Source organism: Phyllobates terribilis, unplaced genomic scaffold (assembly GCF_046119375.1).
Source record: "Phyllobates terribilis strain yellow unplaced genomic scaffold, ASM4611937v1 Scaffold_43__1_contigs__length_10536358, whole genome shotgun sequence".
NCBI classification, from domain to species: Eukaryota; Metazoa; Chordata; class Amphibia; order Anura; family Dendrobatidae; genus Phyllobates; species Phyllobates terribilis.
Genome location: NW_027362803.1, coordinates 4,626,149 through 4,770,327, shown reverse-complemented (window position 1 = coordinate 4,770,327; position 144,179 = coordinate 4,626,149).

The window sequence follows — 144,179 nt, the reverse complement described above, 5'->3', positions numbered from 1 at the left end:
TGGCGACGATGATGTCATAAAGGTCGTCATGCCGACGATGATGTCATAATGGTCGTCATGGCGACGGTGTTGCCATAATGGTCGTCATGGCGATGATGATGTCATAATGGTCGTCATGGCGACGATGATGTCATAATGGTCGTCATGGCGACGATGATGTCATAATGGTCGTCATGGCGACGATGACGTCATAATGGTCGTCATGGCGACGATGATGTCATAATGGTCGTCATGGCGACGATGATGTCATAATGGTCGTCATGGCGACGATGATGTCATAATGGTCGTCATGGCGACGATGATGTCAGTATGGTGGTCATGGCTTTGGTGATGTCATAATGGTCGTCACTGCGACGGTGATGTCATAATGGTCGTCATGGCAATGGTGATGTCAGAATGGTCGTCATGGCGACGATGATGTCAGTATGGTGGTCATGGCTTTGGTGATGTCATAATGGTCGTCATGGCGACGATGATGTCATAATGGTCGTCATGGCGACGATGATGTCAATATGGTTGTCATGGCTTTGGTGATGTCATAATGGTCATCATGGCGACGGTGATGTCATAATGGTCGTCATGGCGACGATGATGTCATAATGGTCGTCACGGCGACGATGATGTCATAATGGTCGTCACGGCGGCGGTAATGTCATAATTGTCGTCATGGCGACGATGATGTCATACTGTCGTCATGGCGACGGTGTTGCCATAATGGTCGTCATGGCGACGATGACGTCATAATGGTCATCATGGCGACGATGACGTCATAATGGTCGTCATGGCGACGATGACGTCATAATGGTCGTCATGGCGACGATGATGTCATAATGGTCGTCATGGCGACGATGATGTCATACTGGTCGTCATGGCGACGGTGTTGCCATAATGGTCGTCATGGCGACGATGATGTCATAATGGTCGTCATGCCGACGATGATGTCATAATGGTCGTCATGGCGACGGTGTTGCCATAATGGTCGTCATGGCGACGATGATGTCATAATGGTCGTCATGGCAACGATGATGTCATAATGGTCGTCATGGCGACGATGATGTCAGTATGGTGGTCATGGCTTTGGTGATGTCATAATGGTCGTCATGGCGTCGGTGATGTCATAATAGTCGTCATGGCAATGGTGATGTCATACTGGTCGTCATGGCGACGGTGTTGCCATAATGGTCGTCATTTCGACGATGATGTCATAATGGTCGTCATGCCGACGATGATGTCATAATGGTCGTCATGGCGACGGTGTTGTCATAATGGTCGTCATGGCGACGATGATGTCATAATGGTCGTCATGGCGACGATGATGTCATAATGGTCGTCATGGCGACGATGATGTCAGTATGGTGGTCATGGCTTTGATGATGTCATAATGGTCATCATGGCGACGATGATGTCATAATGGTCGTCATAGCGACGATGATGTCATAATGGTCGTCATGGCGACGATGATGTCAGTATGGTGGTAATGGCTTTGGTGATGTCATAATGGTTGTCATGGCGACGGTGATGTCATAATGGTGGTCATGGCGACGGTGTTGCCATAATGGTCGTCATGGCGACGGTGATGTCATAATGGTCGTCATGGCGACGATGATGTAATAATGGTCGTCATGGCGACGATGATATCATACTGGTCGTCATGGCGACGGTGTTGCCATAATGGTCGTCATGGCGACGATGATGTCATAATGGTCGTCATGGCGACGGTGATGTCATAATGGTCGTCATGGCGACGGTGATGTCATGATGGTAGTCATGCCGACGATGATGTCAGTATGGTGGTCATGGCTTTGGTGATGTCATAATGGTCATCATGGCGACGATGATGTCATAATGGTCGTCATAGCGACGATGATGTCATAATGGTCGTCATGGCGACGATGATGTCAGTATGGTGGTCATGGCTTTGGTGATGTCATAATGGTTGTCATGGCGACGGTGATGTCATAATGGTGGTCATGGCGACGGTGTTGCCATAATGGTCGTCATGGCGACGATGATGTCATAATGGTCGTCATGGCAACGATGATGTCATAATGGTTGTCATACCGACGATGATGTCATAATGGTGGTCATGGCGAAGATGATGTCATAATGGTGGTCATTCCGAAGATGATGTCATAATGGTCGTCATGGCGACGATGACGTCATAATGGTCGTCATGGCGACGATGACGTCATAATGGTCGTCATGGCGACGATGATGTCATAATGGTCGTCATGGCGACGGTGATGTCATAATAGTCGTCATGGCGACGATGATGTCATAAAGGTCGTCATGCCGACGATGATGTCATAATGGTCGTCATGGCGACGATGACGTCATAATGGTCGTCATGGCGACGATGACGTCATAATGGTCGTCATGGCGACGATGATGTCATAATGGTCGTCATGGCGACGGTGATGTCATAATAGTCGTCATGGCGACGATGATGTCATAAAGGTCGTCATGCCGACGATGATGTCATAATGGTCGTCATGGCGACGATGATGTCAGTATGGTGGTCATGGCTTTGGTGATGTCATAATGGTTGTCATGGCGACGGTGATGTCATAATGGTGGTCATGACGACGGTGTTGCCATAATGGTCGTCATGGCGACGATGATGTCATAATGGTCGTCATGTCGACGGTGATGTCATAATAGTCGTCATGGCGACGATGATGTCATAAAGGTCGTCATGCCGACGATGATGTCATAATGGTCGTCATGGCGACGGTGTTGCCATAATGGTCGTCATGGCGATGATGATGTCATAATGGTCGTCATGGCGACGATGATGTCATAATGGTCGTCATGGCGACGATGATGTCATAATGGTCGTCATGGCGACGATGACGTCATAATGGTCGTCATGGCGACGATGATGTCATAATGGTCGTCATGGCGACGATGATGTCATAATGGTCGTCATGGCGACGATGATGTCATAATGGTCGTCATGGCGACGATGATGTCAGTATGGTGGTCATGGCTTTGGTGATGTCACAATGGTCGTCACTGCGACGGTGATGTCATAATGGTCGTCATGGCAATGGTGATGTCAGAATGGTCGTCATGGCGACGATGATGTCAGTATGGTGGTCATGGCTTTGGTGATGTCATAATGGTCGTCATGGCGACGATGATGTCATAATGGTCGTCATGGCGACGATGATGTCAATATGGTTGTCATGGCTTTGGTGATGTCATAATGGTCATCATGGCGACGGTGATGTCATAATGGTCGTCATGGCGACGATGATGTCATACTGGTCGTCATGGCGACGGTGTTGCCATAATGGTCGTCATTTCGACGATGATGTCATAATGGTCGTCATGCCGACGATGATGTCATAATGGTCGTCATGGCGACGGTGTTGTCATAATGGTCGTCATGGCGACGATGATGTCATAATGGTCGTCATTTCGACGATGATGTCATAATGGTCGTCATGCCGACGATGATGTCATAATGGTCGTCATGGCGACGGTGTTGTCATAATGGTCGTCATGGCGACGATGATGTCATAATGGTCGTCATGGCGACGATGATGTCATAATGGTCGTCATGGCGACGATGATGTCAGTATGGTGGTCATGGCTTTGATGATGTCATAATGGTCATCATGGCGACGATGATGTCATAATGGTCGTCATAGCGACGATGATGTCATAATGGTCGTCATGGCGACGATGATGTCAGTATGGTGGTAATGGCTTTGGTGATGTCATAATGGTTGTCATGGCGACGGTGATGTCATAATGGTGGTCATGGCGACGGTGTTGCCATAATGGTCGTCATGGCGACGGTGATGTCATAATGGTCGTCATGGCAATGGTGATGTCATAATGGTCGTCATGGCGACGATGATGTAATAATGGTCGTCATGGCGACGATGATATCATACTGGTCGTCATGGCGACGGTGTTGCCATAATGGTCGTCATGGCGACGATGATGTCATAATGGTCGTCATGGCGACGGTGATGTCATAATGGTCGTCATGGCGACGGTGATGTCATGATGGTAGTCATGCCGACGATGATGTCAGTATGGTGGTCATGGCTTTGGTGATGTCATAATGGTCATCATGGCGACGATGATGTCATAATGGTCGTCATAGCGACGATGATGTCATAATGGTCGTCATGGCGACGATGATGTCAGTATGGTGGTCATGGCTTTGGTGATGTCATAATGGTTGTCATGGCGACGGTGATGTCATAATGGTGGTCATGGCGACGGTGTTGCCATAATGGTCGTCATGGCGACGATGATGTCATAATGGTCGTCATGGCAACGATGATGTCATAATGGTTGTCATACCGACGATGATGTCATAATGGTGGTCATGGCGAAGATGATGTCATAATGGTGGTCATTCCGAAGATGATGTCATAATGGTCGTCATGGCGACGATGACGTCATAATGGTCGTCATGGCGACGATGACGTCATAATGGTCGTCATGGCGACGATGATGTCATAATGGTCGTCATGGCGACGGTGATGTCATAATAGTCGTCATGGCGACGATGATGTCATAAAGGTCGTCATGCCGACGATGATGTCATAATGGTCGTCATGGCGACGATGACGTCATAATGGTCGTCATGGCGACGATGACGTCATAATGGTCGTCATGGCGACGATGATGTCATAATGGTCGTCATGGCGACGGTGATGTCATAATAGTCGTCATGGCGACGATGATGTCATAAAGGTCGTCATGCCGACGATGATGTCATAATGGTCGTCATGGCGACGATGATGTCAGTATGGTGGTCATGGCTTTGGTGATGTCATAATGGTTGTCATGGCGACGGTGATGTCATAATGGTGGTCATGACGACGGTGTTGCCATAATGGTCGTCATGGCGACGATGATGTCATAATGGTCGTCATGTCGACGGTGATGTCATAATAGTCGTCATGGCGACGATGATGTCATAAAGGTCGTCATGCCGACGATGATGTCATAATGGTCGTCATGGCGACGGTGTTGCCATAATGGTCGTCATGGCGATGATGATGTCATAATGGTCGTCATGGCGACGATGATGTCATAATGGTCGTCATGGCGACGATGATGTCATAATGGTCGTCATGGCGACGATGACGTCATAATGGTCGTCATGGCGACGATGATGTCATAATGGTCGTCATGGCGACGATGATGTCATAATGGTCGTCATGGCGACGATGATGTCATAATGGTCGTCATGGCGACGATGATGTCAGTATGGTGGTCATGGCTTTGGTGATGTCACAATGGTCGTCACTGCGACGGTGATGTCATAATGGTCGTCATGGCAATGGTGATGTCAGAATGGTCGTCATGGCGACGATGATGTCAGTATGGTGGTCATGGCTTTGGTGATGTCATAATGGTCGTCATGGCGACGATGATGTCATAATGGTCGTCATGGCGACGATGATGTCAATATGGTTGTCATGGCTTTGGTGATGTCATAATGGTCATCATGGCGACGGTGATGTCATAATGGTCGTCATGGCGACGATGATGTCATAATGGTCGTCACGGCGACGATGATGTCATAATGGTCGTCACGGCGGCGGTAATGTCATAATTATCGTCATGGCGACGATGATGTCATACTGTCGTCATGGCGACGGTGTTGCCATAATGGTCGTCATGGCGACGATGACGTCATAATGGTCATCATGGCGACGATGACGTCATAATGGTCGTCATGGCGACGATGACGTCATAATGGTCGTCATGGCGACGATGATGTCATAATGGTCGTCATGGCGACGATGATGTCATACTGGTCGTCATGGCGACGGTGTTGCCATAATGGTCGTCATGGCGACGATGATGTCATAATGGTCGTCATGCCGACGATGATGTCATAATGGTCGTCATGGCGACGGTGTTGCCATAATGGTCGTCATGGCGACGATGATGTCATAATGGTCGTCATGGCAACGATGATGTCATAATGGTCGTCATGGCGACGATGATGTCAGTATGGTGGTCATGGCTTTCGTGATGTCATAATGGTCGTCATGGCGTCGGTGATGTCATAATAGTCGTCATGGCAATGGTGATGTCATACTGGTCGTCATGGCGACGGTGTTGCCATAATGGTCGTCATTTCGACGATGATGTCATAATGGTCGTCATGCCGACGATGATGTCATAATGGTCGTCATGGCGACGGTGTTGTCATAATGGTCGTCATGGCGACGATGATGTCATAATGGTCGTCATGGCGACGATGATGTCATAATGGTCGTCATGGCGACGATGATGTCAGTATGGTGGTCATGGCTTTGATGATGTCATAATGGTCATCATGGCGACGATGATGTCATAATGGTCGTCATAGCGACGATGATGTCATAATGGTCGTCATGGCGACGATGATGTCAGTATGGTGGTAATGGCTTTGGTGATGTCATAATGGTTGTCATGGCGACGGTGATGTCATAATGGTGGTCATGGCGACGGTGTTGCCATAATGGTCGTCATGGCGACGGTGATGTCATAATGGTCGTCATGGCAATGGTGATGTCATAATGGTCGTCATGGCGACGATGATGTAATAATGGTCGTCATGGCGACGATGATATCATATTGGTCGTCATGGCGACGGTGTTGCCATAATGGTCGTCATGGCGACGATGATGTCATAATGGTCGTCATGGCGACGGTGATGTCATAATGGTCGTCATGGCGACGGTGATGTCATGATGGTAGTCATGCCGACGATGATGTCAGTATGGTGGTCATGGCTTTGGTGATGTCATAATGGTCATCATGGCGACGATGATGTCATAATGGTCGTCATAGCGACGATGATGTCATAATGGTCGTCATGGCGACGATGATGTCAGTATGGTGGTCATGGCTTTGGTGATGTCATAATGGTTGTCATGGCGACGGTGATGTCATAATGGTGGTCATGGCGACGGTGTTGCCATAATGGTCGTCATGGCGACGATGATGTCATAATGGTCGTCATGGCAACGATGATGTCATAATGGTTGTCATACCGACGATGATGTCATAATGGTGGTCATGGCGAAGATGATGTCATAATGGTGGTCATTCCGAAGATGATGTCATAATGGTCGTCATGGCGACGATGACGTCATAATGGTCGTCATGGCGACGATGACGTCATAATGGTCGTCATGGCGACGATGATGTCATAATGGTCGTCATGGCGACGGTGATGTCATAATAGTCGTCATGGCGACAATGATGTCATAAAGGTCGTCATGCCGACGATGATGTCATAATGGTCGTCATGGCGACGGTGTTGCCATAATGGTCGTCATGGCGACGATGATGTCATAATGGTCGTCATGGCGACGATGATGTCATAATGGTCGTCATGGCGACGATGATGTCATAATGGTCGTCATGGCGACGATGACGTCATAATGGTCGTCATGGCGACGATGATGTCATAATGGTCGTCATGGCGACGATGATGTCATAATGGTCGTCATGGCGACGATGATGTCATAATGGTCGTCATGGCGACGATGATGTCAGTATGGTGGTCATGGCTTTGGTGATGTCATAATGGTCGTCATGGCGACGGTGATGTCATAATGGTCGTCATGGCAATGGTGATGTCAGAATGGTCGTCATGGCGACGATGATGTCAGTATGGTGGTCATGGCTTTGGTGATGTCATAATGGTCGTCATGGCGACGATGATGTCATAATGGTCGTCATGGCGACGATGATGTCATAATGGTCGTCACGGCGACGATGATGTCATAATGGTCGTCACGGCAGCGGTAATGTCATAATTGTCGTCATGGCGACGATGATGTCATACTGTCGTCATGGCGACGGTGTTGCCATAATGGTCGTCATGGCGACGATGATGTCATAATGGTCATCATGGCGACGATGACGTCATAATGGTCGTCATGGCGACGATGACGTCATAATGGTCGTCATGGCGACGATGATGTCATAATGGTCGTCATGGCGACGATGATGTCATACTGGTCGTCATGGCGACGGTGTTGCCATAATGGTCGTCATGGCGACGATGATGTAATAATGGTCGTCATGGCAACGATGATGTCATAATGGTCGTCATGGCGACGATGATGTCAGTATGGTGGTCATGGCTTTGGTGATCTCATAATGGTCGTCATGGCGTCGGTGATGTCATAATAGTCGTCATGGCAATGGTGATGTCATACTGGTCGTCATGGCGACGGTGTGGCCATAATGGTTGTCATTTCGACGATGATGTCATAATGGTCGTCATGCCGACGATGATGTCATAATGGTCGTCATGGCGACGGTGTTGTCATAATGGTCGTCATGGCGACGATGATGTCATAATGGTCGTCATGGCGACGATGATGTCATAATGGTCGTCATGGCGACGATGATGTCAGTATGGTGGTCATGGCGACGATGATGTCAGTATGGTGGTCATGGCTTTGGTGATGTCATAATGGTCTTCATGGCGACGGTGATGTCATAATGGTCGTCATGGCAATGGTGATGTCAGAATGGTCGTCATGGCGACGATGATGTCAGTATGGTGGTCATGGCTTTGGTGATGTCATAATGGTCGTCATGGCGACGATGATGTCATAATGGTCGTCATGGCGACGATGATGTCAATATGGTTGTCATGGCTTTGGTGATGTCATAATGGTCGTCATGGCGACGATGATGTCATAATGGTCGTCATGGCGACGATGATGTCATAATGGTCGTCATGGCGACGATGATGTCATAATGGTGGTCATGGCTTTGGTGATGTCATAATGGTCGTCATGGCGACGGTGATGTCATAATGGTCGTCATGGCAATGGTGATGTCAGAATGGTCGTCATGGCGACGATGATGTCAGTATGGTGGTCAAGGCTTTGGTGATGTCATAATGGTCGTCATGGCGACGATGATGTCATAATGGTCGTCATGGCGACGATGATGTCAATATGGTTGTCATGGCTTTGGTGATGTCATAATGGTCGTCATGGCGACGATGATGTCATAATGGTCGTCATGGCGACGATGATGTCATAATGGTGGTCATGGCTTTGGTGATGTCATAATGGTCGTCATGGCGACGGTGATGTCATAATGGTCGTCATGGCAATGGTGATGTCAGAATGGTCGTCATGGCGACGATGATGTCAGTATGGTGGTCAAGGCTTTGGTGATGTCATAATGGTCGTCATGGCGACGATTATGTCATAATGGTCGTCATGGCGACGATGATGTCAATAAGGTTGTCATGAATTTGGTGATGTCATAATGGTCGTCATGGCGACGGTGATGTCATAATAGTCGTCATGGCGACGATGATGTCATAATGGTCGTCACGGCGACGATGATGTCATAATGGTCGTCACGGCGGCGGTAATGTCATAATGGTCGTCATGGCGACGATGATGTCATACTGTCGTCATGGCGACGGTGTTGCCATAATGGTCGTCATGGCGACGATGATGTCATAATGGTCATCATGGCGACGATGACGTCATAATGGTCGTCATGGCGACGATGATGTCATAATGGTCGTCATGGCGACGATGATGTCATACAGGTCGTCATGGCGACGGTTTGCCATAATGGTCTTCATGGCGACGATGATGTCATAATGGTCGTCATGGCGACGATGATGTCATAATGGTCGTCATACCGACGATGATGTCATAATGGTCGTCATGGCGAAGATGATGTCGTAATGGTCGTCATGGCGACGATGATGTCATAATGGTCGTCATGGCGATGATGATGTCATAATGGTCGTCATGGCGACGATGATGTCAATATGGTTGTCATGGCTTTGGTGTTGTCATAATGGTCGTCATGGCGACGGTGATGTCATAATGTTCGTCACGGCGACGATGATGTCATAATGATCGTCACGGCGACGATGATGTCATAATGGTCGTCACGGCGACGGTGATGTCATAATGGTCGTCATGGCGACGATAACGTCATAATGGTCGTCATGGCGACGATGATGTCATAATGGTCGTCATGGCGACGATGATGTCATAATGGTCGTCATGGCGACGATGATGTCATAATGGTCGTCATGGCGACGATGATGACATAATGGTCGTCATGGCGACGATGACGTCATAATGGTCGTCATGGCGACGATGATGTCATAATGGTCGTCATGGCGACGATGATGTCATATTGGTCGTCATGGCGACGGTGTTGCCATAATGGTCGTCATGGCGACGATGATGTCATAATGGTCGTCATGGCGACGATGATGTCAGTATGGTGGTCATGGCTTTGGTGATGTCATAATGGTCGTCATGGCGACGGTGATGTCATAATGGTCGTCATGGCAATGATGATGTCAGAATGGTCGTCATGGCGACGATGATGTCAGTATGGTGGTCATGGCTTTGGTGATGTCATAATGGTCGTCATGGCGACGATGATGTCATAATGGTCGTCATGGCGACGATGATGTCATAATGGTCGTCATGGCGACGGTGATGTCATAATAGTCGTCATGGCAATGGTGATGTCATACTGGTCGTCATGGCGACAGTGTGGCCATAATGGTTGTCATTTCGACGATGATGTCATAATGGTCGTCATGCCGACGATGATGTCATAATGGTCGTCATGGCGACGGTGTTGTCATAATGGTCGTCATGGCGACGATGATGTCATAATGGTCGTCATGGCGACGATGATGTCATAATGGTCGTCATGGCGACGATGATGTCAGTATGGTGGTCATGGCGACGATGATGTCAGTATGGTGGTCATGGCTTTGGTGATGTCATAATGGTCTTCATGGCGACGGTGATGTCATAATGGTCGTCATGGCAATGGTGATGTCAGAATGGTCGTCATGGCGACGATGATGTCAGTATGGTGGTCATGGCTTTGGTGATGTCATAATGGTCGTCATGGCGACGATGATGTCATAATGGTCGTCATGGCGACGATGATGTCATAATGGTTGTCATGGCTTTGGTGATGTCATAATGGTCGTCATGGCGACGATGATGTCATAATGGTCGTTATGGTGACGATGATGTCAGTATGGCAGTATGGTGGTCATGGCTTTGGTGATGTCATAATGGTCGTCATGGCGACGGTGATGTCATAATGGTCGTCATGGCAATGGTGATGTCAGAATGGTCGTCATGGCGACGATTATGTCAGTATGGTGGTCATGGCTTTGGTGATGTCATAATGGTCGTCATGGCGACGATGATGTCATAATGGTCGTCATGGCGACGATGATGTCAATATGGTTGTCATGGCTTTGGTGATGTCTTAATGGTCGTCATGGCGACGGTGATGTCATAATGGTCGTTACGGCGACGATGATGTCATAATGGTCGTCACGGCGGCGGTAATGTCATAATGGTTGTCATGGCGACGATGATGTCATACTGTCGTCATGGCGACGGTGTTGCTATAAAGGTCGTCATGGCGACGATGATGTCATAATGGTCATCATGGCGACGATGACGTCATAATGGTCGTCATGACGACGATGACGTCATAATGGTCGTCATGGCGACGATGATGTCATAATGGTCGTCATGGCGACGATGATGTCATACTGGTCGTCATGGCGACGGTGTTGCCATAATGTTCGTCATGGCGACGATGATGTCATAATGGTCGTCATGCCGACGATGATGTCATAATGGTTGTCATGGCGACGGTGTTGTCATAATGGTCGTCATGGCGATGATGATGTCATAATGGTCGCCATGGCGACGATGACGTCATAATGGTCGTCATGGCGACGAATATGTCATAATGGTCGTCATGGCGACGGTGTTGCCATAATGGTCGTCATGGCGACGATGATGTCATAATGGTCGTCATGGCGACGATGATGTCATAATGGTCGTTATGGTGACGATGATGTCAGTATGGCAGTATGGTGGTCATGGCTTTGGTGATGTCATAATGGTCGTCATGGCGACGGTGATGTCATAATGGTCGTCATGGCAATGGTGATGTCAGAATGGTCGTCATGGCGACGATTATGTCAGTATGGTGGTCATGGCTTTGGTGATGTCATAATGGTCGTCATGGCGACGATGATGTCATAATGGTCGTCATGGCGACGATGATGTCAATATGGTTGTCATGGCTTTGGTGATGTCTTAATGGTCGTCATGGCGACGGTGATGTCATAATGGTCGTTACGGCGACGATGATGTCATAATGGTCGTCACGGCGGCGGTAATGTCATAATGGTTGTCATGGCGACGATGATGTCATACTGTCGTCATGGCGACGGTGTTGCTATAATGGTCGTCATGGCGACGATGATGTCATAATGGTCATCATGGCGACGATGACGTCATAATGGTCGTCATGGCGACGATGACGTCATAATGGTCGTCATGGCGACGATGATGTCATAATGGTCGTCATGGCGACGATGATGTCATACTGGTCGTCATGGCGACGGTGTTGCCATAATGTTCGTCATGGCGACGATGATGTCATAATGGTCGTCATGCCGACGATGATGTCATAATGGTTGTCATGGCGACGGTGTTGTCATAATGGTCGTCATGGCGATGATGATGTCATAATGGTCGTCATGGCGACGATGACGTCATAATGGTCGTCATGGCGACGGTGTTGCCATAATGGTCGTCATGGCAATGGTGATGTCAGAATGGTCGTCATGGCGACGATGATGTCAGTATGGTGGTCATGGCTTTGGTGATGTCATAATGGTCGTCATGGCGACGGTGATGTCATAATGGTCGTCATGGCAATGGTGATGTCAGAATGGTCGTCATGGCGACGATGATGTCAGTATGGTGGTCATGGCTTTGGTGATGTCATAATGGTCGTCATGGCGAAAATAATGTCATAATGGTCGTCATGGCGACGATGATGTCATAATGGTCATCATGGCGAAGATGATGTCATAATGGTCGTCATGGCGAAGATGATGTCATAATGGTCGTCATGGCGAAGATGATGTCATAATGGTCGTCATGGCAACGATGATGTCATAATGGTCGTCATGGCGACGATGACGTCATAATGGTCGTCATGGCGACGATGATGTCATAATGGTCGTCATGGCGACGGTGATGTCATAATAGTCGTCATGGCGACGATGATGTCATAAAGGTCGTCATGCCGACGATGATGTCATAATGGTCGTCATGGCGACGGTGTTGCCATAATGGTCGCCATGGCGACGATGATGTCATAATGGTCGTCATGGCGACGATGATGTCATAATGGTCGTCATGGCGACGATGATGTCAGTATGGTGGTCATGGCTTTGGTGATGTCATAATGGTCGTCATGGCGACGGTGATGTCATAATGGTCGTCATGGCAATGGTGATGTCAGAATGGTCATCATGGCGACGATGATGTCAGTATGGTGGTCATGGCTTTGGTGATGTCATAATGGTCGTCATGGCGACGATGATGTCATAAAGGTCGTCATGGCGACGATGATGTCAATATGGTTGTCATGGCTTTGGTGATGTCATAATGGTCGTCATGGCGACGATGATGTCATAATGGTCGTCATGGCGACGATGATGTCATAATGGTCGTCACGGCGACGATGATGTCATAATGGTCGTCACGGCGGCGGTAATGTCATAATGGTCGTCATGGCGACGATGACGTCATAATGGTCGTCATGGCGACGATGGCGTCATAATGGTCGTCATGGCGACAATGATGTCATAATGGTCGTCATGGCGACGATGATGTCATACTGGTCGTCATGGCGACGGTGTTGCCATAATGGTCGTCATGGCGACGATGATGTCATAATGGTCGTCATGCCGACGAAGATGTCATAATGGTCGTCATGGCGACGGTGTTGCCATAATGGTCGTCATGGCGACGATGATGTCATAATGGTCATCATGGCGACGATGATGTCATAATGGTCGTCATGGCGACGATGATGTCAGTTTGGTGGTCATGGCTTTGGTGATGTCATAATGGTCGTCATGGCGACGGTGATGTCATAATGGTCGTCATGGCAATGGTGATGTCAGAATGGTCGTCATGGCGACGATGATGTCAGTATGGTGGTCATGGCTTTGGTGGTGTCATAATGGTCGTCATGGCGACGATGATGTCATAATGGTCGTCATGGCGACGATGATGTCAATATGGTTGTCATGGCTTTGGTGATGTCACAATGGTCGTCATGGCGACGGTGATGTCATAATGGTCGTCATGGCGACGATGATGTCATAATGGTCGTCACGGCGACGATGATGTCATAATGGTCTCACGGCTCCGGTGATGTCATAGTGGTCGTCATGGCGACGATGATGTCATACTGGTCGTCATGGCGACGATGACGTCATAATGGTCGTCATGGCGACGATGACGTCATAATGGTCGTCATGGCGACGATGATGTCATAATGGTCGTCATGGCGACTATGATGTCATAATGGTCGTCATGGCAACGATGATTTCATAATGGTCGTCATGGCGACGGTATTGCCATAATGGTCGTCATGTCCACGATGATGTCATAATGGTCGTCATGGCAACGATGATGTCATAATGGTCGTCATGGCGACGATGATGTCATACTGGTCGTCATGGCGACGGTGTTGCCATAATGGTCGTCATGACGACGATGATGTCATAATGGTCGTCAAGCCGACGATGATGTCAGTATGGTGGTCATGGCTTTGGTGATGTCATAATGGTCGTCATGGCGACGATGATGTCATAATGGTCGTCATAGCGACGATGATGTCATAATGGTCGTCATGGCGACGGTGATGTCATAATGGTCGTCATGGCGACGATGATGTCATAATGGTCGTCACGGCGACGATGATGTCATAATGGTCGTCACGGCTCCGGTGATGTCATACTGGTCGTCATGGCAACGGTATTGCCATAATGGTCGTCATGGCGACGATGATGTCATAATGGTCGTCATGCCGACGATGATGTCATAATGGTCGTCATGGCGACGGTGTTGCCATAATGGTCGTCATATCGACGATGATGTCATAATGGTCGTCATGGCGACGATGATGTCAGTATGGTGGTCATGGCTTTGGTGATGTCATAATGGTCGTCATGGCGACGGTGATGTCATAATAGTCGTCGTGGCGATGATGATGTCATAATGGTCGTCATGCCGACGATGATGTCATAATGGTCGTCATGGCAACGATGATGTCATAATGGTCGTCATGGCGACGATGATGTCATACTGGTCGTCATGGCGACGGTGTTGCCATAATGGTCGTCATGACGACGATGATGTCATAATGGTCGTCATGGCGAAGATGATGTCATAATGGTCGTCATGGCGACGATGATGTCATAATGGTCGTCATGGCGACGGTGTTGCCATAAAGGTCGTCATGGCGACGATGATGTCATAATGGTCGTCATGGCGACGATGACGTCATAATGGTCGTCATGGCGACGATGACGTCATAATGGTCGTCATGGCGACGATGACGTCATAATGGTCGTCATGGCGACGATTATGTCATAATGGTCGTCATGGCGACGGTGTTGCCATAATGGTCGTCATGGCGACGATGATGTCATAATGGTCGTCATGGCGACGATGATGTCATAATGGTCGTTATGGTGACGATGATGTCAGTATGGCAGTATGGTGGTCATGGCTTTGGTGATGTCATAATGGTCGTCATGGCGACGGTGATGTCATAATGGTCGTCATGGCAATGGTGATGTCAGAATGGTCGTCATGGCGACGATTATGTCAGTATGGTGGTCATGGCTTTGGTGATGTCATAATGGTCGTCATGGCGACGATGATGTCATAATGGTCGTCATGGCGACGATGATGTCAATATGGTTGTCATGGCTTTGGTGATGTCTTAATGGTCGTCATGGCGACGATGATGTCATAATGGTCGTCACGGCGACGATGATGTCATAATGGTCGTCACGGCGGCGGTAATGTCATAATGGTTGTCATGGCGACGATGATGTCATACTGTCGTCATGGCGACGTTGTTGCTATAATGGTCGTCATGGCGACGATGATGTCATAATGGTCATCATGGCGACGATGACGTCATAATGGTCGTCATGGCGACGATGACGTCATAATGGTCGTCATGGCGACGATGATGTCATAATGGTCGTCATGGCGACGATGATGTCATACTGGTCGTCATGGCGACGGTGTTGCCATAATGTTCGTCATGGCGACGATGATGTCATAATGGTCGTCATGCCGACGATGATGTCATAATGGTTGTCATGGCGACGGTGTTGTCATAATGGTCGTCATGGCGATGATGATGTCATAATGGTCGTCATGGCGACGATGACGTCATAATGGTCGTCATGGCGACGATTATGTCATAATGGTCGTCATGGCGATGGTGTTGCCATAATGGTCGTCATGGCGACGATGATGTCATAATGGTCGTCATGGCGACGATGATGTCATAATGGTCGTTATGGTGACGATGATGTCAGTATGACAGTATGGTGGTCATGGCTTTGGTGATGTCATAATGGTCGTCATGGCGACGGTGATGTCATAATGGTCGTCATGGCAATGGTGATGTCAGAATGGTCGTCATGGCGACGATTATGTCAGTATGGTGGTCATGGCTTTGGTGATGTCATAATGGTCGTCATGGCGACGATGATGTCATAATGGTCGTCATGGCGACGATGATGTCAATATGGTTGTCATGGCTTTGGTGATGTCTTAATGGTCGTCATGGCGACGGTGATGTCATAATGGTCGTTACGGCGACGATGATGTCATAATGGTCGTCACGGCGGCGGTAATGTCATAATGGTTGTCATGGCGACGATGATGTCATACTGTCGTCATGTCGACGGTGTTGCTATAATGGTCGTCATGGCGACGATGATGTCATAATGGTCATCATGGCGACGATGACGTCATAATGGTCGTCACGGCGACGATGACGTCATAATGGTCGTCATGGCGACGATGATGTCATAATGGTCGTCATGGCGACGATGATGTCATACTGGTCGTCATGGCGACGGTGTTGCCATAATGTTCGTCATGGCGACGATGATGTCATAATGGTCGTCATGCCGACGATGATGTCATGATGGTTGTCATGGCGACGGTGTTGTCATAATGGTCGTCATGGCGATGATGATGTCATAATGGTCGTCATGGCGACGATGACGTCATAATGGTCGTCATGGCGACGATGATGTCATACTGGTCGTCATGGCGACGGTGTTGCCATAATGGTCGTCATGGCGACGATGATGTCATAATGGTCGTCATGCCGACGATGATGTCATAATGGTCGTCATGCCGACGATGATGTCATAATGGTCGTCATAGCGACGATGATGTCATAATGGTCGTCATGGCGACGATGATGTCATAATGGTCGTCATGGCGACGATGATGTCATACTGGTCGTCATGGCGACGGTGTTGCCATAATGGTCGTCATGGCGACGATGATGTCATAATGGTCGTCATGCCGACGATGATGTCATAATGGTCGTCATGCCGACGATGATGTCATAATGGTCGTCATGGCGACGATGATGTCATAATGGTTGTCATGGCGACGATGATGTCATAATGGTCGTCACGGCGACGATGATGTCATAATGGTCGTCATGGCGACGATGATGTCATAATGGTCGTCACGGCGATGATGATGTCATAATGGTCGTCACGGCGACGATGATGTCATACTGGTCGTCATGGCGACGGTGTTGCCATAATGGTCGTCATGGCGACGATGATGTCATAATGGTCGTCATGGCGACGATGATGTCAATATGGTTGTCATGGCTTTGGTGATGTCATAATGGTCGTCATGGCGACGGTGATGTCATAATGGTCGTCACGGCGACGATGATGTCATAATGGTAGTCGCGGCGATGATGATGTCATAATGGTCGTCACGGCGACGGTGATGTCATAATGGTCGTCATGGCGACGATGACGTCATAATGGTCGTCATGGCGACGATGATGTCATAATGGTCGTCATGGCGACGATGATGTCATTCTGGTCGTCATGGCGACGGTTTGCCATAATGGTCTTCATAGCGACGATGATGTCATAATGGTCGTCATGGCGACGATGATGTCATAATGGTCGTCATACCGACGATGATGTCATAATGGTCATCATGGCGAAGATGATGTCATAATGGTCGTCATGGCGACGATGATGTCATAATGGTCGTCATACCGACGATGATGTCATAATGGTCGTCATGGCGAAGATGATGTCATAATGGTCGTCATGGCGACGATGATGTCATAATGGTCGTCATGGCGACGATGATGTCAATATGGTTGTCATGGCTTTGGTGATGTCTTAATGGTCGTCATGGCGACGGTGATGTCATAATGGTCGTTACGGCGACGATGATGTCATAATGGTCGTCACGGCGGCGGTAATGTCATAATGGTTGTCATGGCGACGATGATGTCATACTGTCGTCATGGCGACGGTGTTGCTATAATGGTCGTCATGGCGACGATGATGTCATAATGGTCATCATGGCGACGATGACGTCATAATGGTCGTCATGGCGACGATGACGTCATAATGGTCGTCATGGCGACGATGATGTCATAATGGTCGTCATGGCGACGATGATGTCATACTGGTCGTCATGGCGACGGTGTTGCCATAATGTTCGTCATGGCGACGATGATGTCATAATGGTCGTCATGCCGACGATGATGTCATAATGGTTGTCATGGCGACGGTGTTGTCATAATGGTCGTCATGGCGATGATGATGTCATAATGGTCGCCATGGCGACGATGACGTCATAATGGTCGTCATGGCGACGAATATGTCATAATGGTCGTCATGGCGACGGTGTTGCCATAATGGTCGTCATGGCGACGATGATGTCATAATGGTCGTCATGGCGACGATGATGTCATAATGGTCGTTATGGTGACGATGATGTCAGTATGGCAGTATGGTGGTCATGGCTTTGGTGATGTCATAATGGTCGTCATGGCGACGGTGATGTCATAATGGTCGTCATGGCAATGGTGATGTCAGAATGGTCGTCATGGCGACGATTATGTCAGTATGGTGGTCATGGCTTTGGTGATGTCATAATGGTCGTCATGGCGACGATGATGTCATAATGGTCGTCATGGCGACGATGATGTCAATATGGTTGTCATGGCTTTGGTGATGTCTTAATGGTCGTCATGGCGACGGTGATGTCATAATGGTCGTTACGGCGACGATGATGTCATAATGGTCGTCACGGCGGCGGTAATGTCATAATGGTTGTCATGGCGACGATGATGTCATAATGGTCGTCATGGCGACGATGATGTCATACTGGTCGTCATGGCGACGGTGTTGCCATAATGTTCGTCATGGCGACGGTGTTGTCATAATGGTCGTCATGGCGATGATGATGTCATAATGGTCGTCATGGCGACGATGACGTCATAATGGTCGTCATGGCGACGGTGTTGCCATAATGGTCGTCATGGCAATGGTGATGTCAGAATGGTCGTCATGGCGACGATGATGTCAGTATGGTGGTCATGGCTTTGGTGATGTCATAATGGTCGTCATGGCGACGGTGATGTCATAATGGTCGTCATGGCAATGGTGATGTCAGAATGGTCGTCATGGCGACGATGATGTCAGTATGGTGGTCATGGCTTTGGTGATGTCATAATGGTGGTCATGGCGAAAATAATGTCATAATGGTCGTCATGGCGAAAATAATGTCATAATGGTCGTCATGGCGACGATGATGTCATAATGGTCATCATGGCGAAGATGATGTCATAATGGTCGTCATGGCGACGATGATGTCATAATGGTCGTCATGGCGAAGATGATGTCATAATGGTCGTCATGGCAACGATGATGTCATAATGGTCGTCATGGCGACGATGACGTCATAATGGTCGTCATGGCGACGATGATGTCATAATGGTCGTCATGGCGACGGTGATGTCATAATAGTCGTCATGGCGACGATGATGTCATAAAGGTCGTCATGCCGACGATGATGTCATAATGGTCGTCATGGCGACGGTGTTGCCATAATGGTCGCCATGGCGACGATGATGTCATAATGGTCGTCATGGCGACGATGATGTCATAATGGTCGTCATGGCGACGATGATGTCAGTATGGTGGTCATGGCTTTGGTGATGTCATAATGGTCGTCATGGCGACGGTGATGTCATAATGGTCGTCATGGCAATGGTGATGTCAGAATGGTCATCATGGCGACGATGATGTCAGTATGGTGGTCATGGCTTTGGTGATGTCATAATGGTCGTCATGGCGACGATGATGTCATAAAGGTCGTCATGGCGACGATGATGTCAATATGGTTGTCATGGCTTTGGTGATGTCATAATGGTCGTCATGGCGACGATGATGTCATAATGGTCGTCATGGCGACGATGATGTCATAATGGTCGTCACGGCGACGATGATGTCATAATGGTCGTCACGGCGGCGGTAATGTCATAATGGTCGTCATGGCGACGATGACGTCATAATGGTCGTCATGGCGACGATGGCGTCATAATGGTCGTCACGGCGATGATGATGTCATAATGGTCGTCACGGCGACGATGATGTCATACTGGTCGTCATGGCGACGGTGTTGCCATAATGGTCGTCATGGCGACGATGATGTCATAATGGTCGTCATGGCGACGATGATGTCAATATGGTTGTCATGGCTTTGGTGATGTCATAATGGTCGTCATGGCGACGGTGATGTCATAATGGTCGTCACGGCGACGATGATGTCATAATGGTAGTCGCGGCGATGATGATGTCATAATGGTCGTCACGGCGACGGTGATGTCATAATGGTCGTCATGGCGACGATGACGTCATAATGGTCGTCATGGCGACGGTTCGCCATAATGGTCTTCATGGCGACGATGATGTCATAATGGTCGTCATGGCGACGATGATGTCATAATGGTCGTCATACCGACGATGATGTCATAATGGTCATCATGGCGAAGATGATGTCATAATGGTCGTCATGGCGACGATGATGTCATAATGGTCGTCATACCGACGATGATGTCATAATGGTCGTCATGGCGAAGATGATGTCATAATGGTCGTCATGGCGACGATGATGTCAAAATGGTCGTCATGACGACGATGATGTCATAATGGTCGTCATGGCGACGATGATGTCATAATGGTCGTCATGGCGACGGTGATGTCATAATAGTCGTCATGGCGACGATGATGTCATAATGGTCGTCATGCCGACGATGATGTCATAATGGTCATCATGGCGACGGTGTTGCCATAATGGTCGTCATGGCGACGATGATGTCAGAATGGTCGTCATGGCGACGATGATGTCATAATGGTCGTCATGGCGACGGTGATGTCATAATGGTCGTCATGGCGACGGTGATGTCATAATGGTCGTCATGGCGACGGTGATGTCATGATGGTCATCATGGCGAAGATGATGTCATAATGGTCGTCATGGCGACGATGATGTCATAATGGTCGTCATGGCGACGGTGTTGCCATAATGGTCGTCATGGCGACGATGATGTCATAATGGTCGTCATGGCGACGATGACGTCATAATGGTCGTCATGGCGACGATGACGTCATAATGGTCGTCATGGCGACGATGACGTCATAATGGTCGTCATGGCGACGATTATGTCATAATGGTCGTCATGGCGACGGTGTTGCCATAATGGTCGTCATGGCGACGATGATGTCATAATGGTCGTCATGGCGACGATGATGTCATAATGGTCGTTATGGTGACGATGATGTCAGTATGGCAGTATGGTGGTCATGGCTTTGGTGATGTCATAATGGTCGTCATGGCGACGGTGATGTCATAATGGTCGTCATGGCAATGGTGATGTCAGAATGGTCGTCATGGCGACGATTATGTCAGTATGGTGGTCATGGCTTTGGTGATGTCATAATGGTCGTCATGGCGACGATGATGTCATAATGGTCGTCATGGCGACGATGATGTCAATATGGTTGTCATGGCTTTGGTGATGTCTTAATGGTCGTCATGGCGACGGTGATGTCATAATGGTCGTTACGGCGACGATGATGTCATAATGGTCGTCACGGCGGCGGTAATGTCATAATGGTTGTCATGGCGACGATGATGTCATACTGTCGTCATGGCGACGGTGTTGCTATAATGGTCGTCATGGCGACGATGATGTCATAATGGTCATCATGGCGACGATGACGTCATAATGGTCGTCATGGCGACGATGACGTCATAATGGTCGTCATGGCGACGATGATGTCATAATGGTCGTCATGGCGACGATGATGTCATACTGGTCGTCATGGCGACGGTGTTGCCATAATGTTCGTCATGGCGACGATGATGTCATAATGGTCGTCATGCCGACGATGATGTCATAATGGTTGTCATGGCGACGGTGTTGTCATAATGGTCGTCATGGCGATGATGATGTCATAATGGTCGCCATGGCGACGATGACGTCATAATGGTCGTCATGGCGACGAATATGTCATAATGGTCGTCATGGCGACGGTGTTGCCATAATGGTCGTCATGGCGACGATGATGTCATAATGGTCGTCATGGCGACGATGATGTCATAATGGTCGTTATGGTGACGATGATGTCAGTATGGCAGTATGGTGGTCATGGCTTTGGTGATGTCATAATGGTCGTCATGGCGACGGTGATGTCATAATGGTCGTCATGGCAATGGTGATGTCAGAATGGTCGTCATGGCGACGATTATGTCAGTATGGTGGTCATGGCTTTGGTGATGTCATAATGGTCGTCATGGCGACGATGATGTCATAATGGTCGTCATGGCGACGATGATGTCAATATGGTTGTCATGGCTTTGGTGATGTCTTAATGGTCGTCATGGCGACGGTGATGTCATAATGGTCGTTACGGCGACGATGATGTCATAATGGTCGTCACGGCGGCGGTAATGTCATAATGGTTGTCATGGCGACGATGATGTCATACTGTCGTCATGGCGACGGTGTTGCTATAATGGTCGTCATGGCGACGATGATGTCATAATGGTCATCATGGCGACGATGACATCATAATGGTCGTCATGGCGACGATGACGTCATAATGGTCGTCATGGCGACGATGATGTCATAATGGTCGTCATGGCGACGATGATGTCATACTGGTCGTCATGGCGACGGTGTTGCCATAATGTTCGTCATGGCGACGATGATGTCATAATGGTCGTCATGCCGACGATGATGTCATAATGGTTGTCATGGCGACGGTGTTGTCATAATGGTCGTCATGGCGATGATGATGTCATAATGGTCGTCATGGCGACGATGACGTCATAATGGTCGTCATGGCGACGGTGTTGCCATAATGGTCGTCATGGCAATGGTGATGTCAGAATGGTCGTCATGGCGACGATGATGTCAGTATGGTGGTCATGGCTTTGGTGATGTCATAATGGTCGTCATGGCGACGGTGATGTCATAATGGTCGTCATGGCAATGGTGATGTCAGAATGGTCGTCATGGCGACGATGATGTCAGTATGGTGGTCATGGCTTTGGTGATGTCATAATGGTCGTCATGGCGAAAATAATGTCATAATGGTCGTCATGGCGACGATGATGTCATAATGGTCATCATGGCGAAGATGATGTCATAATGGTCGTCATGGCGAAGATGATGTCATAATGGTCGTCATGGCGAAGATGATGTCATAATGGTCGTCATGGCAACGATGATGTCATAATGGTCGTCATGGCGACGATGACGTCATAATGGTCGTCATGGCGACGATGATGTCATAATGGTCGTCATGGCGACGGTGATGTCATAATAGTCGTCATGGCGACGATGATGTCATAAAGGTCGTCATGCCGACGATGATGTCATAATGGTCGTCATGGCGACGGTGTTGCCATAATGGTCGCCATGGCGACGATGATGTCATAATGGTCGTCATGGCGACGATGATGTCATAATGGTCGTCATGGCGACGATGATGTCAGTATGGTGGTCATGGCTTTGGTGATGTCATAATGGTCGTCATGGCGACGGTGATGTCATAATGGTCGTCATGGCAATGGTGATGTCAGAATGGTCATCATGGCGACGATGATGTCAGTATGGTGGTCATGGCTTTGGTGATGTCATAATGGTCGTCATGGCGACGATGATGTCATAAAGGTCGTCATGGCGACGATGATGTCAATATGGTTGTCATGGCTTTGGTGATGTCATAATGGTCGTCATGGCGACGATGATGTCATAATGGTCGTCATGGCGACGATGATGTCATAATGGTCGTCACGGCGACGATGATGTCATAATGGTCGTCACGGCGGCGGTAATGTCATAATGGTCGTCATGGCGACGATGACGTCATAATGTTCGTCATGGCGACGATGGCGTCATAATGGTCGTCATGGCGACAATGATGTCATAATGGTCGTCATGGCGACGATGATGTCATACTGGTCGTCATGGCGAAGGTGTTGCCATAATGGTCGTCATGGCGACGATGATGTCATAATGGTCGTCATGCCGACGAAGATGTCATAATGGTCGTCATGGCGACGGTGTTGCCATAATGGTCGTCATGGCGACGATGATGTCATAATGGTCATCATGGCGACGATGATGTCATAACGGTCGTCATGGCGACGATGATGTCAGTTTGGTGGTCATGGCTTTGGTGATGTCATAATGGTCGTCATGGCGACGGTGATGTCATAATGGTCGTCATGGCAATGGTGATGTCAGAATGGTCGTCATGGCGACGATGATGTCAGTATGGTGGTCATGGCTTTGGTGGTGTCATAATGGTCGTCATGGCGACGATGATGTCATAATGGTCGTCATGGCGACGATGATGTCAATATGGTTGTCATGGCTTTGGTGATGTCACAATGGTCGTCATGGCGACGGTGATGTCATAATGGTCGTCATGGCGACGATGATGTCATAATGGTCGTCACGGCGACGCTGATGTCATAATGGTCTCACGGCTCCGGTGATGTCATAGTGGTCGTCATGGCGACGATGATGTCATACTGGTCGTCATGGCGACGATGACGTCATAATGGTCGTCATGGCGACGATGACGTCATAATGGTCGTCATGGCGACGATGATGTCATAATGGTCGTCATGGCGACTATGATGTCATAATGGTCGTCATGGCAACGATGATGTCATAATGGTCGTCATGGCGACGGTATTGCCATAATGGTCGTCATGTCCACGATGATGTCATAATGGTCGTCATGGCAACGATGATGTCATAATGGTCGTCATGGCGACGATGATGTCATACTGGTCGTCATGGCGACGGTGTTGCCATAATGGTCGTCATGACGACGATGATGTCATAATGGTCGTCAAGCCGACGATGATGTCAGTATGGTGGTCATGGCTTTGGTGATGTCATAATGGTCGTCATGGCGACGATGATGTCATAATGGTCGTCATAGCGACGATGATGTCATAATGGTCGTCATGGCGACGGTGATGTCATAATGGTCGTCATGGCGACGATGATGTCATAATGGTCGTCACGGCGACGATGATGTCATAATGGTCGTCACGGCTCCGGTGATGTCATACTGGTCGTCATGGCAACGGTATTGCCATAATGGTCGTCATGGCGACGATGATGTCATAATGGTCGTCATGCCGACGATGATGTCATAATGGTCGTCATGGCGACGGTGTTGCCATAATGGTCGTCATATCGACGATGATGTCATAATGGTCGTCATGGCGACGATGATGTCAGTATGGTGGTCATGGCTTTGGTGATGTCATAATGGTCGTCATGGCGACGGTGATGTCATAATAGTCGTCGTGGCGATGATGATGTCATAATGGTCGTCATGCCGACGATGATGTCATAATGGTCGTCATGGCAACGATGATGTCATAATGGTCGTCATGGCGACGATGATGTCATACTGGTCGTCATGGCGACGGTGTTGCCATAATGGTCGTCATGACGACGATGATGTCATAATGGTCGTCATGGCGAAGATGATGTCATAATGGTCGTCATGGCGACGATGATGTCATAATGGTCGTCATGGCGACGGTGTTGCCATAAAGGTCGTCATGGCGACGATGATGTCATAATGGTCGTCATGGCGACGATGACGTCATAATGGTCGTCATGGCGACGATGACGTCATAATGGTCGTCATGGCGACGATGACGTCATAATGGTCGTCATGGCGACGATTATGTCATAATGGTCGTCATGGCGACGGTGTTGCCATAATGGTCGTCATGGCGACGATGATGTCATAATGGTCGTCATGGCGACGATGATGTCATAATGGTCGTTATGGTGACGATGATGTCAGTATGGCAGTATGGTGGTCATGGCTTTGGTGATGTCATAATGGTCGTCATGGCGACGGTGATGTCATAATGGTCGTCATGGCAATGGTGATGTCAGAATGGTCGTCATGGCGACGATTATGTCAGTATGGTGGTCATGGCTTTGGTGATGTCATAATGGTCGTCATGGCGACGATGATGTCATAATGGTCGTCATGGCTACGATGATGTCAATATGGTTGTCATGGCTTTGGTGATGTCTTAATGGTCGTCATGGCGACGGTGATGTCATAATGGTCGTTACGGCGACGATGATGTCATAATGGTCGTCACGGCGGCGGTAATGTCATAATGGTTGTCATGGCGACGATGATGTCATACTGTCGTCATGGCGACGGTGTTGCTATAATGGTCGTCATGGCGACGATGATGTCATAATGGTCATCATGGCGACGATGACGTCATAATGGTCGTCATGGCGACGATGACGTCATAATGGTCGTCATGGCGACGATGATGTCATAATGGTCGTCATGGCGACGATGATGTCATACTGGTCGTCATGGCGACGGTGTTGCCATAATGTTCGTCATGGCGACGATGATGTCATAATGGTCGTCATGCCGACGATGATGTCATAATGGTTGTCATGGCGACAGTGTTGTCATAATGGTCGTCATGGCGATGATGATGTCATAATGGTCGTCATGGCGACGATGACGTCATAATGGTCGTCATGGCGACGATTATGTCATAATGGTCGTCATGGCGATGGTGTTGCCATAATGGTCGTCATGGCGACGATGATGTCATAATGGTCGTCATGGCGACGATGATGTCATAATGGTCGTTATGGTGACGATGATGTCAGTATGGCAGTATGGTGGTCATGGCTTTGGTGATGTCATAATGGTCGTCATGGCGACGGTGATGTCATAATGGTCGTCATGGCAATGGTGATGTCAGAATGGTCGTCATGGCGACGATTATGTCAGTATGGTGGTCATGGCTTTGGTGATGTCATAATGGTCGTCATGGCGACGATGATGTCATAATGGTCGTCATGGCGACGATGATGTCAATATGGTTGTCATGGCTTTGGTGATGTCTTAATGGTCGTCATGGCGACGGTGATGTCATAATGGTCGTTACGGCGACGATGATGTCATAATGGTCGTCACGGCGGCGGTAATGTCATAATGGTTGTCATGGCGACGATGATGTCATACTGTCGTCATGGCGACGGTGTTGCTATAATGGTCGTCATGGCGACGATGATGTCATAATGGTCATCATGGCGACGATGACGTCATAATGGTCGTCATGGCGACGATGACGTCATAATGGTCGTCATGGCGACGATGATGTCATAATGGTCGTCATGGCGACGATGATGTCATACTGGTCGTCATGGCGACGGTGTTGCCATAATGTTCGTCATGGCGACGATGATGTCATAATGGTCGTCATGCCGACGATGATGTCATGATGGTTGTCATGGCGACGGTGTTGTCATAATGGTCGTCATGGCGATGATGATGTCATAATGGTCGTCATGGCGACGATGACGTCATAATGGTCGTCATGGCGACGATGATGTCATACTGGTCGTCATGGCGACGGTGTTGCCATAATGGTCGTCATGGCGACGATGATGTCATAATGGTCGTCATGCCGACGATGATGTCATAATGGTCGTCATGCCGACGATGATGTCATAATGGTCGTCATAGCGACGATGATGTCATAATGGTCGTCATGGCGACGATGATGTCATAATGGTCGTCATGGCGACGATGATGTCATACTGGTCGTCATGGCGACGGTGTTGCCATAATGGTCGTCATGGCGACGATGATGTCATAATGGTCGTCATGCCGACGATGATGTCATAATGGTCGTCATGCCGACGATGATGTCATAATGGTCATCATGGCGACGATGATGTCATAATGGTTGTCATGGCGACGATGATGTCATAATGGTCGTCACGGCGACGATGATGTCATAATGGTCGTCATGGCGACGATGATGTCATAATGGTCGTCACGGCGATGATGATGTCATAATGGTCGTCACGGCGACGATGATGTCATACTGGTCGTCATGGCGACGGTGTTGCCATAATGGTCGTCATGGCGACGATGATGTCATAATGGTCGTCATGGCGACGATGATGTCAATATGGTTGTCATGGCTTTGGTGATGTCATAATGGTCGTCATGGCGACGGTGATGTCATAATGGTCGTCACGGCGACGATGATGTCATAATGGTAGTCGCGGCGATGATGATGTCATAATGGTCGTCACGGCGACGGTGATGTCATAATGGTCGTCATGGCGACGATGACGTCATAATGGTCGTCATGGCGACGATGATGTCATAATGGTCGTCATGGCGACGATGATGTCATTCTGGTCGTCATGGCGACGGTTTGCCATAATGGTCTTCATGGCGACGATGATGTCATAATGGTCGTCATGGCGACGATGATGTCATAATGGTCGTCATACCGACGATGATGTCATAATGGTCATCATGGCGAAGATGATGTCATAATGGTCGTCATGGCGACGATGATGTCATAATGGTCGTCATACCGACGATGATGTCATAATGGTCGTCATGGCGAAGATGATGTCATAATGGTCGTCATGGCGACGATGATGTCAAAATGGTCGTCATGACGACGATGATGTCATAATGGTCGTCATGGCGACGATGATGTCATAATGGTCGTCATGGCGACGGTGATGTCATAATAGTCGTCATGGCGACGATGATGTCATAATGGTCGTCATGCCGACGATGATGTCATAATGGTCATCATGGCGACGGTGTTGCCATAATGGTCGTCATGGCGACGATGATGTCATAATGGTCGTCATGGCGACGGTGTTGCCATAATGGTCGTCATGGCGACGATGATGTCATAATGGTCGTCATGGCGACGATGACGTCATAATGGTCGCCATGGCGACGATGACGTCATAATGGTCGTCATGGCGACGATGACGTCATAATGGTCGTCATGGCGACGATGATGTCATAATGGTCGTCATGGCGACGATGATGTCATAATGGTCGTTATGGTGACGATGATGTCAGTATGGCAGTATGGTGGTCATGGCTTTGGTGATATCATAATGGTCGTCATGACGACGGTGATGTCATAATGGTCGTCATGGCAATGGTGATGTCATAATGGTCGTCATGGCGACGATGATGTCAATATGGTTGTCATGGCTTTGGTGATGTCATAATGGTCGTCATGGCGACGGTGATGTCATAATGGTCGTCACGGCGACGATGATGTCATAATGGTAGTCGCGGCGATGATGATGTCATAATGGTCGTCACGGCGACGGTGATGTCATAATGGTCGTCATGGCGACGATGACGTCATAATGGTCGTCATGGCGACGATGATGTCATAATGGTCGTCATGGCGACGATGATGTCATTCTGGTCGTCATGGCGACGGTTTGCCATAATGGTCTTCATAGCGACGATGATGTCATAATGGTCGTCATGGCGACGATGATGTCATAATGGTCGTCATACCGACGATGATGTCATAATGGTCATCATGGCGAAGATGATGTCATAATGGTCGTCATGGCGACGATGATGTCATAATGGTCGTCATACCGACGATGATGTCATAATGGTCGTCATGGCGAAGATGATGTCATAATGGTCGTCATGGCGACGATGATGTCATAATGGTCGTCATGGCGACGATGATGTCAATATGGTTGTCATGGCTTTGGTGATGTCTTAATGGTCGTCATGGCGACGGTGATGTCATAATGGTCGTTACGGCGACGATGATGTCATAATGGTCGTCACGGCGGCGGTAATGTCATAATGGTTGTCATGGCGACGATGATGTCATACTGTCGTCATGGCGACGGTGTTGCTATAATGGTCGTCATGGCGACGATGATGTCATAATGGTCATCATGGCGACGATGACGTCATAATGGTCGTCATGGCGACGATGACGTCATAATGGTCGTCATGGCGACGATGACGTCATAATGGTCGTCATGGCGACGATGATGTCATAATGGTCGTCATGGCGACGATGATGTCATACTGGTCGTCATGGCGACGGTGTTGCCATAATGTTCGTCATGGCGACGATGATGTCATAATGGTCGTCATGCCGACGATGATGTCATAATGGTTGTCATGGCGACGGTGTTGTCATAATGGTCGTCATGGCGATGATGATGTCATAATGGTCGCCATGGCGACGATGACGTCATAATGGTCGTCATGGCGACGAATATGTCATAATGGTCGTCATGGCGACGGTGTTGCCATAATGGTCGTCATGGCGACGATGATGTCATAATGGTCGTCATGGCGACGATGATGTCATAATGGTCGTTATGGTGACGATGATGTCAGTATGGCAGTATGGTGGTCATGGCTTTGGTGATGTCATAATGGTCGTCATGGCGACGGTGATGTCATAATGGTCGTCATGGCAATGGTGATGTCAGAATGGTCGTCATGGCGACGATTATGTCAGTATGGTGGTCATGGCTTTGGTGATGTCATAATGGTCGTCATGGCGACGATGATGTCATAATGGTCGTCATGGCGACGATGATGTCAATATGGTTGTCATGGCTTTGGTGATGTCTTAATGGTCGTCATGGCGACGGTGATGTCATAATGGTCGTTACGGCGACGATGATGTCATAATGGTCGTCACGGCGGCGGTAATGTCATAATGGTTGTCATGGCGACGATGATGTCATAATGGTCGTCATGGCGACGATGATGTCATACTGGTCGTCATGGCGACGGTGTTGCCATAATGTTCGTCATGGCGACGGTGTTGTCATAATGGTCGTCATGGCGATGATGATGTCATAATGGTCGTCATGGCGACGATGACGTCATAATGGTCGTCATGGCGACGGTGTTGCCATAATGGTCGTCATGGCAATGGTGATGTCAGAATGGTCGTCATGGCGACGATGATGTCAGTATGGTGGTCATGGCTTTGGTGATGTCATAATGGTCGTCATGGCGACGGTGATGTCATAATGGTCGTCATGGCAATGGTGATGTCAGAATGGTCGTCATGGCGACGATGATGTCAGTATGGTGGTCATGGCTTTGGTGATGTCATAATGGTGGTCATGGCGAAAATAATGTCATAATGGTCGTCATGGCGAAAATAATGTCATAATGGTCGTCATGGCGACGATGATGTCATAATGGTCATCATGGCGAAGATGATGTCATAATGGTCGTCATGGCGACGATGATGTCATAATGGTCGTCATGGCGAAGATGATGTCATAATGGTCGTCATGGCAACGATGATGTCATAATGGTCGTCATGGCGACGATGACGTCATAATGGTCGTCATGGCGACGATGATGTCATAATGGTCGTCATGGCGACGGTGATGTCATAATAGTCGTCATGGCGACGATGATGTCATAAAGGTCGTCATGCCGACGATGATGTCATAATGGTCGTCATGGCGACGGTGTTGCCATAATGGTCGCCATGGCGACGATGATGTCATAATGGTCGTCATGGCGACGATGATGTCATAATGGTCGTCATGGCGACGATGATGTCAGTATGGTGGTCATGGCTTTGGTGATGTCATAATGGTCGTCATGGCGACGGTGATGTCATAATGGTCGTCATGGCAATGGTGATGTCAGAATGGTCATCATGGCGACGATGATGTCAGTATGGTGGTCATGGCTTTGGTGATGTCATAATGGTCGTCATGGCGACGATGATGTCATAAAGGTCGTCATGGCGACGATGATGTCAATATGGTTGTCATGGCTTTGGTGATGTCATAATGGTCGTCATGGCGACGATGATGTCATAATGGTCGTCATGGCGACGATGATGTCATAATGGTCGTCACGGCGACGATGATGTCATAATGGTCGTCACGGCGGCGGTAATGTCATAATGGTCGTCATGGCGACGATGACGTCATAATGGTCGTCATGGCGACGATGGCGTCATAATGGTCGTCACGGCGATGATGATGTCATAATGGTCGTCACGGCGACGATGATGTCATACTGGTCGTCATGGCGACGGTGTTGCCATAATGGTCGTCATGGCGACGATGATGTCATAATGGTCGCCATGGCGACGATGATGTCAATATGGTTGTCATGGCTTTGGTGATGTCATAATGGTCGTCATGGCGACGGTGATGTCATAATGGTCGTCACGGCGACGATGATGTCATAATGGTAGTCGCGGCGATGATGATGTCATAATGGTCGTCACGGCGACGGTGATGTCATAATGGTCGTCATGGCGACGATGACGTCATAATGGTCGTCATGGCGACGGTTCGCCATAATGGTCTTCATGGCGACGATGATGTCATAATGGTCGTCATGGCGACGATGATGTCATAATGGTCGTCATACCGACGATGATGTCATAATGGTCATCATGGCGAAGATGATGTCATAATGGTCGTCATGGCGACGATGATGTCATAATGGTCGTCATACCGACGATGATGTCATAATGGTCGTCATGGCGAAGATGATGTCATAATGGTCGTCATGGCGACGATGATGTCAAAATGGTCGTCATGACGACGATGATGTCATAATGGTCGTCATGGCGACGATGATGTCATAATGGTCGTCATGGCGACGGTGATGTCATAATAGTCGTCATGGCGACGATGATGTCATAATGGTCGTCATGCCGACGATGATGTCATAATGGTCATCATGGCGACGGTGTTGCCATAATGGTCGTCATGGCGACGATGATGTCAGAATGGTCGTCATGGCGACGATGATGTCATAATGGTCGTCATGGCGACGGTGATGTCATAATGGTCGTCATGGCGACGGTGATGTCATAATGGTCGTCATGGCGACGGTGATGTCATGATGGTCATCATGGCGAAGATGATGTCATAATGGTCGTCATGGCGACGATGATGTCATAATGGTCGTCATGGCGACGGTGTTGCCATAATGGTCGTCATGGCGACGATGATGTCATAATGGTCGTCATGGCGACGATGACGTCATAATGGTCGTCATGGCGACGATGACGTCATAATGGTCGTCATGGCGACGATGACGTCATAATGGTCGTCATGGCGACGATTATGTCATAATGGTCGTCATGGCGACGGTGTTGCCATAATGGTCATCATGGCGACGATGATGTCATAATGGTCGTCATGGCGACGATGATGTCATAATGGTCGTTATGGTGACGATGATGTCAGTATGGCAGTATGGTGGTCATGGCTTTGGTGATGTCATAATGGTCGTCATGGCGACGGTGATGTCATAATGGTCGTCATGGCAATGGTGATGTCAGAATGGTCGTCATGGCGACGATTATGTCAGTATGGTGGTCATGGCTTTGGTGATGTCATAATGGTCGTCATGGCGACGATGATGTCATAATGGTCGTCATGGCGACGATGATGTCAATATGGTTGTCATGGCTTTGGTGATGTCTTAATGGTCGTCATGGCGACGGTGATGTCATAATGGTCGTTACGGCGACGATGATGTCATAATGGTCGTCACGGCGGCGGTAATGTCATAATGGTTGTCATGGCGACGATGATGTCATACTGTCGTCATGGCGACGGTGTTGCTATAATGGTCGTCATGGCGACGATGATGTCATAATGGTCATCATGGCGACGATGACGTCATAATGGTCGTCATGGCGACGATGACGTCATAATGGTCGTCATGGCGACGATGATGTCATAATGGTCGTCATGGCGACGATGATGTCATACTGGTCGTCATGGCGACGGTGTTGCCATAATGTTCGTCATGGCGACGATGATGTCATAATGGTCGTCATGCCGACGATGATGTCATAATGGTTGTCATGGCGACGGTGTTGTCATAATGGTCGTCATGGCGATGATGATGTCATAATGGTCGCCATGGCGACGATGACGTCATAATGGTCGTCATGGCGACGAATATGTCATAATGGTCGTCATGGCGACGGTGTTGCCATAATGGTCGTCATGGCGACGATGATGTCATAATGGTCGTCATGGCGACGATGATGTCATAATGGTCGTTATGGTGACGATGATGTCAGTATGGCAGTATGGTGGTCATGGCTTTGGTGATGTCATAATGGTCGTCATGGCGACGGTGATGTCATAATGGTCGTCATGGCAATGGTGATGTCAGAATGGTCGTCATGGCGACGATTATGTCAGTATGGTGGTCATGGCTTTGGTGATGTCATAATGGTCGTCATGGCGACGATGATGTCATAATGGTCGTCATGGCGACGATGATGTCAATATGGTTGTCATGGCTTTGGTGATGTCTTAATGGTCGTCATGGCGACGGTGATGTCATAATGGTCGTTACGGCGACGATGATGTCATAATGGTCGTCACGGCGGCGGTAATGTCATAATGGTTGTCATGGCGACGATGATGTCATACTGTCGTCATGGCGACGGTGTTGCTATAATGGTCGTCATGGCGACGATGATGTCATAATGGTCATCATGGCGACGATGACGTCATAATGGTCGTCATGGCGACGATGACGTCATAATGGTCGTCATGGCGACGATGATGTCATAATGGTCGTCATAGCGACGATGATGTCATACTGGTCATCATGGCGACGGTGTTGCCATAATGTTCGTCATGGCGACGATGATGTCATAATGGTCGTCATGCCGACGATGATGTCATAATGGTTGTCATGGCGACGGTGTTGTCATAATGGTCGTCATGGCGATGATGATGTCATAATGGTCGTCATGGCGACGATGACGTCATAATGGTCGTCATGGCGACGTTGTTGCCATAATGGTCGTCATGGCAATGGTGATGTCAGAATGGTCGTCATGGCGACGATGATGTCAGTATGGTGGTCATGGCTTTGGTGATGTCATAATGGTCGTCATGGCGACGGTGATGTCATAATGGTCGTCATGGCAATGGTGATGTCAGAATGGTCGTCATGGCGACGATGATGTCAGTATGGTGGTCATGGCTTTGGTGATGTCATAATGGTCGTCATGGCGAAAATAATGTCATAATGGTCGTCATGGCGACGATGATGTCATAATGGTCATCATGGCGAAGATGATGTCATAATGGTCGTCATGGCGAAGATGATGTCATAATGGTCGTCATGGCGAAGATGATGTCATAATGGTCGTCATGGCAACGATGATGTCATAATGGTCGTCATGGCGACGATGACGTCATAATGGTCGTCATGGCGACGATGATGTCATAATGGTCGTCATGGCGACGGTGATGTCATAATAGTCGTCATGGCGACGATGATGTCATAAAGGTCGTCATGCCGACGATGATGTCATAATGGTCGTCATGGCGACGGTGTTGCCATAATGGTCGCCATGGCGACGATGATGTCATAATGGTCGTCATGGCGACGATGATGTCATAATGGTCGTCATGGCGACGATGATGTCAGTATGGTGGTCATGGCTTTGGTGATGTCATAATGGTCGTCATGGCGACGGTGATGTCATAATGGTCGTCATGGCAATGGTGATGTCAGAATGGTCATCATGGCGACGATGATGTCAGTATGGTGGTCATGGCTTTGGTGATGTCATAATGGTCGTCATGGCGACGATGATGTCATAAAGGTCGTCATGGCGACGATGATGTCAATATGGTTGTCATGGCTTTGGTGATGTCATAATGGTCGTCATGGCGACGATGATGTCATAATGGTCGTCATGGCGACGATGATGTCATAATGGTCGTCACGGCGACGATGATGTCATAATGGTCGTCACGGCGGCGGTAATGTCATAATGGTCGTCATGGCGACGATGACGTCATAATGTTCGTCATGGCGACGATGGCGTCATAATGGTCGTCATGGCGACAATGATGTCATAATGGTCGTCATGGCGACGATGATGTCATACTGGTCGTCATGGCGAAGGTGTTGCCATAATGGTCGTCATGGCGACGATGATGTCATAATGGTCGTCATGCCGACGAAGATGTCATAATGGTCGTCATGGCGACGGTGTTGCCATAATGGTCGTCATGGCGACGATGATGTCATAATGGTCATCATGGCGACGATGATGTCATAACGGTCGTCATGGCGACGATGATGTCAGTTTGGTGGTCATGGCTTTGGTGATGTCATAATGGTCGTCATGGCGACGGTGATGTCATAATGGTCGTCATGGCAATGGTGATGTCAGAATGGTCGTCATGGCGACGATGATGTCAGTATGGTGGTCATGGCTTTGGTGGTGTCATAATGGTCGTCATGGCGACGATGATGTCATAATGGTCGTCATGGCGACGATGATGTCAATATGGTTGTCATGGCTTTGGTGATGTCACAATGGTCGTCATGGCGACGGTGATGTCATAATGGTCGTCATGGCGACGATGATGTCATAATGGTCGTCACGGCGACGATGATGTCATAATGGTCTCACGGCTCCGGTGATGTCATAGTGGTCGTCATGGCGACGATGATGTCATACTGGTCGTCATGGCGACGATGACGTCATAATGGTCGTCATGGCGACGATGACGTCATAATGGTCTTCATGGCGACGATGATGTCATAATGGTCGTCATGGCGACTATGATGTCATAATGGTCGTCATGGCAACGATGATGTCATAATGGTCGTCATGGCGACGGTATTGCCATAATGGTCGTCATGTCCACGATGATGTCATAATGGTCGTCATGGCAACGATGATGTCATAATGGTCGTCATGGCGACGATGATGTCATACTGGTCGTCATGGCGACGGTGTTGCCATAATGGTCGTCATGACGACGATGATGTCATAATGGTCGTCAAGCCGACGATGATGTCAGTATGGTGGTCATGGCTTTGGTGATGTCATAATGGTCGTCATGGCGACGATGATGTCATAATGGTCGTCATAGCGACGATGATGTCATAATGGTCGTCATGGCGACGGTGATGTCATAATGGTCGTCATGGCGACGATGATGTCATAATGGTCGTCACGGCGACGATGATGTCATAATGGTCGTCACGGCTCCGGTGATGTCATACTGGTCGTCATGGCAACGGTATTGCCATAATGGTCGTCATGGCGACGATGATGTCATAATGGTCGTCATGCCGACGATGATGTCATAATGGTCGTCATGGCGACGGTGTTGCCATAATGGTCGTCATATCGACGATGATGTCATAATGGTCGTCATGGCGACGATGATGTCAGTATGGTGGTCATGGCTTTGGTGATGTCATAATGGTCGTCATGGCGACGGTGATGTCATAATAGTCGTCGTGGCGATGATGATGTCATAATGGTCGTCATGCCGACGATGATGTCATAATGGTCGTCATGGCAACGATGATGTCATAATGGTCGTCATGGCGACGATGATGTCATACTGGTCGTCATGGCGACGGTGTTGCCATAATGGTCGTCATGACGACGATGATGTCATAATGGTCGTCATGGCGAAGATGATGTCATAATGGTCGTCATGGCGACGATGATGTCATAATGGTCGTCATGGCGACGGTGTTGCCATAAAGGTCGTCATGGCGACGATGATGTCATAATGGTCGTCATGGCGACGATGACGTCATAATGGTCGTCATGGCGACGATGACGTCATAATGGTCGTCATGGCGACGATGACGTCATAATGGTCGTCATGGCGACGATTATGTCATAATGGTCGTCATGGCGACGGTGTTGCCATAATGGTCGTCATGGCGACGATGATGTCATAATGGTCGTCATGGCGACGATGATGTCATAATGGTCGTTATGGTGACGATGATGTCAGTATGGCAGTATGGTGGTCATGGCTTTGGTGATGTCATAATGGTCGTCATGGCGACGGTGATGTCATAATGGTCGTCATGGCAATGGTGATGTCAGAATGGTCGTCATGGCGACGATTATGTCAGTATGGTGGTCATGGCTTTGGTGATGTCATAATGGTCGTCATGGCGACGATGATGTCATAATGGTCGTCATGGCTACGATGATGTCAATATGGTTGTCATGGCTTTGGTGATGTCTTAATGGTCGTCATGGCGACGGTGATGTCATAATGGTCGTTACGGCGACGATGATGTCATAATGGTCGTCACGGCGGCGGTAATGTCATAATGGTTGTCATGGCGACGATGATGTCATACTGTCGTCATGGCGACGGTGTTGCTATAATGGTCGTCATGGCGACGATGATGTCATAATGGTCATCATGGCGACGATGACGTCATAATGGTCGTCATGGCGACGATGACGTCATAATGGTCGTCATGGCGACGATGATGTCATAATGGTCGTCATGGCGACGATGATGTCATACTGGTCGTCATGGCGACGGTGTTGCCATAATGTTCGTCATGGCGACGATGATGTCATAATGGTCGTCATGCCGACGATGATGTCATAATGGTTGTCATGGCGACAGTGTTGTCATAATGGTCGTCATGGCGATGATGATGTCATAATGGTCGTCATGGCGACGATGACGTCATAATGGTCGTCATGGCGACGATTATGTCATAATGGTCGTCATGGCGATGGTGTTGCCATAATGGTCGTCATGGCGACGATGATGTCATAATGGTCGTCATGGCGACGATGATGTCATAATGGTCGTTATGGTGACGATGATGTCAGTATGGCAGTATGGTGGTCATGGCTTTGGTGATGTCATAATGGTCGTCATGGCGACGGTGATGTCATAATGGTCGTCATGGCAATGGTGATGTCAGAATGGTCGTCATGGCGACGATTATGTCAGTATGGTGGTCATGGCTTTGGTGATGTCATAATGGTCGTCATGGCGACGATGATGTCATAATGGTCGTCATGGCGACGATGATGTCAATATGGTTGTCATGGCTTTGGTGATGTCTTAATGGTCGTCATGGCGACGGTGATGTCATAATGGTCGTTACGGCGACGATGATGTCATAATGGTCGTCACGGCGGCGGTAATGTCATAATGGTTGTCATGGCGACGATGATGTCATACTGTCGTCATGGCGACGGTGTTGCTATAATGGTCGTCATGGCGACGATGATGTCATAATGGTCATCATGGCGACGATGACGTCATAATGGTCGTCATGGCGACGATGACGTCATAATGGTCGTCATGGCGACGATGATGTCATAATGGTCGTCATGGCGACGATGATGTCATACTGGTCGTCATGGCGACGGTGTTGCCATAATGTTCGTCATGGCGACGATGATGTCATAATGGTCGTCATGCCGACGATGATGTCATGATGGTTGTCATGGCGACGGTGTTGTCATAATGGTCGTCATGGCGATGATGATGTCATAATGGTCGTCATGGCGACGATGACGTCATAATGGTCGTCATGGCGACGATGATGTCATACTGGTCGTCATGGCGACGGTGTTGCCATAATGGTCGTCATGGCGACGATGATGTCATAATGGTCGTCATGCCGACGATGATGTCATAATGGTCGTCATGCCGACGATGATGTCATAATGGTCGTCATAGCGACGATGATGTCATAATGGTCGTCATGGCGACGATGATGTCATAATGGTCGTCATGGCGACGATGATGTCATACTGGTCGTCATGGCGACGGTGTTGCCATAATGGTCGTCATGGCGACGATGATGTCATAATGGTCGTCATGCCGACGATGATGTCATAATGGTCGTCATGCCGACGATGATGTCATAATGGTCATCATGGCGACGATGATGTCATAATGGTTGTCATGGCGACGATGATGTCATAATGGTCGTCACGGCGACGATGATGTCATAATGGTCGTCATGGCGACGATGATGTCATAATGGTCGTCACGGCGATGATGATGTCATAATGGTCGTCACGGCGACGATGATGTCATACTGGTCGTCATGGCGACGGTGTTGCCATAATGGTCGTCATGGCGACGATGATGTCATAATGGTCGTCATGGCGACGATGATGTCAATATGGTTGTCATGGCTTTGGTGATGTCATAATGGTCGTCATGGCGACGGTGATGTCATAATGGTCGTCACGGCGACGATGATGTCATAATGGTAGTCGCGGCGATGATGATGTCATAATGGTCGTCACGGCGACGGTGATGTCATAATGGTCGTCATGGCGACGATGACGTCATAATGGTCGTCATGGCGACGATGATGTCATAATGGTCGTCATGGCGACGATGATGTCATTCTGGTCGTCATGGCGACGGTTTGCCATAATGGTCTTCATGGCGACGATGATGTCATAATGGTCGTCATGGCGACGATGATGTCATAATGGTCGTCATACCGACGATGATGTCATAATGGTCATCATGGCGAAGATGATGTCATAATGGTCGTCATGGCGACGATGATGTCATAATGGTCGTCATACCGACGATGATGTCATAATGGTCGTCATGGCGAAGATGATGTCATAATGGTCGTCATGGCGACGATGATGTCAAAATGGTCGTCATGACGACGATGATGTCATAATGGTCGTCATGGCGACGATGATGTCATAATGGTCGTCATGGCGACGGTGATGTCATAATAGTCGTCATGGCGACGATGATGTCATAATGGTCGTCATGCCGACGATGATGTCATAATGGTCATCATGGCGACGGTGTTGCCATAATGGTCGTCATGGCGACGATGATGTCATAATGGTCGTCATGGCGACGGTGTTGCCATAATGGTCGTCATGGCGACGATGATGTCATAATGGTCGTCATGGCGACGATGACGTCATAATGGTCGCCATGGCGACGATGACGTCATAATGGTCGTCATGGCGACGATGACGTCATAATGGTCGTCATGGCGACGATGATGTCATAATGGTCGTCATGGCGACGATGATGTCATAATGGTCGTTATGGTGACGATGATGTCAGTATGGCAGTATGGTGGTCATGGCTTTGGTGATATCATAATGGTCGTCATGACGACGGTGATGTCATAATGGTCGTCATGGCAATGGTGATGTCAGAATGGTCGTCATGGCGACGATTATGTCAGTATGGTGGTCATGGCTTTGGTGATGTCATAATGGTCGTCATGGCGACGATGATGTCATAATGGTCGTCATGGCGACGATGATGTCAATATGGTTGTCATGGCTTTGGTGATGTCTTAATGGTCGTCATGGCGACGGTGATGTCATAATGGTCGTTACGGCGACGATGATGTCATAATGGTCGTCACGGCGGCGGTAATGTCATAATGGTTGTCATGGCGACGATGATGTCATACTGTCGTCATGGCGACGGTGTTGCTATAATGGTCGTCATGGCGACGATGATGTCATAATGGTCATCATGGCGACGATGACGTCATAATGGTCGTCATGGCGATGATGACGTCATAATGGTCGTCATGGCGACGATGATGTCATAATGGTCGTCATGGCGACGATGATGTCATACTGGTCGTCATGGCGACGATGATGTCATAATGGTCGTCATGCCGACGATGATGTCATAATGGTTGTCATGGCGACGGTGTTGTCATAATGGTCGTCATGGCGATGATGATGTCATAATGGTCGTCATGGCGACGATGACGTCATAATGGTCGTCATGGCGACGATTATGTCATAATGGTCGTCATGGCGACGGTGTTGCCATAATGGTCGTCATGGCGACGATGATGTCATAATGGTCGTCATGGCGACGATGATGTCATAATGGTCGTTATGGTGACGATGATGTCAGTATGGCAGTATGGTGGTCATGGCTTTGGTGATGTCATAATGGTCGTCATGGCGACGGTGATGTCATAATGGTCGTCATGGCAATGGTGATGTCAGAATGGTCGTCATGGCGACGATTATGTCAGTATGGTGGTCATGGCTTTGGTGATGTCATAATGGTCGTCATGGCGACGATGATGTCATAATGGTCGTCATGGCGACGATGATGTCAATATGGTTGTCATGGCTTTGGTGATGTCTTAATGGTCGTCATGGCGACGGTGATGTCATAATGGTCGTTACGGCGACGATGATGTCATAATGGTCGTCACGGTGGCGGTAATGTCATAATGGTTGTCATGGCGACGATGATGTCATACTGTCGTCATGGCGACGGTGTTGCTATAATGGTCGTCATGGCGACGATGATGTCATAATGGTCATCATGGCGACGATGACGTCATAATGGTCGTCATGGCGACGATGACGTCATAATGGTCGTCATGGCGACGATGATGTCATAATGGTCGTCATGGCGACGATGATGTCATACTGGTCGTCATGGCGACGGTGTTGCCATAATGTTCGTCATGGCGACGATGATGTCATAATGGTCGTCATGCCGACGATGATGTCATAATGGTTGTCATGGCGACGGTGTTGTCATAATGGTCGTCATGGCGATGATGATGTCATAATGGTCGTCATGGCGACGATGACGTCATAATGGTCGTCATGGCGACGGTGTTGCCATAATGGTCGTCATGGCAATGGTGATGTCAGAATGGTCGTCATGGCGACGATGATGTCAGTATGGTGGTCATGGCTTTGGTGATGTCATAATGGTCGTCATGGCGACGGTGATGTCATAATGGTCGTCATGGCAATGGTGATGTCAGAATGGTCGTCATGGCGACGATGATGTCAGTATGGTGATCATGGCTTTGGTGATGTCATAATGGTCGTCATGGCGAAAATAATGTCATAATGGTCGTCATGGCGACGATGATGTCATAATGGTCATCATGGCGAAGATGATGTCATAATGGTCGTCATGGCGACGATGATGTCATAATGGTCGTCATGGCGAAGATGATGTCATAATGGTCGTCATGGCGACGATGATGTCATAATGGTCGTCATGGCGACTATGACGTCATAATGGTCGTCATGGCGACGATGATGTCATAATGGTCGTCATGGCGACGATGATGTCAGTATGGTGGTCATGGCTTTGGTGATGTCATAATGGTCGTCATGGCGACGGTGATGTCATAATAGTCGTCGTGGCGATGATGATGTCATAATGGTCGTCATGCCGACGATGATGTCATAATGGTCGTCATGGCAACGATGATGTCATAATGGTCGTCATGGCGACGATGATGTCATACTGGTCATCATGGCGACGGTGTTGCCATAATGGTCGTCATGACGACGATGATGTCATAATGGTCGTCATGGCGAAGATGATGTCATAATGGTCGTCATGGCGACGATGATGTCATAATGGTCGTCATGGCGACGGTGTTGCCATAATGGTCGTCATGGCGACGATGATGTCATAATGGTCGCCATGGCGACGATGACGTCATAATGGTCGTCATGGCGACGATGACGTCATAATGGTCGTCATGGCGACGATGACGTCATAATGGTCGTCATGGCGACGATTATATCATAATGGTCGTCATGGCGACAGTGTTGCCATAATGGTCGTCATGGCGACGATGATGTCATAATGGTCGTCATGGCGACGATGATGTCATAATGGTCGTTATGGTGACGATGATGTCAGTATGGCAGTATGGTGGTCATGGCTTTGGTGATGTCATAATGGTCGTCATGGCGACGGTGATGTCATAATGGTCGTCATGGCAATGGAGATGTCAGAATGGTCGTCATGGCGACGATTATGTCAGTATGGTGGTCATGGCTTTGGTGATGTCATAATGGTCGTCATGGCGACGATGATGTCATAATGGTCGTCATGGCGACGATGATGTCAATATGGTTGTCATGGCTTTGGTGATGTCTTAATGGTCGTCATGGCGACGGTGATGTCATAATGGTCGTTACGGCGACGATGATGTCATAATGGTCGTCACGGCGGCGGTAATGTCATAATGGTTGTCATGGCGACGATGATGTCATACTGTCGTCATGGCGACGGTGTTGCTATAATGGTCGTCATGGCGACGATGATGTCATAATGGTCATCATGGCGACGATGACGTCATAATGGTCGTCATGGCGACGATGACGTCATAATGGTCGTCATGGCGACGATGATGTCATAATGGTCGTCATGGCGACGATGATGTCATACTGGTCATCATGGCGACGGTGTTGCCATAATGTTCGTCATGGCGACGATGATGTCATAATGGTCGTCATGCCGACGATGATGTCATAATGGTTGTCATGGCGACGGTGTTGTCATAATGGCCGTCATGGCGATGATGATGTCATAATGGTCATCATGGCGACGATGACGTCATAATGGTCGTCATGGCGACGATTATGTCATAATGGTCGTCATGGCGATGGTGTTGCCATAATGGTCGTCATGGCGACGATTATGTCATAATGGTCGTCATGGCGACGAAGATGTCATAATGGTCGTTATGGTGACGATGATGTCAGTATGGCAGTATGGTGGTCATGGCTTTGGTGATGTCATAATGGTCGTCATGGCGACGGTGATGTCATAATGGTCGTCATGGCAATGGTGATGTCAGAATGGTCGTCATGGCGACGATTATGTCAGTATGGTGGTCATGGCTTTGGTGATGTCATAATGGTCGTCATGGCGACGATGATGTCAATATGGTTGTCATGGCTTTGGTGATGTCTTAATGGTCGTCATGGCGACGGTGATGTCATAATGGTCGTTACGGCGACGATGATGTCATAATGGTCGTCACGGCGGCGGTAATGTCATAATGGTTGTCATGGCGACGATGATGTCATGCTGTCGTCATGGCGACGGTGTTGCTATAATGGTCGTCATGGCGACGATGATGTCATAATGGTCATCATGGCGACGATGACGTCATAATGGTCGTCATGGCGACGATGACGTCATAATGGTCGTCATGGCGACGATGATGTCATAATGGTCGTCATGGCGACGATGATGTCATACTGGTCGTCATGGCGACGGTGTTGCCATAATGTTCGTCATGGCGACGATGATGTCATAATGGTCGTCATGCCGACGATGATGTCATGATGGTTGTCATGGCGACGGTGTTGTCATAATGGTCGTCATGGCGATGATGATGTCATAATGGTCGTCATGGCGACGATGACGTCATAATGGTCGTCATGGCGATGATGATGTCATAATGGTCGTCATGCCGACGATGATGTCATAATGGTCGTCATGGCGACGATGATGTCATACTGGTCGTCATGGCGACGGTGTTGCCATAATGGTCGTCATGGCGACGATGATGTCAATATGGTTGTCATGGCTTTGGTGATGTCATAATGGTCGTCATGGCGACGGTGATGTCATAATGGTCGTCACGGCGACGATGATGTCATAATGGTAGTCGCGGCGATGATGATGTCATAATGGTCGTCACGGCGACGGTGATGTCATAATGGTCGTCATGGCGACGATGACGTCATAATGGTCGTCATGGCGACGATGATGTCATAATGGTCGTCATGGCGACGATGATGTCATTCTGGTCGTCATGGCGACGGTTTGCCATAATGGTCTTCATGGCGACGATGATGTCATAATGGTCGTCATGGCGACGATGATGTCATAATGGTCGTCATACCGACGATGATGTCATAATGGTCATCATGGCGAAGATGATGTCATAATGGTCGTCATGGCGACGATGATGTCATAATGGTCGTCATACCGACGATGATGTCATAATGGTCGTCATGGCGAAGATGATGTCATAATGGTCGTCATGGCGACGATGATGTCAAAATGGTCGTCATGACGACGATGATGTCATAATGGTCGTCATGGCGACGATGATGTCATAATGGTCGTCATGGCGACGGTAATGTCATAATAGTCGTCATGGCGACGATGATGTCATAATGGTCGTCATGCCGACGATGATGTCATAATGGTCATCATGGCGACGGTGTTGCCATAATGGTCGTCATGGCGACGATGATGTCAGAATGGTCGTCATGGCGACGATGATGTCATAATGGTCGTCATGGCGACGGTGATTTCATAATGGTCGTCATGGCGACGGTGATGTCATAATGGTCGTCATGGCGACGGTGATGTCATAATGGTCATCATGGCGAAGATGATGTCATAATGGTCGTCATGGCGACGATGATGTCATAATGGTCGTCATGGCGACGGTGTTGCCATAATGGTCGTCATGGCGACGATGATGTCATAATGGTCGTCATGGCGACGATGACGTCATAATGGTCGTCATTGCGACGATGACGTCATAATGGTCGTCATGGCGACGATAACGTCATAATGGTCGTCATGGCGACGATGATGTCATAATGGTCGTTATGGTGACGATGATGTCAGTATGGCAGTATGGTGGTCATGGCTTTGGTGATGTCATAATGGTCGTCATGGCGACGGTGATGTCATAATGGTCGTCATGGCAATGGTGATGTCAGAATGGTCGTCATGGCGACGATTATGTCAGTATGGTGGTCATGGCTTTGGTGATGTCATAATGGTCGTCATGGCGACGATGATGTCATAATGGTCGTCATGGCGACGATGATGTCAATATGGTTGTCATGGCTTTGGTGATGTCTTAATGGTCGTCATGGCGACGGTGATGTCATAATGGTCGTTACGGCGACGATGATGTCATAATGGTCGTCACGGCGGCGGTAATGTCATAATGGTTGTCATGGCGACGATGATGTCATACTGTCGTCATGGCGACGGTGTTGCTATAATGGTCGTCATGGCGACGATGATGTCATAATGGCGACGATGACGTCATAATGGTCGTCATGGCGACGATGACGTCATAATGGTCGTCATGGCGACGATGATGTCATAATGGTCGTCATGGCGACGATGATGTCATACTGGTCGTCATGGCGACGGTGTTGCCATAATGTTCGTCATGGCGACGATGATGTCATAATGGTCGTCATGCCGACGATGATGTCATAATGGTTGTCATGGCGACGGTGTTGTCATAATGGTCGTCATGGCGATGATGATGTCATAATGGTCGTCATGGCGACGATGACGTCATAATGGTCGTCATGGCGACGATTATGTCATAATGGTCGTCATGGCGATGGTGTTGCCATAATGGTCGTCATGGCGACGATGATGTCATAATGGTCGTCATGGCGACGATGATGTCATAACGGTCGTTATGGTGACGATGATGTCAGTATGGCAGTATGGTGGTCATGGCTTTGGTGATGTCATAATGGTCGTCATGGCGACGGTGATGTCATAATGGTCGTCATGGCAATGGTGATGTCAGAATGGTCGTCAAGGCGACGATTATGTCAGTATGGTGGTCATGGCTTTGGTGATGTCATAATGGTCGTCATGGCGACGATGATGTCATAATGGTCGTCATGGCGACGATGATGTCAATATGGTTGTCATGGCTTTGGTGATGTCTTAATGGTCGTCATGTCGACGGTGATGTCATAATGGTCGTTACGGCGACGATGATGTCATAATGGTCGTCACGGCGGCGGTAATGTCATAATGGTTGTCATGGCGACGATGATGTCATACTGTCGTCATGGCGACGGTGTTGCTATAATGGTCGTCATGGCGACGATGATGTCATAATGGTCATCATGGTGACGATGACGTCATAATGGTCATCATGGCGACGATGACGTCATAATGGTCGTCATGGCGACGATGATGTCATAATGGTCGTCATGGCGACGATGATGTCATACTGGTCGTCATGGCGACGGTGTTGCCATAATGTTCGTCATGGCGACGATGATGTCATAATGGTCGTCATGCCGACGATGATGTCATGATGGTTGTCATGGCGACGGTGTTGTCATAATGGTCGTCATGGCGATGATGATGTCATAATGGTCGTCATGGCGACGATGACGTCATAATGGTCGTCATGGCGACGATGATGTCATAATGGTCGTCATGGCGATGATGATGTCATAATGGTCGTCATGCCGACGATGATGTCATAATGGTCGTCATGGCGACGATGATGTCATACTGGTCGTCATGGCGACGGTGTTGCCATAATGGTCGTCATGGCGACGATGATGTCATAATGGTCGTCATGCCGACGATGATGTCATAATGGTCGTCATGCCGACGATGATGTCATAATGGTCGTCATAGCGACGATGATGTCATAATGGTCGTCATGGCGACGATGATGTCATAATGGTCGTCATGGAGACTATGACGTCATAATGGTCGTCATGGCGACGATGATGTCATAATGGTCGTCATGGCGACGGTGATGTCATAATAGTCGTCATGGCGACGATGATGTCATAAAGGTCGTCATGCCGACGATGATGTCATAATGGTCGTCATGGCGACGGTGTTGCCATAATGGTCGCCATGGCGACGATGATGTCATAATGGTCGTCATGGCGACGATGATGTCATAATGGTCGTCATGGCGACGATGATGTCAGTATGGTGGTCATGGCTTTGGTGATGTCATAATGGTCGTCATGGCGACGGTGATGTAATAATGGTCATCATGGCAATGGTGATGTCAGAATGGTCATCATGGCGACGATGATGTCAGTATGGTGGTCATGGCTTTGGTGATGTCATAATGGTCGTCATGGCGACGATGATGTCATAATGGTCGTCATGGCGACGATGATGTCATAATGGTCGTCACGGCGACGATGATGTCATAATGGTCGTCACGGCGGCGGTAATGTCATAATGGTCGTCATGGCGACGATGACGTCATAATGGTCGTCATGGCGACGATGGCGTCATAATGGTCGTCATGGCGACAATGATGTCATAATGGTCGTCATGGCGACGATGATGTCATACTGGTCGTCATGGCGACGGTGTTGCCATAATGGTCGTCATGGCGACGATGATGTCATAATGGTCGTCATGCCGACGAAGATGTCATAATGGTCGTCATGGCGACGGTGTTGCCATAATGGTCGTCATGGCGACGATGATGTCATAATGGTCATCATGGCGACGATGATGTCATAATGGTCGTCATGGCGACGATGATGTCAGTTTGGTGGAGATGGCTTTGGTGATGTCATAATGGTCGTCATGGCGACGGTGATGTCATAATGGTCGTCATGGCAATGGTGATGTCAGAATGGTCGTCATGGCGACGATGATGTCAGTATGGTGGTCATGGCTTTGGTGATGTCATAATGGTCGTCATGGCGACGATGATGTCATAATGGTCGTCATGGCGACGATGATGTCAATATGGTTGTCATGGCTTTGGTGATGTCACAATGGTCGTCATGGCAACGGTGATGTCATAATGGTCGTCATGGCGACGATGATGTCATAATGGTCGTCACGGCGACGATGATGTCATAATGGTCGTCACGGCTCCGGTGATGTCATAGTGGTCGTCATGGCGACGATGATGTCATACTGGACGTCATGGCGACGATGACGTCATAATGGTCGTCATGGCGACGATGACGTCATAATGGTCGTCATGGCGACGATGATGTCATAATGGTCGTCATGGCGACTATGATGTCATAATGGTCGTCATGGCGACGATGATGTCATAATGGTCGTCATGGCGACGTATTGCCATAATGGTCGTCATGTCCACGATGATGTCATAATGGTCGTCATGGCAACGATGATGTCATAATGGTCGTCATGGCGACGATGATGTCATACTGGTCGTCATGGCGACGGTGTTGCCATAATGGTCGTCATGACGACGATGATGTCATAATGGTCGTCATGGCGACAGTGATGTCATAATGGTCGTCAAGCCGACGATGATGTCAGTATGGTGGTCATGGCTTTGGTGATGTCATAATGGTCGTCATGGCGACGATGATGTCATAATGGTCGTCATAGCGACGATGATGTCATAATGGTCGTCATGGCGACGGTGATGTCATAATGGTCATCATGGCGACGATGATGTCATAATGGTCGTCACGGCAACGATGATGTCATAATGGTCGTCACGGCTCCGGTGATGTCATACTGGTCGTCATGGCAACGGTATTGCCATAATGGTCGTCATGGCGACGATGATGTCATAATGGTCGTCATGCCGACGATGATGTCATAATGGTCGTCATGGCGACGGTGTTGCCATAATGGTCGTCATGTCGACGATGATGTCATAATGGTCGTCATGGCGACGATGATGTCAGTATGGTGGTCATGGCTTTGGTGATGTCATAATGGTCGTCATGGCGACGGTGATGTCATAATAGTCGTCGTGGCGATGATGATGTCATAATGGTCGTCGTGCCGACGATGATGTCATAATGGTCGTCATGGCAACGATGATGTCATAATGGTCGTCATGGCGACGATGATGTCATACTGGTCGTCATGGCGACGGTGTTGCCATAATGGTCGTCATGACGACGATGATGTCATAATGGTCGTCATGGCGACAGTGATGTCATAATGGTCGTCAAGCCGACGATGATGTCAGTATGGTGGTCATGGCTTTGGTGATGTCATAATGGTCGTCATGGCGACGATGATGTCATAATGGTCGTCATAGCGACGATTATGTCATAATGGTCGTCATGGCGACGGTGTTGCCATAATGGTCGTCATGGAGACGATGATGTCATAATGGTCGTCTTGGCGACGATGATGTCATAATGGTCGTCATGGCGACGATGATGTCATAATGGTCGTCATGGCGACGATGATGTCAGTATGGTGGTCATGGCTTTGGTGATGTCATAATGGTCATCATGGCGACGGTGATGTCATAATGGTCGTCATGGCAATGGTGATGTCAGAATGGTCGTCATGGCGACGTTCATGTCAGTATGTTGGTCATGGCTTTGGTGATGTCATAATGGTCGTAATGGCGACGATGATGTCATAATGGTCGTCATGGCGACGATGATGTCAATATGGTTGTCATGGCTTTGGTGATGTCATAATGGTCGTCATGGCGACGGTGATGTCATAATGGTCGTCATGGCGACGATGATGTCATAATGGTCGTCACGGCGACGATGATGTCATAATGGTCGTCACGGCTCCGGTGATGTCATACTGGTTGTCATGGCGACGGTATTGCCATAATGGTCGTCATGGCGACGATGATGTCATAATGGTCGTCATGCCGACGATGATGTCATAATGGTCGTCATGGCGACGGTGTTGCCATAATGGTCGTCATGTCGACGATGATGTCATAATGGTCGTCATGGCGACGATGATGTCAGTATGGTGGTCATGGCTTTGGTGATGTCATAATGGTCGTCATGGCGACGGTGATGTCATAATAGTCGTCGTGGCGACGATGATGTCATAATGGTCGTCATGCCGACGATGATGTCATAATGGTCGTCATGGCAACGATGATGTCATAATGGTCGTCATGGCGACGATGATGTCATACTGGTCGTCATGGCGACGGTGTTGCCATAATGGTCGTCATGACGACGATGATGTCATAATGGTCGTCATGGCGACAGTGATGTCATAATGGTCGTCAAGCCGACGATGATGTCAGTATGGTGGTCATGGCTTTGGTGATGTCATAATGGTCGTCATGGCGACGATGATGTCATAATGGTCGTCATAGCGACGATGATGTCATAATGGTCGTCATGGCGACGATGATGTCAGTATGGTGGTCATGGCTTTGGTGATGTCATAATGGTCGTCATGGCGACGATGATGTCATAATGGTCGTCATGGCGACGATGATGTCAATATGGTTGTCATGGCTTTGGTGATGTCATAATGGTCGTCATGGCGACGGTGATGTCACAATGGTCCTCATGGTGACGGTGATGTCATATTGGTCGTCATGGCGACGATGATGTCATACTGGTCGTCATGGCGACGGTGTTGCCATAATGGTCGTCATGGCGACGATGATGTCATAATGGTCGTCATGGCGACGATGATGTCAGTATGGTTGTCATGGCTTTGGTGATGTCATAATGGTCGTCATGGCGACGATGATCTCATAATGGTCGTCACGGCGATGATGATGTCATAATTGTCGTCACGGCGACGGTGATGTCATAATGGTCGTCATGGCGACGGTGACGTCATAATGGTCGTCATGGCGACGACGATGTCATTATGGTCGCCATGGCGACGACGATGTCATAATGGTCGTCATGGCGACGATGATGTCATAATGGTCGTCATGGCGACGATGATGTCATACTGGTCGTCATGGTGACGGTGATGTCATAAGGGTCGTCATGCCGACGATGATGTCAGTATGGTGGTCATGGCTTTGGTGATGTCATCATGGTCGTCATGGCGACGATGATGTCATAATGGTCGTCATGGCGACGATGATTTCAGTATGGTGGTCATGGCTTTGGTGATGTCATAATGGTCGTCATGGCGACGGTGATGTCAGAATGGTCGTCATGGCGACGATGATGTCATACTGGTCGTCATGGCGACGGTGTTGCCATAATGGTCGTCATGGCGACGGTGTTGCCATAATGGTCATCATGGCGACGATGATGTCATAATGGTCGTCATGGCAATGGTGATGTCAGAATGGTCGTCATGGCGACGATGATGTCATAATGGTCGTCATGGCGACGGTGATGTCATAATGGTCGTCATGGCGACGATGATGTCATAATGGTCATCATGGCGAAGATGATGTCATAATGGTCTTCATGGCGACGATGATGTCATAATGGTCGTCATGGCGAAGATGATGTCATAATGGTCGTCATGGCGACGATGATGTCATAATGGTCGTCATGGCGACGATGACGTCATAATGGTCGTCATGGCGACGATGATGTCATAATGGTCGTCATGGTGACGGTGATGTCATAATAGTCGTCATGGCGACGATGACGTCATAATGGTCGTCATGGCGACGATGATGTCATAATGGTCGTCATGGTGACGGTGATGTCATAATAGTCGTCATGGCGACGATGATGTCATAAAGGTCGTCATGCCGACGATGATGTCATAATGGTCGTCATGGCGACGGTGTTGCCATAATGGTCGCCATGGCGACGATGATGTCATAATGGTCGTCATGGCGACGATGATGTCATAATGGTCGTCATGGCGACGATGATGTCAGTATGGTGGTCATGGCTTTGGTGATGTCATAATGGTCGTCATGGCGACGGTGATGTCATAATGGTCGTCATGGCAATGGTGATGTCAGAATGGTCATCATGGCGACGATGATGTCAGTATGGTGGTCATGGCTTTGGTGATGTCATAATGGTCGTCATGGCGACGATGATGTCATAAAGGTCGTCATGGCGACGATGATGTCAATATGGTTGTCATGGCTTTGGTGATGTCATAATGGTCGTCATGGCGACGATGATGTCATAATGGTCGTCATGGCGACGATGATGTCATAATGGTCGTCACGGCGACGATGATGTCATAATGGTCGTCACGGCGGCGGTAATGTCATAATGGTCGTCATGGCGACGATGACGTCATAATGGTCGTCATGGCGACGATGGCGTCATAATGGTCGTCATGGCGACAATGATGTCATAATGGTCGTCATGGCGACGATGATGTCATACTGGTCGTCATGGCGACGGTGTTGCCATAATGGTCGTCATGGCGACGATGATGTCATAATGGTTGTCATGCCGACGAAGATGTCATAATGGTCGTCATGGCGACGGTGTTGCCATAATGGTCGTCATGGCGACGATGATGTCATAATGGTCATCATGGCGACGATGATGTCATAATGGTCGTCATGGCGACGATGATGTCAGTTTGGTGGTCATGGCTTTGGTGATGTCATAATGGTCGTCATGGCGACGGTGATGTCATAATGGTCGTCATGGCAATGGTGATGTCAGAATGGTCGTCATGGCGACGATGATGTCAGTATGGTGGTCATGGCTTTGGTGATGTCATAATGGTCGTCATGGCGACGATGATGTCATAATGGTCGTCATGGCGACGATGATGTCAATATGGTTGTCATGGCTTTGGTGATGTCACAATGGTCGTCATGGCGACGGTGATGTCATAATGGTCGTCATGGCGACGATGATGTCATAATGGTCGTCACGGCGACGATGATGTCATAATGGTCGTCACGGCTCCGGTGATGTCATAGTGGTCGTCATGGCGACGATGATGTCATACTGGTCGTCATGGCGACGATGACGTCATAATGGTCGTCATGGCGACGATGACGTCATAATGGTTGTCATGGCGACGATGATGTCATAATGGTCGTCATGGCGACTATGATGTCATAATGGTCGTCATGGCGACGATGATGTCATAATGGTCGTCATGGCGACGGTATTGCCATAATGGTCGTCATGGCGACGATGATGTCATAATGTTCGTCATGGCGACGGTGTTGCCATAATGGTCGTCATGTCGACGATGATGTCATAATGGTCGTCATGGCGACGATGATGTCAGTATGGTGGTCATGGCTTTGGTGATGTCATAATGGTCGTCAAGGCGACGATGATGTCATAATGGTCGTCATGGCGACGATGATGTCAATATGGTTGTCATGGCTTTGGTGATGTCATAATGGTCGTCATGGCGACGGTGATGTCATAATGGTCGTCACGGCGACGATGATGTCAAAATGGTCGTCACGGCGACGGTGATGTCATACTGGTCGTCATGGCGACGATGATGTCATACTGGTCGTCATGGCGACGGTGTTGCCATAATGGTCGTCATGGCGACGATGATGTCATAATGGTCTTCATGGCGACGATGATGTCATAATGGTCGTCATGGCGATGATAATGTCATACTGGTCGTCATGGCGACGGTGTTGCCATAATGGTCGTCATGGCGACGATGATGTTATAATGGTCGTCATGGCGACGGTGATGTCATAATGGTCGTCATGCCGACGATGATGTCATAATGGTCGTCATGGCGACGATGACGTCATAATGGTCGTCATGGCGAAGATGATGTCATAATGGTCGTCATGGCGACGATGACGTCATAATGGTCGTCATGGCGACGATGACGTCATAATGGTCGTCATGGCGACGATGATGTCATAATGGTCGTCATGGCGACGATGATGTCATAATGGTCGTCATGGCGACGATGATGTCATAATGGTCGTCATGGCGACGATGATGTCATAATGGTCGTCATGGCGACGGTGTTGCCATAAAGGTCGTCATGGCGACGATGATGTCATAATGGTCGTCATGTCGACGATGATGTCATAATGGTCGTCATGGCGACGATGATGTCAGTATGGTGGTCATGGCTTTGGTGATGTCATAATGGTCGTCATGGCGACGGTGATGTCATAATGGTCGTCATAGCAATGGTGATGTCAGAATGGTCATCATGGCGACGATGATGTCAGTATGGTGGTCATGGCTTTGGTGATGTCATAATGGTCGTCATGGCGACGATGATGTCATAATGGTCCTCATGGCGACGATGATGTCAATATGGTTGTCATGGCTTTGGTGATGTCATAATGGTCGTCATGGCGACGATGATATCATAATGGTCGTCATGGCGACGGTGATGTCATAATGGTCGTCATGGCAATGGTTATGTCAGAATGGTCGTCATGGCGACGATGATGTCAGTATGGTGGTCATGGCTTTGGTGATGTCATAATGGTCGTCATGGCGACGATGATGTCATAATGGTCGTCATGGCGACGATGATGTCAATATGGTTGTCATGGCTTTGGTGATATCATAATGGTCGTCATGGCGACGGTGTTGCCATAATGGTCGTCATGGCGACGATGATGTCAGTATGGTGGTCATGGCTTTGGTGATGTCATAATGGTCGTCATGGCGACGATGATGTCAATATGGTTGTCATGGCTTTGGTGATGTCATAATGGTCATCATGGTGACGGTGATGTCATAATGGTCGTCACGGCGACGATGATGTCATAATGGTCGTCATGGCGACGATGATGTCATAATGGTCGTCACGGCTCCGGTGATGTCATAGTGGTCGTCATGGCGACGATGATGTCATACTGGTCGTCATGGCGATGATGACGTCATAATGGTCGTCATGGCGACGATGACGTCATAATGGTCGTCATGGCGACGATGATGTCATAATGGTCGTCATGACGACAATGACGTCATAATGGTCGTCATGGCGACGATGATGTCATAATGGACGTCATGGTGACGATGATGTCATACTGGTCGTCATGGCGACGGTATTGCCATAATGGTCGTCATGGCGACGATGATGTCATAATGGTCGTCATGCCGACGATGATGTCATAATGGTCGTCATGGCGACGGTGTTGCCATAATGGTCATCATGGCGATGATGATATCATAATGGTCGTCATGGCGACGATGATGTCAGTATGGTGGTCATGGCTTTGGTGATGTCATAATGGTCGTCATGGCGACGGTGATGTCATAATGGTCGTCATGGCAATGGTGATGTCAGAATGGTCGTCATGGCGACGATGATGTCAGTATGGTGGTCATGGCTTTGGTGATGTCATAATGGTCGTCATGGCGACGGTGATGTCATAATAGTCGTCATGGCGACGATGATGTCATAAAGGTCGTCATGCCGACGATGATGTCATAATGGTCGTCATGGCGACGGTGTTGCCATAATGGTCGTCATGGCGACGATGATGTCAGTATGGTGGTCATGGCTTTGGTGATGTCATAATGGTCGTCATGGCGACGATGATGTCATAATGGTCCTCATGGCGACGATGATGTCAATATGGTTGTCATGGCTTTGGTGATGCCATAATGGTCGTCATGGCGACGGTGATGTCATAATGGTCGTCATGGCGACGATGATTTCAGTATGGTGGTCATGGCTTTGGTGATGTCATAATGGTCGTCATGGCGACGGTGATGTCAGAATGGTCGTCATGGCGACGATGATGTCATACTGGTCGTCATGGCGACGGTGTTGCCATAATGGTCGTCATGGCGACCGTGTTGCCATAATGGTCGTCATGGCGACGGTGTTGCCATAATGGTCATCATGGCGACGATGATGTCATAATGGTCGTCATGGCGACGATGATGTCATAATGGTCGTCATGGCGACGATGATGTTATAATGGTCGTCATGGCGACGGTGATGTCATAATAGTCGTCATGGCGACGATGATGTCATAAAGGTCGTCATGCCGACGATGATGTCATAATGGTCGTCATGGCGACGATGATGTCAGTATGGTGGTCATGGCTTTGGTGATGTCATAATGGTCGTCATGGCGACGGTGATGTCATAATGGTCGTCATGGCAATGGTGATGTCAGAATGGTCATCATGGCGACGATGATGTCAGTGTGGTGGTCATGGCTTTGGTGATGTCATAATGGTCGTCATGGCGACGATGATGTCATAATGGTCGTCATGGCGACGATGATGTCAATATGGTTGTCATGGCTTTGGTGATGTCATAATGGTCGTCAAGGCGACGATGATGTTATAATGGTCGTCATGGCGACGATGATGTCATAATGGTCGTCACGGCGACGATGACGTCATAATGGTCGTTACGGCGGCGGTAATGTCATAATGGTCGTCATGGCGACGATGACGTCATAATGGTCGTCATGGCGACGATGGCGTCATAATGGTCGTCATGGCAACGATGATGTCATAATGGTCGTCATGGCGACGATGATGTCATACTGGTCGTCATGGCGACGGTGTTGCCATAATGGTCGTCATGGCGACGATGATGTCATAATGGTTGTCATGCCGACGATGATGTCATAATGGTCGTCATGGCGACGGTGTTGCCATAATGGTCGTCATGGCGACGATGATGTCATAATGGTCGTCATGGCGACGATGATGTCAGTATGGTGGTCATGTCTTTGGTGATGTCATAATGGTCGTCATGGCGACGATGATGTCATAATGGTCGTCATGGCGACGATGATCTCAATATGGTTGTCATGGCTTTGGTGATGTCATAATGGTCGTCATGGTGACGGTGATGTCATAATGGTCGTCATGGCGACGATGATGTCATAATGGTCGTCACGGCGACTATGATGTCATAATGGTCGTCATGGCGACGATGATGTCATAATGGTCGTCATGGCGACGATGACGTCATAATGGTCGTCATGGCGACGATGACGTCATAATGGTCGTCATGGCGACGATGATGTCATAATGGTCGTCATGGCGACGATGACGTCATAATGGTCGTCATGGCGACGATGATGTCATAATGGATGTCATGGCGACGATGATGTCATACTGGTCGTCATGGCGACGGTATTGCATTAATGGTCGTCATGGCGACGATGATGTCATAATGGTCGTCATGCCGACGATGATGTCATAATGGTCGTCATGGCGACGGTGTTGCCATAATGGTCGTCATGTCGACGATGATGTCATAATGGTCGTCATGGCGATGATGATGTCAGTATGGTGGTCATGGCTTTGGTGATGTCATAATGGTCGTCATGGCGACGATGATGTCATAATGGTCGTCATGGCGACGATGATGTCAATATGGTTGTCATGGCTTTGGTGATGTCATAATGGTCGTCATGGCGACGGTGGTGTCATAATGGTCGTCACGGCGACGATGATGTCATATTGGTCGTCACGGCGACGATGATGTCATAATGGTCGTCACGGCGACGGTGATGCCATACTGGTCGTCATGGCGACGATGATGTCATACTGGTCGTCATGGCGACGGTGTTGCCATACTGGTCGTCATGGCGACGATGATGTCATACTGGTCGTCATGGCGACGGTGTTGCCATAATGGTCGTCATGGCGACGATGATGTCATAATGGTCGTCATGGCGACGATGATGTCATAATGGTCGTCATGGCGATGATGACGTCATAATGGTCGTCATGGCGACGATGATGTCATAATGGTCGTCATGGCGACGATGATGTCATAATGGTCGTCATGGGGACGGTGTTGCCATAATGGTCGTCATGGCGACGATGATGTCATAATGGTCGTCATGGCGACGGTGATGTCATAATGGTCGTCATGCCGACAATGATGTCATAATGGTCGTCATGGCGAAGATGATGTCATAATGGTCGTCATGGCGACGATGACGTCATAATGGTCGTCATGGCGAAGATGATGTCATAATGGTCGTCATGGCGACGATGACGTCATAATGGTCGTCATGGCGACGATGACGTCATAATGGTCGTCATGGCGACGATGATGTCATAATGGTCGTCATGGCGACGGTGATGTCATAATAGTCGTCATGGCGACGATGATGTCATAATGGTCGTCATGCCGACGATGATGTCATAATGGTCGTCATGGCGACGGTGTTGCCATAATGGTCCTCATGGCAATGGTGATGTCAGAATGGTCATCATGGCGACGATGATGTCAGTATGGTGGTCATGGCTTTGGTGATGTCATAATGGTCGTCATGGCGACGATGATGTCATAATGGTCCTCATGGCAACGATGATGTAAATATGGTTGTCATGGCTTTGGTGATGTCATAATGGTCGTCATGGCGACGATGATGTCATAATGGTCGTCATGGCGACGATGATGTCATAATGGTCGTCACGGCGACGATGATGTCATAATGGTCGTCACGGCGGCGGTAATGTCATAATGGTCGTCATGGCGACGATGACGTCATAATGGTCGTCATGGCGACGATGACGTCATAATGGTCGTCATGGCGACGATGACGTCTTAATGGTCGTCATGGCGACGATGATGTCATAATGGTCGTCATGGCGACGATGACGTCATAATGGTCGTCATGGCGACGATGATGTCATAATGGACGTCATGGTGACGATGATGTCATACTGGTCGTCATGGCGACGGTATTGCCATAATGGTCGTCATGGCGACGATTATGTCATAATGGTCGTCATGCCGACGATGATATCATAATGGTCGTCATGGCGACGGTGTTGCCATAATGGTCGTCATGGCGACGATGATATCATAATGGTCGTCATGGTGACGATGATGTCAGTATGGTGGTCATGGCTTTGGTGATGTCATAATGGTCGTCATGGCGACGGTGATGTCATAATGGTCGTCATGGCAATGGTGATGTCAGAATGGTCGTCATGGCGACGATGATGTCAGTATGGTGGTCATGGCTTTGGTGATGTCATAATGGTCGTCATGGCGACGATGATGTCATAATAGTCGTCATGGCGACGATGATGTCATAAAGGTCGTCATGCCGACGATGATGTCATAATGGTCGCCATGGCGACGGTGTTGCCATAATGGTCGTCATGGCGACGATGATGTCAGTATGGTGGTCATGGCTTTTGTGATGTCATAATGGTCGTCATGGCGACGATGATGTCAATATGGTTGTCATGGCTTTGGTGATGTCATAATGGTCGTCATGGCGACGGTGATGTCATAATGGTCGTCACGGCGACGATGATGTCATAATGGTCGTCATGGCGACGATTATGTCATAATGGTCGTCACGGCTCCGGTGATGTCATAGTGGTCGTCATGGCGACGATGATGTCATACTGGTCATCATGGCGACGATGACGTCATAATGGTCGTCATGGCGACGATGACGTCATAATGGTCGTCATGGCGACGATGATGTCATAATGGTCGTCATGGCGACGATGATGTCAGTATGGTGGTCATGGCTTTGGTGATGTCATAATGGTCGTCATGGTGACGATGATGTCATAATGGTCCTCATGGCGACGATGATGTCAATATGGTTGTCATGGCTTTGGTGATGTCATAATGGTCGTCATGGCGACGGTGATGTCAGAATGGTCGTCATGGCGACGATGATGTCATAATGGTCGTCATGGCGACGGTGATGTCATAATGGTCGTCATGGCGACGATGATGTCATAATGGTCGTCATGGCGAAGATGATGTCATAATGGTCGTCATGGCGACGATGATGTCATTATGGTCGTCATGGCGACGATGATGTCATAATGGTCGTCATGGCGACGATGATGTCATAATGGTCGTCATGGCGACGGTGATGTCATAATAGTCGTCATGGCGACGATGATGTCATAAAGGTCGTCATGCCGATGATGATGTCATAATGGTCGTCATGGCGACGATGATGTCAGTATGGTGGTCATGGCTTTGGTGATGTCATAATGGTCGTCATGGCATCAATGATGTCATAATGGTCGTCATGGCGACGATGATGTCAATATGGTTGTCATGGCTTTGGTGATGTCATAATGGTCGTCATGGCGACGATGATGTCATAATGGTCGTCATGGCGACGATGATGTCATAATGGTCGTCACGGCGACGATGATGTCATAATGGTCGTCAAGGCGGCGGTAATGTCATAATGGTCGTCATGGCGACGATGACGTCATAATGGTCGTCATGGCGACGATGGCGTCATAATGGTCGTCATGGCAACGATGATGTCATAATGGTCGTCATGGCGACGATGATGTCATACTGGTCGTCATGGCGACGGTGTTGCCATAATGGTCGTCATGGCGACGATGATGTCATAATGGTCGTCATGCCGACGATGATGTCATAATGGTCGTCATGGCGACGGTGTTGCCATAATGGTCGTCATGGCGACGATGATGTCATAATGGTCGTCATGGCGACGATGATGTCAGTATGGTGGTCATGGCTTTGGTGATGTCATAATGGTCGTCATGGCGACGATGATGTCATAATGGTCGTCATGGCGACGATGATGTCAATATGGTTGTCATGGCTTTGGTGATGTCATAATGGTCGTCATGGTGACGGTGATGTCATAATGGTCGTCATGGCGACGATGATGTCATAATGGTCGTCACGGCGACGATGATGTCATAATGGTCGTCACGGCTCCGGTGATGTCATAGTGGTCGTCATGGCGACGATGATGTCATACTGGTCGTCATGGCAACGATGACGTCATAATGGTCGTCATGGCGACGATGACGTCATAATGGTCGTCATGGCGACGATGATGTCATAATGGTCGTCATGGCGACGATGACGTCATAATGGTCGTCATGGCGACGATGATGTCATAATGGATGTCATGGCGACGATGATGTCATACTGGTCGTCATGGCGACGGTATTGCCATAATGGTCGTCATGGCGATGATGACGTCATACTGGTCGTCATGGCGACGGTGTTGCCAAAATGGTCGTCATGGCGACGATGATGTCATAATGGTCGTCATGGCGACGATGATGTCATAATGGTCGTCATGGCGACGGTGATGTCATAATGGTCTTCATGCCGACGATGATGTCATAATGGTCGTCATGGCGAAGATGATGTCATAATGGTCGTCATGGCGACGATGACGTCATAATGGTCGTCATGGCGAAGATGATGTCATAATGGTCGTCATGGCAACGATGACGTCATAATGGTCGTCATGGCGACGATGACGTCATAATGGTCGTCATGGCGACGATGATGTCATAATGGTCGTCATGGCGACGGTGACGTCATAATAGTCGTCATGGCGACGATGATGTCATAATGGTCGTCATGCCGACGATGATGTCATAATGGTCATCATGGCGACGGTGTTGCCATAATGGTCGTCATGGCGACGATGATATCATAATGGTCGTCATGGCGACGATGATGTCAGTATGGTGGTCATGACTTTGGTGATGTCATAATGGTCGTCATGGCGACGGTGATGTCATAATGGTCGTCATGGCTTTGGTGATGTCATAATGGTCGTCATGGCGACGATGATGTCAGTATGGTGGTCATGGCTTTGGTGATGTCATAATGGTCGTCATGGCGACGGTGATGTCATAATAGTCGTCATGGCGACGATGATGTCATAAAGGTCGTCATGCCGACGATGATGTCATAATGGTCGTCATGGCGACGGTGTTGCCATAATGGTCGTCATGGCGACGATGATGTCATAATGGTCGTCATGGCGACGATGATGTCATAATGGTCGTCATGGCGACGATGATGTCAGTATGGTGGTCATGGCTTTGGTGATGTCATAATGGTCGTCATGGCGACGGTGATGTCATAATGGTCGTCATGGCAATGGTGATGTCAGAATGGTCATCATGGCGACGATGATGTCAGTATGGTGGTCATGGCTTTGGTGATGTCATAATGGTCGTCATGGCGACGATGATGTCATAATGGTCCTCATGGCGACGATGATGTCAATATGGTTGTCATGGCTTTGGTGATGTCATAATGGTCGTCATGGCGACGATGATGTCATAATGGTCGTCATGGCGACGGTGATGTCATAATGGTCGTCATGGCAATGGTGATGTCAGAATGGTCGTCATGGCGACGATGATGTCAGTATGGTGGTCATGGCTTTGGTGATGTCATAATGGTCGTCATGGCGACGATGATGTCATAATGGTCGTCATGGCGACGATGATGTCAATATGGTTGTCATGGCGACGGTGATGTCATAATGGTCGTCATGGCGACGGTGATGTCATAATGGTCGTCATGGCGACGATGATGTCATAATGGTCGTCACGGCGACGATGATGTCATACTGGTCGTCACGGCGACGATGACGTCATAATGGTCGTCATGGCGACGATGACGTCATAATGGTCGTCATGGCGACGATGATGTCATAATGGTCGTCATGGCGACGATGACGTCATAATGGTCGTCATGGCGACGATGATGTCATAATGGACATCATGGCGACGATGATGTCATACTGGTCGTCATGGCGACGGTATTGCCATAATGGTCGTCATGGCGACGATGATGTCATAATGGTCGTCATGCCGACGATGATGTCATACTGGTCGTCATGGCGACGGTATTGCCATAATGTTCGTCATGGCGACGATGATGTCATAATGGTCGTCATGCCGACGATGATGTCATAATGGTCGTCATGGCGACGGTGTTGCCATAATGGTCGTCATGGCGACGATGATATCATATTGGTCGTCATGGCGACGATGATGTCAGTATGGTGGTCATGGCTTTGGTGATGTCATAATGGTCGTCATGGCGACGGTGATGTCATAATAGTCGTCATGGCGACGATGATGTCATAAAGGTCTTCATGCCGACGATGATGTCATAATGGTCGTCATGGCGACGGTGTTGCCATAATGGTCGTCATGGCGACGATGATGTCAGAATGGTCGTCATGGCGACGATGATGTCAGTATGGTCGTCATGGCGACGATGATGTCAGTATGGTGGTCATGGCTTGGTGATGTCATAATGGTCATCATGGCGACGGTGATGTCATAATGGTCGTCATGGCAATGGTGATGTCAGAATGGTCATCATGGCGACGATGATGTCAGTATGGTGGTCATGGCTTTGGTGATGTCATAATGGTCGTCATGGCGACGATGATGTCATAATGGTCCTCATGGCGACGATGATGTCAATATGGTTGTCATGGCTTTGGTGATGTCATAATGGTCGTCATGGCGACGATGATGTCATAATGGTCGTCATGGCGACGATGATGTCATAATGGTCGTCACGGCGACGATGATGTCATAATGGTCGTCACGGCGGCGGTAATGTCATAATGGTTGTCATGGCGACGATGACGTCATAATGGTCGTCATGGCGACGATGACGTCATAATGGTCGTCATGGCGACGATGATGTCATAATGGTCGTCATGGCGACAATGACGTCATAATGGTCGTCATGGCAACGATGATGTCATAATGGACGTCATGGTGACGATGATGTCATACTGGTCGTCATGGCGACGGTATTGCCATAATGGTCGTCATGGCGACGATGATGTCATAATGGTCGTCATGCCGACGATGATGTCATAATGGTCGTCATGGCGACGGTGTTGCCATAATGGTCATCATGGCGACGATGATATCATAATGGTCGTCATGGCGACGATGATGTCAGTATGGTGGTCATGGCTTTGGTGATGTCATAATGGTCGTCATGGCGACGGTGATGTCATAATAGTCGTCATGGCGACGATGATGTCATAAAGGTCTTCATGCCGACGATGATGTCATAATGGTCGTCATGGCGACGGTGTTGCCATAATGGTCGTCATGGCGACGATGATGTCAGAATGGTCGTCATGGCGACGATGATGTCATAATGGTCGTCATGGCGACGATGATGTCAGTATGGTGGTCATGGCTTTGGTGATGTCATAATGGTCATCATGGCGACGGTGATGTCATAATGGTCGTCATGGCAATGGTGATGTCAGAATGGTCATCATGGCGACGATGATGTCAGTATGGTGGTCATGGCTTTGGTGATGTCATAATGGTCGTCATGGCGACGATGATGTCATAATGGTCCTCATGGCGACGATGATGTCAATATGGTTGTCATGGCTTTGGTGATGTCATAATGGTCGTCATGGCGACGATGATGTCATAATGGTCGTCATGGCGACGATGATGTCATAATGGTCGTCACGGCGACGATGATGTCATAATGGTCGTCACGGCGGCGGTAATGTCATAATGGTCGTCATGGCGACGATGACGTCATAATGGTCGTCATGGCGACGATGACGTCATAATGGTCGTCATGGCGACGATGATGTCATAATGGTCGTCATGGCGACAATGACGTCATAATGGTCGTCATGGCGACGATGATGTCATAATGGACGTCATGGTGACGATGATGTCATACTGGTCGTCATGGCGACCGTATTGCCATAATGGTCGTCATGGCGACGATGATGTCATAATGGTCGTCATGCCGACGATGATGTCATAATGGTCGTCATGGCGACGGTGTTGCCATAATGGTCATCATGGCGACGATGATATCATAATGGTCGTCATGGCGACGATGATGTCAGTATGGTGGTCATGGCTTTGGTGATGTCATAATGGTCGTCATGGCGACAGTGATGTCATAATGGTCGTCATGGCAATGGTGATGTCAGAATGGTCGTCATGGCGACGATGATGTCAGTATGGTGGTCATGGCTTTGGTGATGTCATAATGGTCGTCATGGCGACGGTGATGTCATAATAGTCGTCCTGGCGACGATGATGTCATTAAGGTCGTCATGCCGACAATGATGTCATAATGGTCATCATGGCGACGGTGTTGCCATAATGGTCGTCATGGCGACGATGATGTCAGTATGGTGGTCATGGCTTTGGTGATGTCATAATGGTCGTCATGGCGACGGTGATGTCATAATGGTCGTCATGGCAATGGTGATGTCAGAATGGTCATCATGGCGACGATGATGTCAGTATGGTGGTCATGGCTTTGGTGATGTAATAATGGTCGTCATGGCGACGATGATGTCATAATGGTCCTCATGGCGACGATGATGTCAATATGGTTGTCATGGCTTTGGTGATGTCATAATGGTCGTCATGGCGACGGTGATGTCATAATGGTAGTCATGGCGACGATGATTTCAGTATGGTGGTCATGGCTTTGGTGATGTCATAATGGTCGTCATGGCGACGGTGATGTCAGAATGGTCGTCATGGCGACGATGATGTCATACTGGTCGTCATGGCGACGGTGTTGCCATAATGGTCGTCATGGCGACCGTGTTGCCATAATGGTCGTCATGGCGACGGTGTTGCCATAATGGTCATCATGGCGACGATGATGTCATAATGGTCGTCATGGCAATGGTGATGTCAGAATGGTCGTCATGGCGACGATGATGTCATAATGGTCGTCATGGCGACGGTGATGTCATAATGGTCGTCATGGCGACGATGATGTCATAATGGTCGTCATGGCGAAGATGATGTCATAATGGTCGTCATGGCGACGATGATGTCATAATGGTCGTCATGGCGACGATGATGTCATAATGGTCGTCATGGCGACGATGATGTCATAATGGTCGTCATGGCGACGGTGATGTCATAATAGTCGTCATGGCGACGATGATGTCATAAAGGTCGTCATGCCGACGATGATGTCATAATGGTCGTCATGGCGACGATGATGTCAGTATGGTGGTCATGGCTTTGGTGATGTCATAATGGTCGTCATGGCGACGGTGATGTCATAATGGTCGTCATGGCAATGGTGATGTCAGAATGGTCATCATGGCGACGATGATGTCAGTATGGTGGTCATGGCTTTGGTGATGTCATAATGGTCGTCATGGCGACAATGATGTCATAATGGTCGTCATGGCGACGATGATGTCATAATGGTCGTCACGGCGACGATGGCGTCATAATGGTCGTCATGGCAACGATGATGTCATAATGGTCGTCATGGCGACGATGATGTCAATATGGTTGTCATGGCTTTGGTGATGTCATAATGGTCGTCATGGTGACGGTGATGTCATAATGGTCGTCATGGCGACGATGATGTCATAATGGTCGTCACGGCGACGATGATGTCATAATGGTCGTCACGGCTCCGGTGATGTCATAGTGGTCGTCATGGCGACGATGATGTCATACTGGTCGTCATGGCGACGATGACGTCATAATGGTCGTCATGGCGACGATGACGTCATAATGGTCGTCATGGCGACGATGATGTCATAATGGTCATCATGGCGACGATGATGTCATAATGGTCATCATGGCGACGATGACGTCATAATGGTCGTCATGGCGACGCTGATGTCATAATGGATGTCATGGCGACGATGATGTCATACTGGTCGTCATGGCGACAGTATTGCCATAATGTTCGTCATGGCGACGATGATGTCATAATGGTCGTCATGCCGACGATGATGTCATAATGGTCGTCATGGCGACGGTGTTGCCATAATGGTCGTCATGTCGACGATGATGTCATAATGGTCGTCATGGCTATGATGATGTCAGTATGGTGGTCATGGCTTTGGTGATGTCATAATGGTCGTCATGGCGACGATGATGTCATAATGGTCGTCATGGCGAAGATGATGTCAATATGGTTGTCATGGCTTTGGTGATGTCATAATGGTCGTCATGGCGACGGTGATGTCATAATGGTCGTCATGGCGACGATGATGTCATAATGGTCGTCACGGCGACGATGATGTCATAATGGTCGTCACGGCGACGGTGATGTCATACTGGTCGTCATGGCGACGATGATGTCATACTGGTCGTCATGGCGAAGGTGTTGCCATAATGGTCGTCATGGTGACGATGATGTCATAATGGTCGTCATGGCGACGATGATGTCATAATGGTCGTCATGGCGATGATGACGTCATAATGGTCGTCATGGCGACGATGATGTCATAATGGTCGTCACGGCGACGATGATGTCATAATGGTCGTCACGGCGGCGGTAATGTCATAATGGTTGTCATGGCGACGATGACGTCATAATGGTCGTCATGGCGACGATGACGTCATAATGGTCGTCATGGCGACGATGATGTCATAATGGTCGTCATGGCGACAATGACGTCATAATGGTCGTCATGGCGACGATGATGTCATAATGGACGTCATGGTGACGATGATGTCATACTGGTCGTCATGGCGACGGTATTGCCATAATGGTCGTCATGGCGACGATGATGTCATAATGGTCGTCATGCCGACGATGATGTCATAATGGTCGTCATGGCGACGGTGTTGCCATAATGGTCATCATGGCGACGATGATATCATAATGGTCGTCATGGCGACGATGATGTCAGTATGGTGGTCATGGCTTTGGTGATGTCATAATGGTCGTCATGGCGACGGTGATGTCATAATAGTCGTCATGGCGACGATGATGTCATAAAGGTCTTCATGCCGACGATGATGTCATAATGGTCGTCATGGCGACGGTGTTGCCATAATGGTCGTCATGGCGACGATGATGTCAGAATGGTCGTCATGGCGACGATGATATCATAATGGTCGTCATGGCGACGATGATGTCAGTATGGTGGTCATGGTTTTGGTGATGTCATAATGGTCATCATGGCGACGGTGATGTCATAATGGTCGTCATGGCAATGGTGATGTCAGAATGGTCATCATGGCGACGATGATGTCAGTATGGTGGTCATGGCTTTGGTGATGTCATAATGGTCGTCATGGCGACGATGATGTCATAATGGTCCTCATGGCGACGATGATGTCAATATGGTTGTCATGGCTTTGGTAATGTCATAATGGTCGTCATGGCGACGATGATGTCATAATGGTCGTCATGGCGACGATGATGTCATAATGGTCGTCACGGCGACGATGATGTCATAATGGTCGTCACGGCGGCGGTAATGTCATAATGGTCGTCATGGCGACGATGACGTCATAATGGTCGTCATGGCGACGATGACGTCATAATGGTCGTCATGGCGACGATGATGTCATAATGGTCGTCATGGCGACAATGACGTCATAATGGTCGTCATGGCGACGATGATGTCATAATGGACGTCATGGTGACGATGATGTCATACTGGTCGTCATGGCGACGGTATTGCCATAATGGTCGTCATGGCGACGATGATGTCATAATGGTCGTCATGCCGACGATGATGTCATAATGGTCGTCATGGCGACGGTGTTGCCATAATGGTCATCATGGCGACGATGATATCATAATGGTCGTCATGGCGACGATGATGTCAGTATGGTGGTCATGGCTTTGGTGATGTCATAATGGTCGTCATGGCGACAGTGATGTCATAATGGTCATCATGGCAATGGTGATGTCAGAATGGTCGTCATGGCGACGATGATGTCAGTATGGTGGTCATGGCTTTGGTGATGTCATAATGGTCGTCATGGCGACGGTGATGTCATAATAGTCGTCCTGGCGACGATGATGTCATTAAGGTCGTCATGCCGACAATGATGTCATAATGGTCATCATGGCGACGGTGTTGCCATAATGGTCGTCATGGCGACGATGATGTCAGTATGGTGGTCATGGCTTTGGTGATGTCATAATGGTCGTCATGGCGACGGTGATGTCATAATGGTCGTCATGGCAATGGTGATGTCAGAATGGTCATCATGGCGACGATGATGTCAGTATGGTGGTCATGGCTTTGGTGATGTAATAATGGTCGTCATGGCGACGATGATGTCATAATGGTCCTCATGGCGACGATGATTTCAGTATGGTGGTCATGGCTTTGGTGATGTCATAATGGTCGTCATGGCGACGGTGATGTCAGAATGGTCGTCATGGCGACGATGATGTCATACTGGTCGTCATGGCGACGGTGTTGCCATAATGGTCGTCATGGCGACCGTGTTGCCATAATGGTCGTCATGGCGACGGTGTTGCCATAATGGTCATCATGGCGACGATGATGTCATAATGGTCGTCATGGCAATGGTGATGTCAGAATGGTCGTCATGGCGACGATGATGTCATAATGGTCGTCATGGCGACGATGATGTCATAATGGTCGTCATGGCGACGGTGATGTCATAATAGTCGTCATGGCGACGATGATGTCATAAAGGTCGTCATGCCGACGATGATATCATAATGGTCGTCATGGCGACGATGATGTCAGTATGGTGGTCATGGCTTTGGTGATGTCATAATGGTCGTCATGGCGATGGTGATGTCATAATGGTCGTCATGGCAATGGTGATGTCAGAATGGTCATCATGGCGATGATGATGTCAGTATGGTGGTCATGGCTTTGGTGATGTCATAATGGTCGTCATGGCGACGATGATGTCATAATGGTCGTCATGGCGACGATGATGTCATAATGGTCGTCACGGCGACGATGGCGTCATAATGGTCGTCATGGCAACGATGATGTCATAATGGTCGTCATGGCGACGATGATGTCAATATGGTTGTCATGGCTTTGGTGATGTCATAATGGTCGTCATGGTGACGGTGATGTCATAATGGTCGTCATGGCGACGATGATGTCATAATGGTCGTCACGGCGACGATGATGTCATAATGGTCGTCATGGCGACGATGACGTCATAATGGTCGTCATGGCGACGATGACGTCATAATGGTCGTCATGGCGACGATGATGTCATAATGGTCATCATGGCGACGATGATGTCATAATGGTCATCATGGCGACGATGACGTCATAATGGTCGTCATGGCGACGCTGATGTCATAATGGATGTCATGGCGACGATGATGTCATACTGGTCGTCATGGCGACAGTATTTCCATAATGTTCGTCATGGCGACGATGATGTCATAATGGTCGTCATGCCGACGATGATGTCATAATGGTCGTCATGGCGACGGTGTTGCCATAATGGTCGTCATGTCGACGATGATGTCATAATGGTCGTCATGGCTATGATGATGTCAGTATGGTGGTCATGGCTTTGGTGATGTCATAATGGTCGTCATGGCGACGATGATGTCATAATGGTCGTCATGGCGACGATGATGTCAATATGGTTGTCATGGCTTTGGTGATGTCATAATGGTCGTCATGGCGACGGTGATGTCATAATGGTCGTCACGGCGACGATGATGTCATAATGGTCGTCACGGCGACGATGATGTCATAATGGTCGTCACGGCGACGGTGATGTCATACTGGTCGTCATGGCGACGATGATGTCATACTGGTCGTCATGGCGACGGTGTTGCCATAATGGGCGTCATGGCGACGATGATGTCATAATGGTCGTCATGGCGACGGTGATGTCATAATGGTCGTCATGCCGACGATGATGTCATAATGGTCGTCATGGCGAAGATGATGTCATAATGGTCGTCATGGCGACGATGACGTCATAATGGTCGTCATGGCGAAGATGATGTCATAATGGTCGTCATGGCGACGATGACGTCATAATGGTCGTCATGGCGACGATGACGTCATAATGGTCGTCATGGCGACGATGACGTCATAATGGTCGTCATGGCGACTATGATGTCATAATGGTCGTCACGGCGACGATGATGTCATAATGGTCGTCACGGCGACGGTGATGTCATAAGGGTCGTCATGCCGACGATGATGTCATAATGGTCGTCATGGCGACGGTGTTGCCATAATGGTCGTCATGGCGACGATGATGTCATAATGGTCGTCATGGCGACGATGATGTCATAATGGTCGTCATGGTGACGATAACGTCATAATGGTCGTCATGGCGACGATGATGTCATAATGGTCGTCATGGCGACGATGATGTCATACTGGTCGTCATGGCGACAGTATTGCCATAGTTGTCGTCATGGCGACGATGATGTCATAATGGTCGTCATGCCGACGATGATGTCATAATGGTCGTCATGGCGACGGTGTTGCCATAATGGTCGTCATGTCGACGATGATGTCATAATGGTCGTCATGGCGACGGTGATGTCATAATGGTCGTCATGGCGACGATGTTGTAATAATGGTCGTCATGGCGAAGATGATGTCATAATGGTCGTCATGGCGACGATGATGTCATACTGGTCGTCATGGCGACGATGATGTCATACTGGTCGTCATGGCGACGGTGTTGCCATAATGGTCGTCATGGCGACGATGATGTCATAATGGTCGTCATGGCGACGATGATGTCATAATGGTCGTCATGGCGATGATGACGTCATAATGGTCGTCATGGCGACGATGATGTCATAATGGTCGTCATGGCGACGATGATGTCATACTGGTCGTCATGGCGACGGTGTTGCCATAATGGTCGTCATGGCGACGATGATGTCATAATGGTCGTCATGGCGACGGTGATGTCATAATGGTCGTCATGCCGACGATGATGTCAGTATGGTGGTCATGGCTTTGGTGATGTCATAATGGTCGTCATGGCGACGATGATGTCATAATGGTCCTCATGGCGACGATGATGTCAATATGGTTGTCATGGCTTTGGTGATGTCATAATGGTCGTCATGGCGACGATGATGTCATAATGGTCGTCACGGCGACGATGATGTCATAATGGTCGTCACGGCGACGATGATGTCATAATGGTCGTCACGGCGGCGGTAATGTCATAATGGTCGTCATGGCGACGATGACGTCATAATGGTCGTCATGGCGACGATGACGTCATAATGGTCGTCATGGCGACGATGATGTCATAATGGTCGTCATGGTGACGATGATGTCATACTCGTCGTCATGGCGACGGTATTGCCATAATGGTCGTCATGGCGACGATGATGTCATAATGGTCGTCATGCCGACGATGATGTCATAATGGTCGTCATGGCGACGGTGTTGCCATAATGGTCATCATGGCGACGATGATATCATAATGGTCGTCATGGCGACGATGATGTCAGTATGGTGGTCATGGCTTTGGTGATGTCATAATGGTCGTCATGGCGACAGTGATGTCATAATGGTCGTCATGGCAATGGTGATGTCAGAATGGTCGTCATGGCGACGATGATGTCAGTATGGTGGTCATGGCTTTGGTGATGTCATAATGGTCGTCATGGCGACGGTGATGTCATAATAGTCGTCATGGCGACGATGATGTCAGTATGGTGGTCATGGCTTTGGTGATGTCATAATGGTCGTCATGGCGACGGTGATGTCATAATGGTCGTCATGGCAATGGTGATGTCAGAATGGTCATCATGGCGACGATGATGTCAGTATGGTGGTCATGGCTTTGGTGATGTAATAATGGTCGTCATGGCGACGATGATGTCATAATTGTCCTCATGGCGACGATGATGTCAATATGGTTGTCATGGCTTTGGTGATGTCATAATGGTCGTCATGGCAATGGTGATGTCAGAATGGTCGTCATGGCGACGATGATGTCAGTATGGTGGTCATGGCTTTGGTGATGTCATAATGGTCGTCATGGCGACGGTGATGTCATAATAGTCGTCATGGCGACGATGATGTCATTAAGGTCGTCATGCCGACGATGATGTCATAATGGTCGTCATGGCGACGGTGTTGCCATAATGGTCGTCATGGCGACGATGATGTCAGTATGGTGGTCATGGCTTTGGTGATGTCATAATGGTCGTCATGGCGACGGTGATGTCATAATGGTCGTCATGGCAATGGTGATGTCAGAATGGTCATCATGGCGACGATGATGTCAGTATGGTGGTCATGGCTTTGGTGATGTAATAATGGTCGTCATGGCGACGATGATGTCATAATGGTCCTCATGGCGACGATGATGTCAATATGGTTGTCATGGCTTTGGTGATGTCATAATGGTCGTCATGGCGACGGTGATGTCATAATGGTCGTCATGGCGACGATGATTTCAGTATGGTGGTCATGGCTTTGGTGATGTCATAATGGTCGTCATGGCGACGGTGATGTCAGAATGGTCGTCATGGCGACGATGATGTCATACTGGTCGTCATGGCGACGGTGTTGCCATAATGGTCGTCATGGCGACCGTGTTGCCATAATGGTCGTCATGGCGACGGTGTTGCCATAATAGTCATCATGGCGACGATGATGTCATAATGGTCGGTCGTCATGGCAATGGTGATGTCAGAATGGTCGTCATGGCGACGATGATGTCATAATGGTCGTCATGGCGACGGTGATGTCATAATGGTCGTCATGGCGACGATGATGTCATAATGGTCGTCATGGCGAAGATGATGTCATAATGGTCGTCATGGCGACGATGATGTCATAATGGTCGTCATGGCGACGATGATGTCATAATGGTCGTCATGGCGACGATGATGTCATAATGGTCGTCATGGCGACGGTGATGTCATAATAGTCGTCATGGCGACGATGATGTCATAAAGGTCGTCATGCCGACGATGATGTCATAATGGTCGTCATGGCGACGATGATGTCAGTATGGTGGTCATGGCTTTGGTGATGTCATAATGGTCGTCATGGCGACGGTGATGTCATAATGGTCGTCATGGCAATGGTGATGTCAGAATGGTCATCATGGCGACGATGATGTCAGTAGGGTGGTCATGGCTTTGGTGATGTCATAATGGTCGTCATGGCGACGATGATGTCATAATGGTCGTCACGGCGACGATGATGTCATAATGGTCGTCACGGCTCCGGTGATGTCATAGTGGTCGTCATGGCGACGATGATGTCATACTGGTCGTCATGGCGACGATGACGTCATAATGGTCGTCATGGCGACGATGACGTCATAATGGTCGTCATGGCGACGATGACGTCATAATGGTCGTCATGGCGACGATGATGTCATAATGGTCATCATGGCGACGATGATGTCATAATGCTCATCATGGCAACGATGACGTCATAATGGTCGTCATGGCGACGCTGATGTCATAATGGATGTCATGGCGACGATGATGTCATACTGGTCGTCATGGCGACGGTATTGCCATAATGGTCGTCATGGCGACGATGATGTCATAATGGTCGTCATGCCGACGATGATGTCATAATGGTCGTCATGGCGACGGTGTTGCCATAATGGTCGTCATGTCGACGATGATGTCATAATGGTCGTCATGGCTATGATGATGTCAGTATGGTGGTCATGGCTTTGGTGATGTCATATTGGTCGTCATGGCGACGATGATGTCATAATGGTCGTCATGGCGACGATGATGTCAATATGGTTGTCATGGCTTTGGTGATGTCATAATGGTCGTCATGGCGACGGTGATGTCATAATGGTCGTCACGGCGACGATGATGTCATAATGGTCGTCACGGCGACGATGATGTCATAATGGTCGTCACGGCGACGGTGATGTCATACTGGTCGTCATGGCGACGATGATGTCATACTGGTCGTCATGGCGAAGGTGTTGCCATAATGGTCGTCATGGCGACGATGATGTCATAATGGTCGTCATGGCGACGATGATGTCATAATGGTCGTCATGGCGACGATGATGTCATAATGGTCGTCATGGCGAAGATGACGTCATATTGGTCGTCATGGCGACGATGATGTCATAATGGTCGTCATGGCGACGATGATGTCATACTGGTCGTCATGGCGACGGTGTTGCCATAATGGTCGTCATGGCGACGATGATGTCATAATGGTCGTCATGGCGACGGTGATGTCATAATGGTCGTCATGCCGACGATGATGTCATAATGGTCGTCATGGCGAAGATGATGTCATAATGGTCGTCATGGCGACGATGACGTCATAATGGTCGTCATGGCGAAGATGATGTCATAATGGTCGTCATGGCGACGATGACGTCATAATGGTCGTCATGGCGACGATGACGTCATAATGGTCGTCATGGCGACGATGACGTCATAATGGTCGTCATGGCGACGATGACGTCATAATGGTCGTCACGGCGACGATGATGTCATAATGGTCGTCACGGCGACGGTGATGTCATAAGGGTCGTCACGGCGACGGTGATGTCATAAGGGTCGTCATGCCGACGATGATGTCATAATGGTCGTCATGGCGACGGTGTTGCCATAATGGTCGTCATGGCGACGATGATGTCATAATGGTCGTCATGGCGACGATGATGTCATAATGGTCGTCATGGCGACGATAACGTCATAATGGTCGTCATGGCGACGATGATGTCATAATGGTCGTCATGGCGATGATGATGTCATACTGGTCGTCATGGCGACGGTATTGCCATAGTTGTCGTCATGGCGACGATGATGTCATAATGGTCGTCATGCCGACGATGATGTCATAATGGTCGTCATGGCGACGGTGTTGCCATAATGGTCGTCATGTCGACGATGATGTCATAATGGTCGTCATGGCGACGGTGATGTCATAATGGTCGTCATGGCGACGATGTTGTAATAATGGTCGTCATGGCGAAGATGATGTCATAATGGTCGTCATGGCGACGATGATGTCATACTGGTCGTCATGGCGACGATGATGTCATACTGGTCGTCATGGCGACGGTGTTGCCATAATGGTCGTCATGGCGACGATGATGTCATAATGGTCGTCATGGCGACGATGATGTCATAATGGTCGTCATGGCGATGATGACGTCATAATGGTCGTCATGGCGACGATGATGTCATAATGGTCGTCATGGCGACGATGATGTCATACTGGTCGTCATGGCGACGGTGTTGCCATAATGGTCGTCATGGCGACGATGATGTCATAATGGTCGTCATGGCGACGGTGATGTCATAATGGTCGTCATGCCGACGATGATGTCATAATGGTCGTCATGGCGAAGATGATGTCATAATGGTTGTCATGGCGACGATGACGTCATAATGGTCGTCATGGCGAAGATGATGTCATAATGGTCGTCATGGCGACGATGACGTCATAATGGTCGTCATGGCGACGATGATGTCATAATGGTCGTCATGGCGACGATGATGTCATACTGGTCGTCATGGCGACGGTATTGCCATAGTTGTCGTCATGGCGACGATGATGTCATAATGGTCGTCATGGCGACGATGATGTCATAATGGTCGTCATGGCGACGATAACGTCATAATGGTCGTCATGGCGACAATGATGTCATAATGGTCGTCATGGCGACGATGATGTCATACTGGTCGTCATGGCGACGGTATTGCCATAGTTGTCGTCATGGCGACGATGATGTCATAATGATCGTCATGCCGACGATGATGTCATAATGGTCGTCATGGCGACGGTGTTACCATAATGGTCGTCATGTCGACGATGATGTCATAATGGTCGTCATGGCGACGGTGATGTCATAATGGTCGTCATGGCGACGATGTTGTAATAATGGTCGTCATGGCGACGATGATGTCATAATGGTCGTCATGGCGACGATGATGTCATAATGGTCGTCATGGCGACGATGATGTCATAATGGTCGTCATGGCGACGGTGATGTCGTAATAGTCGTCATGGCGACGATGATGTCAGTATGGTGGTCATGGCTTTGGTGATGTCATAATGGTCGTCATGGTGACGGTGTTGCCATAATGGTCGTCATGGCGACGATGATGTCATAATGGTCGTCATGGCGACGATGATGTCATAATGGTCGTCATGGCGACGATGATGTCATAATGGTCGTCATGGCGACGATGATGTCAGTATGGTGATCATGGCTTTGGTGATGTCATAATGGTCGTCATGGCGACGGTGATGTCATAATGGTCGTCATGTCAATGGTGATGTCAGAATGGTCGTCATGGCGACGATGATGTCAGTATGGTGGTCATGGCTTTGGTAATGTCATAATGGTCGTCATGGCGACGATGATGTCATAATGGTCGTCATGGCGACGATGATGTCAATATGGTTGTCATGGCTTTGGTGATGTCATAATGGTCGTCAAGGCGACGGTGATGTCATAATGGTCGTCATGGCGACGATGATGTCATAATGGTCGTCACGGCGACGATGATGTCATAATGTTCGTCACGGCGGAGGTAATGTCATAATGGTCGTCATGGCGACGATGATGTCATACTGTCGTCATGGCGCCGGTGTTGCCATAATGGTCGTCATGGCGACGATGATGTCATAATGGTCATCATGGCGACGATGACGTCATAATGGTCGTAATGGCGACAATGACGTCATAATGGTCGTCATGGCGACGATGATGTCATAATGGTCGTCATGGCGACGATGATGTCAGTATGGTGGTCATGGCTTTGGTGATGTCATAATGGTCGTCATGGCGACGGTGATGTCATAATGACCGTCATGGCAATGGTGATGTCAGAATGGTCGTCATGGCGACGATGATGTCAGTATGGTGGTCATGGCTTTGGTGATGTCATAATGGTCGTCATGGCGACGATGATGTCATAATGGTCGTCATGGCGACGATGATGTCAATATGGTTGTCATGGCTTTGGTGATGTCATATTTTCGTCATGGCGACGATGATGTCATAATGGTCGTTACGGCGACGATGATGTCATAATGGTCGTCATAGCGACGATGATGTCATAATGGTCGTCATGGCGACGATGACGTCATAATGGTCGTCATGGCGACGATGATGTCATAATGGTCGTCATGGCGACGATGATGTCATACTGGTCGTCATGGCGACGGTGTTGCCATAATGGTCGTCATGGCGATGATGATGTCATAATGGTCGTCATGGCGACGGTGATGTCATAATGGTCGTCATGCCCACGATGATGTCAGTATGGTGGTCATGGCTTTCGTGATGTCATATTGGTCGTCATGGCAACGATGATGTCATAATGGTCGTCATGGCGACGATGATGTCATAATGGTCGTCATGGCGACGATGATGTCAGTATGGTGGTCATGGCTTTGGTGATGTCATAATGGTCGTCATAGCGAAGGTGATGTCAAAATGGTCGTCATGGCAATGGTGATGTCAGAATGGTCGACATGGCGACGATGATGTCATACTGGTCGTCATGGCGACGGTGTTGCCATAATTGTCGTCATGGCGACGATGATGTCATAATGGTCGTCATGGCAATGGTGATGTCAGAATGGTCGTCATGGCGACGATGATGTCATAATGGTCGTCATGGCGACGTTGATGTCATAATGGTCGTCATGGCAATGGTGATGTCATAATGGTCGTCACGGCGACGGTGATGTCATAATTGTCGTCATGGCGACGATGATGTCATACTGGTAGTCATGGCGACGGTGTTGCCATAATGGTCGTCATGGCGACGATGATGTCATAATGGTAGTCATGGCGGCGATGATGTCATACTGGTCGTCATGGCGACGGTGTTGCCATAATGGTAGTCATGGCGACGATGATGTCATACTGGTCGTCATGGCGACGGTGTTGCCATAATGGTCGTCATGGCGACGATGATGTCATAATGATCGTCATGGCGACGGTGATGTCATAATGGTCGTCATGCCGACGATGATGTCATAATGGTCGTCATGGCGAAGATGATGTCATAATGGTCGTCATGGCGACGGTGATGTCATAATAGTCTTCATGGCGACGATGATGTCATAATGGTCGTCATGCCGACGATGATGTCATAATGGTCGTCATGGCGACGGTGTTGCCATAATGGTCGTCATGGCGACGATGATATCATAATGGTCTTCATGGCGATGATGATGTCAGTATGGTGGTCATGGCTTTGATGATGTCATAATGGTCGTCATGGCGACGGTGATGTCATAATGGTCGTCATGGCAATGGTGATGTCAGAATGGTCGTCATGGCGACGATGATGTCAGTATGGTGGTCATGGCTTTGGTGATGTCATAATGGTCGTCATGGCGACGATGATGTCATAATGGTCGTCATGGCGACGATGATGTCAATATGGTTGTAATGGCTTTGGTGATGTCATAATGGTCGTCATGGCGACGGTGATGTCATAATGGTCGTCATGGCGACGATGATGTCATGATGGTCGTCACGGCGACGATGATGTCATGATGGTCGTCACGGCGACGGTGATGTCATAATGGTCGTCATGGCGACGATGATGTCATACTGGTCGTCATGGCGACGGTGTTGCCATAATGGTCGTCATGGCGACGATGATGTCATATGGTCGTCATGGCGACGATGATGTCATAATGGTCGTCACGGCGACGATGATGTCATAATGGTCGTCATGGCGACGATGACGTCATAATGGTCGTCATGGCGACGATGATGTCATAATGGTCGTCATGGCGACGATGATGTCATACTGGTCGTCATGGCGACGGTGTTGCAATAATGGTCGTCATGGCGACGATGATGTCATAATGGTCGTCATGGCGACGATGATGTCATAATGGTCGTCATACCGACGATGATGTCATAATGGTCGTCATGGCGAAGATGATGTCATAATCGTCGTCATGGCGACGATGATGTCATAATGGTCGTCTTGCCGACGATGATGTCATAATGGTCGTCATGGCGACGGTGATGTCATAATATTCGTCATGGCGACGATGATGTCATAATGGTCGTCTTGCCGACGATGATGTCATAATGGTCGTCATGGCGACGGTGTTGCCATAATGGTCGTCATGGCGACGATCATGTCATAATGGTCGTCATGGCGACGATGATGTCATAATGGTCGTCATGGCGACGATGATGTCAGTATGGTGGTCATGGCTTTGGTGATGTCATAATGGTCGTCATGGCAATGGTGATGTCAGAATGGTCGTCATGGCGACGATGATGTCAGTATGGTGGTCATGGCTTTGGTGATGTCATAATGGTCGTCATGGCGACGATGATGTCATAATGGTCGTCATGGCGACGATGATGTCATAATGGTCGTCATGGCGACGGTGATGTCGTAATAGTCGTCATGGCGACGATGATGTCAGTATGGTGGTCATGGCTTTGGTGATGTCATAATGGTCGTCATGGTGACGGTGTTGCCATAATGGTCGTCATGGCGACGATGATGTCATAATGGTCGTCATGGCGACGATGATGTCATAATGGTCGTCATGGCGACGATGATGTCATAATGGTCGTCATGGCGACGATGATGTCAGTATGGTGATCATGGCTTTGGTGATGTCATAATGGTCGTCATGGCGACGGTGATGTCATAATGGTCGTCATGTCAATGGTGATGTCAGAATGGTCGTCATGGCGACGATGATGTCAGTATGGTGGTCATGGCTTTGGTAATGTCATAATGGTCGTCATGGCGACGATGATGTCATAATGGTCGTCATGGCGACGATGATGTCAATATGGTTGTCATGGCTTTGGTGATGTCATAATGGTCGTCAAGGCGACGGTGATGTCATAATGGTCGTCATGGCGACGATGATGTCATAATGGTCGTCACGGCGACGATGATGTCATAATGTTCGTCACGGCGGAGGTAATGTCATAATGGTCGTCATGGCGACGATGATGTCATACTGTCGTCATGGCGCCGGTGTTGCCATAATGGTCGTCATGGCGACGATGATGTCATAATGGTCATCATGGCGACGATGACGTCATAATGGTCGTAATGGCGACAATGACGTCATAATGGTCGTCATGGCGACGATGATGTCATAATGGTCGTCATGGCGACGATGATGTCAGTATGGTGGTCATGGCTTTGGTGATGTCATAATGGTCGTCATGGCGACGGTGATGTCATAATGACCGTCATGGCAATGGTGATGTCAGAATGGTCGTCATGGCGACGATGATGTCAGTATGGTGGTCATGGCTTTGGTGATGTCATAATGGTCGTCATGGCGACGATGATGTCATAATGGTCGTCATGGCGACGATGATGTCAATATGGTTGTCATGGCTTTGGTGATGTCATATTTTCGTCATGGCGACGATGATGTCATAATGGTCGTTACGGCGACGATGATGTCATAATGGTCGTCATAGCGACGATGATGTCATAATGGTCGTCATGGCGACGATGACGTCATAATGGTCGTCATGGCGACGATGATGTCATAATGGTCGTCATGGCGACGATGATGTCATACTGGTCGTCATGGCGACGGTGTTGCCATAATGGTCGTCATGGCGATGATGATGTCATAATGGTCGTCATGGCGACGGTGATGTCATAATGGTCGTCATGCCCACGATGATGTCAGTATGGTGGTCATGGCTTTCGTGATGTCATAATGGTCGTCATGGCAACGATGATGTCATAATGGTCGTCATGGCGACGATGATGTCATAATGGTCGTCATGGCGACGATGATGTCAGTATGGTGGTCATGGCTTTGGTGATGTCATAATGGTCGTCATAGCGAAGGTGATGTCAAAATGGTCGTCATGGCAATGGTGATGTCAGAATGGTCGACATGGCGACGATGATGTCATACTGGTCGTCATGGCGACGGTGTTGCCATAATTGTCGTCATGGCGACGATGATGTCATAATGGTCGTCATGGCAATGGTGATGTCAGAATGGTCGTCATGGCGACGATGATGTCATAATGGTCGTCATGGCGACGTTGATGTCATAATGGTCGTCATGGCAATGGTGATGTCATAATGGTCGTCACGGCGACGGTGATGTCATAATTGTCGTCATGGCGACGATGATGTCATACTGGTAGTCATGGCGACGGTGTTGCCATAATGGTCGTCATGGCGACGATGATGTCATAATGGTAGTCATGGCGGCGATGATGTCATACTGGTCGTCATGGCGACGGTGTTGCCATAATGGTAGTCATGGCGACGATGATGTCATACTGGTCGTCATGGCGACGGTGTTGCCATAATGGTCGTCATGGCGACGATGATGTCATAATGATCGTCATGGCGACGGTGATGTCATAATGGTCGTCATGCCGACGATGATGTCATAATGGTCGTCATGGCGAAGATGATGTCATAATGGTCGTCATGGCGACGGTGATGTCATAATAGTCTTCATGGCGACGATGATGTCATAATGGTCGTCATGCCGACGATGATGTCATAATGGTCGTCATGGCGACGGTGTTGCCATAATGGTCGTCATGGCGACGATGATATCATAATGGTCTTCATGGCGATGATGATGTCAGTATGGTGGTCATGGCTTTGATGATGTCATAATGGTCGTCATGGCGACGGTGATGTCATAATGGTCGTCATGGCAATGGTGATGTCAGAATGGTCGTCATGGCGACGATGATGTCAGTATGGTGGTCATGGCTTTGGTGATGTCATAATGGTCGTCATGGCGACGATGATGTCATAATGGTCGTCATGGCGACGATGATGTCAATATGGTTGTAATGGCTTTGGTGATGTCATAATGGTCGTCATGGCGACGGTGATGTCATAATGGTCGTCATGGCGACGATGATGTCATGATGGTCGTCACGGCGACGATGATGTCATGATGGTCGTCACGGCGACGGTGATGTCATAATGGTCGTCATGGCGACGATGATGTCATACTGGTCGTCATGGCGACGGTGTTGCCATAATGGTCGTCATGGCGACGATGATGTCATATGGTCGTCATGGCGACGATGATGTCATAATGGTCGTCACGGCGACGATGATGTCATAATGGTCGTCATGGCGACGATGACGTCATAATGGTCGTCATGGCGACGATGATGTCATAATGGTCGTCATGGCGACGATGATGTCATACTGGTCGTCATGGCGACGGTGTTGCAATAATGGTCGTCATGGCGACGATGATGTCATAATGGTCGTCATGGCGACGATGATGTCATAATGGTCGTCATACCGACGATGATGTCATAATGGTCGTCATGGCGAAGATGATGTCATAATCGTCGTCATGGCGACGATGATGTCATAATGGTCGTCTTGCCGACGATGATGTCATAATGGTCGTCATGGCGACGGTGATGTCATAATATTCGTCATGGCGACGATGATGTCATAATGGTCGTCTTGCCGACGATGATGTCATAATGGTCGTCATGGCGACGGTGTTGCCATAATGGTCGTCATGGCGACGATCATGTCATAATGGTCGTCATGGCGACGATGATGTCATAATGGTCGTCATGGCGACGATGATGTCAGTATGGTGGTCATGGCTTTGGTGATGTCATAATGGTCGTCATGGCAATGGTGATGTCAGAATGGTCGTCATGGCGACGATGATGTCAGTATGGTGGTCATGGCTTTGGTGATGTCATAATGGTCGTCATGGCGACGATGATGTCATAATGGTCGTCATGGCGACGATGATGTCATAATGGTCGTCATGGCGACGATGATGTCATACTGGTCGTCATGGCGACGGTATTGCCATAATGGTCATCATGGCGACGATGATGTCATAATGGTCGTCATGCCGACGATGATGTCATAATGGTCGTCATGGCGACGATGATGTCAGTATGGTGGTCATGGCTTTGGTGATGTCATAATGGTCGTCATGGCAACGGTGATGTCATAATGGTCGTCATGGCAATGGTGATGTCAGAATGGTCGTCATGGCGACGGTGATGTCAGTATGGTGGTCATGGCTTTGGAGATGTCATAATGGTCGTCATGGCGACGATGATGTCATAATGGTCGTCATGGCGACGATGATATCAATATGGTTGTCATGGCTTTGGTGATGTCATAATGGTCGTCAAGGCGACGGTGATGTCATAATGGTCATCATGGCGACGATGATGTCATAATGGGCGTCACGGCGACGGTGATGTCATACTGGTCGTCATGGCGGCGGTGTTGCCATAATGGTCGTCATGGCGACGATGATGTCATAATGGTCGTCATGGCGACGGTGATGTCATAATAGTCGTCATTTCGACGATGATGTCATAATGGTCGTCATGCCGACGATGATGTCATAATGGTCGTCATGGCGACGGTGTTGCCATAATGGTCGTCATGGCGACGATGATATCATAATGGTCGTCATGGCGACGATGATGTCAATATGGTTGTAATGGCTTTGGTGATGTCATAATGTTCGTCATGGCGACGATGATGTCATAATGGTCATCATGGCGACGGTGATGTCATAATAGTCGTCATCGCGACGATGATGTCATAATGGTCGTCTTGCCGACGATGATGTCATAATGGTCGTCATGGCGACGGTGTTGCCATAATGGTCGTCATGGCGACGATGATGTCATAATGGTCGTCATGGCGACGATGGTGTCATAATGGTCGTCATGGCGACGATGATGTCAGTATGGTGGTCATCGCTTTGGTGATGTCACAATGGTCGTCATGGCAATGGTGATGTCAGAATGATCGTCATGGCGACGATGATGTCAGTATGGTGGTCAAGGCTTTGGTGATGTCATAATGGTCGTCATGGCGACGATGATGTCATGATGGTCGTCATGGCGACGATGATGTCAATATGGTTGTCATGGCTTTGTTGATGTCATAATGGTCGTCATGGCGACGGTGATGTCATAATGGTCGTCATGGCGACAATGATGTCATAATGGTCGTCACGGCGACGATGATGTCATAATGGTCGTCACGGCGACGGTGATGTCATAATGGTCGTCATGGCGACGATGATGTCATACTGGTCGTCATGGCGACGGTGTTGCCATAATGGTCGTCATGGCGACGATGATGTCATAATGGTCGTCATGGCGACGATGATGTCAGTATGGTGGTCATGGCTTTGGTGATGTCATAATGGTCGTCATGGCGACGGTGATGTCATAATGGTCGTCATGGCAATGGTGATGTCAGAATGGTTGTCATGGCGACGATGATGTCAGTATGGTGGCCATGGCTTTGGTGTTGTCATAATGGTCGTCATGGCGACGATGATGTCATAATGGTCGTCATGGCGACGATGATGTCAATATGGTTGTCATGGCTTTGGTGATGTCATAATGGTCGTCATGGCGACGGTGATGTCATAATGGTCGTCATGCCGACGATGATGCCATAATGGTCGTCATGGCGACTGTGTTGACATAATGGTCGTCATGACGACGATGATGTCATAATGGTCGTCATGGCGACGATGATGTCAATATAGTTGTCATGGCTTTGGTGATGTCATAATGGTCGTCATGGCGACGGTGATGTCATAATGGTCGTCATGGCGACGATGATGTCATAATGGTCGTCATGGCGACGATGATGTCATAATGGTCGTCACGGCGACGATGATGTCATAATGGTCGTCACGGCGACGGTGATGTCATAATGGTCGTCACGGCGACGGTGATGTCATAATGGTCGCCATGGCGACGATGATGTCATACTGGTCTTCATGGCGACGGTGTTGCCATAATGGTCGTCATGGCGACGATGATGTCATAATGGTCGTCATGGCGACGATGATGTCATAATGGTCGTCATGGCGACGATGATGTCATACTGGTCTTCATGGCGACGGTGTTGCCATAATGGTCGTCATGGCGACGATGATGTCATAATGGTCGTCATGGCGACGATGATGTCATAATGGTCGTCACGGCGACGGTGATGTCATAATGGTCGTCATGGCGACGATGATGTCATAATGGTCGTCATGGCGACGGTGATGTCATAATGGTCGTCAAGCCGACGATGATGTCAGTATGGTGGTCATGGCTTTGGTGATGTCATAATGGTCGTCATGGCGACGGTGTTGCCATAATGGTCGTCATGGCGACGATGATGTCATAATGGTCGTCATGGCGACAATGATGTCATAATGGTCGTCATGGCGACGATGATGTCATACTGGTCGTCATGGCGACGATGATGTCATAATGGTCGTCATGGCGACGGTGACGTCATAATGGTCGTCATGGCGACGATGATGTCATAATGGTCGTCATGGCGACGGTGACGTCATAATGGTCGTCATGGCGACGATGATGTCATAATGGTCGTCATGGCGACGGTATTGCCATAATGGTCATCATGGCGACGATGATGTCATAATGGTCGTCATGCCGACGATGATGTCATAATGGTCGTCATGGCGACGATGATGTCAGTATGGTGGTCATGGCTTTGGTGATGTCATAATGGTCGTCATGGCGACGATGATGTCATAATTGTCGTCATGGCGACGGTATTGCCATAATGGTCATCATGGCGACGATGAAGTCATAATGGTCGTCATGCCGACGATGATGTCATAATGGTCGTCATGGCGACAATGATGTCAGTATGGTGGTCATGGCTTTGGTGATGTCATAATGGTCGTCATGGCAACGGTGATGTCATAATGGTCGTCATGGCAATGGTGATGTCAGAATGGTCGTCATGGCGACGGTGATGTCAGTATGGTGGTCATGGCTTTGGTGATGTCATAATGGTCGTCATGGCGACGATGATGTCATAATGGTCGTCATGGCGACGATGATGTCAATATGGTTGTCATGGCTTTGGTGATGTCATAATGGTCGTCAAGGCGACGGTGATGTCATAATGGTCGTCATGGCGACGATGATGTCATAATGGGCGTCACGGCGACAGTGATGTCATAATTGTCGTCATGGCGCCGATGATGTCATACTGGTCGTCATGGCGACGGTGTTGCCATAATGGTCGTCATGGCGACGATGACGTCATAATGGTCGTCATGGCGACGATGATGTCATAATGGTCGTCATGGCAACGATGACGTCATAATGGTCGTCATGGCGACGATGATGTCATAATGGTAGTCATGGCGACGATGATGTCATACTGGTCGTCATGGCGACGGTGTTGCCATAATGGTCGTCATGGCGACGATGATGTCATAATGATCGTCATGGCGACGGTGATGTCATAATGGTCGTCATGCCGACGATGATGTCATAATGGTCGTCATGGCGAAGATGATGTCATAATGGTCGTCATGGCGACGATGACGTCATAATGGTCGTAATGGCGACGATGACGTCATAATGGTCGTCATGGCGACGATGATGTCATAATGGTAGTCATGGCGACGATGATGTCATACTGGTCGTCATGGCGACGGTGTTGCCATAATGGTCGTCATGGCGACGATGATGTCATAATGATCGTCATGGCGACGGTGATGTCATAATGGTCGTCATGCCGACGATGATGTCATAATGGTCGTCATGGCGAAGATGATGTCATAATGGTCGTCATGGCGACGATGACGTCATAATGGTCGTCATGGCGACGATGACATCATAATGGTCGTCATGGCGACGATGACGTCATAATGGTCGTCATGGCGACGGTGATGTCATAATAGTCGTCATGGCGACGATTATGTCATAATGGTCGTCATGCCGACGATGATGTCATAATGGTCGTCATGGCGACGGTGTTGCCATAATGGTCGTCATGGCGACGATGATATCATAATGGTCGTCATGGCGACGATGATGTCAGTATGGTGGTCATGGCTTAGGTGATGTCTTAATGGTCGTCATGGCGACGGTGATGTCATAATGGTCGTCATGGCGACGATGACGTCATAATGGTTGTCATGTCGACGATGATGTCATAATGGTCGTCATGGCGACGATGATGTCATACTGGTCGTCATGGTGACGGTGTTGCCATAATGGTAGTCATGGCGACGATGATGTCATAATGGTCGTCATGCCGACGATGATGTCATAATGGTCGTCATGCCGACGATGATGTCATAATGGTCGTCATGGCGACGGTGTTGCCATAATGGTCGTCATGGCGACGATAATGTCATAATGGTCGTCATGGCGACGGTGTTGCCATAATGGTCGTCATGTCGACGATGATGTCATAATGGTCGTCATGGCGACGGTGATGTCATAATGGTCGTCATGGCGACGATGTTGTAATAATGGTCGTCATGGCGAAGATGATGTCATAATGGTCGTCATGGCGACGATGATGTCATACTGGTCGTCATGGCGACGATGATGTCATACTGGTCGTCATGGCGACGGTGTTGCCATAATGGTCGTCATGGCGACGATGATGTCATAATGGTCGTCATGGCGACGATGATGTCATAATGGTCGTCATGGCGATGATGACGTCATAATGGTCGTCATGGCGACGATGATGTCATAATGGTCGTCATGGCGACGATGATGTCATACTGGTCGTCATGGCGACGGTGTTGCCATAATGGTCGTCATGGCGACGATGATGTCATAATGGTCGTCATGGCGACGGTGATGTCATAATGGTCGTCATGCCGACGATGATGTCAGTATGGTGGTCATGGCTTTGGTGATGTCATAATGGTCGTCATGGCGACGATGATGTCATAATGGTCCTCATGGCGACGATGATGTCAATATGGTTGTCATGGCTTTGGTGATGTCATAATGGTCGTCATGGCGACGATGATGTCATAATGGTCGTCACGGCGACGATGATGTCATAATGGTCGTCACGGCGACGATGATGTCATAATGGTCGTCACGGCGGCGGTAATGTCATAATGGTCGTCATGGCGACGATGACGTCATAATGGTCGTCATGGCGACGATGACGTCATAATGGTCGTCATGGCGACGATGATGTCATAATGGTCGTCATGGTGACGATGATGTCATACTCGTCGTCATGGCGACGGTATTGCCATAATGGTCGTCATGGCGACGATGATGTCATAATGGTCGTCATGCCGACGATGATGTCATAATGGTCGTCATGGCGACGGTGTTGCCATAATGGTCATCATGGCGACGATGATATCATAATGGTCGTCATGGCGACGATGATGTCAGTATGGTGGTCATGGCTTTGGTGATGTCATAATGGTCGTCATGGCGACAGTGATGTCATAATGGTCGTCATGGCAATGGTGATGTCAGAATGGTCGTCATGGCGACGATGATGTCAGTATGGTGGTCATGGCTTTGGTGATGTCATAATGGTCGTCATGGCGACGGTGATGTCATAATAGTCGTCATGGCGACGATGATGTCAGTATGGTGGTCATGGCTTTGGTGATGTCATAATGGTCGTCATGGCGACGGTGATGTCATAATGGTCGTCATGGCAATGGTGATGTCAGAATGGTCATCATGGCGACGATGATGTCAGTATGGTGGTCATGGCTTTGGTGATGTAATAATGGTCGTCATGGCGACGATGATGTCATAATGGTCCTCATGGCGACGATGATGTCAATATGGTTGTCATGGCTTTGGTGATGTCATAATGGTCGTCATGGCAATGGTGATGTCAGAATGGTCGTCATGGCGACGATCATGTCAGTATGGTGGTCATGGCTTTGGTGATGTCATAATGGTCGTCATGGCGACGGTGATGTCATAATAGTCGTCATGGCGACGATGATGTCATTAAGGTCGTCATGCCGACGATGATGTCATAATGGTCGTCATGGCGACGGTGTTGCCATAATGGTCGTCATGGCGACGATGATGTCAGTATGGTGGTCATGGCTTTGGTGATGTCATAATGGTCGTCATGGCGACGGTGATGTCATAATGGTCGTCATGGCAATGGTGATGTCAGAATGGTCATCATGGCGACGATGATGTCAGTATGGTGGTCATGGCTTTGGTGATGTAATAATGGTCGTCATGGCGACGATGATGTCATAATGGTCCTCATGGCGACGATGATGTCAATATGGTTGTCATGGCTTTGGTGATGTCATAATGGTCGTCATGGCGACGGTGATGTCATAATGGTCGTCATGGCGACGATGATTTCAGTATGGTGGTCATGGCTTTGGTGATGTCATAATGGTCGTCATGGCGACGGTGATGTCAGAATGGTCGTCATGGCGACGATGATGTCATACTGGTCGTCATGGCGACGGTGTTGCCATAATGGTCGTCATGGCGACCGTGTTGCCATAATGGTCGTCATGGCGACGGTGTTGCCATAATGGTCATCATGGCGACGATGATGTCATAATGGTCGGTCGTCATGGCAATGGTGATGTCAGAATGGTCGTCATGGCGACGATGATGTCATAATGGTCGTCATGGCGACGGTGATGTCATAATGGTCGTCATGGCGACGATGATGTCATAATGGTCGTCATGGCGAAGATGATGTCATAATGGTCGTCATGGCGACGATGATGTCATAATGGTCGTCATGGCGACGATGATGTCATAATGGTCGTCATGGCGACGATGATGTCATAATGGTCGTCATGGCGACGGTGATGTCATAATAGTCGTCATGGCGACGATGATGTCATAAAGGTCGTCATGCCGACGATGATGTCATAATGGTCGTCATGGCGACGATGATGTCAGTATGGTGGTCATGGCTTTGGTGATGTCATAATGGTCGTCATGGCGACGGTGATGTCATAATGGTCGTCATGGCAATGGTGATGTCAGAATGGTCATCATGGCGACGATGATGTCAGTAGGGTGGTCATGGCTTTGGTGATGTCATAATGGTCGTCATGGCGACGATGATGTCATAATGGTCGTCACGGCGACGATGATGTCATAATGGTCGTCACGGCTCCGGTGATGTCATAGTGGTCGTCATGGCGACGATGATGTCATACTGGTCGTCATGGCGACGATGACGTCATAATGGTCGTCATGGCGACGATGACGTCATAATGGTCGTCATGGCGACGATGATGTCATAATGGTCATCATGGCGACGATGATGTCATAATGCTCATCATGGCAACGATGACGTCATAATGGTCGTCATGGCGACGCTGATGTCATAATGGATGTCATGGCGACGATGATGTCATACTGGTCGTCATGGCGACGGTATTGCCATAATGGTCGTCATGGCGACGATGATGTCATAATGGTCGTCATGCCGACGATGATGTCATAATGGTCGTCATGGCGACGGTGTTGCCATAATGGTCGTCATGTCGACGATGATGTCATAATGGTCGTCATGGCTATGATGATGTCAGTATGGTGGTCATGGCTTTGGTGATGTCATATTGGTCGTCATGGCGACGATGATGTCATAATGGTCGTCATGGCGACGATGATGTCAATATGGTTGTCATGGCTTTGGTGATGTCATAATGGTCGTCATGGCGACGGTGATGTCATAATGGTCGTCACGGCGACGATGATGTCATAATGGTCGTCACGGCGACGATGATGTCATAATGGTCGTCACGGCGACGGTGATGTCATACTGGTCGTCATGGCGACGATGATGTCATACTGGTCGTCATGGCGAAGGTGTTGCCATAATGGTCGTCATGGCGACGATGATGTCATAATGGTCGTCATGGCGACGATGATGTCATAATGGTCGTCATGGCGACGATGATGTCATAATGGTCGTCATGGCGAAGATGACGTCATATTGGTCGTCATGGCGACGATGATGTCATAATGGTCGTCATGGCGACGATGATGTCATACTGGTCGTCATGGCGACGGTGTTGCCATAATGGTCGTCATGGCGACGATGATGTCATAATGGTCGTCATGGCGACGGTGATGTCATAATGGTCGTCATGCCGACGATGATGTCATAATGGTCGTCATGGCGAAGATGATGTCATAATGGTCGTCATGGCGACGATGACGTCATAATGGTCGTCATGGCGAAGATGATGTCATAATGGTCGTCATGGCGACGATGACGTCATAATGGTCGTCATGGCGACGATGACGTCATAATGGTCGTCATGGCGACGATGACGTCATAATGGTCGTCATGGCGACGATGACGTCATAATGGTCGTCACGGCGACGATGATGTCATAATGGTCGTCACGGCGACGATGATGTCATAATGGTCGTCACGGCGACGGTGATGTCATAAGGGTCGTCATGCCGACGATGATGTCATAATGGTCGTCATGGCAACGGTGTTGCCATAATGGTCGTCATGGCGACGATGATGTCATAATGGTCGTCATGGCGACGATGATGTCATAATGGTCGTCATGGCGACGATAACGTCATAATGGTCGTCATGGCGACGATGATGTCATAATGGTCGTCATGGCGATGATGATGTCATACTGGTCGTCATGGCGACGGTATTGCCATAGTTGTCGTCATGGCGACGATGATGTCATAATGGTCGTCATGCCGACGATGATGTCATAATGGTCGTCATGGCGACGGTGTTGCCATAATGGTCGTCATGTCGACGATGATGTCATAATGGTCGTCATGGCGACGGTGATGTCATAATGGTCGTCATGGCGACGATGTTGTAATAATGGTCGTCATGGCGAAGATGATGTCATAATGGTCGTCATGGCGACGATGATGTCATACTGGTCGTCATGGCGACGATGATGTCATACTGGTCGTCATGGCGACGGTGTTGCCATAATGGTCGTCATGGCGACGATGATGTCATAATGGTCGTCATGGCGACGATGATGTCATAATGGTCGTCATGGCGATGATGACGTCATAATGGTCGTCATGGCGACGATGATGTCATAATGGTCGTCATGGCGACGATGATGTCATACTGGTCGTCATGGCGACGGTGTTGCCATAATGGTCGTCATGGCGACGATGATGTCATAATGGTCGTCATGGCGACGGTGATGTCATAATGGTCGTCATGCCGACGATGATGTCATAATGGTCGTCATGGCGAAGATGATGTCATAATGGTTGTCATGGCGACGATGACGTCATAATGGTCGTCATGGCGAAGATGATGTCATAATGGTCGTCATGGCGACGATGACGTCATAATGGTCGTCATGGCGACGATGATGTCATAATGGTCGTCATGGCGACGATGATGTCATACTGGTCGTCATGGCGACGGTATTGCCATAGTTGTCGTCATGGCGACGATGATGTCATAATGGTCGTCATGGCGACGATGATGTCATAATGGTCGTCATGGCGACGATAACGTCATAATGGTCGTCATGGCGACAATGATGTCATAATGGTCGTCATGGCGACGATGATGTCATACTGGTCGTCATGGCGACGGTATTGCCATAGTTGTCGTCATGGCGACGATGATGTCATAATGATCGTCATGCCGACGATGATGTCATAATGGTCGTCATGGCGACGGTGTTACCATAATGGTCGTCATGTCGACGATGATGTCATAATGGTCGTCATGGCGACGGTGATGTCATAATGGTCGTCATGGCGACGATGTTGTAATAATGGTCGTCATGGCGACGATGATGTCATAATGGTCGTCATGGCGACGATGATGTCATAATGGTCGTCATGGCGACGATGATGTCATAATGGTCGTCATGGCGACGGTGATGTCGTAATAGTCGTCATGGCGACGATGATGTCAGTATGGTGGTCATGGCTTTGGTGATGTCATAATGGTCGTCATGGCGACGGTGTTGCCATAATGGTCGTCATGGCGACGATGATGTCATAATGGTCGTCATGGCGACGATGATGTCATAATGGTCGTCATGGCGACGATGATGTCATAATGGTCGTCATGGCGACGATGATGTCAGTATGGTGATCATGGCTTTGGTGATGTCATAATGGTCGTCATGGCGACGGTGATGTCATAATGGTCGTCATGTCAATGGTGATGTCAGAATGGTCGTCATGGCGACGATGATGTCAGTATGGTGGTCATGGCTTTGGTAATGTCATAATGGTCGTCATGGCGACGATGATGTCATAATGGTCGTCATGGCGACGATGATGTCAATATGGTTGTCATGGCTTTGGTGATGTCATAATGGTCGTCAAGGCGACGGTGATGTCATAATGGTCGTCATGGCGACGATGATGTCATAATGGTCGTCACGGCGACGATGATGTCATAATGTTCGTCACGGCGGAGGTAATGTCATAATGGTCGTCATGGCGACGATGATGTCATACTGTCGTCATGGCGCCGGTGTTGCCATAATGGTCGTCATGGCGACGATGATGTCATAATGGTCATCATGGCGACGATGACGTCATAATGGTCGTAATGGCGACAATGACGTCATAATGGTCGTCATGGCGACGATGATGTCATAATGGTCGTCATGGCGACGATGATGTCAGTATGGTGGTCATGGCTTTGGTGATGTCATAATGGTCGTCATGGCGACGGTGATGTCATAATGACCGTCATGGCAATGGTGATGTCAGAATGGTCGTCATGGCGACGATGATGTCAGTATGGTGGTCATGGCTTTGGTGATGTCATAATGGTCGTCATGGCGACGATGATGTCATAATGGTCGTCATGGCGACGATGATGTCAATATGGTTGTCATGGCTTTGGTGATGTCATATTTTCGTCATGGCGACGATGATGTCATAATGGTCGTTACGGCGACGATGATGTCATAATGGTCGTCATAGCGGCGATGATGTCATAATGGTCGTCATGGCGACGATGACGTCATAATGGTCGTCATGGCGACGATGATGTCATAATGGTCGTCATGGCGACGATGATGTCATACTGGTCGTCATGGCGACGGTGTTGCCATAATGGTCGTCATGGCGATGATGATGTCATAATGGTCGTCATGGCGACGGTGATGTCATAATGGTCGTCATGCCCACGATGATGTCAGTATGGTGGTCATGGCTTTCGTGATGTCATAATGGTCGTCATGGCAACGATGATGTCATAATGGTCGTCATGGCGACGATGATGTCATAATGGTCGTCATGGCGACGATGATGTCAGTATGGTGGTCATGGCTTTGGTGATGTCATAATGGTCGTCATAGCGAAGGTGATGTCAAAATGGTCGTCATGGCAATGGTGATGTCAGAATGGTCGACATGGCGACGATGATGTCATACTGGTCGTCATGGCGACGGTGTTGCCATAATTGTCGTCATGGCGACGATGATGTCATAATGGTCGTCATGGCAATGGTGATGTCAGAATGGTCGTCATGGCGACGATGATGTCATAATGGTCGTCATGGCGACGTTGATGTCATAATGGTCGTCATGGCAATGGTGATGTCATAATGGTCGTCACGGCGACGGTGATGTCATAATTGTCGTCATGGCGACGATGATGTCATACTGGTAGTCATGGCGACGGTGTTGCCATAATGGTCGTCATGGCGACGATGATGTCATAATGGTAGTCATGGCGGCGATGATGTCATACTGGTCGTCATGGCGACGGTGTTGCCATAATGGTAGTCATGGCGACGATGATGTCATACTGGTCGTCATGGCGACGGTGTTGCCATAATGGTCGTCATGGCGACGATGATGTCATAATGATCGTCATGGCGACGGTGATGTCATAATGGTCGTCATGCCGACGATGATGTCATAATGGTCGTCATGGCGAAGATGATGTCATAATGGTCGTCATGGCGACGGTGATGTCATAATAGTCTTCATGGCGACGATGATGTCATAATGGTCGTCATGCCGACGATGATGTCATAATGGTCGTCATGGCGACGGTGTTGCCATAATGGTCGTCATGGCGACGATGATATCATAATGGTCTTCATGGCGATGATGATGTCAGTATGGTGGTCATGGCTTTGATGATGTCATAATGGTCGTCATGGCGACGGTGATGTCATAATGGTCGTCATGGCAATGGTGATGTCAGAATGGTCGTCATGGCGACGATGATGTCAGTATGGTGGTCATGGCTTTGGTGATGTCATAATGGTCGTCATGGCGACGATGATGTCATAATGGTCGTCATGGCGACGATGATGTCAATATGGTTGTAATGGCTTTGGTGATGTCATAATGGTCGTCATGGCGACGGTGATGTCATAATGGTCGTCATGGCGACGATGATGTCATGATGGTCGTCACGGCGACGATGATGTCATGATGGTCGTCACGGCGACGGTGATGTCATAATGGTCGTCATGGCGACGATGATGTCATACTGGTCGTCATGGCGACGGTGTTGCCATAATGGTCGTCATGGCGACGATGATGTCATATGGTCGTCATGGCGACGATGATGTCATAATGGTCGTCACGGCGACGATGATGTCATAATGGTCGTCATGGCGACGATGACGTCATAATGGTCGTCATGGCGACGATGATGTCATAATGGTCGTCATGGCGACGATGATGTCATACTGGTCGTCATGGCGACGGTGTTGCAATAATGGTCGTCATGGCGACGATGATGTCATAATGGTCGTCATGGCGACGATGATGTCATAATGGTCGTCATACCGACGATGATGTCATAATGGTCGTCATGGCGAAGATGATGTCATAATCGTCGTCATGGCGACGATGATGTCATAATGGTCGTCTTGCCGACGATGATGTCATAATGGTCGTCATGGCGACGGTGATGTCATAATATTCGTCATGGCGACGATGATGTCATAATGGTCGTCTTGCCGACGATGATGTCATAATGGTCGTCATGGCGACGGTGTTGCCATAATGGTCGTCATGGCGACGATCATGTCATAATGGTCGTCATGGCGACGATGATGTCATAATGGTCGTCATGGCGACGATGATGTCAGTATGGTGGTCATGGCTTTGGTGATGTCATAATGGTCGTCATGGCAATGGTGATGTCAGAATGGTCGTCATGGCGACGATGATGTCAGTATGGTGGTCATGGCTTTGGTGATGTCATAATGGTCGTCATGGCGACGATGATGTCATAATGGTCGTCGTGGCGACGATGATGTCATAATGGTCGTCATGGCGACGATGATGTCATACTGGTCGTCATGGCGACGGTATTGCCATAATGGTCATCATGGCGACGATGATGTCATAATGGTCGTCATGCCGACGATGATGTCATAATGGTCGTCATGGCGACGATGATGTCAGTATGGTGGTCATGGCTTTGGTGATGTCATAATGGTCGTCATGGCAACGGTGATGTCATAATGGTCGTCATGGCAATGGTGATGTCAGAATGGTCGTCATGGCGACGGTGATGTCAGTATGGTGGTCATGGCTTTGGAGATGTCATAATGGTCGTCATGGCGACGATGATGTCATAATGGTCGTCATGGCGACGATGATATCAATATGGTTGTCATGGCTTTGGTGATGTCATAATGGTCGTCAAGGCGACGGTGATGTCATAATGGTCATCATGGCGACGATGATGTCATAATGGGCGTCACGGCGACGGTGATGTCATACTGGTCGTCATGGCGACGGTGTTGCCATAATGGTCGTCATGGCGACGATGATGTCATAATGGTCGTCATGGCGACGGTGATGTCATAATAGTCGTCATTTCGACGATGATGTCATAATGGTCGTCATGCCGACGATGATGTCATAATGGTCGTCATGGCGACGGTGTTGCCATAATGGTCGTCATGGCGACGATGATATCATAATGGTCGTCATGGCGACGATGATGTCAATATGGTTGTAATGGCTTTGGTGATGTCATAATGTTCGTCATGGCGACGATGATGTCATAATGGTCATCATGGCGACGGTGATGTCATAATAGTCGTCATCGCGACGATGATGTCATAATGGTCGTCTTGCCGACGATGATGTCATAATGGTCGTCATGGCGACGGTGTTGCCATAGTGGTCGTCATGGCGACGATGATGTCATAATGGTCGTCATGGCGACGATGGTGTCATAATGGTCGTCATGGCGACGATGATGTCAGTATGGTGGTCAAGGCTTTGGTGATGTCATAATGGTCGTCATGGCGACGATGATGTCATGATGGTCGTCATGGCGACGATGATGTCAATATGGTTGTCATGGCTTTGTTGATGTCATAATGGTCGTCATGGCGACGGTGATGTCATAATGGTCGTCATGGCGACAATGATGTCATAATGGTCGTCACGGCGACGATGATGTCATAATGGTCGTCACGGCGACGGTGATGTCATAATGGTCGTCATGGCGACGATGATGTCATACTGGTCGTCATGGCGACGGTGTTGCCATAATGGTCGTCATGGCGACGATGATGTCATAATGGTCGTCATGGCGACGATGATGTCAGTATGGTGGTCATGGCTTTGGTGATGTCATAATGGTCGTCATGGCGACGGTGATGTCATAATGGTCGTCATGGCAATGGTGATGTCAGAATGGTTGTCATGGCGACGATGATGTCAGTATGGTGGCCATGGCTTTGGTGTTGTCATAATGGTCGTCATGGCGACGATGATGTCATAATGGTCGTCATGGCGACGATGATGTCAATATGGTTGTCATGGCTTTGGTGATGTCATAATGGTCGTCATGGCGACGGTGATGTCATAATGGTCGTCATGCCGACGATGATGCCATAATGGTCGTCATGGCGACTGTGTTGACATAATGGTCGTCATGACGACGATGATGTCATAATGGTCGTCATGGCGACGATGATGTCAATATAGTTGTCATGGCTTTGGTGATGTCATAATGGTCGTCATGGCGACGGTGATGTCATAATGGTCGTCATGGCGACGATGATGTCATAATGGTCGTCATGGCGACGATGATGTCATAATGGTCGTCACGGCGACGATGATGTCATAATGGTCGTCACGGCGACGGTGATGTCATAATGGTCGCCATGGCGACGATGATGTCATACTGGTCTTCATGGCGACGGTGTTGCCATAATGGTCGTCATGGCGACGATGATGTCATAATGGTCGTCATGGCGACGATGATGTCATAATGGTCGTCATGGCGACGATGATGTCATACTGGTCTTCATGGCGACGGTGTTGCCATAATGGTCGTCATGGCGACGATGATGTCATAATGGTCGTCATGGCGACGATGATGTCATAATGGTCGTCACGGCGACGGTGATGTCATAATGGTCGTCATGGCGACGATGATGTCATAATGGTCGTCATGGCGACGGTGATGTCATAATGGTCGTCAAGCCGACGATGATGTCAGTATGGTGGTCATGGCTTTGGTGATGTCATAATGGTCGTCATGGCGACGGTGTTGCCATAATGGTCGTCATGGCGACGATGATGTCATAATGGTCGTCATGGCGACAATGATGTCATAATGGTCGTCATGGCGACGATGATGTCATACTGGTCGTCATGGCGACGATGATGTCATAATGGTCGTCATGGCGACGGTGACGTCATAATGGTCGTCATGGCGACGATGATGTCATAATGGTCGTCATGGCGACGGTGACGTCATAATGGTCGTCATGGCGACGATGATGTCATAATGGTCGTCATGGCGACGGTATTGCCATAATGGTCATCATGGCGACGATGATGTCATAATGGTCGTCATGCCGACGATGATGTCATAATGGTCGTCATGGCGACGATGATGTCAGTATGGTGGTCATGGCTTTGGTGATGTCATAATGGTCGTCATGGCGACGATGATGTCATAATTGTCGTCATGGCGACGGTATTGCCATAATGGTCATCATGGCGACGATGAAGTCATAATGGTCGTCATGCCGACGATGATGTCATAATGGTCGTCATGGCGACGATGATGTCAGTATGGTGGTCATGGCTTTGGTGATGTCATAATGGTCGTCATGGCAACGGTGATGTCATAATGGTTGTCATGGCAATGGTGATGTCAGAATGGTCGTCATGGCGACGGTGATGTCAGTATGGTGGTCATGGCTTTGGTGATGTCATAATGGTCGTCATGGCGACGATGATGTCATAATGGTCGTCATGGCGACGATGATGTCAATATGGTTGTCATGGCTTTGGTGATGTCATAATGGTCGTCAAGGCGACGGTGATGTCATAATGGTCGTCATGGCGACGATGATGTCATAATGGGCGTCACGGCGACAGTGATGTCATAATTGTCGTCATGGCGCCGATGATGTCATACTGGTCGTCATGGCGACGGTGTTGCCATAATGGTCGTCATGGCGACGATGACGTCATAATGGTCGTCATGGCGACGATGATGTCATAATGGTCGTCATGGCAACGATGACGTCATAATGGTCGTCATGGCGACGATGATGTCATAATGGTAGTCATGGCGACGATGATGTCATACTGGTCGTCATGGCGACGGTGTTGCCATAATGGTCGTCATGGCGACGATGATGTCATAATGATCGTCATGGCGACGGTGATGTCATAATGGTCGTCATGCCGACGATGATGTCATAATGGTCGTCATGGCGAAGATGATGTCATAATGGTCGTCATGGCGACGATGACGTCATAATGGTCGTCATGGCGACGATGACGTCATAATGGTCGTCATGGCGACGATGATGTCATAATGGTAGTCATGGCGACGATGATGTCATACTGGTCGTCATGGCGACGGTGTTGCCATAATGGTCGTCATGGCGACGATGATGTCATAATGATCGTCATGGCGACGGTGATGTCATAATGGTCGTCATGCCGACGATGATGTCATAATGGTCGTCATGGCGAAGATGATGTCATAATGGTCGTCATGGCGACGATGACGTCATAATGGTCGTCATGGCGACGATGACATCATAATGGTCGTCATGGCGACGATGACGTCATAATGGTCGTCATGGCGACGGTGATGTCATAATAGTCGTCATGGCGACGATTATGTCATAATGGTCGTCATGCCGACGATGATGTCATAATGGTCGTCATGGCGACGGTGTTGCCATAATGGTCGTCATGGCGACGATGATATCATAATGGTCGTCATGGCGACGATGATGTCAGTATGGTGGTCATGGCTTAGGTGATGTCTTAATGGTCGTCATGGCGACGGTGATGTCATAATGGTCGTCATGGCGACGATGACGTCATAATGGTCGTCATGTCGACGATGATGTCATAATGGTCGTCATGGCGACGATGATGTCATACTGGTCGTCATGGTGACGGTGTTGCCATAATGGTAGTCATGGCGACGATGATGTCATAATGGTCGTCATGCCGACGATGATGTCATAATGGTCGTCATGCCGACGATGATGTCATAATGGTCGTCATGGCGACGGTGTTGCCATAATGGTCGTCATGGCGACGATGATGTCATAATGGTCGTCATGGCGACGGTGATGTCATAATGGTCGTCATGCCGACGATGATGTCATAATGGTCGTCATGCCGACGATGATGTCATAATGGTCGTCATGCCGACGATGATGTCATAATGGTCGTCATGGCGACGATGATGTCAGTATGGTGGTCATGGCTTTGGTGATGTCATAATGGTCGTCATAGCGAAGGTGATGTCAAAATGGTCGTCATGGCAATGGTGATGTCAGAATGGTCGACATGGCGACGATGATGTCATACTGGTCGTCATGGCGACGGTGTTGCCATAATTGTCGTCATGGCGACGATGATGTCATAATGGTCGTCATGGCAATGGTGATGTCAGAATGGTCGTCATGGCGACGATGATGTCATAATGGTCGTCATGGCGACGTTGATGTCATAATGGTCGTCATGGCAATGGTGATGTCATAATGGTCGTCACGGCGACGGTGATGTCATAATTGTCGTCATGGCGACGATGATGTCATACTGGTAGTCATGGCGACGGTGTTGCCATAATGGTCGTCATGGCGACGATGATGTCATAATGGTAGTCATGGCGGCGATGATGTCATACTGGTCGTCATGGCGACGGTGTTGCCATAATGGTAGTCATGGCGACGATGATGTCATACTGGTCGTCATGGCGACGGTGTTGCCATAATGGTCGTCATGGCGACGATGATGTCATAATGATCGTCATGGCGACGGTGATGTCATAATGGTCGTCATGCCGACGATGATGTCATAATGGTCGTCATGGCGAAGATGATGTCATAATGGTCGTCATGGCGACGGTGATATCATAATAGTCTTCATGGCGACGATGATGTCATAATGGTCGTCATGCCGACGATGATGTCATAATGGTCGTCATGGCGACGGTGTTGCCATAATGGTCGTCATGGCGACGATGATATCATAATGGTCGTCATGGCGATGATGATGTCAGTATGGTGGTCATGGCTTTGATGATGTCATAATGGTCGTCATGGCGACGGTGATGTCATAATGGTCGTCATGGCAATGGTGATGTCAGAATGGTCGTCATGGCGACGATGATGTCAGTATGGTGGTCATGGCTTTGGTGATGTCATAATGGTCGTCATGGCGACGATGATGTCATAATGGTCGTCATGGCGACGATGATGTCAATATGGTTGTAATGGCTTTGGTGATGTCATAATGGTCGTCATGGCGACGGTGATGTCATAATGGTCGTCATGGCGACGATGATGTCATGATGGTCGTCACGGCGACGATGATGTCATGATGGTCGTCACGGCGACGGTGATGTCATAATGGTCGTCATGGCGACGATGATGTCATACTGGTCGTCATGGCGACGGTGTTGCCATAATGGTCGTCATGGCGACGATGATGTCATATGGTCGTCATGGCGACGATGATGTCATAATGGTCGTCACGGCGACGATGATGTCATAATGGTCGTCATGGCGACGATGACGTCATAATGGTCGTCATGGCGACGATGATGTCATAATGGTCGTCATGGCGACGATGATGTCATACTGGTCGTCATGGCGATGGTGTTGCAATAATGGTCGTCATGGCGACGATGATGTCATAATGGTCGTCATGGCGACGATGATGTCATAATGGTCGTCATACCGACGATGATGTCATAATGGTCGTCGTGGCGAAGATGATGTCATAATCGTCGTCATGGCGACGATGATGTCATAATGGTCGTCTTGCCGACGATGATGTCATAATGGTCGTCATGGCGACGGTGATGTCATAATATTCGTCATGGCGACGATGATGTCATAATGGTCGTCTTGCCGACGATGATGTCATAATGGTCGTCATGGCGACGGTGTTGCCATAATGGTCGTCATGGCGACGATCATGTCATAATGGTCGTCATGGCGACGATGATGTCATAATGGTCGTCATGGCGACGATGATGTCAGTATGGTGGTCATGGCTTTGGTGATGTCATAATGGTCGTCATGGCAATGGTGATGTCAGAATGGTCGTCATGGCGACGATGATGTCAGTATGGTGGTCATGGCTTTGGTGATGTCATAATGGTCGTCATGGCGACGATGATGTCATAATGGTCGTCATGGCGACGATGATGTCATAATGGTCGTCATGGCGACGATGATGTCATACTGGTCGTCATGGCGACGGTATTGCCATAATGGTCATCATGGCGACGATGATGTCATAATGGTCGTCATGCCGACGATGATGTCATAATGGTCGTCATGGCGACGATGATGTCAGTATGGTGGTCATGGCTTTGGTGATGTCATAATGGTCGTCATGGCAACGGTGATGTCATAATGGTCGTCATGGCAATGGTGATGTCAGAATGGTCGTCATGGCGACGGTGATGTCAGTATGGTGGTCATGGCTTTGGAGATGTCATAATGGTCGTCATGGCGACGATGATGTCATAATGGTCGTCATGGCGACGATGATATCAATATGGTTGTCATGGCTTTGGTGATGTCATAAAGGTCGTCAAGGCGACGGTGATGTCATAATGGTCATCATGGCGACGATGATGTCATAATGGGCGTCACGGCGACGGTGATGTCATACTGGTCGTCATGGCGACGGTGATGTCATAATGGTCGTCATGGCGACGATGACGTCATAATGGTCGTCATGTCGACGATGATGTCATAATGGTCGTCATGGCGACGATGATGTCATACTGGTCGTCATGGTGACGGTGTTGCCATAATGGTAGTCATGGCGACGATGATGTCATAATGGTCGTCATGCCGACGATGATGTCATAATGGTCGTCATGCCGACGATGATGTCATAATGGTCGTCATGGCGACGGTGTTGCCATAATGGTCGTCATGGCGACGATGATGTCATAATGGTCGTCATGGCGACGGTGATGTCATAATGGTCGTCATGCCGACGATGATGTCATAATGGTCGTCATGCCGACGATGATGTCATAATGGTCGTCATGGCGACGATGATGTCATAATGGTCGTCATGGAGACGATGATGTCAGTATGGTGGTCATGGCTTTGGTGATGTCATAATGGTCGTCATAGCGAAGGTGATGTCAAAATGGTCGTCATGGCAATGGTGATGTCAGAATGGTCGACATGGCGACGATGATGTCATACTGGTCGTCATGGCGACGGTGTTGCCATAATTGTCGTCATGGCGACGATGATGTCATAATGGTCGTCATGGCAATGGTGATGTCAGAATGGTCGTCATGGCGACGATGATGTCATAATGGTCGTCATGGCGACGTTGATGTCATAATGGTCGTCATGGCAATGGTGATGTCATAATGGTCGTCACGGCGACGGTGATGTCATAATTGTCGTCATGGCGACGATGATGTCATACTGGTAGTCATGGCGACGGTGTTGCCATAATGGTCGTCATGGCGACGATGAAGTCATAATGGTAGTCATGGCGGCGATGATGTCATACTGGTCGTCATGGCGACGGTGTTGCCATAATGGTAGTCATGGCGACGATGATGTCATACTGGTCGTCATGGCGACGGTGTTGCCATAATGGTCGTCATGGCGACGATGATGTCATAATGATCGTCATGGCGACGGTGATGTCATAATGGTCGTCATGCCGACGATGATGTCATAATGGTCGTCATGGCGAAGATGATGTCATAATGGTCGTCATGGCGACGGTGATGTCATAATAGTCTTCATGGCGACGATGATGTCATAATGGTCGTCATACCGACGATGATGTCATAATGGTCGTCATGGCGACGGTGTTGCCATAATGGTCGTCATGGCGACGATGATATCATAATGGTCGTCATGGCGATGATGATGTCAGTATGGTGGTCATGGCTTTGATGATGTCATAATGGTCGTCATGGCGACGGTGATGTCATAATGGTCGTCATGGCAATGGTGATGTCAGAATGGTCGTCATGGCGACGATGATGTCAGTATGGTGGTCATGGCTTTGGTGATGTCATAATGGTCGTCATGGCGACGATGATGTCATAATGGTCGTCATGGCGACGATGATGTCAATATGGTTGTAATGGCTTTGGTGATGTCATAATGGTCGTCATGGCGACGGTGATGTCATAATGGTCGTCATGGCGACGATGATGTCATGATGGTCGTCACGGCGACGATGATGTCATGATGGTCGTCACGGCGACGGTGATGTCATAATGGTCGTCATGGCGACGATGATGTCATACTGGTCGTCATGGCGACGGTGTTGCCATAATGGTCGTCATGGCGACGATGATGTCATATGGTCGTCATGGCGACGATGATGTCATAATGGTCGTCACGGCGACGATGATGTCATAATGGTCGTCATGGCGACGATGACGTCATAATGGTCGTCATGGCGACAATGATGTCATAATGGTCGTCATGGCGACGATGATGTCATACTGGTCGTCATGGCGACGGTGTTGCAATAATGGTCGTCATGGCGACGATGATGTCATAATGGTCGTCATGGCGACGATGATGTCATAATGGTCGTCATACCGACGATGATGTCATAATGGTCGTCATGGCGAAGATGATGTCATAATCGTCGTCATGGCGACGATGATGTCATAATGGTCGTCTTGCCGACGATGATGTCATAATGGTCGTCATGGCGACGGTGATGTCATAATATTCGTCATGGCGACGATGATGTCATAATGGTCGTCTTGCCGACGATGATGTCATAATGGTCGTCATGGCGACGGTGTTGCCATAATGGTCGTCATGGCGACGATCATGTCATAATGGTCGTCATGGCGACGATGATGTCATAATGGTCGTCATGGCGACGATGATGTCAGTATGGTGGTCATGGCTTTGGTGATGTCATAATGGTCGTCATGGCAATGGTGATGTCAGAATGGTCGTCATGGCGACGATGATGTCAGTATGGTGGTCATGGCTTTGGTGATGTCATAATGGTCGTCATGGCGACGATGATGTCATAATGGTCGTCATGGCGACGATGATGTCATAATGGTCGTCATGGCGACGATGATGTCATACTGGTCGTCATGGCGACGGTATTGCCATAATGGTCATCATGGCGACGATGATGTCATAATGGTCGTCATGCCGACGATGATGTCATAATGGTCGTCATGGCGACGATGATGTCAGTATGGTGGTCATGGCTTTGGTGATGTCATAATGGTCGTCATGGCAACGGTGATGTCATAATGGTCGTCATGGCAATGGTGATGTCAGAATGGTCGTCATGGCGACGGTGATGTCAGTATGGTGGTCATGGCTTTGGAGATGTCATAATGGTCGTCATGGCGACGATGATGTCATAATGGTCGTCATGGCGACGATGATATCAATATGGTTGTCATGGCTTTGGTGATGTCATAATGGTCGTCAAGGCGACGGTGATGTCATAATGGTCATCATGGCGACGATGATGTCATAATGGGCGTCACGGCGACGGTGATGTCATACTGGTCGTCATGGCGACGGTGTTGCCATAATGGTCGTCATGGCGACGATGATGTCATAATGGTCGTCATGGCGACGGTGATGTCATAATAGTCGTCATTTCGACGATGATGTCATAATGGTCGTCATGCCGACGATGATGTCATAATGGTCGTCATGGCGACGGTGTTGCCATAATGGTCGTCATGGCGACGATGATATCATAATGGTCGTCATGGCGACGATGATGTCAATATGGTTGTAATGGCTTTGGTGATGTCATAATGTTCGTCATGGCAACGATGATGTCATAATGGTCATCATGGCGACGGTGATGTCATAATAGTCGTCATCGCGACGATGATGTCATAATGGTCGTCTTGCCGACGATGATGTCATAATGGTCGTCATGGCGACGGTGTTGCCATAATGGTCGTCATGGCGACGATGATGTCATAATGGTCGTCATGGCGACAATGGTGTCATAATGGTCGTCATGGCGACGATGATGTCAGTATGGTGGTCATCGCTTTGGTGATGTCACAATGGTCGTCATGGCAATGGTGATGTCAGAATGGTCGTCATGGCGACGATGATGTCAGTATGGTGGTCAAGGCTTTGGTGATGTCATAATGGTCGTCATGGCGACGATGATGTCATGATGGTCGTCATGGCGACGATGATGTCAATATGGTTGTCATGGCTTTGTTGATGTCATAATGGTCGTCATGGCGACGGTGATGTCATAATGGTCGTCATGGCGACAATGATGTCATAATGGTCGTCACGGCGACGATGATGTCATAATGGTCGTCACGGCGACGGTGATGTCATAATGGTCGTCATGGCGACGATGATGTCATACTGGTCGTCATGGCGACGGTGTTGCCATAATGGTCGTCATGGCGACGATGATGTCATAATGGTCGTCATGGCGACGATGATGTCAGTATGGTGGTCATGGCTTTGGTGATGTCATAATGGTCGTCATGGCGACGGTGATGTCATAATGGTCGTCATGGCAATGGTGATGTCAGAATGGTTGTCATGGCGACGATGATGTCAGTATGGTGGCGTCATAATGGTCGTCATGGCGACGATGATGTCATAATGGTCGTCATGGCGACGATGATGTCAATATGGTTGTCATGGCTTTGGTGATGTCATAATGGTCGTCATGGCGACGGTGATGTCATAATGGTCGTCATGCCGACGATGATGCCATAATGGTCGTCATGGCGACTGTGTTGACATAATGGTCGTCATGGCGACGATGATGTCATAATGGTCGTCATGCCGACGATGATGTCATAATGGTCGTCATGGCGAAGATGATGTCATAATGGTCGTCATGGCGACGGTGATGTCATAATAGTCTTCATGGCGACGATGATGTCATAATGGTCGTCATGCCGACGATGATGTCATAATGGTCGTCATGGCGACGGTGTTGCCATAATGGTCGTCATGGCGACGATGATATCATAATGGTCGTCATGGCGATGATGATGTCAGTATGGTGGTCATGGCTTTGATGATGTCATAATGGTCGTCATGGCGACGGTGATGTCATAATGGTCGTCATGGCAATGGTGATGTCAGAATGGTCGTCATGGCGACGATGATGTCAGTATGGTGGTCATGGCTTTGGTGATGTCATAATGGTCGTCATGGCGACGATGATGTCATAATGGTCGTCATGGCGACGATGATGTCAATATGGTTGTAATGGCTTTGGTGATGTCATAATGGTCGTCATGGCGACGGTGATGTCATAATGGTCGTCATGGCGACGATGATGTCATGATGGTCGTCACGGCGACGATGATGTCATGATGGTCGTCACGGCGACGGTGATGTCATAATGGTCGTCATGGCGACGATGATGTCATACTGGTCGTCATGGCGACGGTGTTGCCATAATGGTCGTCATGGCGACGATGATGTCATATGGTCGTCATGGCGACGATGATGTCATAATGGTCGTCACGGCGACGATGATGTCATAATGGTCGTCATGGCGACGATGACGTCATAATGGTCGTCATGGCGACGATGATGTCATAATGGTCGTCATGGCGACGATGATGTCATACTGGTCGTCATGGCGACGGTGTTGCAATAATGGTCGTCATGGCGACGATGATGTCATAATGGTCGTCATGGCGACGATGATGTCATAATGGTCGTCATACCGACGATGATGTCATAATGGTCGTCATGGCGAAGATGATGTCATAATCGTCGTCATGGCGACGATGATGTCATAATGGTCGTCTTGCCGACGATGATGTCATAATGGTCGTCATGGCGACGGTGATGTCATAATATTCGTCATGGCGACGATGATGTCATAATGGTCGTCTTGCCGACGATGATGTCATAATGGTCGTCATGGCGACGGTGTTGCCATAATGGTCGTCATGGCGACGATCATGTCATAATGGTCGTCATGGCGACGATGATGTCATAATGGTCGTCATGGCGACGATGATGTCAGTATGGTGGTCATGGCTTTGGTGATGTCATAATGGTCGTCATGGCAATGGTGATGTCAGAATGGTCGTCATGGCGACGATGATGTCAGTATGGTGGTCATGGCTTTGGTGATGTCATAATGGTCGTCATGGCGACGATGATGTCATAATGGTCGTCATGGCGACGATGATGTCATAATGGTCGTCATGGCGACGATGATGTCATACTGGTCGTCATGGCGACGGTATTGCCATAATGGTCATCATGGCGACGATGATGTCATAATGGTCGTCATGCCGACGATGATGTCATAATGGTCGTCATGGCGACGATGATGTCAGTATGGTGGTCATGGCTTTGGTGATGTCATAATGGTCGTCATGGCAACGGTGATGTCATAATGGTCGTCATGGCAATGGTGATGTCAGAATGGTCGTCATGGCGACGGTGATGTCAGTATGGTGGTCATGGCTTTGGAGATGTCATAATGGTCGTCATGGCGACGATGATGTCATAATGGTCGTCATGGCGACGATGATATCAATATGGTTGTCATGGCTTTGGTGATGTCATAATGGTCGTCAAGGCGACGGTGATGTCATAATGGTCATCATGGCGACGATGATGTCATAATGGGCGTCACGGCGACGGTGATGTCATACTGGTCGTCATGGCGACGGTGTTGCCATAATGGTCGTCATGGCGACGATGATGTCATAATGGTCGTCATGGCGACGGTGATGTCATAATAGTCGTCATTTCGACGATGATGTCATAATGGTCGTCATGCCGACGATGATGTCATAATGGTCGTCATGGCGACGGTGTTGCCATAATGGTCGTCATGGCGACGATGATATCATAATGGTCGTCATGGCGACGATGATGTCAATATGGTTGTAATGGCTTTGGTGATGTCATAATGTTCGTCATGGCAACGATGATGTCATAATGGTCATCATGGCGACGGTGATGTCATAATAGTCGTCATCGCGACGATGATGTCATAATGGTCGTCTTGCCGACGATGATGTCATAATGGTCGTCATGGCGACGGTGTTGCCATAATGGTCGTCATGGCGACGATGATGTCATAATGGTCGTCATGGCGACAATGGTGTCATAATGGTCGTCATGGCGACGATGATGTCAGTATGGTGGTCATCGCTTTGGTGATGTCACAATGGTCGTCATGGCAATGGTGATGTCAGAATGGTCGTCATGGCGACGATGATGTCAGTATGGTGGTCAAGGCTTTGGTGATGTCATAATGGTCGTCATGGCGACGATGATGTCATGATGGTCGTCATGGCGACGATGATGTCAATATGGTTGTCATGGCTTTGTTGATGTCATAATGGTCGTCATGGCGACGGTGATGTCATAATGGTCGTCATGGCGACAATGATGTCATAATGGTCGTCACGGCGACGATGATGTCATAATGGTCGTCACGGCGACGGTGATGTCATAATGGTCGTCATGGCGACGATGATGTCATACTGGTCGTCATGGCGACGGTGTTGCCATAATGGTCGTCATGGCGACGATGATGTCATAATGGTCGTCATGGCGACGATGATGTCAGTATGGTGGTCATGGCTTTGGTGATGTCATAATGGTCGTCATGGCGACGGTGATGTCATAATGGTCGTCATGGCAATGGTGATGTCAGAATGGTTGTCATGGCGACGATGATGTCAGTATGGTGGCCATGGCTTTGGTGTTGTCATAATGGTCGTCATGGCGACGATGATGTCATAATGGTCGTCATGGCGACGATGATGTCAATATGGTTGTCATGGCTTTGGTGATGTCATAATGGTCGTCATGGCGACGGTGATGTCATAATGGTCGTCATGCCGACGATGATGCCATAATGGTCGTCATGGCGACTGTGTTGACATAATGGTCGTCATGGCGACGATGATGTCATAATGGTCGTCATGGCGACGATGATGTCAATATAGTTGTCATGGCTTTGGTGATGTCATAATGGTCGTCATGGCGACGGTGATGTCATAATGGTCGTCATGGCGACGATGATGTCATAATGGTCGTCATGGCGACGATGATGTCATAATGGTCGTCACGGCGACGATGATGTCATAATGGTCGTCACGGCGACGGTGATGTCATAATGGTCGCCATGGCGACGATGATGTCATACTGGTCTTCATGGCGACGGTGTTGCCATAATGGTCGTCATGGCGACGATGATGTCATAATGGTCGTCATGGCGACGATGATGTCATAATGGTCGTCATGGCGACGATGATGTCATACTGGTCTTCATGGCGACGGTGTTGCCATAATGGTCGTCATGGCGACGATGATGTCATAATGGTCGTCATGGCGACGATGATGTCATAATGGTCGTCACGGCGACGGTGATGTCATAATGGTCGTCATGGCGACGATGATGTCATAATGGTCGTCATGGCGACGGTGATGTCATAATGGTCGTCAAGCCGACGATGATGTCATAATGGTCGTCACGGCGACGGTGATGTCATAATGGTCGTCATGGCGACGATGATGTCATAATGGTCGTCATGGCGACGGTGATGTCATAATGGTCGTCAAGCCGACGATGATGTCAGTATGGTGGTCATGGCTTTGGTGATGTCATAATGGTCGTCATGGCGACGGTGTTGCCATAATGGTCGTCATGGCGACGATGATGTCATAATGGTCGTCATGGCGACAATGATGTCATAATGGTCGTCATGGCGACAATGATGTCATACTGGTCGTCATGGCGACGATGATGTCATAATGGTCGTCATGGCGACGGTGACGTCATAATGGTCGTCATGGCGACGATGATGTCATAATGGTCGTCATGGCGACGGTATTGCCATAATGGTCATCATGGCGACGATGATGTCATAATGGTCGTCATGCCGACGATGATGTCATAATGGTCGTCATGGCGACGATGATGTCAGTATGGTGGTCATGGCTTTGGTGATGTCATAATGGTCGTCATGGCGACGATGATGTCATAATGGTCGTCATGGCGACGATGATGTCATAATTGTCGTCATGGCGACGGTATTGCCATAATGGTCATCATGGCGACGATGAAGTCATAATGGTCGTCATGCCGACGATGATGTCATAATGGTCGTCATGGCGACGATGATGTCAGTATGGTGGTCATGGCTTTGGTGATGTCATAATGGTCGTCATGGCAACGGTGATGTCATAATGGTCGTCATGGCAATGGTGATGTCAGAATGGTCGTCATGGCGACGGTGATGTCAGTATGGTGGTCATGGCTTTGGTGATGTCATAATGGTCGTCATGGCGACGATGATGTCATAATGGTCGTCATGGCGACGATGATGTCAATATGGTTGTCATGGCTTTGGTGATGTCATAATGGTCGTCAAGGCGACGGTGATGTCATAATGGTCGTCATGGCGACGATGATGTCATAATGGGAGTCACGGCGACGGTGATGTCATAATTGTCGTCATGGCGCCGATGATGTCATACTGGTCGTCATGGCGACGGTGTTGCCATAATGGTCGTCATGGCGACGATGACGTCATAATGGTCGTCATGGCGACGATGACGTCATAATGGTCGTCATGGCGACGATGATGTCATAATGGTCGTCATGGCAACGATGACGTCATAATGGTCGTCATGGCGACGATGATGTCATAATGGTAGTCATGGCGACGATGATGTCATACTGGTCGTCATGGCGACGGTGTTGCCATAATGGTCGTCATGGCGACGATGATGTCATAATGATCGTCATGGCGACGGTGATGTCATAATGGTCGTCATGGCGAAGATGATGTCATAATGGTCGTCATGGCGACGATGACGTCATAATGGTCGTAATGGCGACGATGACGTCATAATGGTCGTCATGGCGACGATGATGTCATAATGGTAGTCATGGCGACGATGATGTCATACTGGTCGTCATGGCGACGGTGTTGCCATAATGGTCATCATGGCGACGATGATGTCATAATGATCGTCATGGCGACGGTGATGTCATAATGGTCGTCATGCCGACGATGATGTCATAATGGTCGTCATGGCGAAGATGATGTCATAATGGTCGTCATGGCGACGATGACGTCATAATGGTCGTCATGGCGACGATGACGTCATAATGGTCGTCATGGCGACGATGACGTCATAATGGTCGTCATGGCGACGGTGATGTCATAATAGTCGTCATGGCGACGATTATGTCATAATGGTCGTCATGCCGACGATGATGTCATAATGGTCGTCATGGCGACGGTGTTGCCATAATGGTCGTCATGGCGACGATGATATCATAATGGTCGTCATGGCGACGATGATGTCAGTATGGTGGTCATGGCTTAGGTGATGTCTTAATGGTCGTCATGGCGACGGTGATGTCATAATGGTCGTCATGGCGACGATGACGTCATAATGGTCGTCATGTCGACGATGATGTCATAATGGTCGTCATGGCGACGATGATGTCATACTGGTCGTCATGGTGACGGTGTTGCCATAATGGTAGTCATGGCGACGATGATGTCATAATGGTCGTCATGCCGACGATGATGTCATAATGGTCGTCATGCCGACGATGATGTCATAATGGTCGTCATGGCGAGGGTGTTGCCATAATGGTCGTCATGGCGACGATGATGTCATAATGGTCGTCATGGCGACGGTGATGTCATAATGGTCGTCATGCCGACGATGATGTCATAATGGTCGTCATGCCGACGATGATGTCATAATGGTCGTCATGGCGACGATGATGTCATAATGGTCGTCATGGCGACGATGACGTCATAATGGTCGTCATGGCGACGATGATGTCATCATGGTCGTCATGGCGACGGTGATGTCATAATAGTCTTCATGGCGACGATGATGTCATAATGGTCGTCATGCCGACGATTATGTCATAATGGTCGTCATGGCGACGGTGTTGCCATAATGGTCGTCATGGCGACGATGATGTCATAATGGTCGTCATGGCGACGATGATGTCATAATGGTGGTCATGGCTTTGGTGATGTCATAATGGTCGTCATGGTGACGGTGATGTCATAATGGTCGTCATGGCGACGATGATGTCATAATGGTCGTCACGGCGACGATGATGTCATAATGGTCGTCACGGCTCCGGTGATGTCATAGTGGTCGTCATGGCGACGATGATGTCATACTGGTCGTCATGGCGACGATGACGTCATAATGGTCGTCATGGCGACGATGACGTCATAATGGTCGTCATGGCGACGATGATGTCATAATGGTCATCATGGCGACGATGATGTCATAATGGTCATCATGGCGACGATGACGTCATAATGGTCGTCATGGCGACGCTGATGTCATAATGTATGTCATGGCGACGATGATGTCATACTGGTCGTCATGGCGACGGTATTGCCATAATGGTCGTCATGGCGACGATGATGTCATAATGGTCGTCATGCCGACGATGATGTCATAATGGTCGTCATGGCGACGGTGTTGCCATAATGGTCGTCATGTCGACGATGATGTCATAATGGTCGTCATGGCTATGATGATGTCAGTATGGTGGTCATGGCTTTGGTGATGTCATAATGGTCGTCATGGCGACGATGATGTCATAATGGTCGTCATGGCGACGATGATGTCAATATGGTTGTCATGGCTTTGGTGATGTCATAATGGTCGTCATGGCGACGGTGATGTCATAATGGTCGTCACGGCGACGATGATGTCATAATGGTCGTCACGGCGACGATGATGTCATAATGGTCGTCACGGCGACGGTGACGTCATACTGGTCGTCATGGCGACGATGATGTCATACTGGTCGTCATGGCGAAGGTGTTGCCATAATGGTCGTCATGGCGACGATGATGTCATAATGGTCGTCATGGCGACGATGATGTCATAATGGTCGTCATGGCGACGATGATGTCATAATGGTCCTCATGGCGATGATGACGTCATAATGGTCGTCATGGCGACGATGATGTCATAATGGTCGTCATGGCGACGATGATGTCATACTGGTCGTCATGGCGACGGTGTTGCCATAATGGTCGTCATGGCGACGATGATGTCATAATGGTCGTCATGGCGACGGTGATGTCATAATGGTCGTCATGCCGACGATGATGTCATAATGGTCGTCATGGCGAAGATGATGTCATAATGGTCGTCATGGCGACGATGACGTCATAATGGTCGTCATGGCGAAGATGATGTCATAATGGTCGTCATGGCGACGATGACGTCATAATGGTCGTCATGGCGACGATGACGTCATAATGGTCGTCATGGCGACGATGATGTCATAATGGTCGTCACGGCGACGATGATGTCATAATGGTCGTCACGGCGACGGTGATGTCATAAGGGTCGTCATGCCGACGATGATGTCATAATGGTCGTCATGGCGACGGTGTTGCCATAATGGTCGTCATGGCGACGATGATGTCATAATGGTCGTCATGGCGACGATGTTGTAATAATCGTCGTCATGGCGACGGTGTTGCCATAATGGTCGTCATGGCGACGATGATGTCATAATGGTCGTCATGGCGACGATGATGTCATAATGGTCGTCATGGCGATGATGACGTCATAATGGTCGTCATGGCGACGATGATGTCATACTGGTCGTCATGGCGACGGTGTTGCCATAATGGTCGTCATGGCGACGATGATGTCATAATGGTCGTCATGGCGACGGTGATGTCATAATGGTCGTCATGCCGACGATGATGTCATAATGGTCGTCATGGCGAAGATGATGTCATAATGGTTGTCATGGCGACGATGACGTCATAATGGTCGTCATGGCGAAAATGATGTCATAATGGTCGTCATGGCGACGATGACGTCATAATGGTCGTCATGGCGACGATGATGTCATAATGGTCGTCACGGCGACGATGATGTCATAATGGTCGTCACGGCGACGGTGATGTCATAAGGGTCGTCATGCCGACGATGATGTCATAATGGTCGTCATGGCGACGGTGTTGCCATAATGGTCGTCATGGCGACGATGATGTCATAATGGTCGTCATGGCGACGATGATGTCATAATAGTCGTCATGGCGACGATAACGTCATAATGGTCGTCATGGCGACAATGATGTCATAATGGTCGTCATGGCGACGATGATGTCATACTGGTCGTCATGGCGACGATGATGTCATAATAGTCGTCATGGCGACGATAACGTCATAATGGTCGTCATGGCGACAATGATGTCATAATGGTCGTCATGGCGACGATGATGTCATACTGGTCGTCATGGCGACGGTATTGCCATAGTTGTCGTCATGGCGACGATGATGTCATAATGGTCGTCATGCCGACGATGATGTCATAATGGTCGTCATGGCGACGGTGTTACCATAATGGTCGTCATGTCGACGATGATGTCATAATGGTCGTCATGGCGACGGTGATGTCATAATAGTCGTCATGGCGACGATGATGTCAGTATGGTGGTCATGGCTTTGGTGATGTCATAATGGTCGTCATGGCGACGGTGTTGCCATAATGGTCGTCATGGCGACGATGATATCATAATGGTCGTCATGGCGACGATGATGTCATAATGGTCGTCATGGCGACGATGATGTCATAATGGTCGTCATGGCGACGATGATGTCAGTATGGTGATCATGGCTTTGGTGATGTCATAATGGTCGTCATGGCGACGGTGATGTCATAATGGTCGTCATGTCAATGGTGATGTCAGAATGGTCGTCATGGCGACGATGATGTCAGTATGGTGGTCATGGCTTTGGTAATGTCATAATGGTCGTCATGGCGACGATGATGTCATAATGGTCGTCATGGCGACGATGATGTCAATATGGTTGTCATGGCTTTGGTGATGTCATAATGGTCGTCAAGGCGACGGTGATGTCATAATGGTCGTCATGGCGACGATGATGTCATAATGGTCGTCACGGCGACGATGATGTCATAATGTTCGTCACGGCGGAGGTAATGTCATAATGGTCGTCATGGCGACGATGATATCATAATGGTCGTCATGGCGACGATGATGTCAGTATGGTGGTCATGGCTTTGGTGATGTCTTAATGGTCGTCATGGCGACGGTGATGTCATAATGGTCGTCATGGCGACGATGACGTCATAATGGTCGTCATGTCGACGATGATGTCATAATGGTCGTCATGGCGACGATGATGTCATACTGGTCGTCATGGTGACGGTGTTGCCATAATGGTAGTCATGGCGACGATGATGTCATAATGGTCGTCATGCCGACGATGATGTCATAATGGTCGTCATGCCGACGATGATGTCATAATGGTCGTCATGGCGACGGTGTTGCCATAATGGTCGTCATGGCGACGATGATGTCATAATGGTCGTCATGGCGACGGTGATGTCATAATGGTCGTCATGCCGACGATGATGTCATAATGGTCGTCATGCCGACGATGATGTCATAATGGTCGTCATGGCGACGATGATGTCATAATGGTCGTCATGGCGACGATGACGTCATAATGGTCGTCATGGCGACGATGATGTCATAATGGTCGTCATGGCGACGGTGATGTCATAATAGTCTTCATGGCGACGATGATGTCATAATGGTCGTCATGCCGACGATTATGTCATAATGGTCGTCATGGCGACGGTGTTGCCATAATGGTCGTCATGGCGACGATGATGTCATAATGGTCGTCATGGCGACGATGATGTCATAATGGTGGTCATGGCTTTGGTGATGTCATAATGGTCGTCATGGTGACGGTGATGTCATAATGGTCGTCATGGCGACGATGATGTCATAATGGTCGTCACGGCGACGATGATGTCATAATGGTCGTCACGGCTCCGGTGATGTCATAGTGGTCGTCATGGCGACGATGATGTCATACTGGTCGTCATGGCGACGATGACGTCATAATGGTCGTCATGGCGACGATGACGTCATAATGGTCGTCATGGCGACGATGACGTCATAATGGTCGTCATGGCGACGATGATGTCATAATGGTCATCATGGCGACGATGATGTCATAATGGTCATCATGGCGACGATGACGTCATAATGGTCGTCATGGCGACGCTGATGTCATAATGGATGTCATGGCGACGATGATGTCATACTGGTCGTCATGGCGACGGTATTGCCATAATGGTCGTCATGGCGACGATGATGTCATAATGGTCGTCATGCCGACGATGATGTCATAATGGTCATCATGGCGACGGTGTTGCCATAATGGTCGTCATGTCGACGATGATGTCATAATGGTCGTCATGGCTATGATGATGTCAGTATGGTGGTCATGGCTTTGGTGATGTCATAATGGTCGTCATGGCGACGATGATGTCATAATGGTCGTCATGGCGACGATGATGTCAATATGGTTGTCATGGCTTTGGTGATGTCATAATGGTCGTCATGGCGACGGTGATGTCATAATGGTCGTCACGGCGACGATGATGTCATAATGGTCGTCACGGCGACGATGATGTCATAATGGTCGTCACGGCGACGGTGATGTCATACTGGTCGTCATGGCGACGATGATGTCATACTGGTCGTCATGGCGAAGGTGTTGCCATAATGGTCGTCATGGCGACGATGATGTCAGTATGGTGGTCATGGCTTTGGTGATGTCATAATGGTCGTCATGGCGACGATGATGTCATAATGGTCGTCATGGCGACGATGATGTCAATATGGTTGTCATGGCTTTGGTGATGTCATAATGGTCGTCATGGCGACGGTGATGTCATAATGGTCGTCACGGCGACGATGATGTCATAATGGTCGTCACGGCGACGATGATGTCATAATGGTCGTCACGGCGACGGTGATGTCATACTGGTAGTCATGGCGACGATGATGTCATACTGGTCGTCATGGCGAAGGTGTTGCCATAATGGTCGTCATGGCGACGATGATGTCATAATGGTCGTCATGGCGACGATGATGTCATAATGGTCGTCATGGCGACGATGACGTCATAATGGTCGTCATGGCGACGATGATGTCATAATGGTCGTCATGGCGACGATGATGTCATACTGGTCGTCATGGCGACGGTGTTGCCATAATGGTCGTCATGGCGACGATGATGTCATAATGGTCGTCATGGCGACGGTGATGTCATAATGGTCGTCATGCCGACGATGATGTCATAATGGTCGTCATGGCGAAGATGATGTCATAATGGTCGTCATGGCGACGATGACGTCATAATGGTCGTCATGGCGAAGATGATGTCATAATGGTCGTCATGGCGACGATGACGTCATAATGGTCGTCATGGCGACGATGACGTCATAATGGTCGTCATGGCGACGATGACGTCATAATGGTCGTCATGGCGACGATGATGTCATAATGGTCGTCACGGCGACGATGATGTCATAATGGTCGTCACGGCGACGGTGATGTCATAAGGGTCGTCATGCCGACGATGATGTCATAATGGTCGTCATGGCGACGGTGTTGCCATAATGGTCGTCATGGCGACGATGATGTCATAATGGTCGTCATGGCGACGATGATGTCATAATGGTCGTCATGGCGACGATAACGTCATAATGGTCGTCATGGCGACGATGATGTCATAATGGTCGTCATGGCGACGATGATGTCATACTGGTCGTCATGGCGACGGTATTGCCATAGTTGTTGTCATGGCGACGATGATGTCATAATGGTCGTCATGCCGACGATGATGTCATAATGGTCGTCATGGCGACGGTGTTGCCATAATGGTCGTCATGTCGACGATGATGTCATAATGGTCGTCATGGCGACGGTGATGTCATAATGGTCGTCATGGCGACGATGTTGTAATAATGGTCGTCATGGCGAAGATGATGTCATAATGGTCGTCATGGCGACGATGATGTCATACTGGTCGTCATGGCGACGATGATGTCATACTGGTCGTCATGGCGACGGTGTTGCCATAATGGTCGTCATGGCGACGATGATGTCATAATGGTCGTCATGGCGACGATGATGTCATAATGGTCGTCATGGCGATGATGACGTCATAATGGTCGTCATGGCGACGATGATGTCATAATGGTCGTCATGGCGACGATGATGTCATACTGGTAGTCATGGCGACGGTGTTGCCATAATGGTCGTCATGGCGACGATGATGTCATAATGGTCGTCATGGCGACGGTGATGTCATAATGGTCGTCATGCCGACGATGATGTCATAATGGTCGTCATGGCGAAGATGATGTCATAATGGTTGTCATGGCGACGATGGCGTCATAATGGTCGTCATGGCGAAGATGATGTCATAATGGTCGTCATGGCGACGATGACGTCATAATGGTCGTCATGGCGACGATGATGTCATAATGGTCGTCACGGCGACGATGATGTCATAATGGTCGTCACGGCGACGGTGATGTCATAAGGGTCGTCATGCCGACGATGATGTCATAATGGTCGTCATGGCGACGGTGTTGCTATAATGGTCGTCATGGCGACGATGATGTCATAATGGTCGTCATGGCGACGATGATGTCATAATAGTCGTCATGGCGACGATAACGTCATAATGGTCGTCATGGCGACAATGATGTCATAATGGTCGTCATGGCGACGATGATGTCATACTGGTCGTCATGGCGACGGTATTGCCATAGTTGTCGTCATGGCGACGATGATGTCATAATGGTCGTCATGCCGACGATGATGTCATAATGGTCGTCATGGCGACGGTGTTACCATAATGGTCGTCATGTCGACGATGATGTCATAATGGTCGTCATGGCGACGGTGATGTCATAATGGTCGTCATGGCGACGATGTTGTAATAATGGTCGTCATGGCGAAGATGATGTCATAATGGTCGTCATGGCGACGATGATGTCATAATGGTCGTCATGGCGACGATGATGTCATAATGGTCGTCATGGCGACGATGATGTCATAATGGTCGTCATGGCGACGGTGATGTCATAATAGTCGTCATGGCGACGATGATGTCAGTATGGTGGTCATGGCTTTGGTGATGTCATAATGGACGTCATGGCGACGGTGTTGCCATAATGGTCGTCATGGCGACGATGATGTCATAATGGTCGTCATGGCGACGATGATGTCATAATGGTCGTCATGGCGACGATGATGTCATAATGGTCGTCATGGCGACGATGATGTCAGTATGGTGATCATGGCTTTGGTGATGTCATAATGGTCGTCATGGCGACGGTGATGTCATAATGGTCGTCATGTCAATGGTGATGTCAGAATGGTCGTCATGGCGACGATGATGTCAGTATGGTGGTCATGGCTTTGGTAATGTCATAATGGTCGTCATGGCGACGATGATGTCATAATGGTCGTCATGGCGACGATGATGTCAATATGGTTGTCATGGCTTTGGTGATGTCATAATGGTCGTCAAGGCGACGGTGATGTCATAATGGTCGTCATGGCGACGATGATGTCATAATGGTCGTCACGGCGACGATGATGTCATAATGTTCGTCACGGCGGAGGTAATGTCATAATGGTCGTCATGGCGACGATGATGTCATACTGTCGTCATGGTGCCGGTGTTGCCATAATGGTCGTCATGGCGACGATGATGTCATAATGGTCATCATGGCGACGATGACGTCATAATGGTCGTAATGGCGACAATGACGTCATAATGGTCGTCATGGCGACGATGATGTCATAATGGTCGTCATGGCGACGATGATGTCATACTGGTCGTCATGGCGACGGTGTTGCCATAATGGTCGTCATGGCGACGATAATGTCATAATGGTCGTCATGCCGACGATGATGTCATGATGGTCGTCATGGCGACGGTGTTGCCATAATGGTCGTCATGGCGACGATGATGTCATAATGGTCGTCATGGCGACGATGATGTCATAATGGTCGTCATGGCGACGATGATGTCAGTATGGTGGTCATGGCTTTGGTGATGTCATAATGGTCGTCATGGCGACGGTGATGTCATAATGGCCGTCATGGCAATGGTGATGTCAGAATGGTCGTCATGGCGACGATGATGTCAGTATGGTGGTCATGGCTTTGGTGATGTCATAATGGTCGTCATGGCGACGATGATGTCATAATGGTCGTCATGGCGACTATGATGTCAATATGGTTGTCATGGCTTTGGTGATGTCATATTTTCGTCATGGCGACGATGATGTCATAATGGTCGTCACGGCGACGATGATGTCATAATGGTCGTCATAGCGACGATGATGTCATAATGGTCGTCATGGCGACGATGACGTCATAATGGTCGTCATGGCGACGATGATGTCATAATGGTCGTCATGGCGACGGTGTTGCCATAATGGTCGTCATGGCGATGATGATGTCATAATGGTCGTCATGGCGACGGTGATGTCATAATGGTCGTCATGCCCACGATGATGTCAGTATCGTGGTCATGGCTTTCGTGATGTCATAATGGTCGTCATGGCAACGATGATGTCATAATGGTCGTCATGGCGACGATGATGTCATAATGGTCGTCATGGCGACGATGATGTCAGTATGGTGGTCATGGCTTTGGTGATGTCATAATGGTCGTCATAGCGAAGGTGATGTCAAAATGGTCGTCATGGCAATGGTGATGTCAGAATGGTCGACATGGCGACGATGATGTCATACTGGTCGTCATGGCGACGGTGTTGCCATAATTGTCGTCATGGCGACGATGATGTCATAATGGTCGTCATGGCAATGGTGATGTCAGAATGGTCATCATGGCGACGATGATGTCATAATGGTCGTCATGGCGACGTTGATGTCATAATGGTCGTCATGGCAATGGTGATGTCATAATGGTCGTCACGGCGACGGTGATGTCATAATTGTCGTCATGGCGACGATGATGTCATACTGGTAGTCATGGCGACGGTGTTGCCATAATGGTCGTCATGGCGACGATGATGTCATAATGGTAGTCATGGCGGCGATGATGTCATACTGGTCGTCATGGCGACGGTGTTGCCATAATGGTAGTCATGGCGACGATGATGTCATACTGGTCGTCATGGCGACGGTGTTGCCATAATGGTCGTCATGGCGACGATGATGTCATAATGATCGTCATGGCGACGGTGATGTCATAATGGTCGTCATGCCGACGATGATGTCATAATGGTCGTCATGGCGAAGATGATGTCATAATGGTCGTCATGGCGACGGTGATGTCATAATAGTCTTCATGGCGACGATGATGTCATAATGGTCGTCATGCCGACGATGATGTCATAATGGTCGTCATGGCGACGGTGTTGCCATAATGGTCGTCATGGCGACGATGATATCATAATGGTCGTCATGGCGATGATGATGTCAGTATGGTGGTCATGGCTTTGATGATGTCATAATGGTCGTCATGGCGACGGTGATGTCATAATGGTCGTCATGGCAATGGTGATGTCAGAATGGTCGTCATTAGAGATGAGCGGTGTTCGACTAGAACTGTTCGCCAATCTCAAATTCGAGCTGTTTTGGGCGGTGTTCGAGTTGTTCGACGAACCCGAACGATTTGCAAAAAATTCGGCTGTTCGAGGTTATGTTCGATAACTGTTCGTGCACCAAAAGCGTGTCCTGCATGTCTGGCGCTATTTTGAGCACCAATCATGCAGGGATTGTCTGCCACTCACTGTAATGCCACAGCCATGGTGGTTGTGGCATTACAGTGATTGCCCAAATCGATGGGAACAGTGCCAACAGTGAAACATGAAAAGCCGGCAATTCAGCAGCGGCATACACCTGTACCCGACAATTTAGAACCGAAAGAATAGAGCTTCACACATAGATTAGATAGATATAAACATGTCAGCCACATATATACGAAGTACAGTGAAAGTGCTGCTTACTGTACTTGTCATTTAGCGTAAAGGATTTATCAAAAAAAATAATAGTGTTTTCATGCACTGTCTCTTTAAAAAAGCCGGCCGGCAATTCAGCAGCGGTACCCGACAATTTAGAATAGAAAGAATAGAGAATCACACATAGATTAGATAGATAGAAACATGTCAGTCACATATATATGAAGTACAGTGACAGTGTTGGTTACTGTACTTGTCATTTAGTATTAAAACAAAGGATTTATTATTAAAAAAATTGGCGTGGGGTTCCCCTTAATTTTAGGCTCTAGCGGAGGTTAAGCAGACGGCTGGGGCAGATGTTTGAAGCCTGGGAAGGGGGTAATACCCACGGAGCTTCCCAGGCTACTAATATCAGCCCCCAGCTGAATACATAGCCTTTACTAGCTATTAAAATGGGGGACCCCCCCAAAAAAATGACGTGGGGTCCCCCCTAATTTAATAGCTAGCAAAGGCTAGGCAGACAGCTGGGGGCTGATATTAATAGCCCAGGAAGGGAGCCATGAATATTGGCCCCCTCCCAGGCTAGAAACAGCAGCCGTCAGCCGCCCCAGAAATGGCGCATTCATAGGATGCGCCAATTCTGGCACTTAGCCTCGCTCTTCCACGCTGCCCTGGTGCGGTGGCAGGGGGTAATAGGGCTGGGGTTGATGTCAGCTTATAATGCCAGCTGACATCAAGCCCAGGTTAGTAATGGAGAGGCGTCTATAAGACACCCCCATTACTAACCCCATAGTCAAAGTTAAAAAAAACACAAACACCCAGAATAAAGTCCTTTAATTGAAATAAAGACACAATCCTTTATTGTTCTAAATTAAACCATACTTACCGTCACGCCCATTCCAGCTGAAGCCAACGATCTCCTGCAATAAAAGAAAAATAATAAAGCAACCTCATCCTTACCTTTCCATGGTTCCCACGACAGCTTCAGCTCTGCTACATCGAGATGACAGGCTGGACCGCAGCAGAACGCTGCCATCCAGCCTCTCATCCCGCAGACACTGAGAAGCGCAGGCTTGCTTGCGCTGCTCAGCGTCTCTCTGTGACGACATCCAGATGAGCCGAGTTCATGTCCAATGAACTCGGCTCACCTCATGCACGTCACTGACAGCGTGGGAAAATTCTCACGCTGAAGCGGTGAGTGCAGGAGAATTCTCCCACGCTGTCAGTGACTTGCATAAGGTGAGCTCATGTCCAATGAACTCAGCTCACCTCCTGCACGTCACTGACAGCGTGGGAGAATTCTCCTGCACTCAGCGCTTCAGCGTGAGAATTCTCCCACGCTGAAGCGCTGAGTGCAGGAGAATTTTCCCACGCTGTCAGTGACGTGCATAAGGTGAGCTCATGTCCAATGAACTCAGCTCACCTCCTGCACCTCACTGACAGCGTGGGAGAATTCTCCTGCACTCAGCGCTTCAGTGTGAGAATTCTCCCACGCTGAAGCGCTGAGTGCAGGAGAATTTTCCCACGCTGTCAGTGACGTGCATGAGGTGAGCCGAGTTCATTGGACATTAACTCGGCTCATCTGGATGCCCTCACAGAGAGACACTGTGGAGCGCAAGCAAGCCTGCGCTTCTCAGTGTCTGCGGGATGACAGGCTGGATGGCAGCGTTCTGCTGCGGTCCAGCCTGTCATCTCGATGTAGCAGAGCTGAAGCTGTCGTGGGAACCATGGAAAGGTAAGGATGAGGTTGCTTTATTATTTTTCTTTTATTGCAGGAGATCGTTGGCTTCAGCTGGAATGGGCGTGATGGTAAGTATGGTTTAATTTAGAACAATAAAGAATTGTGTGTTTATTTCAATTAAAGGACTTTTTTCTGGGTGTTGTGTTTTTTTTAAATACTTTACTAGAAATTCATGGTGGTCATGTCTAATATTGGCGTGACCCCATGAATTTCGGGCTTAGGGCCAGCTGATAATGCCAAGCTGGCCCTAACCCCTTTATTACCCAGTGAGCCACCGCATCAGGGCCCTGGATGAGTTGGGTACAGCGCCAGAAGATGGCGCTTCTATGAACGCGCCATTTTCCGGGGTGGCTGCGGACTGCAATTTGCAGCGGGGGTGGCCCAGAAAGCTTGGGCCTCCCTGCGCTGCGGATTCCAGCCCCCAGCTGCCTAGTTGTACCTGGCTGGACACAAAAACAGGGCGAAGCCACACGTCAATTTTCTTTAAATTATTTCATGAAATAATTAAGAAAAAAAGGGCTTCCCTATATTGTTGTGTCCGGCCAGGTACAAATAGGCAGCTGGTGGTTGGGGGCAGCCCGTTCCTGCCTGCTGTACCTGGCTGGACACAAATATAGTGCGAAGCCCCATGTCAATTTTTTTTAAATTATTTCATGAATTTCCTGAAATAATTTAAAAAAATTGAAGTGGGGCTTCGCACTATATTTGTGTCCAGCCAGGTACAGCAGGCAGGAACGGGCTGCCCCCAACCACCAGCTGCCTATTTGTACCTGGCCGGACACAACAATATAGGGAAGGCCTTTTTTGCTTAATTATTTCATGAAATTCATGAAATAATTAAAAAAAAAGTACGTGGGGCTTCGCCCTATTTTTGTGTCCAGCCAGGTACAACTAGGCAGCTGGGGGCTGGAATCTGCAGCGCAGGGAGGCCCAAGCTTTCTGGGCCCCCCCCGCTACAAATTGCAGTCCGCAGCCACCCCGGAAAATGGCGCGTTCATAGAAGCGCCATCTTCTGGCGCTGTACCCAACTCATCCAGGGCCCTGGTGCGGTGGCTCACTGGGTAATAAAGGGGTTAGGGCCAGCTTGGTATTATCAGCTGGCCCCAAGCCCAAAATTCATGGGGTCACGCCAGTATTAGACATGACCGCCATGAATTTCTAGTAAAGTATTTAAAAAAAACACAACACCCAGAATAAAGTCCTTTAATTGAAATAAAGACACAATTCTTTATTGTTCTGAATTAAACCATACTTACCATCACGCCCATTCCAGCTGAAGCCAACGATCTCCTGCAATAAAAGAAAAATAATAAACCAACCTCATCCTTACCTTTCCATGGTTCCCACGACAGCTTCAGCTCTGCTACATCGAGATGACTGGCTGGACCGCAGCAGAACGCTGCCATCCAGTCTTTCATCCCGCAGACACTGAGAAGCGCAGGCATGCTTGCGCTCCTCACTGTCTCGCTGTGACGGCATCCAGATGAGCCGAGGTCATGTCCAATGAACTCGGCTCACCTCATGCACGTCACTGACAGCGTGGGAAAATTCTCACGCTGAAGTGCTGAGTGCAGGAGAATTCTCCCACGCTGTCAGTGATGTGCATGAGGTGAGCTCATGTCCAATGAACTCAGCTCACCTCCTGCACGTCACTGACAGCGTGGGAAAATTCTCCTGCAATCAGCGCTTCAGCGTGAGAATTTTCCCACGCTGTCAGTGACGTGCATGAGGTGAGCCGAGTTCATTGGACATGAACTCGGCTCATCTGGATGTCGTCACAGAGAGACGCTGAGCAGCGCAAGCAAGCCTGCGCTTCTCAGTGTCTGCGGGATGACAGGCTGGATGGCGGCGTTCTGCTGCGGTCCAGCCTGTCATCTCGATGTAGCAGAGCTGGAGCTGTCGTGGGAACCATGGAAAGGTAAGGATGAGGTTGCTTTATTATTTTTCTTTTATTGCAGGAGATCGTTGGCTTCAGCTGGAATGGGCGTGATGGTAGGTATGGTTTAATTTAGAACAATAAAGGATTGTGTCTTTATTTCAATTAAAGGACTTTATTCTGGGTGTTTGTGTTTTTTTTAACTTTGACTATGGGGTTAGTAATGGGGGTGTCTTATAGACGCCTCTCCATTACTAACCTGGGCTTGATGTCAGCTGGCATTATAAGCTGACATCAACCCCAACCCTATTACCCCCTGCCACCGCACCAGGGCAGCGTGGAAGAGCGAGGCTAAGTGCCAGAATTGGCGCATCCTATGAATGCGCCATTTCTGGGGCGGCTGACGGCTGGTGTTTCTAGCCTGGGAGGGGGCCAATATTCATGGCTCCCTTCCTGGGCTATTAATATCAGCCCCCAGCTGTCTGCCTAGCCTTTGCTAGCTATTAAATTAGGGGGGACCCCACGTCATTTTTTTGGGGGGGTCCCCCATTTTAATAGCTAGTAAAGGCTATGTATTCAGCTGGGGGCTGATATTAGTAGCCTGGGAAGCTCCGTGGGTATTACCCCCTTCCCAGGCTTCAAACATCTGCCCCAGCCGTCTGCTTAACCTCCGCTAGAGCCTAAAATTAAGGGGAACCCCACGCCAATTTTTTTAATAATAAATCCTTTATTTTAATACTAAATGACAAGTACAGTAACCAACACTATCACTGTACTTCATATATATGTGACTGACATGTTTCTATCTATCTAATCTATGTGTGATGCTCTATCTTTCTGTTCTAAATTGTCGGGTACCGCTGCTGAATTGCCGGCCGGCTTTTTTAAAGAGACAGTGCATGAAAACACTATTATTTTTTTAAATAAATCCTTTACACTAAATGACAAGTACAGTAAGCAACACTATCACTGTACTTATTATATATGTGACTGACATGTTTCTATCTATCTAATCTATGTGTGAAGCTCTATTCTTTCTGTTCTAAATTGTCGGGTACAGATGCTGAATTGCCGGCCGGCTTTTTTAAAGAGACGGTGCACGAAAACACTAATATTTTTTTTAATAAATCCTTTACACTAAATGACAAATGCAGTAACCAACACTGTCACTGTGCTTCTTATATGTGTGACTGACATGTTTCTATCTATCTAATCTATGTGTGAGGCTCTATTCCTTCTTGTCTAAATTGTCGGGTACCGGTGTATGCCGCTGCTGAATTTGCCGGCCGGCTTTTTTAAACAGAGTGTCTTCTGAGCAGTTTGTCAGCTTTTGGACACCTTTGCAGGTGTTTTCTATGTGTTTCTATGTGTTTTTGTTTGCCTGCCATTGGTTTTAACGGTGTTCGACGGTGTTCTAAGGTGTTCGACGAACAGTTCCTCGAACATCCCGGTGTTCGACGAACCGAACCGAACCCGAACACTACGGGGGTGGCTCAACACTAGTCGTCATGGCGACGATGATGTCAGTATGGTGGTCATGGCTTTGGTGATGTCATAATGGTCGTCATGGCGACGATGATGTCATAATGGTCGTCATGGCGACGATGATGTCAATATGGTTGTAATGGCTTTGGTGATGTCATAATGGTCGTCATGGCGACGGTGATGTCATAATGGTCGTCATGGCGACGATGATGTCATGATGGTCGTCACGGCGACGATGATGTCATGATGGTCGTCACGGCGACGGTGATGTCATAATGGTCGTCATGGCGACGATGATGTCATACTGGTCGTCATGGCGACGGTGTTGCCATAATGGTCGTCATGGCGACGATGATGTCATATGGTCGTCATGGCGACGATGATGTCATAATGGTCGTCACGGCGACGATGATGTCATAATGGTCGTCATGGCGACGATGACGTCATAATGGTCGTCATGGCGACGATGATGTCATAATGGTCGTCATGGCGACGATGATGTCATACTGGTCGTCATGGCGACGCTGTTGCAATAATGGTCGTCATGGCGACGATGATGTCATAATGGTCGTCATGGCGACGATGATGTCATAATGGTCGTCATACCGACGATGATGTCATAATGGTCGTCATGGCGAAGATGATGTCATAATCGTCGTCATGGCGACGATGATGTCATAATGGTCGTCTTGCCGACGATGATGTCATAATGGTCGTCATGGCGACGGTGATGTCATAATAGTCGTCTTGGCGACGATGATGTCATAATGGTCGTCTTGCCGACGATGATGTCATAATGGTCGTCTTGCCGACGATGATGTCATAATGGTCGTCATGGCGACGGTGTTGCCATAATGGTCGTCATGGCGACGATCATGTCATAATGGTCGTCATGGCGACGATGATGTCATAATGGTCGTCATGGCGACGATGATGTCAGTATGGTGGTCATGGCTTTGGTGATGTCATAATGGTCGTCATGGCAATGGTGATGTCAGAATGGTCGTCATGGCGACGATGATGTCAGTATGGTGGTCATGGCTTTGGTGATGTCATAATGGTCGTCATGGCGACGATGATGTCATAATGGTTGTCATGGCGACGATGATGTCATAATGGTCGTCATGGCGACGATGATGTCATACTGGTCGTCATGGCGACGGTATTGCCATAATGGTCATCATGGCGACGATGATGTCATAATGGTCGTCATGCCGACGATGATGTCATAATGGTCGTCATGGCGACGATGATGTCAGTATGGTGGTCATGGCTTTGGTGATGTCATAATGGTCGTCATGGCAACGGTGATGTCATAATGGTCGTCATGGCAATGGTGATGTCAGAATGGTCGTCATGGCGACGGTGATGTCAGTATGGTGGTCATGGCTTTGGAGATGTCATAATGGTCGTCATGGCGACGATGATGTCATAATGGTCGTCATGGCGACGATGATATCAATATGGTTGTCATGGCTTTGGTGATGTCATAATGGTCGTCAAGGCGACGGTGATGTCATAATGGTCGTCATGGCGACGATGATGTCATAATGGGCGTCACGGCGACGGTGATGTCATAATTGTCGTCACGGCGACGATGATGTCATACTGGTCGTCATGGCGACGATGATGTCATACTGGTCGTCATGGCGACGGTGTTGCCATAATGGTCGTCATGGCGACGATGATGTCATAATGGTCGTCATGGCGACGGTGATGTCATAATAGTCGTCATTTCGACGATGATGTCATAATGGTCGTCATGCCGACGATGATGTCATAATGGTCGTCAAGGCGACGGTGTTGCCATAATGGTCGTCATGGCGACGATGATATCATAATGGTCGTCATGGCGACGATGATGTCAATATGGTTGTAATGGCTTTGGTGATGTCATAATGTTCGTCATGGCGACGATGATGTCATAATGGTCATCATGGCGACGGTGATGTCATAATAGTCGTCATCGCGACGATGATGTCATAATGGTCGTCTTGCCGACGATGATGTCATAATGGTCGTCATGGCGACGGTGTTGCCATAATGGTCGTCATGGCGACGATGATGTCATAATGGTCGTCATGGCGACGATGGTGTCATAATGGTCGTCATGGCGACGATGATGTCAGTATGGTGGTCATCGCTTTGGTGATGTCACAATGGTCGTCATGGCAATGGTGATGTCAGAATGGTCGTCATGGCGACGATGATGTCAGTATGGTGGTCATGGCTTTGGTGATGTCATAATGGTCGTCATGGCGACGATGATGTCATGATGGTCGTCATGGCGACGATGATGTCAATATGGTTGTCATGGCTTTGTTGATGTCATAATGGTCGTCATGGCGACGGTGATGTCATAATGGTCGTCATGGCGACAATGATGTCATAATGGTCGTCACGGCGACGATGATGTCATAATGGTCGTCACGGCGACGGTGATGTCATAATGGTCGTCATGGCGACGATGATGTCATACTGGTCGTCATGGCGACGGTGTTGCCATATTGGTCGTCATGGCGACGATGATGTCATAATGGTCGTCATGGCGACGATGATGTCAGTATGGTGGTCATGGCTTTGGTGATGTCATAATGGTCGTCATGGCGACTGTGATGTCATAATGGTCGTCATGGCAATGGTGATTTCAGAATGGTTGTCATGGCGACGATGATGTCAGTATGGTGGCCATGGCTTTGGTGATGTCATAATGGTCGTCATGGCGACGATGATGTCATAATGGTCGTCATGGCGACGATGATGTCAATATGGTTGTCATGGCTTTGGTGATGTCATAATGGTCGTCATGGCGACGGTGATGTCATAATGGTCGTCATGCCGACGATGATGCCATAATGGTCGTCATGGCGACGGTGTTGACATAATGGTCGTCATGGCGACGATGATGTCATAATGGTCGTCATGGCGACGATGATGTCAATATGGTTGTCATGGCTTTGGTGATGTCATAATGGTCGTCATGGCGACGGTGATGTAATAATGGTCGTCATGGCGACGATGATGTCATAATGGTCGTCATGGCGACGATGATGTCATAATGGTCGTCACGGCGACGATGATGTCATAATGGTCGTCACGGCGACGGTGATGTCATAATGGTCGCCATGGCGACGATGATGTCATACTGGTCTTCATGGCGACGGTGTTGCCATAATGGTCGTCATGGCGACGATGATGTCATAATGGTCGTCATGGCGACGATGATGTCATAATGGTCGTCATGGCGACGATGATGTCATACTGGTCTTCATGGCGACGGTGTTGCCATAATGGTCGTCATGGCGACGATGATGTCATAATGGTCGTCATGGCAACGGTGATGTCATAATGGTCGTCAAGCCGACGATGATGTCAGTATGGTGGTCATTGCTTTGCTGATGCCATAATGGTCGTCATGGAGACGATGATGTCATAATGGTCGTCATAGCGACGATGATGTCATAATGGTCGTCATGGCGACGATGATGTCAGTATGGTGGTCATGGCTTTGGTGATGTCATAATGGTTGTCATGGCGACGGTGATGTCATAATGGTCGTCATGGCAATGGTGATGTCAGAATAGTCATCATGGCGACGATGATGTCAGTATGGTGGTCATGGCTTTGGTGATGTCATAATGGTCGTCATGGCGACGATGATGTCATAATGGTCGTCATGGCGACGATGATGTCAATATGGTTGTCATGGCTTTGGTGATGTTATAATGGTCGACATGGCGACGATGATGTCATAATGGTCGTCATGGCGACGATGATGTCATAATGGTCGTCATGGCGACGATGATGTCATAATGGTCGTCATGGCGACGGTGACGTCATAATGGTTGTCATGGCGACGATGATGTCATAATGGTCGTCATGGCGACGGTATTGCCATAATGGTCATCATGGCGACGATGATGTCATAATGGTCGTCATGCCGACGATGATGTCATAATGGTCGTCATGGCGACGATGATGTCAGTATGGTGGTCATGGCTTTGGTGATGTCATAATGGTCGTCATGGCGACGATGATGTCATAATGGTCGTCATGGCGACGATGATGTCATAATGGTCGTCATGGCGACGGTATTGCCATAATGGTCATCATGGCGACGATGAAGTCATAATGGTCGTCATGCCGACGATGATGTCATAATGGTCGTCATGGCGACGATGATGTCAGTATGGTGGTCATGGCTTTGGTGATGTCATAATGGTCGTCATGGCAACGGTGATGTCATAATGGTCGTCATGGCAATGGTGATGTCAGAATGGTCGTCATGGCGACGGTGATGTCAGTATGGTGGTCATGGCTTTGGTGATGTCATAATGGTCGTCATGGCGACGATGATGTCATAATGGTCGTCATGGCGACGATGATGTCAATATGGTTGTCATGGCTTTGGTGATGTCATAATGGTCGTCAAGGCGACGATGATGTCATAATGGTCGTCATGGCGACGATGATGTCATAATGGGCGTCACGGCGACGGTGATGTCATAATTGTCGTCATGGCGACGATGATGTCATACTGGTCGTCATAGCGACGGTGTTGCCATAATGGTCGTCATGGCGACGATGACGTCATAATGGTCGTCATGGCGACGATGATGTCATAATGGTCGTCATGGCAACGATGACGTCATAATGGTCGTCATGGCGACGATGATGTCATAATGGTAGTCATGGCGACGATGATGTCATACTGGTCGTCATGGCGACGGTGTTGCCATAATGGTCGTCATGGCGACGATGATGTCATAATGATCGTCATGGCGACGGTGATGTCATAATGGTCGTCATGCCGACGATGATGTCATAATGGTCGTCATGGCGAAGATGACGTCATAATGGTCGTCATGGCGACGATGACGTCATAATGGTCGTCATGGCGACGATGACGTCATAATGGTCGTCATGGCGACGATGATGTCATAATGGTAGTCATGGCGACGATGATGTCATACTGGTCGTCATGGCGACGGTGTTGCCATAATGGTCGTCATGGCGACGATGATGTCATAATGATCGTCATGGCGACGGTGATGTCATAATGGTCGTCATGCCGACGATGATGTCATAATGGTCGTCATGGCGAAGATGATGTCATAATGGTCGTCATGGCGACGATGACGTCATAATGGTCGTCATGGCGACGATGACGTCATAATGGTCGTCATGGCGACGATGATGTCATAATGGTCGTCATGGCGACGGTGATGTCATAATAGTCGTCATGGCGACGATTATGTCATAATGGTCGTCATGCCGACGATGATGTCATAATGGTCATCATGGCGACGGTGTTGCCATAATGGTCGTCATGGCGACGATGATATCATAATGGTCGTCATGGCGACGATGATGTCAGTATGGTGGTCATGGCTTTGGTGATGTCTTAATGGTCTTCATGGCGACGGTGATGTCATAATGGTCGTCATGGCAATGGTGATGTCAGAATGGTCGTCATGGCGACGATGATGTCAGTATGGTGGTCATGGCTTTGGTGATGTCATAATGGTCATCATGGCGACGATGATGTCATAATGGTCGTCATGGCGACGATGATGTCAATATGGTTGTAATGGCTTTGGTTATGTCATAATGTTCGTCATGGCGACGATGATGTCATAATGGTCATCATGGCGACGGTGATGTCATAATAGTCGTCATCGCGACGATGATGTCATAATGGTCGTCTTGCCGACGATGATGTCATAATGGTCGTCATGGCGACGGTGTTGCCATAATGGTCGTCATGGCGACGATGATGTCATAATGGTCGTCATGGCGACGATGATGTCATAATGGTCGTCATGGCGACGATGATGTCAGTATGGTGGTCATGGCTTTGGTGATGTCACAATGGTCGTCATGGCAATGGTGATGTCAGAATGGTCGTCATGGCGACGATGATGTCAGTATGGTGGTCATGGCTTTGGTGATGTCATAATGGTCGTCATGGCGACGATGATGTCATAATGGTCGTCATGGCGACGATGATGTCAATATGGTTGTCATGGCTTTGGTGATGTCATAATGGTCGTCATGGCTTTGGTGATGTCATAATGGTCGTCATGGCGACGGTGATGTCATAATGGTCGCCATGGCGACAATGATGTCATAATGGTTGTCACGGCGACGATGATGTCATAATGGTCGTCACGGCGACGGTGATGTCATAATGGTCGTCATGGCGACGATGATGTCATACTGGTCGTCATGGCGACGGTGTTGCCATAATGGTCGTCATGGCGACGATGATGTCATAATGGTCGTCATGGCGACAATGATGTCAGTATGGTGGTCATGGCTTTGGTGATGTCATAATGGTCGTCATGGCGACGGTGATGTCATAATGGTCGTCATGGCAATGGTGATGTCAGAATGGTTGTCATGGCGACGATGATGTCAGTATGGTGGCCATGGCTTTGGTAATGTCATAATGGTCGTTATGGCGACGATGATGTCATAATGGTCGTCATGGCGACGATGATGTCAATATGGTTGTCATGGCTTTGGTGATGTCATAATGGTCGTCATGGCGACGGTGATGTCATAATGGTCGTCATGCCGACGATGATGCCATAATGGTCGTCATGGCGACGATGTTGACATAATGGTCGTCATGGCGACGATGATGTCATAATGGTCGTCATGGTGACGATGATGTCAATATGGTTGTCATGGCTTTGGTGATGTCATAATGGTCGTCATGGCGACGGTGATGTCATAATGGTCGTCATGGCGACGATGATGTCATAATGGTCGTCACGGCGACGATGATGTCATAATGGTCGTCACGGCGACGGTGATGTCATAATGGTCGCCATGGCGACGATGATGTCATACTGGTCGTCATGGCGACGGTGTTGCCATAATGGTCGTCATGGCGACGATGATGTCATAATGGTCGTCATGGCGACGATGATGTCATAATGGTCGTCATGGCGACGATGATGTCATACTGGTCGTCATGGCGACGGTGTTGCCATAATGGTCGTCATGGCGACGATGATGTCATAATGGTCGTCATGGCGACGGTGATGTCATAATGGTCGTCAAGCCGACGATGATGTCAGTATGGTGGTCATTGCTTTGGTGATGTCATAATGGTCGTCATGGCGACGATGATGTCATAATGGTCGTCATAGCGACGATGATGTCATAATGGTCGTCATGGCGACGATGATGTCAGTATGGTGGTCATGGCTTTGGTGATGTCATAATGGTTGTCTTGGCGACGGTGATGTCATAATGGTCGTCATGGCAATGGAGATGTCAGAATGGTCGTCATGGCGACGATGGTGTCATAATGGTCGTCATGGCGACGATGATGTCAGTATGGTGGTCATCGCTTTGGTGATGTCACAATGGTCGTCATGGCAATGGTGATGTCAGAATGGTCGTCATGGCGACGATGATGTCAGTATGGTGGTCATGGCTTTGGTGATGTCATAATGGTCGTCATGGCGACGATGATGTCATGATGGTCGTCATGGCGACGATGATGTCAATATGGTTGTCATGGCTTTGTTGATGTCATAATGGTCGTCATGGCGACGGTGATGTCATAATGGTCGTCATGGCGACAATGATGTCATAATGGTCGTCATGGCGACGATGATGTCATAATGGTCGTCACGGCGACGGTGATGTCATAATGGTCGTCATGGCGACGATGATGTCATACTGGTCGTCATGGCGACGGTGTTGCCATAATGGACGTCATGGCGACGATAATGTCATAATGGTCGTCATGGCGACGATGATGTCAGTATGGTGGTCATGGCTTTGGTGATGTCATAATGGTCGTCATGGCGACGGTGATGTCATAATGGTCGTCATGGCAATGGTGATGTCAGAATGGTTGTCATGGCGACGATGATGTCAGTATGGTGGCCATGGCTTTGGTGATGTCATAATGGTCGTCATGGCGACGATGATGTCATAATGGTCGTCATGGCGACGATGATGTCAATATGGTTGTCATGGCTTTGGTGATGTCATAATGGTCGTCATGGCGACGGTGATGTCATAATGGTCGTCATGCCGACGATGATGCCATAATGGTCGTCATGGCGACGGTGTTGACATAATGGTCGTCATGGCGACGATGATGTCATAATGGTCGTCATGGCGACGATGATGTCAATATGGTTGTCATGGCTTTGGTGATGTCATAATGGTCGTCATGGCGACGATGATGTCAATATGGTTGTCATGGCTTTGGTGATGTCATAATGGTCGTCATGGCGACGGTGATGTCATAATAGTCGTCATGGCGACGATGATGTCATAATGGTCGTCATGGCGACGATGATGTCATAATGGTCGTCACGGCGATGATGATGTCATAATGGTCGTCACGGCGACGGTGATGTCATAATGGTCGTCATGGCGACGATGATGTCATACTGGTCGTCATGGCGACGGTGTTGCCATAATGGTCGTCATGGCGACGATGATATCATAATGGTCGTCATGGCGACGATGATGTCATAATGGTCGTCATGGCGACGATGATGTCATACTGGTCTTCATGGCGACGGTGTTGCCATAATTGTCGTCATGGCGACGATGATGTCATAATGGTCGTCATGGCGACGGTGATGTCATAATGGTCGTCAAGCCGACGATGATGTCAGTATGGTGGTCATTGCTTTGCTGATGTCATAATGGTCGTCATGGAGACGATGATGTCATAATGGTCGTCATAGCGACGATGATGTCATAATGGTCGTCATGGCGACGATGATGTCAGTATGGTGGTCATGGCTTTGGTGATGTCATAATGGTTGTCATGGCGACGGTGATGTCATAATGGTCGTCATGGCAATGGTGATGTCAGAATGGTCGTCATGGCGACGATGATGTCAGTATGGTGGTCATGGCTTTGGTGATGTCATAATGGTCGTCATGGCGACGATGATGTCATAATGGTCGTCATGGCGACGATGATGTCAATATGGTTGTCATGGCTTTGGTGATGTCATAATGGTCGACATGGCGACGGTGATGTCATAATGGATGTCATGGCGACGATGATGTCATAATGGTCGTCATGGCGACGATGATGTCATAATGGTCGTCACTTCGACGGTGATGTCATAATGGTCGTCATGGCGACGATGATGTCATAATGGTCGTCATGGCGACGATGATGTCATAATGGTCGTCATGGCGACGGTGATGTCATAATGATCGTCAAGCCGACGATGATGTCAGTATGGTGGTCATGGCTTTGGTGATGTCATAATGGTCGTCATGGCGACGATGATGTCATAATGGTCGTCATGGCGACAATGATGTCATAATGGTCGTCATGGCGACGATGATGTCATACTGGTCGTCATGGCGACGATGATGTCATAATGGTCGTCATGGCGACGGTGACGTCATAATGGTCGTCATGGCGACGATGATGTCATAATGGTCGTCATGGCGACGGTATTGCCATAATGGTCATCATGGCGACGATGATGTCATAATGGTCGTCATGCCGACGATGATGTCATAATGGTCGTCATGGCGACGATGATGTCAGTATGGTGGTCATGGCTTTGGTGATGTCATAATGGTCGTCATGGCGACGATGACGTCATAATGGTCGTCATGGCGACGGTATTGCCATAATGGTCATCATGGCGACGATGATGTCATAATGGTCGTCATGCCGACGATGATGTCATAATGGTCGTCATGGCGACGATGATGTCAGTATGGTGGTCATGGCTTTGGTGATGTCATAATGGTCGTCATGGCAACGGTGATGTCATAATGGTCGTCATGGCAATGGTGATGTCAGAATGGTCGTCATGGCAACGGTGATGTCAGTATGGTGGTCATGGCTTTGGTGATGTCATAATGGTCGTCATGGCGACGATGATGTCATAATGGTCGTCATGGCGACGATGATGTCAATATGGTTGTCATGGCTTTGGTGATGTCATAATGGTCGTCAAGGCGACGGTGATGTCATAATGGTCGTCATGGCGACGATGATGTCATAATGGGCGTCACGGCGACGGTGATGTCATAATTGTCGTCATGGCGACGATGATGTCATACTGGTCGTCATGGCGACGGTGTTGCCATAATGGTCGTCATGGCGACGATGACGTCATAATGGTCGTCATGGCGACGATGATGTCATAATGGTCGTCATGGCAACGATGACGTCATAATGGTCGTCATGGCGACGATGATGTCATAATGGTAGTCATGGCGACGATGATGTCATACTGGTCGTCATGGCGACGGTGTTGCCATAATGGTCGTCATGGCGACGATGATGTCATAATGATCGTCATGGCGACGGTGATGTCATAATGGTCGTCATGCCGACGATGATGTCATAATGGTCGTCATGGCGAAGATGATGTCATAATGGTCGTCATGGCGACGATGACGTCATAATGGTCGTCATGGCGACGATGACGTCATAATGGTCGTCATGGCGGCGATGATGTCATAATGGTAGTCATGGCGACGATGATGTCATACTGGTCGTCATGGCGACGGTGTTGCCATAATGGTCGTCATGGCGACGATGATGTCATAATGATCGTCATGGCGACGGTGATGTCATAATGGTCGTCATGCCGACGATGATGTCATAATGGTCGTCATGGCGAAGATGATGTCATAATGATCGTCATGGCGACGATGACGTCATAATGGTCGTCATGGCGACGATGACGTCATAATGGTCGTCATGGCGACGATGATGTCATAATGGTCGTCATGGCGACGGTGATGTCATAATAGTCGTCGTGGCGACGATGATGTCATAATGGTCGTCATGCCGACGATGATGTCATAATGGTCGTCATGGCGACGGTGTTGCCATAATGGTCGTCATGGCGACGGTGATGTCATAATGGTCGTCATGGCGACGATGATGTCATAATGGTCGTCATGGCGACGATGATGTCATAATGGTCGTCACGGCGACGGTGATGTCATAATGGTCGTCATGGCGACGATGATGTCATAATGGTCGTCATGGCGACGATGATGTCATAATGGTCGTCATGGCGACGGTGATGTCATAATGGTCGTCAAGCCGACGATGATGTCAGTATGGTGGTCATGGCTTTGGTGATGTCATAATGGTCGTCATGGCGACGATGATGTCATAATGGTCGTCATGGCGACAATGATGTCATAATGGTCGTCATGGCGACGATGATGTCATACTGGTCGTCATGGCGACGATGATGTCATAATGGTCGTCATGGCGACGGTGACGTCATAATGGTCGTCATGGCGACGATGATGTCATAATGGTCGTCATGGCGACGGTATTGCCATAATGGTCATCATGGCGACGATGATGTCATAATGGTCGTCATGCCGACGATGATGTCATAATGGTCGTCATGGCGACGATGATGTCAGTATGGTGGTCATGGCTTTGGTGATGTCATAATGGTCGTCATGGCGACGATGATGTCATAATGGTCGTCATGGCGACGGTATTGCCATAATGGTCATCATGGCGACGATGATGTCATAATGGTCGTCATGCCGACGATGATGTCATAATGGTCGTCATGGCGACGATGATGTCAGTATGGTGGTCATGGCTTTGGTGATGTCATAATGGTCGTCATGGCAACGGTGATGTCATAATGGTCGTCATGGCAATGGTGATGTCAGAATGGTCGTCATGGCAACGGTGATGTCAGTATGGTGGTCATGGCTTTGGTGATGTCATAATGGTCGTCATGGCGACGATGATGTCATAATGGTCGTCATGGCGACGATGATGTCAATATGGTTGTCATGGCTTTGGTGATGTCATAATGGTCGTCAAGGCGACGGTGATGTCATAATGGTCGTCATGGCGACGATGATGTCATAATGGGCGTCACGGCGACGGTGATGTCATAATTGTCGTCATGGCGACGATGATGTCATACTGGTCGTCATGGCGACGGTGTTGCCATAATGGTCGTCATGGCGACGATGACGTCATAATGGTCGTCATGGCGACGATGATGTCATAATGGTCGTCATGGCAACGATGACGTCATAATGGTCGTCATGGCGACGATGATGTCATAATGGTAGTCATGGCGACGATGATGTCATACTGGTCGTCATGGCGACGGTGTTGCCATAATGGTCGTCATGGCGACGATGATGTCATAATGATCGTCATGGCGACGGTGATGTCATAATGGTCGTCATGCCGACGATGATGTCATAATGGTCGTCATGGCGAAGATGATGTCATAATGGTCGTCATGGCGACGATGACGTCATAATGGTCGTCATGGCGACGATGACGTCATAATGGTCGTCATGGCGGCGATGATGTCATAATGGTAGTCATGGCGACGATGATGTCATACTGGTCGTCATGGCGACGGTGTTGCCATAATGGTCGTCATGGCGACGATGATGTCATAATGATCGTCATGGCGACGGTGATGTCATAATGGTCGTCATGCCGACGATGATGTCATAATGGTCGTCATGGCGAAGATGATGTCATAATGATCGTCATGGCGACGATGACGTCATAATGGTCGTCATGGCGACGATGACGTCATAATGGTCGTCATGGCGACGATGATGTCATAATGGTCGTCATGGCGACGGTGATGTCATAATAGTCGTCGTGGCGACGATGATGTCATAATGGTCGTCATGCCGACGATGATGTCATAATGGTCGTCATGGCGACGGTGTTGCCATAATGGTCGTCATGGCGACGATGATATCATAATGGTCGTCATGGCGACGATGATGTCAGTATGGTGGTCATGGCTTTGGTGATGTCTTAATGGTCGTCATGGCGACGGTGATGTCATAATGGTCGTCATGGCAATGGTGATGTCAGAATGGTCGTCATGGCGACGATGATGTCAGTATGGTGGTCATGGCTTTGGTGATGTCATAATGGTCATCATGGCGACGATGATGTCATAATGGTCGTCATGGCGACGATGATGTCAATATGGTTGTAATGGCTTTGGTGATGTCATAATGTTCGTCATGGCGACGATGATGTCATAATGGTCATCATGGCGACGGTGATGTCATAATAGTCGTCATCGCGACGATGATGTCATAATGGTCGTCTTGCCGACGATGATGTCATAATGGTCGTCATGGCGACGGTGTTGCCATAATGGTCGTCATGGCGACGATGATGTCATAATGGTCGTCATGGCGACAATGATGTCATAATGGTCGTCATGGCGACGATGATGTCAGTATGGTGGTCATGGCTTTGGTGATGTCACAATGGTCGTCATGGCAATGGTGATGTCAGAATGGTCGTCATGGCGACGATGATGTCAGTATGGTGGTCATGGCTTTGGTGATGTCATAATGGTCGTCATGGCGACGATGATGTCATAATGGTCGTCATGGCGACGATGATGTCAATATGGTTGTCATGGCTTTGGTGATGTCATAATGGTCGTCATGGCGACGGTGATGTCATAATGGTCGGCATGGCGACAATGATGTCATAATGGTTGTCACGGCGACGATGATGTCATAATGGTCGTCACGGCGACGGTGATGTCATAATGGTCGTCATGGCGACGATGATGTCATACTGGTCGTCATGGCGACGGTGTTGCCATAATGGTCGTCATGGCGACGATGATGTCATAATGGTCGTCATGGCGACAATGATGTCAGTATGGTGGTCATGGCTTTGGTGATGTCATAATGGTCGTCATGGCGACGGTGATGTCATAATGGTCGTCATGGCAATGGTGATGTCAGAATGGTTGTCATGGCGACGATGATGTCAGTATGGTGGCCATGGCTTTGGTAATGTCATAATGGTCGTCATGGCGACGATGATGTCATAATGGTCGTCATGGCGACGATGATGTCAATATGGTTGTCATGGCTTTGGTGATGTCATAATGGTCGTCATGGCGACGGTGATGTCATAATGGTCGTCATGCCGATGATGATGCCATAATGGTCGTCATGGCGACGGTGTTGACATAATGGTCGTCATGGCGACGATGATGTCATAATGGTCGTCATGGCGACGATGATGTCAATATGGTTGTCATGGCTTTGGTGATGTCATAATGGTCGTCATGGCGACGGTGATGTCATAATGGTCGTCATGGCGACGATGATGTCATAATGGTCGTCACGGCGACGATGATGTCATTATGGTCGTCACGGCGACGGTGATGTCATAATGGTCGCCATGGCGACGATGATGTCATACTGGTCGTCATGGCGACGGTGTTGCCATAATGGTCGTCATGGCGACGATG